A 144179-nucleotide genomic window follows, 5' to 3' on the forward strand; every position below is an offset into this window, starting at 1 on the left:
AGAATATGCACATATCCTACACTAGTGGGAGCTGCCGCTAATTGGTGCCTGCACATGTTTTGTCTATTGTGATTGGCTGACTAGATGTGTTCACCTTGCTGCCAGTAGTGCAATGTTGTTCCATCAGCAAAGGATAACAAGGGAATAAAGCAAATTTGATAATGGAAGTAAATTTGAAAGTTGTTTAAAATATGTTTTATCCAAATCACGAAAGAACATTTTGGTGTTTCCTATTCCTTTAAGATGCCAAATCCATTTAAAGAGAAAACCAAATTCAAGATAAGTTGCAAACACAGAACTTTAAGAAACAGGGGTAACACAAGGAGACCCTCGTGGAAGCAACAGCTAGGCAGCCTACATGAAGGTAAAATGGCAGATAATTAGTTCATTAACAATGATGACACCTAAAGTGTCTGAGGCAGTTTTGTTTTTTTACTTAAAAAATAACATTATAATAAATCAGTATCAGTTCCTGCTGATGCTACTAGCTCTAGGTACTTCATACTAATGCTCACTGGCTGATAAGTACATTGTACTCATGCTCACTAGCTGATAGGTACATCCTACTAATGCTCACTAGCTGATAGGTACATCATACTGATGTTCACTAGCTGATAAGTACATCATACTCATGCTCACTAGCTGATAGGTACTTCCTACTGATGTTCACTAGCTGATAAGTACATCATACTCATGCTCACTAGCTGATAGGTACTTCCTACTGAAGCTCACTAACTGATAGGTACTTCTTACTAATGCTCACTAGCTGATAGATACTTCCTACTGAAGCTCACTAGCTGATAGGTACTTCCTATTAATGCTCACTGGCTGATAAGTACATTGTACTAATGCTCACTAGCTGATAGGTACTTCCTACTAATGCTCGTTGGCTGATAGGTACTTCTTACTAATGCTCGCTGGCTGATAGGTATACTTCCTACTAATGCTCGCTGGCTGATAGGTACTTCTTACTAATGCTCACTGGCTAATAGGTACTTCCTACTGAAGCTCACTGACTGATAGGTACTTCCTACTGAAGCTCACTGGCTGATAGGTACTTCATATTGAAGCTTGCTGGCTGATAGGTACTTCCTATTGAAGCTCACTGGCTAATAAGTACTTCATACTGAAGCTCACTGGCTGATAGGTACTTCATACTGTAGCTCACTGGCTGATAGGTACTTCATACTGAAGCTCACTGGCTGATAGGTACTTCATACTGTAGCTCACTGGCTGATAGGTACTTCATACTGAAGCTCACTGGCTGATAGGTACTTCATACTGTAGCTCACTGGCTGATAGGTACTTCATACTGAAGCTCACTGGCTGATAGGTACTTCATACTGAAGCTCAATGGCTGATAGGTACTTCCTACTAATGCTCACTGGCTGATAGGTAATTCCTACTGAAGCTCACTGGCTGATAGGTACTTCATACTAAAGTTTGTTGGCTGATAGGTACTTCCTATTGAAGCTCACTGGCGGATAGGTACTTCATACTGAAGCTCACTGGCTGATAGGTACTTCATACTGAAGCTTGCTGGCTATAAAAGGGGTACCTTGCGTTTACTATTCAGTGTGCAGCTGGAGACTGCATGAAGAGGACCTCCGCGTTTAAAATCTGAAGAGGACCACCAACGTTGCCGCTGTCATTGCCGCCGCCACTGGGATGAAGTTACAAGATGGACCGCGACCGGGATGAAGATGGAAAAAGATGGACCCGTGATGAAGATGGATGAAGATGGAGCGCCATCGGGATGAAGATGGAGCGCCGCCCATCATCATCAGTGAGTACCAGCATTGGGGTTAGAGTTAGGATTTTTTGTTATTTTTTGGGGTGTTTTTTTTTTAGATAAGATTTTTTTTTTTAAATTTGGGCAGCAAAAGAGCTGAATGCCCTTCTAAGGGCAATGCCCATCCAAATGCCCTTTTCGGGCAATGGGTAGTTTAGGATTTTTTTAGTTAGGTTTATTTTATTTTGGGGGGTTGTAATGTTAGGGGGTTAATGTGGGTTTTTAAGTAAAAGAGCTGATCGCTTTAGGGCAATGCCCTACAAAAAGGCCCTTTTAATGGCTATTGGTAGTTTATTTTTAGAATAGAGTTTTTTTTATTTTGGGGTGTTTTTTTTTAAGGGGTATTAGAATAGGATTAATATTTATTTTATTTTTGGTGATTTTTTGTAATGGTAGAATTTGTTATTTTTCAGTAATGGTATTTTTTTTTTTTAAAGGTAATATTAAGTTTTTATTTAATTTTACAGGCAAGTTTTTTTTTATTTTAAGGTAGTTTAGGGGTATTTTAATTTGGGTTAAGTTAGGGGGTTTAGATGTTTATAACTTTGTGTTGTAGGGGGATGGCAGTTTAGGGGTTAACAGTTTTATTTAGTGTTTGCAATGTGGCGGGATGGCGGTTTAGGGCTTGATAGTTTAGATAGTTTGTGAGGTGGGAGGATGGCGGTTTAGGGGTTAATAGTTTCTTTAGATAGTTTGCGATGTGGGGGGATGGCGGTTTAGGGCTTGACAGTTTATTTAGTGTTTGCGATGTGGGGGGTGGCGGTTTAGGGGTTAATAGTGTAGTATATGGGTGTAAGTGTATTTTGTTATGTATTTTTGCTGTTTTGTGCAACTTTTTATTTTCGGATCCCAGTTTACCACAGCTCTTAAATCGCAATAAGGATTGAAGGGGAAAAGGTGATTGAGCTAGAGCAGTGTTTTTCAACCAGTGTGCCGTGGCACACTAGTGTGCCGTGAGAGATCCTCAGGTGTGCCGCGGCAGACTGACAACAGTGCGGGGGTGTCCCTCTTTCAAATTTTGAAATATTGGGAGGTGTGTGACAGGCTCATCAGGCATCATTTACAACCATGACATTGACATTCATTCACAGACAATCATTATGAGGAGGCATGGCAAGACAGAACAGTACAGTGTGTATGTGTGTATATATATATATATATATATATATATATATATACAGATGGCCCTCGTTTTACAACGGTTCAATTTACACCGTTTCAGAATAACAACCTTTTTTCCCAGTCATGTGACTGCTATTGAAAAGCATTGAGAAGCAGTGAATTTATTAAAATAGCCAGAAGGTGGATCAAAGCCAAGCAAGCTGAAATTAATCATTTAACCAGACCTGAGGTATCGAGCAGATTTCAAAGGAACAAGATCTTCCTGTCTATAACTCAGTCCAGATTGGAATGCATAGAAAGAACTGTTTGCAGAAAAATGCAAGTGAAGTCTGTGTTGTGTGATTATTTTATTAGGTTTATAATGCTGTTTAGCAAATGTTTTTGTTCATTTAACTTAGTTTAATTATATATTCTGTGTTGTGTGATTATTTTATTAGGTTTATAATGCTGTTTAGCATTTAAAGTCTTCATTTCAAAGCTTTTAAAATAATGTATTAAGTTTTACTTATGACAATTTTGGGAGGGGCCTGGAACCTATCTCCCTCACTTCCCATTGACTTACATTATAAACTGGGTTTCAATTTACATCGGTTTTGATTTACAACCATTCCTTCTGGAACCTAACCCCGGCGTAAACTGAGGGCTACCTGTATACTGTATTAGGCTACAATGTGTGATTTTGTAAAATTTTGGGATGGTGGTGTGCCGCGGGATTTTTTAATGTAAAAAAGTGTGCCACGGCAAAAAAAAGGTTGAAAATCACTGAGCTAGAGCAATCACAATTTCACTGAACTTGTAATATCAGCGGAAGGAAAATGGATTGCGAAATTGCGATTGTGCTAGTGCAAAACTGTTTGCGCCGCACTTGTGATCTAGTCCTGTGTTAGCAAATGGTTTAGAAAAAATCTGAATTAGAAAAGTCTACGATAACTGATTCACTAGTGATCGGACTGGGATTAGGGTGGACTGGAGCTCGCCTGTGACCCTATATGAGTCGCTCACCCGCAGCTCAGGCACAGGGTTAGAGGGGTTTATAATCAGTTTTTTACCTCTAAAAGTATAAATGAGGTGATTTGTAACAATATAAACTATTTTGATTGATTTAGGTTTGCAATTAATATAGAGCAATTTAAAATCTGATTATAACGTGATTTTTAGACTGACTGAAACCACAGGACAAAATAAACACATCTGCCTATACATCCAGCTACACAAGAAAATGTTGGTCACTGAATAAGCATGATAAATATATTCCTAGGAAGGCCCTTTATTTTATATCTCAACTACAAACAATGTGACAATTTAGCAAATTACCGAAGGAAAAAGAGAAATAGTGAGATACAAGGGCTGGAATTAGCACTCACAGAAACATGTTGGGTGTGCCATGTACCCAGGAATTGGCCGTAGGACAACAATATCAGAAATTAATAGGTATGCAAATCACACTGATCATACCAGTTGTGGCATCACACTGGCAGCAGGGAGGTGGGGGCCGGTGCGTCTGTCAGTGCTTATCAGGAAGTTATGCACAAATATTCAGATTGAGCAACACTCTTACAAGGATTTGTTTTGAAAATACAATGAATATGTTTTCATCTAATGGTTACTCACATGTCCCCCAGCTGCAGGAATATGTATTTGTGAGATTGGCACATATTATATGAATTGGTTCGATATTACAGTATTCACTTCCCCCCCCCCATATCTGCACATAGGGGTCTGCACTAATCCCCCAATAATAAGGTACACAGGGCAGCTTTATACATTCTCTGGTTATGCGTGTCATGGTTAAGGGTCTACAGTAGACCTGAAACCTTATCATTTACAAGCTGATGACCCTGATGTGACAATATAGGTCCATTTTAAAGGAATAGGAGGCTGGAACTGAAGTTTGCTTCTGTGTAATAAATTCCTGGATGTGGCAGATCCAGGGTTCTGTGCCCCTAAAAGAAACTTTGTGCTCTTTTCCTACATTAATTGAAACAATGTATTATTTACTCATTTATTACAAGTCTTACAAATTCCAGGGGCTTGTAACATTATTTCTGTCTGTAAAGGAAACTGTCATGATTTGGATAGAGTATATGAGTTACATAAAAGTTCCAGTTAACTTCTATTTGAAATGTTTTTACCTACCAAGAAAATTAAAGATTAAAGGAAATTAAAATTAAACTTTCTAGCAAATTTCCTTCTATCTTTTCTTCTCTTTTCTTAAACTTAGCTTTTCCAATTTGAGAATACTGGGGTATTCTGAGTGTGCATGTGTTAATGAGAACTATATAGAAGTAGTGTTTGCATTAATGTAATACATATTGTGCCGTGCCAAGTCTGTTTCTGACAAAGATACCCACCTCTATTCCTAACAAGTATCAGGACCTGCCACTGTGTCCAGACATGCTAAGTCTCAGTATGTCACACCGATACCCACCTGCATTCCTAACAAGTATCAGGACCTGCCACTGTGTTCCAGACATGCTAAGTCTCAGTATGTCATACCGATATCCACCTGTATTCCTTTCTGCCAAGTCACATAACATGTCACTGTGTTACAGCCCTGATAAGTCACAGCATCTGCCACCTAACCTCTTCTGTGCTCCAGCTTGCCAGGTTCAGTCTGCTACTATTTCTTCTGGAGTTTCTGAGTACCACGTTGTATTGCCACCTGTGTTCCAGTCTCCCTAAGCACAGCTTCTGTAGTTCAGTTTGTCTCCTACTCTGTAGTTTGTGATTTCTTCAGCTTTATTCAGAAGTTCTTCCCAGTTTCATTTCAATAAGGTATTAGCAGAACGTATTCAATATGCTGCAAATTAGACTATGTCTATTGGGAAAGCCCCTTAAAGGGACATTGAACACCTCAAGATATTATTATAAATTGTTTAATTACATGCAGTAAAACAACTTTGCAATATACTTTATTATTTATTTTGTTCTCCTTTCCTTGAATTTAATTCTTAATATTGTGCACCTTCCAATTCATGTTTAACATGGAAGTACAGACAAGCTGTAATCCAACCTTTGGCAAAAAAAAGTTAGTACACCTCTAAGTAGAAATGTCCAAATTGGACCCAATTAGCCATTTTCCCTCCCCAGTGTCATGAGACTCGTTAGTGTTACAAGGTCTCAGGTGTGTTAAATTTGGTGTTATCGCTCTCACACTCTCTCATACTGGTCACTGGAAGTTCAACATGGCACCTCATGGCAAAGAACTCTCTGAAAAAAAGAATTGTTGCTCTACATAAAGATGGCCTAGACTATAAGAAGATTGTTAAGACCCTGAAACTGAGCTGCAGCACAGTGGGCAAGACCATACAGCGGTTTTACAGGACAGGTTCCACTCAGAACAGGCCTTGCCATGGTCAACCAAAGAAGTTGAGTGCACGTGCTCAGCGTCATATCCAGAGGTTGTTTTTGGGAAATAGACATACGAGTGCTTCTAGCATTGCTGTGGAGGTTGAAGGGGTGGGGGGGTCAGCCTGTCAGTGATCAGACCATATGCCGCACAATGCATCAAATTGGTCTGCATGGTTGTCGTCCCAGAAGGAAGCCTCTTCTAAAGATGATGCACAAGAAAGCCCGCAGTTTGCTGAAGACAAGCAGACTAAGGACATGGATTACTGGGACCATGTCCTGTGGTCCGATCAGACCAAGATAAACTTATTTGGTTCAGATGGTGTCAAGCGTGTGTGGCGGCAACCTGGTGAGGAGTCCAAAACAAGTGTGTCTTGCCTACTGTCAGGGTTTTTTTTCCCTGCTTTGTTTGTCATGTGCTGCTGGCAGCCATTTTACTCACCTCTTACTGAATCTGGTACAGAGTGTGTGATGCTACTCATTTCCTGCACGCCCTCTTATGGCCAGACTGGTGTACATCATCTGTGTGAGACAGGTTGCAGTCTCAGAATTGTGATATCATCACTTATTATTTAAAGGGTGTCACAAATATCTCAGGATTCAGTAACTAAGGAGTTAACTTTGTGTAGCTTGCACTCAAAACAGTTATTTGTTTTCAAGAAGAATTGTGTTTGTATTTTCTTTGAAGTGCCAGAACCCCCTAAATAGCCACCAAATGTTAGTGTGTATGCATTGGGTCATAAAGTCACTGAAACTCTTAGTCACAGAGATACACAGGATAAGGTTTATGGCTTAAGCTGTCAATAGAATGCATGATGCAAAACAGGCCCTTCATTACAAAAACTGACCAGGTCACTGACAGGACATTGGTATATTATGTACATATGTGGGTTAAAAGTGTTATACCCTTACAGGCAGGTAAATATGACAACCTATGGCATATTTGATATCAAACTGAGTTTCCCAATAAACCTAAAAGGTTCTAGACATGTAAATATAGAAATTTCTTACCTAGCAGAAAATATACTGGATTGTATAATTTCAGGCAAGAAATTAGTCTATTGAAGGTCCTAAAGACAGGGGGGTTTCTTAGCCCGCCCAGGAGGGTGTGGTTAAGCAACATGATCTCTGAAAAGTAGGTTTAAGAATCTTATTTCTCAACAATAAGATTGTCATTCTTACAAGGGGAGCTGCTGTACAGAAGTAAGGAGCCATCATTTTCATGCCAGCCCCTGGCGCATATCTTGAAGACTAGGAAAGTATTCAATTCTGTTTTTCTCCTTTTTATTTTAAAATACTGTTTGCGTGTGTAATTTTATTTGTAACAACTTTTTATTAATAATGCATTGTGCATAATATTTTTGGCATAATAAATAATTCCTTTATTAAGTTTGGCCTTTGTCTAATAATTGAACCACGTTACTGAAAGAGACTGGAATATTAGAACTGTATAATTTTAGGTTATTTTCTGCTAAATTGTATTTCTAGAGTTAATGTGTAAAGTTTGGGGTTTTCCTTAAGATTTTCCCTTTAATAAATTTTAAGTGGTGGCAGCATTTGAGCTATAGGATTTATAGTTTATTGTGGGTGACATTGGAAAGGGAGTGTTGGGCATTTCTCTTACGTCTAGTACAGATTAAGGGAGTGCGAATTAACTCTTGCACCCACTAAACTGAATCACAAGCTTGCCTGGTGTGGCTAGATTGTGACCTATAGGTGACAGAAAAGGGGGCTGAAAACCCTTTCTGTGCCAAATAAGTGACTGGCGCAGGGTTGGATAACCTTGGTTCGTCACAAATTGGTGGGCAGCGGTGTAGATCATTTTTTTTATTATTAGATTTTAGTGCTTGTGGATTTGCTAGTGTGAAAATCCCGGTACTAAAAGAAATTGTTTCTTACAATTTCCAAAGGCTAAAACTCAGTGCATTATATAGTCACACATTGCAAACAGTCCCCTTCCCTATTCTCTGTTTTTATTTTCTATTTTATTTTTGCTATGGAGGCATACGAGCAGCGCTCTAGAGAGGCACTTATACTCCTATGCCAGGAGCGGGATATTCCAATACGTTCAAAGAACAAAGATTCACTAATACAAGCTCTTGTTGAATATGATAACAGCCAAATCACACCAGTTGAAGTCTCAGGAGAGATGTCTGCAGCTGTGGGCGGTGATTCATCAGGATCTGGGGATCCATTGGATTGTTATTTGCAAACTGTTCTTAAACATATGGGCTCAGTGGATGCAAGTTTGCGCATGAAACTGATTACAAAGTTTTATGAAAGACAGGCTGCTGAACGACAGGCTGCCGTGGCTGAGAGGCAGGCGTCTCTGGCAGCTGAGAGACAGGTTGCTGAAAGACAGGCGGCTGAACGACAGGCGGAGAGAGAGTATCAGCTACAGCTTGCACGGTTGGAGAGAGGGATGGTCTCACCTGTTGTTAGTGAACCTAGAGACCCCCCTGCTCCCAGAGTGCGTGCAGAGAATTTTTCCACCCTGGAGAAAGATGGAGATGTGGATGTATTCCTGCGTAGCTTTGAGAAAGTTTGCAGACAGTTCCAGTTGCCAAGGGAGCAATGGGCCAAGTACCTTACCCCTGGCCTGAAAGGTCCTGCACTGGAGGCTTTTGCTGAACTACCCCCAGAGTTTGATCAGGACTATGATTCCATTAAAGCTGCACTACAGAGGAGATACAATCTTACTCCTGAGGTGTACAGGAAAAAATTCCGTTCTCTGCAGAAAGGTTTGTCAGAGAGCTATATTACAGTTGTTGGGAACTTGAGGACAGCCTTTAAACAGTGGGTCAGAGGATTAAAAGTTGCCACTATGGAGGAGCTGGAAGATTTGATTGTGAAGGAACAGTTTATGCAGCTGTGCCCAGCCGGAGTTCAAGAATGGGTTTTAGATCGGAAGCCCATAACAGCATTGGAAGCTGGCGAGCTGGCTGATTTTTACACAGCTAACAGGTCTCCAGAGAATGGGAGGAAATCCTTTTCTAAGGGGGGATCCACCTGTAAAGGAGCTGCTGCACGACCCCCCTTCACAAAACTTGCTGTGCCTTTATCCAGTGTGTCTGCTCTCTCTGGGAAAGGAGGGGCGAGTGCTGCATCTGGGCAGGGGGATACCCGCAGATGTTTTGTTTGCAACAAAGTGGGCCACATCAGCTCCACTTGCCCAGAGAGGATTAACTTGGGGCAATCAGCTGGAGGAAGTAATCCCTCAGAAGTACCAGCATCTATTTTGTTTGTTACCTGTCCAGAGGAAAACAACCATGAGAACTTGCAACCTGTGACTGTTGGAGATAAGGTAACCCTAGGGCTAAGGGACACAGGTGCAGAAGTGACTATGGTGCATCCAAAGCTAGTGAACTCTGAGAACATTATCCCTGGAAAGACTCTAGCAGTTAAAGGGATTGGGGGAATGAAACTTGCAGTGCCTATGGCACGTGTATATCTTGATTGGGGAGTGGGGAGAGGTTTAAGAAATGTGGGGGTATCTAAAAATATTCCTAATGATGTTTTACTGGGTACTGATTTGGGTAGATTGTTATCTCTTTATGTGCCTGACAATGCTACATGTGACCTAGTGACATTAGTTGCAGACCCTTATGTGGAAAGGGCTGTGTGTAAAAATGCTCAGAGACATTATGACCAGGAGGGAGGACAGCGTGCATGTGTGCGAAGGGCTGTGTCTGAACTGGGGGTGTCTGTGCTGAGAGGTGACCCTGTAAGAGGAGAAACTGATGGTGGAGAAAGGCAGATAGACTGTGTGGGTCTGTCTGTGCCTGAACTGAGTTTACCTGTACAGGGAGAAGCTGTTTGTGAGAGAAGGCAGATGAGGGGTGTGTGTCTGCCTTTGATTGAATCAGTGGATTCTATAGAAGGAGGTGAGATTGACGGGGGAGAGAATGACTGGGTGACTGGGCCGCTGGATGATGTGTGCCAGTCTCTGCCAGGGACAATTCCGTACCCTGTGAAAAGACACAATAGTTGGGATAAATGGCAGAAGGAAGATGTGTGCTTGTCTGCACCAGTGTCAAAAGGACCCCAGGTTCTGTGTGATTATGCAAAGTGGCAGACTGACTGTGAGAGAGAGCAGGGGGGCAAACTAGCCCACTCTATGACAGAAGCAGCAAAGCAACAGATTTCAGACTGTGTGGGGGAGGAGGGTACAGGATACTCTTTGAGGGACCCCCAGAGTGAGTGTGAAAGATTGTGGGTGACAGAGACCCCAGTAACCTCAGCTGTGACCTATAAACAGACTGCACAGGCTAGGGGACAGAGACTGACACAGACTGCAGGCACAGGGGGGAGGAGTACAGAGAAGTGTATTTACACAGCCCCACAGTACCATTCAGCAAAGACACTGATAGATGTGCAGCATCAGTGTCCCCAGCAGTTAGAACCCACAGTCAGGAGGAGGGGGGCAGTTAGTCAACCCCCTACCAAGCATAACAGAGTGCAGGAGTACAGGAATTCTATTCCAGTGGGAGGGCAAGAGCCTATGGTAGTTAAGCAGCAACTGACAGCACACAATATGTTTAGAGAGCACACCATAGGTAGCCAGACACTAGGTTTCACAGGCACCTCTGTAACAGGGGATGATGTGTTATTCATGGATAAGATGCAAACCTTATTGGGGGAGCTACCTGCAAAACCCAGAGATGCCATATTCACACAAAAACAGTTGCAGGAGTTTACTGCCAGAGAGGGAGTGTGTGAGATGGTCCATAATGTTCTTGTACTCACGCCCATGAGACAGAACAAACTAGAGGCTGCATGGGAGGGGCCCTGCAATATATTCAATCAGTTGGGTAGAGCAACTAGTGTGTTACTTTTAAAAGTAGGGCATCCTGCTGCCAAAACTGCTAGGTGCAATCTGTCTGGCAATGGTGTTCTCACCGCAAGGGGAAGCTCCTTTTGATACACATCGGGAGTGGCTCGTAGCCACCCCCTTTTGCGTCTCTTATTGGGGGAGGTGTCACAAATATCTCAGGATTCAGCTGCTAAGGAGTTAACTTTGTGTAGCTTGCACTCAAAACAGTTATTTGTTTTCAAGAAGAATTGTGTTTGTATTTTCTTTGAAGTGCCAGAACCCCCTAAATAGCCACCAAATGTTAGTGTGTATGCATTGGGTCATAAAGTCACTGAAACTCTTAGTCACAGAGATACACAGGATAAGGTTTATGGCTTAAGCTGTCAATAGAATGCATGATGCAAAACAGGCCCTTCATTACAAAAACTGACCAGGTCACTGACAGGACATTGGTATATTATGTACATATGTGGGTTAAAAGTGTTATACCCTTACAGGCAGGTAAATATGACAACCTATGGCATATTTGATATCAAACCGAGTTTCCCAATAAACCTAAAAGGTTCTAGACATGTAAATATAGAAATTTCTTACCTAGCAGAAAATATACTGGATTGTATAATTTCAGGCAAGAAATTAGTCTATTGAAGGTCCTAAAGACAGGGGGGTTTCTTAGCCCGCCCAGGAGGGTGTGGTTAAGCAACATGATCTCTGAAAAGTAGGTTTAAGAATCTTATTTCTCAACAATAAGATTGTCATTCTTACAAGGGGAGCTGCTGTACAGAAGTAAGGAGCCATCATTTTCATGCCAGCCCCTGGCGCATATCTTGAAGACTAGGAAAGTATTCAATTCTGTTTTTCTCCTTTTTATTTTAAAATACTGTTTGCGTGTGTAATTTTATTTGTAACAACTTTTTATTAATAATGCATTGTGCATAATATTTTTGGCATAATAAATAATTCCTTTATTAAGTTTGGCCTTTGTCTAATAATTGAACCACGTTACTGAAAGAGACTGGAATATTAGAACTGTATAATTTTAGGTTATTTTCTGCTAAATTGTATTTCTAGAGTTAATGTGTAAAGTATGGGGTTTTCCTTAAGATTTTCCCTTTAATAAATTTTAAGTGGTGGCAGCATTTGAGCTATAGGATTTATAGTATATTTTGGGTGACATTGGAAAGGGAGTGTTGGGCATTTCTCTTACGTCTAGTACAGATTAAGGGAGTGCGAATTAACTCTTGCACCCACTAAACTGAATCACAAGCTTGCCTGGTGTGACTAGATTGTGACCTATAGGTGACAGAAAAGGGGGCTGAAAACCCTTTCTGTGCCAAATAAGTGACTGGCGCAGGGTTGGATAACCTTGGTTCGTCACAAAGGGCCTCTGTTCAGTATGCTTTACCCTTGCATTGTCTCAGACCTGTTTGTGAGTTACTGTGTATTACCTGGCTGTCTGAAGTCCCTCCTGGTTCCTGATCTCTGGCTTGTTCCTGACTCTGCTGTTCTCCTTGTTCCTGATTCCAGCTCATCTGACTACTCGCATTGGCTCCTGACTCGGCTCGTCTGACTACTTGCTTTGGCTCCTGACTCAGCTCGTCTGACTACCAGCTCTGGCTTTGACTCCTGGCTTGTTATTTGACTTGTGGACTTTTTATTATTTTTTGTTATTACTAAAGGTGTGATTATTTTTGCACTTTTTGTCTCAGTCTGATTCCTGGCACCCTGACATTAAGCAAGGGCCATGAATCCTGATGGTGCTAATAATCCACCTTGGATCAATTTGCATTAGCCCTGCAAACTCTGCTGACTCGCACTGCACATTTGGACCAGAGTGTCCCACAAGTTATGGCTGCTCCTGTTTCCGCTGCTGCACCTAGTCCAACCAGAAGCATGTCCGGTTCTGCACCTATACCTCAGCGATTTGGAGGCGATCTTATTCAGTGCAGAGGGTTTTTGAACCAGGTGGGCATTTACTTTGAGATGTTACCTCAGGCGTTTCCCTCTGACAGAGCTAAGGTGGGATTTCTCATCTCGTTACTCTCTGACATAGCTCTTGCCTGGGCTAATCCCTTGTGGGAGACTAAACCTGTGATTTCAAATTACCCTGAATTTGTGGCCTCCTTTTGAAGGGTATTTGATGTTCTGGCTCGCTCCTCCTCTGCTGCTAAACGACTCATGTCCATTCAGCAAGGTACGAGATCTGTTGCTCAGTATGCCATTGAGTTCCGTACGCTTGCTGCAGAGGTAGTTTGTAACAATGAAGCCCTTGTTGCCGCCTTCTTTCATGGGCTCTCTGATGTGACTAAAGACGAAGTTGCCAGAGATTTACCAGAGGATCTTGAGGCATTGGTGTCTTTTTTAAACCTAATTGACATCAGACATCAGAAAGAGGCCCTCTTTCAAGGAGCGCTTGCGGAAGCCTCCTGTTCCATTGTCTCCTACGTGTTCGTTCCCAACCATGCTTCCCTCTCCTCCCATGCCTCCTGGTCCTGCGTCACCAGGTACTGCTGAGCAGATGCAGTTGGGATTCACATGTCTCTCCACGGCAGAGAGGGCCTTTAGGAGGAGGGAGGGGCTCTGCCTCTATTGTGGGTTACAGGGCCACCTTTTAAAGTCTTGTCCTATATGGCCAGGCTTGCTATTGAGGCCATTGATGGCAGGCCCCTTCAGCATGCACTCATTACTCACGAAACCGCTCTGTTATCCATGGCTGTTGAGGCTCTCCATTTTGAAACCCTTCAGTACCAGGTGATAAACTCTCCGCATTTTCTGGATGTTCTGGGTTATCCCTGGCTCCAAAAGTACAATCCCAGTCTCGACTGGCGCAGGTCCGAAATTTTGTCATGGTCTCCGCAATGTATTTCCACATGTCTTCGGAAACCAGTCAAAGTCTTGTGCACTTCTTTGGTATCTCAATTGCCAGAGGAGTACCGAGAGTTCCTAGACGTTTTTTAACAAGATTAGTGCCGGTACGTTGCCTCCTCACCGGTCTTACGATTGTGCCATAGACCTGCAACCCGGAGCCATTCCTCCTCGGGGCCGGGTTTACCCTCTGTCTGTTGCTGAGAATTGTGCTATGGAGGAGTATGTTGCCGATGCTCTATCGCGAGGGATCATCCGCAAATTCTGCTCTCCTGCAGGGGCTGGCTTTTTCTTTGCGAAAAAAAATGGTGGCGAGGTAAGACCATGCATCGATTATAGGGGTCTTAATCGTCTTACCATTAAGAATGCTTACCCTATTCCGCTCATTCGGAACTCTTTGACTGCCTCAAGGTTGCTATGGTCTTTTCTAAACTTGATTGAGAGGAGCGTACAATCTAGTTAGGATCAAAGAGGGCCACGAATGGAAAACAGCATTTAACACCAGGAGCGGGCATTATGAATATCTTGTAATGCCCTTTGGCCTATGTAATGTTCCTGCTGTTTTTCAGAAATTTAATAATGATGTCCTATGAGATATGTTGCAACAGTGTGTTGTGGTGTACTCAGACGACATCCTCATACACTCACCCACACTTGAGGCTCATCGTTCTGATGTCACACAGGTACTTCAGAGACTACATGAGAACGTCCTGTTTTGTAAACTCGAGAAATGTGAGTTCCATCAGACTCAAATAACCTTCCTAGGTTATGTAATCTCCGTTGCAGGGTTCTCCATGGAGCCTGACAAATTGTCTGCAGTGGCCTCGCCCAGTTGGTCTTCTGTCTATTCAACGTTTTTTGGACTTCGTCAATTACTATAGAAAGTTTATTAAAAACTTTTCTTCCTTGGTCAAACCTATCACAGACATGACCCGTAAAGAGAATGATCCACTCCATTGGTCACCTACTGCCATTAAGGCCTTTGATAGTCTTAAGACTGCCTTTGCTGACGCTCCAGTTCTGGCTCATCCTAACCCTGTCCTGCCTTTCGTTCTTGAGGTCGATGCGTCTGAGACTGGAGTAGGTGCCCTCTTGTCTCAACGTCCTACGCCTGACGGTTCCTTGCATCCGTGCAGTTTCTTCTCTAAGAATTTGTCTCCAGTGGAGTGCAATTATGAAATTGGCGACAGGGAATTACTGGCCATTATTTTGGCACTCAAGGAATGGAGGCATCTTCTCGAGGGTACTAGCATACCAGTGCTCATTCTTACTGAGCACAAGAATTTAAGTTATCTATCCGAAGCAAAACGTTTGTCGCCCCGACAGGCCAGATGGGCGCTATTTTTGTCACGCTTTAATTATGTGGTCTCCTACCTGCCTGGTAGTAAGAATGTTAGGGCTGATGCCCTCTCTCGACAATTTTCCCATCTGACCTAGGAGGATTCTGTACCTACTTTAGTTATACCTCCTTACCTGTCAGGGTTATTTTCCTGCTTTGTTTGCCATGTGCTGCTGGCAGCCATTTTACTCACCTCCTAGTGAATCTGGTACAGAGTGTGTGATGCTGCTCATTTCCTGCACGCACTTTTATCGCCAGACTGGTGTACATCATCCGTGTGAGACAGGTTGCAGTCTCAGAATTGTGATGTTATCACTTATTATTTAAAGGGCCTCTGTTCAATATGCTTTGCCCTTGCATTGTCTCAGACCTGTTTGTGAGTTCCTGTGTTCCAGTTCCTGTGTATTACCTGGCTGTCTGACGTCCCTCCTGGTTCCTGACCTCAGGCTTGTTCCTGACTCTGCTGTTCTCCTTGTTCCTGAGTCCAGCTTGTCTGACTACTCGTTTTTGGCTTCTGACTCGGCTTCTCTGACTACTCGCTTTGGCTCCTGACTCGACTCATCTGACTACCAGCTCTGGCTTTGACTCCTGGCTTGTTATTTGACTTATGGACTTTTTATAATGTTTTGTTATTAATACAGGTGTGATTATTTTTGCACTTCTCGTCTCAGTCTGATTCCTGGCACCCTGACACCTACAGTCAAGCATGGTGGTTGGAGTGTCATGGTCTGGGCCTGCATGAGTGCTGCCTGCACTGGGGAGCTACAGTTCATTGAGGGAACCATGAATGCCAACATGTACTGTGACATACTAAAGCAGAACATGATCCCCTCCCTTCAGAGACTGGGCTGCAGGGCAGTATTCCAACATGATAACCCCAAACACACCTCCAAGACAACCACTGCCTTGCTAAAGAAGCTGAGGGTAAATGTGATGGACTGGCCAAGCATGTCTCCAGACCTAAACCTTAATGAGCATCTGTGGGGCATCCTCAAATGGAAGATGGGGAGCGCAAGGATTCTAACATCCACCAGCTCCGTGATGTCATGGAGGAGTGGAAGAGGACTCCAGTGGCAACCTGTGAAGCTCTGGTGAACTCCATGCCCAACAGGGTTAAGGCAGTTCTGGAAAATAATGGTGGCCACACAAAACATTGTCACTTTGGGCCCAATTTGGACATTTCCACTTAGGGGTGTACTCATTTTTGTTGCCAACGGTTTAGACATTAATGGCTGTGTGTTGAGTTATTTTGAGGGGACAGCAAATTTACACTGTTATACAGGCTATACACTCACTACTTTACAGTGCTGTCACATGAAAAGATATAATAAAATATTTATAAAAATTACTTTTGTGAGATACTGTATATATCAGTCCACCAGTTTACAAAAGTATATAAAAAAGGTATGAAAGTGAGAACCAATTGTCCACTTTTTTATCAATAACTGTTCCTTCGGTATTAACTGTGTTGAAGGAGGGTTAAGTTCCCCTAAATGTAGAGTATTTTAGAATAATTCATAATACACCGTGCTACTGGAAAGTCCATTTAGTAAAAAGGAATATCCTCTCAAGGACTTCTTGAGCACAGTTGACACGTCTCAGACCTTCTCCCGAACCGCCTCCATCGAAGTTGGTTGTACAGCCTGGGATCCTATGTGCCAACTGCTGTTTCTCGTGGGTAACCAATCTCCTACATTGTGGGGGGGGGGGTGCACCTCCTAGATGACTCAGGATTAGCTCCATGTCACAGCTAGGGGTGTGTACTGGTATTGTAGTAGTGCTTATATACTCCAATGGTGAAAACAACCAATACTGAATAGTGGAAGCGCTGTGGGCTGCAAAAGGGGCTGCTCATGGGGGGCAGCAACGCGGCACTCCTGTCATCAATCAAAATATAATATAATCCACACAGTCATTGGTTGCAGACTGTAGTAAGTTATTTATAACCATTCCTAATTGGCCTCAGCAGAAAAGGTAACTTAAGTTACAATATGGCTGTGCCCACTGCTTTAAATACATTAACTTTACCCTTATTTTTTTCAATATTTAAACAACTAATATAATTTTTAAAATGAAATGTATAAATTATTCTCAGGCTAATCGTTCCTCTGTATACATCATTCAAGCAATTATTTATTTAGGTCCAGATTACGAGTGGCGTGATAACAGTTATGTAATCTGCGGAATCTATTGACGCACTACAAATAACCGATAATAATAATAATTATAATAAAGTTACTCACTAGCAAAAAGTAGTTTATTGCGGGTGTTTGCACACATCTGGTTTAGTGCTTGTATTACAAGTTGAAAGTAACAGCGAAGGTATGAGCGCAATCATAATTTTAGTTAGAATGATTACTGCGTCCTCAGAGATCTAGTTAACTGTTTTGCAATACAAAAAAAGTGTCACAAAACACATCAACAATACATTTACAAGTAGAGTTACACTCATAATTACACTATCTAATAAAAAATATTGTAAAAAAATATTGCACAAAAAAAGAAGGGCTCAAAGATATGAGATCTCAGGTGTTAGAAAGGGCTTTAACAGAGATTCATACATATACATGTCTAAATATGTATATCTAAATATGTATACACTCACCGACCACTTTATAAGGTACACCTTGCTAGTACCGGGTTGGACCCCCCTTTGCCTTCAGAACTGCCTTAATTCTTTGTGGCATAGATTCAACAAGATGTTGGAAACATTCCTCAGAGATTTTGGTCCATATTGACATGATAGCATCACGCAGTTGCTGCAGATTTGTCGGCTGCACATCCATGATGCGAATCTCCTGTTCCACCACATCCCAAAGGTGGTCTATTGGATTGAGATCTGGTGTTTCCCAACTGCAGTCCTCAGGACTAGTGATGTCGCGAACCTAAAAATTTCGGTTCGCGAACGGCGGACTCGAACTTCCGCTACTATTCGCGAACCGGCGAACCGAGCGAACCGCCATTGACTTAAATAGGCAGGCGAACTTTAAAACCCACAAGGACTCTTTCTGGCCACAATAGTGATGGAAAAGTTGTTTCAATGGGACTAACACCTGGACTGTGGCATGCTGGAGGGGGATTCATGGCAAAACTCCCATGTAAAATTACATAATTGATGCAGAGTCTGCTTTTAACCCATAAAGGGCCTAAATCACCTAACATTCCTAAATTGTTTGGAATAACGTGCTTTAAAACATCAGTTATGATGTTGTATCGATCAGGTAGTGTAAGGGTTACGCCCGCTTCACAGTGACAGACCAAACTCTCCGTGTAACGCACCGCAAACAGTCCATTTGCACAACCACGAGATAGATAGATACATAGATTACATAGCTCAATAGATGCAATATACATATGATAGATACAAATTACATAGATCAATAGATGCAATATACATTTGATAGATACGAATTACATAGATCAATAGATGCAATATACATTTGATAGATACGAATTATATAGATCAAAAGATGCAATATACATTTGATAGATACGAATTACATAGATCAAAAGATGCAATATACATTTTATAGATACGAATTACATCGATCAATAGATGCAATATACATTTGATAGATACGATTGATAGTTAGATAGATTTGATAGATAAATAGATAGATTTGAAAGATATATCATTTCCCTGACAGAGTATAACAATAAGACATGCGGTCTTACTACTACCTGTTACTCCCCCTATGGGGGGAGGTCTATATGGCCTGCATTTTTGGAACAGGGAGATGGAAGAAGATGATTGGTCTGTCCTCCGACTTCAAATTTGTCCTAAACACAAGTGGCTGTCTCAAAACAGTCCGGCCACGAGATAGATAGATATACATAGATTGATAGTTAGATAGAATCGATAGAAGATAAATAGATAGATTTGATAGATATATAATTACCCTGAAAAAGTATAATAATAAAACATGCGGTCTGGGACCCATGGTAACTAGGTTGTGTTAAGTAGTACTATTGTTAGCACTTTAATCCCTGTTACTCCCCCTATCGGGGGAGGTCTATATGGCGTGCATGATTACCCTGACAAAGTATAACAACAAGACACGCGGTCTGGGACCCATGGTAACTAGGTTGTGTTAAGTAGTACTGTTCTTAGCAGTTTAATCCCTCTTACTCCCCCTATTGGGGGAGGTGTATATGGCCTGCATGATTATCCTGACAAAATATAATAATAAGACATGCGGTCTGGGACCCATGGTAACTAGGTTGTGTTAAGTAGTACTATTCTTAGCACTTTAATCCCTGTTACTCCCCCGGGGGAGGTCTATATGGCGTGCATGATTACCCTGACAAAGTATAACAACAAAACATGCGGTCTGGGACCCATGGTAACTAAGTTGTGTTAAGTAGTACTATTCTTAGCACTTTAATCCCAGTTACTCAAAAAGTTTTGTTTTTTAAATTTAAAATAATGTTAAGCAGATATGAGTGGTGGCTGCTGGCACAGCAATTAAACAAAGTTGTATGCTGTGTATGCCTGACACACAGGCCTGATAGAAAATGAAATTAGATTACACTAGCAAAATGATTTAAAAGTTTTGTTTTTTAAATTTAAAATTATGTTAAGCAGATATGAGTGGTGGCTGCTGGCACAGCAATTAAACAACGTTGTATGCTGTGTAAGCCTGACACACAGGCCTGATAGAAAATGAAATTAGATTACACTAGCAAAATGATTTAAAAGTTTTTTTTAAAATTTAAAATAATGTTAAGCAGATATGAGTGGTGGCTGCTGGCACAGCAATTAACCACAGTATGCTGTGTAAGCCTGACACACAGGCCTGATAGAAAATGAAATTAGATTACACTAGCAAAATGATTTAAAAGTTTTTTTTTTAAATTTAAAATAATGTTAAGCAAATATGGGTGGTGGCTGCTGGCACAGCAATTAAACAACGTTGTATGCTGTGTAAGCCTGACACACAGGCCTGATAGAAAATGAAATTAGATTACACTAGCAAAATGATTTAAAAGTTTTGTTTTTTAAATGTAAAATAATGTTAAGCAGATATGAGTGGTGGCAAATGGCACAGCAATTTAACAACGTTGTATGCTGTGTAAGCCTGACACACAGGCCTGATAGAAAATGAAATTAGATTACACTATAAAAATGATTTAAACATTTTTTTTTTAAATTTAAAATAATGTTAAGCAGATATGAGTGGTGGCTGCTGGCACAGCAATTAACCACAGTATGCTGTGTAAGCCTGACACACAGGCCTGATAGAAAATGAAATTATATTACACTAGCAAAATGATTTTAAAGTTTTGTTTTTTAAATTTAAAATAATGTTAAGCAGATATGAGTGGTGGCAAATAAACAACGTTGTATGCTGTGTAAGCCTGACAAACAGGCCTGATAGAAAATGAAATTAGATTACACTAGCAAAATGATTTAAAAGTTTGGGTTTTTAAATGTAAAATAATGTTAAGCAGATATGAGTGGTGGCTGCTGGCACAGCAATTAACCACAGTATGCTGTGTAAGCCTGACACACAGGCCTGATAGAAAATGAAATTAGATTACACTAGCAAAATGATTTAAAAGTTTTGTAGTTTAAATTTACACTAATGTTAAGCAGATATCAGTGGTGGCACTAATCACAGTATATGCTGTGAGCCTCACACACAGGCTGAAAGCCAGGCAAATGCAAATAAAATTACAAATAATAAAAAAGAAAGGACTGAAGTTATAGCCCTAAAAAGGGCTTTTTGGGGTGCTGTCCTTACAGCAGAGATTAGATGTGTCCTTCAGGACTGTAGTGGACACTAAATACACTAGCCTAGCTATCTATTTCCCTATAATGTCAGCAGCAGCAACACTAAAGCTCCTCTCACTAAGAAAGCAAGATCGTAATGAATCTAAAATGGCTGCTGCCAAGGAGCTGGGAGGGTTTGTGAGGGAGTGTCTGCTGCTGATTGGCTCAAATGTGTCAGAAGGCTGTGAGATACAGGGTCAAAGTTTCCTCAATGATGACACATAGGGGGCGGATCGAACATCGCATATGTTCGTCCGCAGTGGCGAACACGAACAAGCTATGTTCGCCGGGAACTGTTCTCCGGCGAACAGTTCGCAACATCACTACTCAGGACCCTTAACAGCCCAGATATTCATTATATCTTAACTAGAGCAGAGGTGAAATCAGCTGGCTGATGGCTGTGCTTATTATTACACCTGCGCTCTAGTTAAGATATAATGAATATCTAGACTGTGGACTGGGTTTGGGAAATACTGCAATACACAGTCCTCCAACTGGTAACGTCCCAATCCATACACATCATTAGTCAGAAGACTGGGGGTTCAGTTGGGACAGTAACCTGCTTATTATAATTGGTTATATAGGAGGTAACACTGGTTCACACTTAGACCATGTAGAAGAAAAAAAACAAACAATAAAGTGGCACCTGTTGTTGATGGTCATGAAGAGGCAGAAAGAAGATTATTCAGCTGGACTTTGACATAAGATAATTTAGGAGGTAATTAAGGGAGTCAATTTACTGTAGTGACCTGTTTATCTATGAATATTTTTATAGGGTATTATAAGTAACTGGTAGCGCCTAAAACAAATCAGGCTGAGGTATGATAGAATGGTGATATATTAAAATTTAAAAGCAATATATTATTTATTTTTACATAATGAAATGTAATATAATATATCAACATAAAAAAACACAATAGTTTTATGGACCGGTACCATAGAAATCCTTAAACATATATGCGCATATAGGGCTCGATTTATCAAGCCCCTACGGCTGCAAGTTCTCACAAGAACTTGCTCGCCGTGATTTATCAAGCAGCAGTCACCAGACCGCTGCTTCCCTAAGCTCTTCGCCACCTCTAAGGTGGCGAAATTCAATCTCCTCTGTCGAGTCCGACCAAGGAGATTGACAGCTCCTGCCCGCGCGTGATTGGCTGTGCGCGGGCAGGATTGCACGCAAGCGCAAAATTGCGCTCGTGTGCAATGGCGAATACCTGCAGATAATTTCGCCCCGCCACAGGCGAATTGAGGCGTACAGGGGCGTGTATACGCTCCCCTGTACGCCTCAGCGTTAATAAATCTAGTCCATAATAATAGGAATTTATCTATAGAAAAACTCCAAGAACGTATAAAACATATGATGCCCATTTTTAGTATGGCGTATCAAAAGTATTATTTGCCCATATAAGACATATGAAGCCCATTTCAAATATGGTGCTTCCTCTATCAAAGGATCAAAGCATTATTTACCCATATAAGACATATGTTGCCAATTTACAATATGGCGTATCCTCTATCAAACGATCAAAGCATTATTTACCCATATAAAACATATGTTGCCAAATTACAATATGTTGTATCCTTACTCAAAGGATCAAACGATTATTTGCCCATATACAAAAAATACATAAAAAGCTCAAGTAAAATCCAAGATAGTAATTATATTAAAACCACATTTTAGTGTAAAATAAGAAGGAAAATATGCATAGAATGTAGAAAATATTTGAATTAAAATATATGGGTTATAAATATGCTTAATTTACTGAGCTTCCACCAATCTTAAAAAAGGCCCTTTTGAGGACTGAAACGCGTTAATGAGGTGTTATTAGCTCTAGTTTAATCCAAGATCGCATCTGGCAAGCCTTTATAATACTGGAGGCTTTTCATATATACTTTCACTGTTTTTTTTGCACTATGTAAACATTTATTATTTTTTAGGTGCTACGTTCTTGGAGTTTTTCTATCGATTAATTCTTATTACTAAATGCGCATATACAGTATGTTTAAGGATTTCTATGGTACCGGTCCATACAACTATTAAGTGTTTTTTTGTTTATGTTGATGTATTATATTACATTTAATTTTATAAAAATAAATAAAATATTGATTTTTAATTTTAACATATCACTATTCTCACAGGACCACCAGATATGCAGCATATCAGCTTCCCCACCACATCCCCTCCAACATCTCCCACCTCCCCTCCCATAAATCCGGCTAATTCTAGCGGGAGTTAAATACCATCTGGCCATTAATTTGTAGTTCATTTCTGTAATGCTTGAAGAGATAGAGGCCTCTTTCAGATGCTTAAAGGCTCCGTCCCATTCCTGAAGGTCAATTTGTCTATCAAAGTCAGCTGTCCATCTGTGTATAAATGACGGGTACATTGTACCTGCGTTAGTAGTGAGAATGGAATAGATCTTTGAGATAGTATGTCTAGGTTGTGTCTGTTGTACACATAGGCATTCAAAAGCCGTGAGCGGTCGAGCAAAATCGCTTCTATTTTTGTGTGATTGTATGAAATGGGCCAGGCGTGTATAGTCTAGCCAGGTTGTAAAGCGCCCCCTGCACCTCTCTTCTATTTCTTCTTTTGATAGAAGTTTTGTCCCAACTAACATGTCGCCCACCGTCAGTGATTTAATATGTGGAGAAGGGTTGTATATCTGAGAGAAAGTACCAGAAAGCAACCCCAGGTTGGATCCATAAGGGGTCATGGGTGCGAATTGTGAAGATACATGAGAAGAGGTCTTCAAAATCCCATCCCACACTGCAAAGAACTCTGTCCAGAGAGGATATAAGGAGATCTTTATAGGTCTGTCCTTTGGTGACATCCATGCCAGTGTGCCCATATTGTCTATGTGTAGTATTGCTCTGTCTAATTGGACCCATTTCTTATCTAGTGAGTTATGGCACCAATCGATCAAATGTTGTAGGAATGTCGCCCGTCTATAAAGTTCAACATTAGGTACTCCTAGGCCTCCTCTGGGTCTAGGGAGATGCATAGTGGATCTCGGGATGCTGGGTTTTGTTTTTTGCCATATGTATTGTCCTATGATGCTTTGAAGGCTAGGTATGTAGTGTCTGGGGAGGGGTATGGGAAGGGTCTGGAATAAGTAAAGGATCCTCGGAAGGACATTCATCTTAACAACCTGCGTTCTACCAATCCAAGAAATCTGTTTGTTACTCCAACTGGACAAGTCGTTGGAAATGCTAACTTTAAGGGGCTTGTAGTTAGTTTAATATAAGTCTTGAGGATCTGCAGTGAGATATATGCCGAGATATTTCATCCTGAAGGGCTGGACCATAAGGGAGGTGGAAGCCCCTAAGGAGGCCATAGTCTCTCGTGGCATATTGATGTTTAAAATTTCTGATTTAGAGACATTAAGGTGAAAGTTGGAGAGGGCCCCGTAGTCTCTAAATTCGTCCAGGAGGGCTGTCAGTGATTGGGAAGGGTCAGTCAGGGAGAAAATAACGTCATCGGCGTATAAAGCTAATTTGTATTCGGTATTCTTAATTTTTATGCCTGAAATTTGGGGGTTAAGTCTAATCTTTTGGGCCAAGGCTTCAATTGATAGGGCAAAAAGGATAGGGGACAGGGGGCACCCCTGTCTCGTTCCATTCGTGATGACGAAAGAGTCAGACAGGATGTCATTAACCCTAATTCTAGCAGTGGGGTTGGAATATAGGGCAAACACTCTAGAAATAAAGCCCTCGCTGATGTTCATTTGTCTCAGAACCGAGCCAAGAAACCCCCAGCTCACCCTATCGAAAGCCTTTTCGGCATCTGTAGAGACTAAGATCATAGGGATGTTGTTATTACGTGCATAGGAGGTAAGTTGTAGGATTCTAAGGGTGTTATATTTTGCCTCCCTTCCCGGGACAAAGCCTACTTGGTCAGGGGCAATCAATTTAGTAAGGACTTTGTTAAGTCTGTCCGCCAAAATCTTGGCATACAGCTTAACATCTTCATTTAGCAAGGAAATAGGCCTAAAATTCTCAGGTTTTATAGGAGGTTTCCCCGGCTTGGGCAGAACCGTGATATAGTAAAAAAGAAGACAGCGCCTCATTGTGCAAGTAGGTCTTGAATGTAAAATTCACAGTAGAAGTGGAGACAAAAGGAAATATACTCACAAGAGTATTGGCACCCTTGTTGAAAGTGGTGCAAATAGGCGGGCTGACGTTTTAACAGCAGTCAGTACGCTGTGCCGAACGGCATCAGAGATCTTTAGTGGACGGCTGTGGGCTCTCCTCAGTAATTCGAATCCAAATCCTGTGTAGCTGTGCTGTCAGCAAAAGTTAGCGTGCAGCCGCTCCCTGCATATAATCAAAGCTGCAAACTGGAAACGAGCAGGTGATCCTAACAGAGCTGATTTCGGTAAAAAACTCTGCTAGTAATAAAAATTGGCTTGGCAGGCAACCATAAGAAAGCCACAGAATACAAGGCTTAATATAAAAGAATAAGAAACACTTTATTGTGATGAGCTTTAACGCGTTTCTCGGCCACAAGCTCCTGGCCGTTTCATCAGAAAAGGTTATCTTTTCTGATGAAACGGCCAGGAGCTTGTGGCCGAGAAACGCGTTAAAGCTCATCACAATAAAGTGTTTCTTATTCTTTTATATTAAGCCTTGTATTCTGTGGCTTTCTTATGGTTGCCTGCCAAGCCAATTTTTATTACTAGCAGAGTTTTTTACCGAAATCAGCTCTGTTAGGATCACCTGCTCGTTTCCAGTTTGCAGCTTTGATTATATGCAGGGAGCGGCTGCACGCTAACTTTTGCTGACAGCACAGCTACACAGGATTTGGATTCGAATTACTGAGGAGAGCCCACAGCCGTCCACTAAAGATCTCTGATGCCGTTCGGCACAGCGTACTGACTGCTGTTAAAACGTCAGCCCGCCTATTTGCACCACTTTCAACAAGGGTGCCAATACTCTTGTGAGTATATTTCCTTTTGTCTCCACTTCTACTGTGAATTTTACATTCAAGACCTACTTGCACAATGAGGCGCCTGTCTTCTTTTTTACTACTTCTAGATTTTGGGTCCTGATCAGATACCGCCAAGACCAGCTGCCGTTTGCTCTTCAAATATTCCTTTCCTCTGAATACTTCTACTGAGACGAAAAAGACCTGCAGTATTTGATTTTAGGAACACCTTTGTTTCCAGTCTCCAGTGTGCAACCTATATCATCACTTCTGGGACTAATTTACGATAAGCCTTTTTCTTTCTTTATCCACATGTTTTAGGTTTTACTCACAGTTGTTCATTCACTATTGTTATTCACTATTGTTGTTTTTTATTGTTTTTTAATTGTTTTATCTGTCCACTTTGCACTAAGGTATATACATATACCAAAAATCGTCATAGAAACAGGGTTGTTTTACATATAAACAATCCACACTGTTATATTTCAGTTATTTCACCGAGTGACACTGTTTAATCATTTTAGAAATAGCACTGCACTACATTATTTGAAGATCAATTTATTTGAGCAAGAGCTAGCAATTTTAGTTTGCCTTTTACCTTCACGTCATTTTTTGGGGTCTTACGTTTATTCACACCATCCTTAGGCGCACGCTATTACCATTTTCTACATTTGGTATTTTTTTCTGAGAACCGTGATATAGGCTTCCAACATTTGTCTCAAAAATCCTACGGTTTCTTCAATATTATTAAATAGTTGTATAAGAGTGGGGGTCAAAAGTGCTGTAAATATCTTGTAGTATCTTTTCCCTGAGTTTTTTTTAATAGCTTGAAGGAGTTCCTCAGTTGTAATGGGGTTGTCTAGTGCTGTGGAGTCAAAGACATCCAATTGTGGTAAGTTTAATTTAGATAGATAACTGTGTGGGTCTGGAGAGTCAACACCTATTCTGTCCAGACTGACAGGGCTAGTCGGGGGATGAAGATTGTATAAGGATTCATAGTAAGTTCGGAAGATCTCCGCAATAGCTACACTGTCCGACTTAATGTTACCTATTTTGTCTTGCATAGAGTGAATGTAGGACTTTAAGTGTTTGCGACACAGAGCCCTTGCGAGAAGCCGGACGGATTTGTTCCTGTGTGTGAAATAATATTGTTTTAACGCAAGAGCCTGCTTTTGGTAATCTATCTGTAAAAAGTCTCTCAGGTTGGTACGTGCTAAGGTCAATGAGTCCATGAGGGCAGAGTCAGTCGGTTTTTGCTTGTGTAAGTGTTCTGCCTTGGAAAGAGTCGTCAGGAGGAGATCTCTCCCTATGTAGTTTATTACGTCTGGCCTGATGTTTGATTAGTAGTCCTCTGATAATGCATTTATGCGCTTCCCATACCGTTGAAACTGAGGTATCTTTGGGGTCATTGATACTAAAATATTCAGTAATGGATGCCTCTATTTCTAATTTTACCAGAGGATCATCCAAGAGATGATCATCCAGTCGCCACTGAAATGGGACCGGTGAGGTCTCTGACCATTCCACCGTGCATACCACCGGGGCATGGTCGGACCAAGTAATAGGCAAAATCGCAGCCAACTTGATAGTGGACAGGAGTGTGGATCAGCAAAAAAATAATCTATTCATGAATGATGGGAGAAGAACGTATAGTCCCTCCTGTTCAGGTGCGTCAGACGCCACACATCATGTGTAGCCATCTCTCTCAAGGTAGAATTGATAATCCTGAGGTCTCTTTTCGGCATATTAGAAGTCCCCACTGAGGTATCTATGGTTGGATCTAAGGGTGTGTTGAAATCCCCTCCTATAATAAGTGAGCCCCTCTTGTTGTCTATTATGTGATTTGAGAACTTTCTCATGAAGTTTCCTTGTAGTTTATTTGGAAAATAGGCGTTGGCTACAGTAATGTGTCTACCAAATAGTAAGCCCTGTAAAATGATGAATCTGCCCTCTGGGTCTCTGTCTACCTGTATCAATTGAAAGGAGATGGTGTGCTTGAAAAGCACCCCCACTCCATTTTTCTTACTTGGACCAGAGGCAAAATATGCTAAGGGGTAGTCCCTATAACTCCATGCTGGTTCTCGGCCTTTCTTAAAATGAGATTCTTGAATCAATATACTATTGCCCCCTATTCTTTTAAGGTCTTTCAAAATTATATTACGTTTTACAGGGCTGTTCAATCCTTTGGTATTAATGGTTACAAATTTGATTAGTTTAGGAGGCATGGTAAGGGGAGAAGGGGTAAGTAAAATGGGGAGAAAAAAAAGGAGGGAGGGGAAGGGGAGAGGAGAAAAGAGAAGTTAAGAAGTTAAGAGAGAAGACAAAGATCAAGAGTATGTTTGAGATAATGTATCAAACACTATCTATATGTTGCACAAAAAGCACAGAAAAAGAGAAAAGAGGGCAGGAAAACAGGTGGAGAAATGCTAAGTAGCTGAAGAAAGAAAACTGAGAAATAAGGATACAAGGAGAGGAAAGAGCTCCTCCTCCCTGTGGGGTTATAGAATATATGTTCAAGGGAGTGATAAAAATCAGTCCCAGTCTATCTCCCGTTATAGAAACCTGGATTATTATCAGAACAACATTGCACAGTAATATACATTAACAAAAGCACAGATATGTATTAAGCATATATTAATAATGTAGATGGAACTTTGATGATCATAAAAAATACTTACAACATGTTAATAGTCACAGTTGAATATACTGGTAATAATACAAAATAAAAGTAAACAACAACCAAGAATGAGGGTAGAACTCTCTACAGCACCGTACAGCACTCATGATATATTTTGTGACATGATGAGAATAAGGGACCCAAAGAACCTAATGTTGAGTAGGAGTTTATTATCTAGTGGTGCGGCCAAAAATATACAGATGGATTATCTTGTCACTGTGAACATTGCAAAGAACCCATGTCACAGCAAGCCGACTAAGGGTCCTATAAGGACAATTGATAACACTAAGAGGGATAAAGGAATCCCATTCAGGCAATTATCTCTAGCTGTGGAATATAGATCTTTTATATCAGAGCATTATGTGTAGAGGATACCCATCAAGTAAGTTATATTCTCGTTGTTATAATTTTATGAGATCAGACAAATAACAACATAATATTAAGAATAAACCAACAGTAACATAGCATACAAATTTAGCTATAGTACAAACAGTAAAGTCTATAAGAGAGGGCCGTGTCCGAGCGCAGCCCCAATGTGACAGAGCCACCGATTCTCAGTCCTTAAATATATATACAATACCTCATTCAGGTGGATGGGAACAGTGTTAAACGACCTCTCCATGAACTTGTTGAGGGGGACCTGTGGAGTCAGTGTCCAAATCCGGAGGAGTGATTTTAATTCCCATTTTTCATTAATTTTATAAAGATCTTCAGGTGTGCGGTACACCACAGATTCTCCGTTTTCTGAGGTGATAATACTTACTGGGAAACCCCAGCAATATTGAATCCCAGCTGAGCGGAGAGAGTCTGTAATGAAATGTAGGTCTCGTCTCTAATGTCCGAAAAACTTTGTATAGGGACCCCTGCGTGAGTTAAAGGAGATTTGGCTCTTGCGTTCCTCAACACCTCCTCCTTATCCAAAAAGTTCAGGAATCAAACTATCACGTCCCTCGGAGGGGCCTTTGCAGATGGTTTAGGCCTTAAAGCCCGATAAGCCCTTTCAAGTATCATTTCTGGCCTTCTGGCGCTGTTGGAGTACCTTTAATAGATCTGAACAGGTCCTGCAGGCATCCCTGCAAGGCCGATGGACTGATAGACTCCGGAATACCTCTAATTTGAAGGTTATTCCTCCTGTTTCGATTTTCGAGGTCCTCGACTTTGTCTAATAAGAGCCCTATTGTCTCTTCTTGGTTGTGAAGCTGTTTGGAGTTTTGCTGCATTTCATCGCACATAGTTAATTGTGTTCCTTCTAATTTAGCCACTCTGTGCTTAACCTGTGTGATGTCCTTGCGCAGTTTGCCAAATAGACCCCTGACCTCTTTTAGAACTTCTTTAATATCCTCTTTGAATGATAGAGACTTAAGGTCATTCTTGGTGAGAGGGGAATCTTCATCCATGTTGGATTTATGTGATTGCATAGATGATTGACCCTTGTTTGATGTTGGTAAGGATTCTGGTTGTGAATCCACTGCTTTCAAGTATTGATTTAAAGTGGCTGTCTTCTGGGGCTTATCCATCTTAATACTTTTTTTGCAGGGCATTACAGAATGTAGGGCTGGAAGTATAGCAAAGGGCAAACAGGGATTATGAGGCCACGCCTGAGGCAAATTGAAAAAGGAGCAAGGATCACCCTGGTAAAACTCTTTTAGAAAATGTATTTGTCTATTAGGTCACAGCAAGCTGGCAATGGTTAGGATCAACTCAGTTCTAATTCCAAGTAAGTAGACACGGATTGTGATAGGAACAGTGTGGCTCAGTGCGTGAATAACAATCCTCAGGCACCTATCTCTGCACAGTAGTCCCTGCTGGTCTGTTATTGTGATGTTACAGATAAAGCAAATCAGTCACCGGCAAATATTAGGGGTTAAGTCCTCTTTTGTTGAAATTTTTGCCCTCGTTTTGCCTCCAACCTCCTCCCGCCTCACGCACACACTGCTGTTAATGTATAGGGTTGCGAACCAGGCCGACAACCCACGTGTAATAGCCCGGGGACTTTGATATAATGAAAGCCCGCACACACTTACTTAGTGCTGAATATGTAGACGGCTGTAGGGTAAGTTGAGCGGTTATCTGTGTGATACTGCCTCTTGTTAGTACGGCTGCCGCTCCGACACTAGCAGGTCTCGCTGTGGCCTGTGCTGCTCCGGAACTGGACTCCTTAGTTAGATAGAGTAAACAGAGCCATCGGATATCATATGAAGTCCTCCTGCTTTAACAACTGCTGCAAGGTTCTTTTAGAGTAAGTTTGGTCGGTAAAGTTACATTAATACCCCAAAGGGAGGATTGAAACTTCGGAGCTGTGCTATTTTGCGGCCATTTCCCTGCTCGGCCAAGCTTCGCCCCCCATTCTCTTGGTATCTTTATTTGAAAAGCAAGAATGTAAGTTTAGATGTCGGGCCATTTTTGCTGAAGAACCTGGGTTCTTCTTGCTGATTGGTGGATAAATTCACCCACCAATAAACAAGTGCTGTCCATGGTCTGAACCAAAAATTGTCTGGATAGTGGAAATGCCCAGGCGCCTACTAAACGGAGGCAGGTACTAACACACACTGATATAAGTATAAAAATGTATTACATATAATATAATATATAAAACCAATATTTCATGGATCCATGAAATATTGGTTTTATATATTATATTATATGTAATACATTTTTATACTTATATCAGTGTGTGTTAGTACCTGCCTCCGTTTGGTAGGCGCTTGGGCATTTCCACTATCCAGTTTGTCCCTTAGGTGCCTGCTAGGTGCACCTCTCCCTGGGCTAAAGGTACTTAGTAGGCGCTTAGTCCACTTCTCACTCACCAAAAATTGTCTGGCTCCTTAGCTTAGATCCCTTCTTTTTCAAATAAAGATAGCAAGAGAACGAAGAAGCGGACAAATAAATACCTAAATTTTAGATAACAACATTATACTGCAATAGATTATTAATATCCCACATTCATGAAATCATAATTTGGATAAATATAATTAATAATATCCAGTAACCCTATTGTGTTTTTATTGTTATCCTTTAAAGCGTTATCATGCTGAAGAATGGTTTAGGAGTATAAGAATGTTTATTACACTGTGAGCGCAATCAGTGCTTTACTGATAAGGTATTTAATATTAATACATTGCACCTTTCACTTTCTGATTAGGAATATTTCAGAAACATAATAGATAAGAATTAAGAGAGAGGTGCCTTGGTTTAGTGCCATTTGGTTTAGTGTCACTGGTATAGTGCCATTTGGTTTAGTGTCACTGGTTTAGTTCCACTTGGTTTAGTGTCACTGGTTTAGTGCCATTGGTTAAGTGCCACTGTTTTAGTGTAATTTGGTTTAGTGCCATTTGTTAAGTGCCACTGGTTTACTGCCATTTGGTTTAGTGCCATTGGTTAAGTGCCACTGGTTTAGTGTAATTTGGTTTAGTGCCATTTGGTATAGTGTCACTGGTTTAGTGCCACTTGGTTTGGTGCCATTGGTTAAGTGCCATTTGGTTTAGTGTCACTGGTTTAGTGCCATTTGCGTTAGTGTCACTGGTTTAGTGCCATTTGCGTTAGTGTCACTGGTTTAGTTTCACTTGGTTTAGTGCCATTGGTTAAGTGCCACTGGTTTAGTGTAATTTGGTTTAGTGCCATTTGGTTTAGTGCCACTTGGTTTAGTGCCATTGGTTAAGTGCCACTGGTTTAGTGTAATTTGGTTTAGTGCCACTTGGTTTAGTGCCATTTGGTTTAGTGCCATTTGGTTTAGTGCCATTGGTTAAGTGCCACTGGTTTAGTGTAATTTGGTTTAGTGCCATTTGGTTTAGTGCCACTTGGTTTAGTGCCATTGGTTAAGTGCCACTGGTTTAGTGCCATTTGGTTTAGTGCCATTGGTTAAGTGCCAATGGTTTAGTGTAATTTGGTTTAGTGTCACTGGTTTAGTGCCACTTGGTTTGGTGCCATTGGTTAAGTGCCACTGGTCTAGTGTCATTTGGTTTAGTAAGTTGCCAGCTGTCCTTCACAAAAATAGTAGTCAACTGAGCATGATGGTAGGTGGGGGTAGTACAATCACCCCCGAAAGGTTCTACCTCATCCCCCACTAGCACCATGTATATTCCTAACTGCTGAGCAGTCCTTCTACCCCTTGGTTTCTAGTAACATATAGATGAATAATTTTACCTCTTTAGTTGCCAGTAACACACATAAACAGAAGTTTGACCCTTTTACTGCTAGTAACATACAGATGAATAATGTTACCTCTTAATTGCCAGTAACACACATAAAGAGAAGTAATTTGACCTTTTTACTGCCAGTAACACACAGATGAATAATTTTACGTACTTGGTTCCCAGTAACACACAAAAACAGAAGTAATTTGACCCTTTCACTGCCAGTAACATACAGATGAATAAATCTACTTCTTTGGTTCCCAGTAACACACATAAACAGAAGTAATTTGACCTTTTTAACTGCCCGTAACATACAGATGAATAATTTTAGTTCTTTGGTTCCAAGTAACACACATAAACAGAAGTGATTTGACCCTTTCACTGCCAGTAACATACAGATGGATACATGTACTTCTTTGGTTCCCAGTAACACACATAAACAGAACTAATTTGACCCTTGGCTGCCAGTAACATACAGATGCATAAATTTACTTTGTTGGTTCCCACTAACACACATAGACATTTTTTTAAATGGACACTTAACTGAACCCATTTTTTTCCTTTTGTGATTCAGATAGCATATGCAATTTTAAGCAACTTTCTAATTTACTCCTATTATCAAGTTTTCTTTGTTCTCTTGCTATCTTTATTTGAAAAAGAAGGCATCTAAGTGGTTCAAACACTGGACAACACTTAATTGGTGGGTGAATGTATCCACTAATCAACAAGAACAACCCAGGTTGTTCACCAAAAATGGGCAGGCATCTAAACTTACATTCTTGCATTTCAAATAAAGATACAAAGAGAATAAAGAGAATTTAATAATAGGAGTAAATTAGAAAGTTGTTAAACATTACGTGCTCTATCTGAATCACAAAAGAAAAAAATTGAGTTTAGTGTCCCTTTAACCCCTTGGCTGCCAGTAACATACAAATGATAATTTTAGCGCGTTGGTTGCCAGTAACACACATAAACTAAAGGATTTGACTCCTTGGTTGCTCCTCAATTCAGCTTTGTATAGGAGGTAAATTTACATGTAGGGAACACTGCACAGGGTTGTGTGAGGATTTTACAGCTCGGCTGAAATAGATACTGCACTACATACAGAGCCGGATACCGCACAGTAGCCTGGAGAGACAAGCGGAGTAGCGGACAGTGAGGTCTCACCGGGTGGCAGGCCAGCAGCACTGTACACTACAGACAGTCACCTCACGTGACGCACCCGCGGTAAAGTAGAACTACATCTCCCTGCATGCTTAGCGCACTCAGCGCACACATGACGTCACGCTAGGGGCGGAGTCTGCAGTGTCACTTCCGGCATGCCGCTGTGATCCAAACACCGAGAGCAACTAAAGCTGCAGAGACCGGTAACCAGCAGCGTAGTGTTATATACATGCTCTGTCACCTCAATTATATCCCATAGAGCACCCTATATACCCAATGTGCCCTATCATGCCAATTATACCCCATAGAGCACAGTATATACCCCAAGTGTCCTATCACCCCAATTACTCCTATAGAACACCATATAAAGCCCAAGTGCCCTATCACCCCAATTATACCCCATAGAGCACAGTATATACCCCAAGTGCCATATCAACCAAACTGCTCCTATAGAACAACCTATATACCCCAAGTGCCCTATCACCCCAATTATACCCCATAGAGCACAGTATATACCCCAAGTGCCATATCAACCAAACTGCTCCTATAGAACAACCTATATACCCCAAGTGCCCTATCACCCCAATTATACCCCATAGAGCACAGTATATATCCCAAGTGCCATATCTCCCAAACTGTTCCTATAAAAAACCTGTATACTTCAAGTGCCCTATCACCCCAATTATACCCCATAGAGCACCCTTATACCCCAAATGCCCTATCACCCCAAATATACACCATAGAGCACCCTATATACCCGAAGTGCCCTATAACCCCAATTATACCTCATAAAGCACCCTATCACTGCAAATATACCCCAAGTGTCCTATCACCCCAATTATACTCCATAGGGCACAGTATATATCCCAAGTGCATTTTACCCCATTATACCTCACCAGCCTATTTCACCCAATACACAGACCCCTTTGTGACATTACTATACTCTAACCCTACATGCCTTTTCTACCACCCCACCTATTCTACATGAGTCCTACTGATATCTTCCTAATCTCTGTTTTTCCATCTGTCCCACAGGTCACTATGTCTATGTCACACCTGTACGGCAAGGATGAAGACAGCGATGGGGTTGAGATGGAGAGCTTTGAGATCACAGACTGGGATATTCAGAATGAATTTAACCCCAACCGGCGGCGGCATTGGCAGACCAAAGAGGAGGCAACATATGGCATGTGGGCAGAACAGGACTCTGACGATGAGCGGCCAAGCTTCGGAGGGAAACGGTAAGCGCTAATACAGCCTGGGAGAGAGAACTGGCTGAGATCGTCACATAGATTCCTTATTATTGTAGGAGCACTGCGGTTATGACCACTCGTACGAACCTCACACTGTGAACTTGGTATAAGATACTGGTTCACATGATGTAAATTTCACACTGAGCTTCACTTGTATTTGCTGCTACTTCTTTTTTTGGGCCGGATGATCAAAACCTCTCTGTCATGGAGAGAAATCACAAAACAATCTTTGTGTTTTTTTTTAAAACCTTATATTGTAATGTATGTGTCGCATTCACATACAGAACTTGCATAGTAAGATAACATTTGTGTTTGTAAAATAATTTGAGGGGTTTCGCATTACTGATGGGACTTCTTATCTCACCTGAGCGGAAAGTTTTAGGTCATTGTATCCTTGGAGACAAACTACAAATTAGACTAGGGAAATTTACTTTTATACCAACCAGACTACCTATGGGTGATGTGTGGGCCATGCTGCCTTTAATTCAGACTAAAAGTCACTACAGACTACAAATCCAATGTAAAATGGTTCTGAATCTTCTGAGATATTTAGATCTGCAACATTTTTTTTCTTTTCTATACAGAAGGATGAGAATGTCTACTTAGGGCTACTGTGAAATACAGAACCAATCTGCATATTTTTCATGAAGGGGGCGAACTCTTGCAGTAGATTTATACTCTTTTGTAGCCATGTAGTTAAGGATGTTTTTAGTTCTTAAAAAAAAAAGAGGAAATTAAATGGCAATAAATCTATGTTCATGCCATAGTTTAATTATTCTGTCAAATGTCTGTTTCTTAAATAGGCATTAAAGTCATGTTTATATATACAAAGTATATATCAGTAATTAAATGCCACATTAAAAAAGTCTGCACACACAAATGTTTATATATGTACAGTATATATCAGTAATTAAGCTTCACATTGCAAAAGGTCTGTACACACTCAGTAAATATTTTGTAATCTATGTAGAATATTTTTCAGCCCCCCCCCCCCCCCACACAAAGGGCAGATAATTTGAATTGCAGGTGAATGTCTCCTCTACTTGCAATAAGAAGTGTAACATTGGGGTTAGTTCTGTGTTGGGGCATGAGGAGTGATTTCAGTCCCGTCCTCCTGTGCCCCAGGAGCTCAGGGTATCCCAGATATGGGCTCACATACCCAGGTTAGGTAGCTGCACATTGTGGAGTCTTATCGAGTCTGGGAGTCGGTTTCCCAGAAATACATAGTCTACAAGTTCTTGATAGGGTTGGCACTGGGAGTATTATTTACAGTGATAGGAAGTAGCCAAGTTATATAAAAGAATTTGTCATATAGTTTGGGGAATGGGCTTTTAGGTCTCACTATAACTTTTTATTGCAGACTAAATAGTGAAAATCCAGATAGCTGCTTATCTCCAGCCTGCATATGATATGGTATTGGAGTTCTGACCATGATCTGTTAAGGCCGTTTTCATCTCATCACTCAGGGTGTATAACATATATCCCTTACTTAGCGTACACTAGATTTTTCTTTGCATAAATGTTCTGTAGATGATTCATTTATATAGGGCTGCAACTAACGATTATTTTCATAATTGATTAATCCGACGATTATTTTTTCGATTAATCGACTAATTGGATTAAAAAAAATCCTATATTTAAAATAAAATCCACATACTGAGTGTTATAAATATAAACTTCAGACTAAAACTTTTCATTAAAACAACTGTTTTTCTAATTTTTTTTAACCGTTAGCAGAACACATTTTTATAATCAAGTAAAAAAACAAACCCACAAACTGTTTGAAAAGAGGTAGAACTACAAAGAGGTAGACTATCACAATATCATTCTGTTATTCACTCTCTCAGAAACTTTGCATTCAAATGCAAAAATGACAACATGACCACATGCTCCTGGCTGAGGCTGGCTCTCTTTTTGCAAGCTATTTTGCCTGCAGCAGAGAAGAGGCACTCAGATGGTGCCTGAGATGCATGAGTAGGGTTTTCCCAATATCACCAAGGTGGGATATTTATCTTTGTTAGCTCCACCAATGCAAGGGCCTTCTTAACAAAGTAAGCCTGGACTTAATTCTCGCATAAAAAATATCTTGAATATCTATATGCAGTGGTAAATAACCAGCTATAAAGGTTAGGGAAAAATATCTAGTCCACTCTTAAAATAACAGATATATACTTATAGAGGTTGAATTTGGTACATATTACAATTAATTAAAATATTTTTTTTTTTTAAAAAGTCAAAAGCGTTAATGACTTATTTATCAATATCAGGACAATGCCTTACACATTTATCTATACAGTACATATAATCAGCAATAGCAAGTGATCTGCTAATAATTGTGCAAACAGATAATAGTGACATCAATTCAAATAACCAATCTCTTCAATCTAGGGCTAGGCGTAAATAGCAAGCTCTGCACTATATCATGCAAAGCATAGTCCTAAATCACCTGATTTAATATAAACAATCCAAATGATGACTCCTATTTTATTTCTGGGTTGCACATAAGTCAGGAGTAGTTGTAAACTTATATGGTTCTGAAAAAGTGAAAAGTAAATGTCTGTAGACGTCCTTTAGGTTAAGGGCAAAACCATAAAACACAATTCCATGTGCAGGAGCTCATTGGAGTAAAGCAGTTGGTGCTGTGCACAGACCAACTAATTGCAAACCAACTAATCGATTATGAGATTGGTTGACAACTATTTTCATAATTGATTATTATTGATTATATCGATTAGTTGCTGCAGCTCTACATTCATATAGCCCACCTGAAAGTGTTTTTGTAACAATGTATAGTTTTGCTTATCTTTTAAAAACATTGTCTTGATTTTCAGACTTCTAAACAAGCCCCAAAGTATCAGATGTAGACCCAAGTCAACCGATTTCTGCTGCTCCTGTTTGTCTATAGGATCTTTTCATATGAGGGAGTGGGGGGGGGGGGTGTCTGCTCTTCCTAATTTCCCAGCCCCTTTCATTGGGTGTCCCAGCCTAACCTCATCAAAAGTTCTAAACTGAGAGATTCTAAGTATGTTTTTAAAAAGTTTCTGTGCATATTATTCTTTATAGCAGTGTCTATTACATGCAGTTATATGAAAATTTGGTGTAGGGCTGCAACTAACGATTATTTTCATAATCGATTAATCGGCCGATTATTTTTTCGATTAATCGACTAATCGGATAAAAAAAAAATCGAATCAATAATTGTTTCCTACATTTTAAATAAACTCCACATACTGAGTGTTACAAATATAAACTTCGGACTAAAACTTTACATGAACACAACTGTTTGTCCAATTTTTAAGCAGGAGTAGAGCACAGTTTTATAATTAAGTAAAACAAAACCGCAAACTGTTTGAAAAGAGTTAGAACTAGAAACAGGTAGACTATCACTGTTTTTAACATTCTGTTATTCACTCTTTCAGAAACTTTGCATTGAAATGCAAAACTCTAGACATGTTCCTGGCTAAGGCTGGTTCTCTGTTTGCAGCTATATTTCCAGCAGCAGAGAAGAGGCACTCAGATGGTGTTGAGGTGCTTGAGATGCATAAGTAGGGTTTTGCCAATTTCGCCAAAGTGGGATATTTATCTGTGTTAGCTCTTCACCAATGCAAAGTGTTTTCCTCCTTGGCAAGGGGCCTCTCAATACAGTAAGCCTGGACTTCATTCTAACATAAAAAATATCTTGAATATCTATATGCAATGGTAAATATCCGGCTATAAAAGTTAGGGAAAAATATCTAGTCCGCTCTAAAGTTAGTAGATATATTCTTATAAAGGTTGAAGCTGGTACATATCACAATTTATAAAAAAAAAAAAAAAAAAAAAAACTAAAAAAAAAAATCAAAAGCGTTAAGGAATATATATTAATAACAGGACAAAGCCTTACACATTTATTTATACAGTACATATAATCAGCAATAGCAAGCAATCAGCTAATAATTGTGCAAACAGATAATAGTGCACAACAATTAAAATAACTCCCATCGATCTAGGACTAAGTGTAAATAACAAGCTTGGCACTATATTATGCAAAGCATAGTCCTAAATCGCCTGATTTAATATAAACAATATAAATAATGGACTATTATATCTGGGTTGCACATAAGCCAGGAGTAGTTGTAAACTTATACTGTCCTGAAAAAGTGAAAAGTAAACGTCTGTAGATGTTCTTTAGGCTAAGGGCATAACCATAAAACACAATACCATGTGCAGGAGCTCATCAGAGTGAAACAGCTGGTGTTGTGCACAGACCAACTAATTGCAAACCAACTAATCGATTATGAGAATCGTTGACAACTATTTTCATAATCGATTATGACGATTAGTTGTTGCAGCTCTAATTTGGTGTTTACTGTCCCTTTAATATATTCTGTTACATTTCCTTTCTCTGATGGGGTTGTCACTATTTGTTGTCTTTATAGGTCAAAAGACTACACTGCGCCTGTAAATTTTATAAGTGCTGGAATCCGTAAGCCGGCAGGAGAAGAAAAATCTGATGATGACTCAGAGGATGAAGCCCCAATAAAAAGCAAACTTCCCAAGGAAACCGAGACAAGGAAGCTTAAAACGGTAAAAATAATTATGATCATTACATTGTATTACTAATTTTTGTCTTCGCCACTTCCTACATTAGAGGTTTACTGGATCTTTCAGTGCTTCTATGTTGAGTTGTGTGCCTTGTAGTGTGCGTGCCTCGCCTGACGCACTCGGGTGTAGGGCGCGTGCCTCGCCTGACGCACTCGGGTGTAGGGCGTGTGGCTCACCTGACGCACTCGGGGGTGGGCCGCATGGCTCTCCTGACGCACTCGGGCGCGGGGCTCATGTGACACACTCGGGCGTAGGGCACAACTCACTCTGTTGTAGGGCACGTGCCTCATCTAAAATGTTGACCTTATTGTTGCAGGGTGGAAATTTTAAACCTTCCCAGAGAAAATTTGCTGGTGGAATAAATCCAAATGCTGATATTGGCAACTGGGAGCGACACACCAAAGGAATTGGTCAGAAACTCCTTCAGAAAATGGGTTATGTGCCTGGGAAAGGTCTGGGGAAGAATGCTCAAGGTACAGTATGAGGGGCAGCATATGACATTTTCCTATGTAAAATATTTTCTTGTGCCTCAGTACTGCTGTGTCCTGCAGGGTGTGACATGACAAGTCTTTAGTTTTGCAGTCCTGTATCCGGATTGTGAACGTTCTTGTGCCTTTGATCAGGTCATGTGAATTATGTATCTTTTATAAAGTAGCTGAGGTAATGTTTTCTCATATGATATAGTACAATTAATATTCTAATAACTATCTGTATTAACCTGGGGGTTTTATTGGTTATACCTTTATAGTCATGGCCAGGGGGCTATATCCCTTTATCTTCTCCAGTGGTTAGAGATTAAGCAGGGGGGTTCTAGTCCTTTATCTGCTTCAGTGGTTAGAGATTTAGCAGGGGTGTCTAGTCCTTTATCTGCTTCAATGGTTAGAGATTTAGCAGGGGGGTCTAGTCCTTTATCTGCTTCAATGGTTAGAGATTTAGCAGGGGGGTCTAGTCCTTTATCTGCTTCAGTGGTTAGAGATGTAGCAGGGGGGTCTAGTCCTTTATCTGTTCAGTGGTTAGAGATTTAGCAGGGGGCTTTATCCCTTTATCTGCTTCAGTGGTTAGAGATTTAGCAGGGGGGTCTAGTCCTTTATCTGTTCAGTGGTTAGAGATTTAGCAGGGGTCTAGCCCTTTATCTGCTTCAGTGGTTAAATATTTAGCATTGGGTCTAGTTTTTTACCTGTTCAGTGGTTAGAGATTTAGCGGGGATCTAGCCCTTTATCTGCTTTAGTGGTTAGAGATTTAGCGGGGGGGTCTAGCCCTTTATCTGCTTCAGTGGTTAGTGATTTAGCAGGGGGTTTAGCCCTTTATTTGATTCAGTGGTTAGATATTTAGCAGGGGTCTAGCCCTTTATCTGCCTTTGATCAGGTCATGTGAATTATGTATCTTTTATAACGTAGCTGAGGTTATGTTTTCTCATATGATATAGTACAATTAATATTCTAATAACGATCTGTATTAACCTGGGGTTTCTATTGGTTATACCTTTATAGTCATGGCCAGGGGGCTATATCCCTTTATCTTCTCCAGTGGTTAGATATTTAGCAAGGGGGGGGGCGCTAGTCCTTTATCTGCTTTAGTGGTTAGAGATTTAGCAGGGGTCTAGCCCATTATCTGCTTCAGTGGTTAGAGATTTAGCAGGGGGGTCTAGTCCTTTATCTGCTTCAGTGGTTAGAGATTTAGCAAGGGGGTCTAGTCCTTTATCTGCTCAGTGGTTAGAAATTTTGCAGGGGAGTCTAGTCTTTCATTTGCTCGAGTGATTAGAGATTTAGCAGGGGATCTATCCCTTTATCTGTTCAGTGGTTAGAGATTTAGCAGGGGCATCAGTACTGCTGTGTCCTGCAGGGTGTGACATGACAAGTCTTTAGTTTTGCAGACCTGTATCCATATTGTGAACCTTCTTGTGCCTTTGATCAGGTCATGTGAATTATGTATCTTTTATAAAGTAGCTGAGGTAATGTTTTCTCATATGATATAGTACAATTAATATTCTAATAACTATCTGTATTAACCTGGGGGTTCTATTGGTTATACCTTTTATAATCATGGCCAGGGGGCTATATCCCTTTATCTTCTCCAGTGGTTAGAGATTTAGTAGGGGGGGTCTAGTCCTTTATCTGTTCAGTGGTTAGAAATTTTGCAGGGGAGTATAGCCCTTTATCTGTTCACTGGTTAGAGATTTAGCAGGGGTCTAGCCCTTTATCTGCTTCAGTGGTTAAAGATTTAGCATTGGGTCTAGTTCTTTACCTGTTCAGTGGTTAGAGATTTAGCGGGGATCTAGCCCTTTATCTGCTTTAGTGGTTAGAGATTTAGCAGGGGGTCTAGTCCTTTATTTGATTCAGTGGTTAGATATTTAGCAGGGGGTCTAGTCCTTTACCTGTTCAGTGGTTAGAGATTTAGCAGAGGTCTAGCCCTTTATCTGCTTCAGTGGTTAGATTTAGCAGGGTGTCTAGCCCTTTATCTGCTCCAGTGGTTAGAGATTTAGCAGGGGGTCTAGCCCTTTATTTGATTCAGTGGTTAGAGATTTAGCAGGGGATCTAGCCCTTTATCTGCTTCAGTGGTTAGAGATTTAGCAGGGGATCTAGCCCTTTATCTGCTCCAGTGGTTAGAGATTTAGCAGGGGGTCTAGCCCTTTATTTTATTCAGTGGTTAGAGATTTAGCAGGGGGTTTAGCCCTTTATCTGCTTCAGTGGTTAGAAATTTTGTAATGGGGTCTAGCCCTTTATCTGCTTCAGTGGTTAGAGATTTAGCAGGGGATCTAGCCCTTTATCTGCTCCAGTGGTTAGAGATTTAGCAGGGGGTCTAGCCCTTTATTTGATTCAGTGGTTAGAGATTTAGCAGGGGGTTTAGCCCTTTATCTGCTTCAGTGGTTAGAGGTTTAGCAGGGGATCTAGCCCTTTATCTGCTCCAGTGGTTAGAGATTTAGCAGGGGGTCTAGCCCTTTATTTGATTCAGTGGTTAGAGATTTAGCAGGGGATCTAGCCCTTTATCTGCTTCAGTGGTTAGAGATTTAGCAGGGGGGTCTAACCCTTTATCTGCTTCAGGGGTAAGAGATTTATCAGGGGGTCTAGCCCTTTATATGTTCCAGTGGTTAGAGATTTAGCCGGTGGGTCTAGGCCTTTATCTGTTCAGTGGTTAGATTTTTATCTGTCCGACCAGATAGCTGCCTAGCAGTGGGCTTTAGTTCTTTAGCTGCCCCACCAGTTAGCTGTATAGCAAGGCTTTAGTACTTTAGCTGTCCCACCAGTTAGTAGCATAGTATTGGGCTTTAGTCCTTTAGCTGTCCCACCAATTAGCTGTATAGCAGGGGGCTTTAGTACTTTAGCTGTCCCACCAGTTAGCAGCATAGTATTGGGTTTTAGTACTTTAGCTGTCCCACCAGTTAGCAGCATAGTATTGGGTTTTAGTACTTTAGCTGTCCCACCAGTTAGCAGCATAGTATTGGGCTTTAGTCATTTAGCTGTATAGTAGGGGGCTTTAGTACTTTAGCTGTCCCACCAGTTAGCAGCATAGTATTGGGTTTTAATACTTTAGCTGTCCCACCAGTTAGCAGCATAGTATTGGGCTTTAGTCATTTAGCTGTCCCACCAATTAGCTGTATAGCAGGGGGCTTTAGTACTTTTGCTGTCCCACCAGTTAGCAGCATAGTATTGGGTTTTAGTACTTTAGCTGTCCCACCAGTTAGCTGTATAGCAGGGCTTTAGTACTTTAGCTGTCCCACCAGTTAGTAGCATAGTATTGGGCTTTAGTCCTTTAGCTGTCCCACAAATTAGCTGTATAGCAGGGGGCTTTAGTACTTTAGCTGTCCCACCAGTTAGCAGCATAGTATTGGGCTTTAGTCGTTTAGCTGTCCCACCAATTAGCTGTATAGCAGGCTTTAGTACTTTAGCTGTCCCACCAGTTAGCAGCATAGTATTGGGTTTTAGTACTTTAGCTGTCCCACCAGTTAGCAGCATAGTATTGGGCTTTAGTCATTTAGCTGTATAGTAGGGGGCTTTAGTACTTTAGCTGTCCCACCAGTTAGCAGCATAGTATTGGGTTTTAATACTTTAGCTGTCCCACCAGTTAGCAGCATAGTATTGGGCTTTAGTCATTTAGCTGTCCCACCAATTAGCTGTATAGCAGGGGGCTTTAGTACTTTTGCTGTCCCACCAGTTAGCAGCATAGTATTGGGTTTTAGTACTTTAGCTGTCCCACCAGTTAGCTGTATAGCAGGGCTTTAGTACTTTAGCTGTCCCACCAGTTAGTAGCATAGTATTGGGCTTTAGTCCTTTAGCTGTCCCACAAATTAGCTGTATAGCAGGGGGCTTTAGTACTTTAGCTGTCCCACCAGTTAGCAGCATAGTATTGGGCTTTAGTCGTTTAGCTGTCCCACCAATTAGCTGTATAGCAGGCTTTAGTACTTTAGCTGTCCCACCAGTTAGCAGCATAGTATTGGGCTTTAGTACTGTAGCTGTCCCACCAATTAGCTGTATAGCAGGGGGTTTTAGTACTTTAGCTGTCCCACCAGTTAGCAGCATAGCTGGGGGCTTTAGCTCTCCCACCAGTTAGCTATATAGCAGAGGGCTTTAGCTCTCCCACCAGTTCGCAGAATAGCAGTTGGTTTTAGCCCTTTAGCTCTCCCACCAATTAGCTGTATGGAAGGGGTTTTTAGCACGTTGGCTGCATCACCAGTTAGATGTATAGCAGGGGGCTTTAGCCCTCCTCCTAGTTAGCAGCACAGCAGGGAGCTTTAGTACTTTTAGCTGTCCCACTAGTGTTTTAAGTATTACCTGTAATTTGTTAGCTCTAATTTTACAATGTGTTACAGATGAGTGAGTAATTATTTACCAAACAGGTATTATCACCCCGATTGAGGCCAAACAAAGGAAAGGCAAAGGAGCAGTGGGGGCTTATGGTTCAGAGAGGACCAAACAGTCACTGGTAGATTTCCCTGTTGTGGATTCTGAAGAGCAAGAGGGTGAAAAGGTGAGAGATGCAACCTACTGAATCGGTTGTAAATGTTACTCATTAGTACCCTGGTTACTACATTACTCTCAAACAGGATCATTAGAAATATATTTATGTACCCACTAAACAAACCCCCTGTAACCTATCAATGGCTGCTGTTTCTTGGTGTGTAGGATTCCCAAAAGGAGCAAAGCCAATGGCGGAAAGACTCCAGCGGCACAAAGAAAAAGCCCAAATATTCTTACAAGACTGTAGAGGAACTAAAAGCTAAAGGGAAAGGGGGAAAACCCATAAGTGCACCACAGAAGGAAATTTCCCAAGTCAAGGTCAGTGATTGCAAAGTGCATGCAGTTCCTTGCACATCTTGCGAAAAATGTATTTTCTAAGGAAAATTAGATTAAGATGTTGAAATTGTTAAGTGATCCACAATTTAGGGCTAATAGATTTCATGCATCCAATATAAGATGTCTCCGTGCTGAGTATTTTCTTTTGTTGCAGGTGATTGATATGACTGGCCGCGAGCAGAAGGTTTATTACAGCTATAGTCAGATGTCTCACAAGCACAACATTCCAGGTGACCCAGCACCAGGGGAAAAGGAGGAGAAGCCTCAGGGGTTTGTGCTGCCGGAGCTTGAGCACAACCTGCAGCTGCTTATTGACATGACCGAGCAAGAAATCATTCAGAATGACCGTCAGCTGCAGTATGAGAAAGATATGGTAGTGACCCTGACTCATGAACTGGAGAAACTGTCTGAGGTGCTAGAGCAGGAGGAGAAGGCCATACGCAACCTGAGCCGAATGCTGGAGACTGTGGAGGAGTGTGAGAGGAGGATTCAGCCGGGGTGCGACAACCCTCTGACGCTAGACGAATGCGCACAAATATTTGAGACCCTACAAGACAAATACTACGAGGAATACAAGATGTCTGCCAAGGCTGATATGTCTGTTGCCATTGTATACCCTCTAATGAAAGAGTACTTCAAAGACTGGAACCCTCTGAGGGTGAGGCTGATTTTATAGCTATATAGAGAAGAGCTTCTATATGTAATGACTGATCTACACAGTAGGGCAGGGATGTCCAAACTTTGCTCTCCAGAGGTTTTGGAACTACATTTCCCATGATGCTCAGCTAGATAAAATGCTGGCTGAGCATCATCGGAAATGTAGTTCCTAAACCTCTGGAGAGCAAAGTTTGGACACCCCTGCAGTAGGGTGATGTATGGTTTAGTCAGTTATGCAGTGCAGCCATTACCTTTCTCATGGGTAATGCATATTTCTGTGTTTATTGATATTATGTCATTTTTTTCCCTGCTCATGTTTAGGACCCTTTGTATGGCATTGATGTCATGACAAAGTGGAAGATTCTGCTTGAGGAGGGACACCTGTCCCACAGTGCACAGGACGCAGCCTTGGATCCATATCACAGGTACCTTCCACTATTTGACTTCCTGCGCTAGATGTATTTAGTCTTTGGGTTAAGTTGCAGGGACACTTGAGGGAGATAAGTGTGACACACAAAGTAATTCTGATTTTGGGAGCACTCGTTCCTTTTGCACCTGTAGGTGTCTTATTTTATCCTCAGTTGTCTTTGCTTCATGCAGTGGCACAAAGGGGAAGGGAGAGATGCTTCTGAGCAGGTCACATGATCTGCAGTGAGCAAGGGGCTTCCATCTATCACCTAGCAACATAACACTGGTGGCCTTTGCTGTTCTTTAAATAATGCATAAAAAGCTTTATCCCATTCTATACGCTCACAATCCCAGCCTAGAAAGGGGATGTGGGAGCTATTGTACATATCCTGATGAGTCTGTGTTCTGTGCTGTAGTTAGAACAAAGTGTACCACAAACTATACAATGTGTACTAGAGGCACAACCTGGTTATGGACAATACTATTAATTATGATCCATTTGTATATTATTGGCAGATATAATCTATACAATGCTTGCTTACTAAAATCAAACAGATTCTTTACTATGCTGTGATATTGGTTTTTTAAATTCAATGTTTTTTATTGAAATGAACAAATAATCTGAGATACAAACAATCTTACATATACATATGTCCATTTTTATACATCAAAAAGAAAAACAGTATACAAATACATTGTCTTCTTGTAACAGTATGTATCATCAGCAACTTATACTTAGACCTATTACTAAGAGGTGTTAAACAGATTTAACATAATGGGGTAAGAGTAAGTGAGAGGGAAAGGAGAAAAGGAAAGGGGAGGGGTTAAGCTCTTCTTAAGTAATGTTTAGTCTGCTACTTGCTCACACACCTGTGATATTGGTTTTACAAAGTTGCATATACAGCTCCGGAAAAAATTATGAAACCACTGCATAATGTATCAGTTTCTCTGATTTTACTATTTATAGGTGTGTGTGTTTGAGTTAAATGAACATTTTTGTTTTATTCTATTAACTGACATTTCTCCCAAATTCCAAATAAAAATATTGTCAGAGAATTAATTTGCAGAAAATGACAACTGGCCAAAATAACAAAAAAGATGCAGTGTTTTTAGACCTTGAAAAATGCAAAGAAAACAAGTTCATGTTCATTTTTAAACAACACAATACTAATGGTTTAACTTGGCAAAAGTTCAGAAATCAATATTTGGTAGAATAACCCTGATTTTCAATCACAGCTTTCATGTGTCGTGGCAGGTTCTCCACCAGTCTTTCACATTGCTGTTGGGTGACTTTATGCCACTTCTGGCATAAAAATTCAAGCAGCTGACCTGTGTTTTATGGCTTGTGGTCATTCAGCTTTCCCTTGATCACATTCCAGATGTTTTCAATGGGGTTCAGGTGTGGACATTGGGCTGGCCATGACAGGGTCTTGACCTGGTGGTCCTCCATACACACTTTGATTGACCTGGCTGTATGGCATGAAGCATTTTCCTGTTGGAAAAACATTGTAAGAGTAGAAGGAATTACACTTTCTTACAGGATTAACTTTTATGTTGCTTGATTAATGCGTCCTTCACAAAGGATAATCTGCCCGATTCCAGCCTTGCTGAAGCTCCCCCATATCATCACTGATCCTCCACCAAATTTTACAGTGGATACTTGACACTGTGGCTTGTAGGCATCTACAGGTCTCCGTCTAACCATTAGATGACCAAGTGTTGGAAAAAGCTGAAAATTAAACTCATCCTAGAAGATGACTTTACTCCAGTCCTCTATGGTCCTATAATTATGGTCTTTTGCTAATCTCAGCCTGGCTGTTATTTGCTTTTCATAAATTAAGGACTTTTTTATTTCCACAATTTCAGCCCTGCCCCTAGGAGCCTGTTTTAAACCTTCCTCGCCGTGCACTTCACCCCAGTTGCCATTTGCCATTCTCTATATTAGTCTGTAGCTTTGTTGTCCTTAATGTCTGCTGCTTGACATTGTTCTTATGAACCGCCGCCTTTGAAATGTTAAGGATGGTAGCAACCTGACACTCGCTGTATCCCTCTGGCAGTAAAGCCACAATTGAACCCCACTTTTCTTAACACAAAACTTTTATTTTCAGCTCTTTTGGCATGGTCAATAGTTATTTGTTTTTTATTCCATTCCATTATTACTTTAAAGGTACTGCTAGCACTCTATTTTTTCAGATGGTCCTATTGCAAGAGGATAGTGATGACTGCTGGATTTTGTGATTTGTAAAAAAAATAGCAAAAACCCAGACCACTCGCAACGACGTGCCCTCACTTGTGTACCGTCCGGGTTGCACTCCCGCTGACATGAACTTCTTGAGTTTTCGTTAATTCTCTATGTTTCTTGTAATTTTAATAACAATTTTCACATGTTCTTTATTTTAAAGGAGAATCTAATTACCAATTTTCATGTCTGTAACATCTTTGGTTTTTGAGATATAGGTATCCTCATGAATCACCCCCCCTCCCCCTTTTAACTCCCCTTAAGTGGATTTTTGGAAAATGTTAAAACACCTATTTCTTTATTTTTAAAGAAGAATCTAAATACCAATTTTCACTTCGGTAACATCTTTGTTTTTTGAGGTATTTGTTTCCTCATAAATCAGCCCCCCTCCATTTTGACCCCCCTTAAGCAAATTTTCAGGAAATATTAAAACACGTATTTCTTTATTTTTAAAGGAGAATTTAAATACCAATTTTCACGTCTGTAACATCTTTGGTTTTTGAGATAAAGGCTTCCACATAAATCAGACACCCCCCCTTTTGACCCCCCCTTAAGTGGATTTTGGGGAAATGGTAAAACATGTGTTTCTTTATTTTTCAAGGAGAATCTAAATACTAATTTTCACGTCTGTAACATCGTCTGTTTTTGAGATATAGGTATCCTCATGAATCAGACCCCCTTTTTTTACCCCCTTAAGTGGATTTTGGGGAAATGGTAAAACACGTGTTTCTTTATTTTTCAAGGAGATTCTCAATACCAATTTTCACGTCTGTAACATTGTCGGCTTTCTTTGGTTTTTAAGATATAGGTATCCTCATAAATCACCCCCCTTAAGTGGATTTTCGGGAAATGTTAAAACACGCGTTACTTTATTTTTAAAGGAGAATCTAAATACCAATTTTCACGTCTGTAACATCTTTGGTTTTTGAGATATTGGTTTCATCCTAAATCAGCCCCCCTCCCTCCCTTTTGACCAACCTTAAGGGAATTTCCAGGAAATAGTAAAACACATAGCTCTTTATTTTTAAAGCAGAATCTAAATACCAATTTTCATGTCTGTAACATTGTCAGTTTGTGAGATATAGGTATCCTCATAAATCAGCCCCCCCTCTTTTGAACCCCCTTAAGTGGATTTTGGGGAAATGGTAAAACGTGTGTTTCTTTATTTTTAAAGGAAAATCTAAATACCAATTTTCATTGTTTTTTGAGATATAGGTATCCTCATAAATAAGCTCCCCCCTTTTGACCCCCCCAAGTGAATTTTGTAGAAATGGTAAAACACGTGTTTTTTTTATTTTTCAAGGAGAATCTAAATACCAATGTTCACGTCTGTAACATTGTCTGTTTTTGAGATATAGGTATCCTCATAAATCAGCCCCCCTCTTTTGACCCCCTTAAGTGGATTTTGGGGAAATGGTAAAACATGTGTTTCTTTATTTGTCAAGGAGAATCTAAATACCAATTTTCACGTCTGTAACATCGTCTGTTTTTGAGATATAGGTATCCTCATAAATCAGCCCGCCTCTTTTGACCCCCTTAAGTGGATTTTGGGGAAATGGTAAAACACGTGTTTCTTTATTTTTCAAGGAGAATCTAAATACCAATTTTCACGTCTGTAACATCGTCTGTTTTTGAGATATAGGTATCCTCATAAATCAGCCCGCCTCTTTTGACCCCCTTAAGTGGATTTTGGGGAAATGGTAAAACACGTGTTTCTTTATTTTTCAAGGAGAATCTAAATACCAATTTTCACGTCTTTAACATCGTCGGTTTTCTTTGGTTTTTAACCCCTTAACGACACGCGTCGTACAGGGTACGTCTTGCACAAACTGGTCTTTAAAGACCAGCGACGTACCCTGTACGACGTTGGGGTTGAAAGCGGCTGGAAGCGATCCTGATCGCTTCCAGCCGCTTTCCGGTTATTGCAGTGATGCCTCGATGTCGAGGCATCACTGCAATAACATTTTACCCCATCCGATGCAGAGAGAGCCACTCTGTGGCCCTCTCTGCACTGGACATCGATGGCCGCAATCGTTGGTGGGTGGGAGGCGGGTGGGCGGCCATCGGTGGATTACGTAGTGCAGAGGTGGGCGGGATCGCTGGGGGCACGTACAGACGGACGCGGCGCGTGCACGGGAAGGGAGCGGGTGGGAACCATTACGCTATGGAACAGATTTTGTTTAAATTTAGAGGGAGAGAGGGGGGTATACAAAATTTAATATAGATAATTGAAGTGATCTGGGAGGGGGTGGAGGGAAGCTACATTACAGAAAAGTGAGGGGGAAAAATAAAAAATATATTTTTTTTTTGTAAATTGGGTACTGGCAGACAGCTGCCAGTACCCAAGATGGCTCCCAATAATGTAGAGGGGGAGGGTTAGAGAGCTGTTTGGGGGGGGTCAGGGAGGTTTGGGGCTAAGGGGGATCCTACACAGCAGCATATGTAAATACTGTATGCTAATAAAAAAAAATTAGATACCTTTTTATTTTAGTACTGGCAGACTTTCTGCCAGTACTTAAGATGGCGGGGACAATTGTGGGGTGGGGGAGGGAAGAGAGCTGTTTGGGAGGGATCAGGGGTTCTGATGTGTTAGGTGGGAGTCTGATCTCTACACTAAAGCTAAAATTAACTTTGCAAGTTCCCTACAAGATCCCTAATTAACCCCTTCACTGCTAGACATAATACACATGTGATGTGCAGCGGCATTTAGCAGCCTTCTAATTACCAAAAAGCATCGCCAAAACCATATATGTCTGCTATTTCTGAACAAAGGGGATCCCAGAGAAGCATTTACAACCATTTGTGCCATAATTGCACAAGCTGTTTGTAAATAATTTCAGTGAGAAACCTAAAATTGCAAAATAAATTATGTTTTTTTAAAATTTGATCGCATTTGACGGTGAAATGGTGGCATTAAATATACCCAAATGGGCCTAGATCAATACTTTGGGTTGTCTACTACACTACACTACACTAAAGCTAAAATTAACTCTACAAGCTCCCTACATGCTCCCTAATTAACTTCTTCACTGCTGGGCATAAAACACGTGTGGTGCGCAGTGGCATTTAGCAGCCTTCTAATTACCATAATTGCACAAGTTGTTTGTAAATAATTTCTGTGAGAAACCTAAAGTTTGTGAAAAATTGAACAATTTTTTAAAATTTGATCGCATTTGGCGGTGAAATGGTGGCATGAAATATACCAAAATGGGCCTAGATCAATGCTTTGGGATGTCTTCTAAAAAAAATATATATACATGTCAAGGGATATTCAGGTATTCCTGACAGATATCAGGGTTCCAATGTAACTAGCGCTCATTTCGAAAAAAAGTGGTTTTGAAATAGCAAAGTGCTACTTGTGTTTATTGCCCTATAACTTGCAAAAAAAAAAACAAAGAACATGTAAACATTGGGTATTTCTAAACTCAGGACAAAATTTAGAAACTATTTAGCATGGTTGTTTTTTGGTGGTTGTAGATGTGCAACAGATTTTGGGGGTCAAAGTTAGAAAAAGTGTGTTTTTTTTTTCCATTTTTTCCTCATTTTATAATTTTTTAAATAAATTATAAGATATGATGAAAATAATGGTATCTTTAGAAAGTCCATTTAGTGACGAGAAAAACGGTATATAATATGTGTGGGTACAGTAAATGCGTAAGAGGAAAATTACAGATAAACACCGCAGAAATGTAAAAATAGCCCTGGTCTTTAAGGGAAAGAAATAGAAAAATGGGCTTGGTCCTTAAGGGGTTAAGATATAGGTATCTTCATAAATCACCCCCCTTTTGACCCACCTTAAGTGGTTTTTCGGGAAATGTTAAAACACGTGTTTCTTTATTTTTAAAGGAGAATATAAATACCAATTTTCACGTTTGTATCATCGTCGTTTTTTGAGATATTGGTTTCCTCCCCCAAGGCAAAACACTGGGATCTGCGTTCTTATCGCAGAAACTGAAGGATCCCTGCAGAAAGAACGGCAGTGTCAGTTAAAAAAAAAAAATTTTGCCTGCACTTTTAATTTCTGCCTGCGGGTGTGTGTGTATATGGCTTGTGTGTGTGTATATATGGTGTGTGTGTATATGTTTGTGTGTGTGTATATGGTGTGTGTATATGGCGTGTGTGTGTATATTTGGTGTGTGTATGTATATATATATATATGTGTGTGTATGTGGTGTGTGTGTATGTGGGGTATATGGGGGGTGTGTGTATGTTGCGTATATGGTGTGTATATGGTGTATATGGGGTGTGTGTATATATGGTGTGTGTATATGGTCTTTGTGTGTGTGTGTCTATATGGTGTGTGTATGTGTGTATGTATGTATGTATGTGTATGTGTGTGTATATATATATATATATATATATATATATATATATATATATATATGTAGCCCTCAGTTTACGCCGGGGTTAGGTTCCAGAAGGAATGGTTGTAAATCGAAACCATTGTAAATTGAAACCCAGTTTATAATGTAAGTCAATGGGAAGTGAGGGAGATAGGTTCCAGGCCCCTCTCAAAATTGTCATAAGTAACACCTAAAACATTATTTTTAAACCTTTGAAATGAAGACTTTAAATGCTAAACAGCATTATAAACCTAATAAAATAATTACACAACACAGAATATATCATTAAACTAAGTTAAATGAACAAAAACATATGCTAAACAGCATTATAAACCTAATAAAATAATAACACAACACAGACTTCACTTGCATTTTTCTGCAAACAGTTCTTTCTATGCATTCCAATCTAGACTGATTTATAGACAGGAAGATCTTGTGCCTTTGAAATCTGCTCGATAGCTCAGGTCTGGTTAAACTGATTAATTTCAGCTTGCTTGACTTTTGTGCAACACAAGCGGACAGCTCCACCTACTGGCTATTTTAATCAATGCACTGCTTCTCAATGCTTTTCAATAGCAGTCACATGACTGGACAAAAAGGTTGTTATTCTGAAACGGTGTAAATTGAACCGTTGTAAAACGAGGGCCACCTGTATATGTGTATATGGTGTGTGTGTGTGTGTATGTATGTATGTGTATATATATATATATATATATATATATATATATGGTGTGTGTGTCTTTATTTTTCAAGAAGAATCTAAATACCAATTTTCACATCTGTAACATCATCGGTTTTTGAGATATAGGTATCTTCATAAAAAATGTACCCCCCTTTTTCCACCCCCATATGGACATAATTTCCAAAAATCCTTCCTTAGTGGGTGCCTACGTCATAAAAACAACGTACCTTCCAAATTTCACGTTCCTAGTTTAAACGGTTTGAGCTGGGCGTTGATGAGTCAGTCAGTCAGAACTTATTTGCTCTAACTAATAATATTTTTATTTGGACTTTGGGAGAAATGTCAGTAGTTTATAGACTAAAATAAAAATGTTAAAGGGACACTGAACCTACATTTTCGTGATTCAGATAGAGAATGCAATTTTAAGCAACTTTCTAATTTACTCCTATTGTCAATTTTTCTTCATTCTCTTCCTATCTTTATTTTAAAAGCAAGAAAATAAGTTTAGAAGCCGGACCATTTTTGGTTCACAACCTGGGTTGTCCTTGCTGATTGGAGGATAAATGCTGTTCAGGGTACTGAATCAAAAATTGGCTGACACCTTCGCTTAGGTGCCTTCTTTTTCAAATAAAGATAGCAAGAGAATGAATGAAAAATTGATAATAGGAGTAAATTAGAAAGTTGCTTAAAGTTACATGCTCTATCAGGATCATGAAATACAATTTTTGGGTTTAGTATCCCTTTAATTTTACTCAAACACATACCTATAAATAGTAAAACCAGTGAAACTGATAATTTTGCAGTGGTCTCTTAATTTTTTCCAGACCCTCCTGGTCCCAAGCTCATGCACTAAAATGCAACAAAAAAACAGCGCATCCACAACTCCAAAATAAAAAAAGTAAATCTGACAATAGAAGTAAAAAAAAAAAAAAAAAGTTAATCTGACAATAGAAATTTAATAAATAAATCTGACGATATAAGTAAATAAATAAATTTGACAATAGAAATAAATAAATCTGACAATAGAAATAAATAGATGAATCTGACAATAGAAATACATAAATAATTCCTGCAATAAAAATAAATAGATAAATCTGACAATAGAAATAGATAAATCTGACAATAGAAATAGATAAATCTGACAATAGAAATAAATAAATCTGACAATAGAAATAAATAGATGAATCTGACAATAGAAATAAATAAATAATTCCTGCAATAAAAATAAATAGATAAATCTGACAATAGAAATAGATAAATCTGACAATAGAAATAGATAAATCTGACAATAGAAATAAATAAATCTGACAATAGAAATAAATAGATGAATCTGACAATAGAAATAAATAAATAATTCCTGCAATAAAAATAAATAGATAAATCTGACAATAGAAATAGATAAATCTGACAATAGAAATGGATAAATCTGACAATAGAAATGGATAAATCTGACAATAGAAATGGATAAATCTGACAATAGAAATGGATAAATCTGACAGTAGAAATGGATAAATCTGACAGTAGAAATAGATAAATCTGACAATAGAAATAGATAAATCTGACAATAGAAATAAATAGATGAATCTGACAATAGAAATAAATAAATAATTCCTGCAATAAAAATAAATAGATAAATCTGACAATAGAAATAGATAAATCTGACAATAGAAATAAATAGATGAATCTGACAATAGAAATAAATAAATAATTCCTGCAATAAAAATAAATAGATAAATCTGACAATAGAAATAGATAAATCTGACAATAGAAATAGATAAATCTGACAATAGAAATAGATAAATCTGACAATAGAAATAAATAAATCTGACAATAGAAATAAATAAATCTGACAATAGAAATAAATAGATGAATCTGACAATAGAAATAAATAATTCCTGCAATAAAAATAAATAGATAAATATGACAATATAAATAAATAAATAAATCTGAAAATAGAAATAAATAAATCTGACAATAGAAGTAAATAGATAAATCTGACAATAGAAATAAATCTGTCAACAGAAATACACTGTAGTTACAACTGTACACTCTGTCTAAATCATGTGAATTAACTTGTCATGTGCTTTTATACACCCCTGTCCTCTAGAGATGTTGTGGCTACTCATGTTTTATTACATTGTGAGCTTAGAACTAATGCAGGAGAAGTATTTCAGTATTTTGCACTTAGCGCTATGCTGCTGTATAACTTATTCCGAGCATAAAACTGTGTTTAGAACAATATGACCCTGATCAGACATGCTGAGGGTCTAGCAGACCATATGTTACATCCTCATTTCATTACGTATGTCTGTTCTTTGCAGACTGCTGTGGGAAATGTTGCTCCCAGCCCTAAAAAATACTATCTCCCAGTGGCAGCCCAGGAATTGCACTCCCATGGTCGATTTTCTGGACTGCTGGGTGCACCTGCTTCCCATCTGGATACTGGACAACATACTGGATCAGCTCATATTCCCCAAATTACAGACTGAGGTAAGGTATATAAGCAGCGACCCTCACTGCACTAGTGTAGATGAGAATCAAATTACCCAAAATCTGTGTCAGTTACTTCCTGTGATGAATCAAACCTTTTTCAACATCACAATAAAGAGGTGTGGGCATGAAGGTGTTAATAGCACACAACTCTGGAGCCCTTAACCTTGTAACTCTACAAAAGGACCTTAAAAAGGGACACCACATTAACCCCCAAATCCTGTCCACATTGCTCTAATTAACAATTTCTGCCACCACCAAAACCCTGAAATTAAAGGGGCGTTTGGAATCCCCAAAAACTCACACAATTTAACAATTAGGTAACGTGCCTTTAACCTTGTCTCAACAGAGTGTGAATTCAGATATTAGAGCCCAAAGACAGAATGAGATTTTCTATGTGTTCAATAACAATAGTATCAATACAAGTTACACAGTGCCAAATTATAAAAACTTTCCAAAATAACATACAGGTACAAAGTTACAACTCTTTAAAAAAATAATTGGGACATAAAAAGAATACACACACAATATCCAACTTATTACCAAGTTCCTTTAGATATGTGGAGAACTGCCGATCATAATGTTAGTTGCTTGGGTCCCAGGGCAATTCTAACCAAAAGTCTTCCTGTTACATACACTTAAACTAAGCTTTCATTGTCTTGTCAAGGACACCGCCCTTGTTATCATTTACGATGAGTTCAGCCAATGCAACAAGGCTTAGCTCCCAGTATCAGTCTCCAAGAGGAGTGGGGTTTTTGCATTCCTACACACACGTTACACAAAGAACATTTCACATTAAACCTGTGACAGGCTGAGACCACAATACCACTTCTGCTGGGTAGCCAATCCAGGTATCAACTACTCCACATGATTGTATCATGACACTTCCTATCCAGTAAATATGGTGCAGGGCTACAGCTATTGCCATATAAGGTTATAGTCAATGTGACAGTCAGACCAAGGACTGTTGTAAATGTGTTTGTCTGCAGTGAAGATGGGTTTAGTCGAGTGGAGGTACAATAAAATGTAAGAGCCAGTCAATAGTAGTTTACTGCTAAGGAGGTGATCTCTGAGCTGATTGGTAAGTATGCTCTATGCCATGCAGTACTGTGCTGCACATCTCCAGCATTCTATCAGCTGTCATGTTCCTTCATGCATAACCTTCCTCAGAGAGTACTTGGTGTAACCATCTTTTTTCACTGCTAGCACAGCTGGGAGTTAGTTGGCTGAGCCTTCCCCAGTTTTGCACATCAGATTCCTACAATTTGTGTAAATTTTGTGAATATTGATCAATATGTTTCTTGTGTTAGTTGAGCACTATTGTGTAGAAGCAGCTGTCAGATGTGCCGCATCTCACCTATTTTGTAGAAGCAGCTGTCAGATGTGCCGCAGCTCACCTATTGTGCAGCAGCAGCTATTTCCGCATGGGGCCTAAAAAAGGGCGCACAGAAATGTACTCGCAAAGCTCCTATTCAGACTAACTCTTCCCAGAGTAGAGCCAACCTTATACACTCTTGAAACAATATAGAATAAGGAGCGCTAAAAATAAGCAATTGAGTACTGGAGAAATAATATAAACTATTTTATTGATACCCAAAAGGCAACAGTAAAATCACATAAATAAGCATATTGCTCATTTATTACAGGGACATCTCCCTTTAGAAAATATCTTAATGGTATAAAGAGCAGTTAATACATATCATTAAACCAGTTATGCATAAAACAGAAAGTTTGATTATGCTAAAACACAGGCAGCAAAGATCTCATAAAATAAAATGTTAATGCTAAGAACTAATCTAAAACTGTATAAAACAACCGTGGATAAAAAGCAAGTAGTTGCCTTATTAGAACACCTGATGCTTCCACCTTATCTCATCTTACTAAGACTGACAGGAATCTTACGCCTAGATTTAGAGTTCTGCGTTAGGGTTAAAAAGCAGCGTTAAGGGGTCCTAACGCTGCTTTTTAACGCCCGCTGGTATTTAGAGTCAGCCAAAAAAGGGTCTACCGCTCACTTTCTTTCCGCGAGTCGAGGCTACCGCAGATCCCCTTACGTCAATTGCGTATCCTATCTTTTCTATGGGATTTGCCTAACGCTAGTATTACGAGCCTTGGAAGAAGTGAGCGGTAGAGCCTCTACCGACAAGACTCCAACCGCAAAAAAAAAAAATGTAGTTAAGAGCTTTATGGGCTAACGCGGGAACATAAAGCTCTTAACTACTGTGCTATAAAGTACACTAACACCCATAAACTACCTATGAACCCCTAAACCGAGCCCCCCCCACATCGCAAACCCTATAATATTTTTTTTAACCCCTAATCTCCCGCTCCGGACACCGCCGCAACCTACATTATACCTATGAACCCCTAATCTGCTGCCCCTAACATTGCCGACACTTATATTATTTTTATTACCCGCTAATCTGCTCCCCCCAACGTCGCCGCCACCTACCTACACTTATTAACCCCTAATCTGCCGACCGGACCTCGCCGCCACTATAATAAATGTATTAACCCCTAAACCGCCGCACTCCCGCCTCACAAACACTATAATAAATTTTATTAACCCCTAATCTGCCGCCCCCAACGCTGCCGCTACTATAATAAAGTTATTAACCCCTAAACCTAAGTCTAACCCTAACACCCCCCTAATTTAAATATAATTTAAATTAAACAAACTACATTTACTATCATTAAATAAATTAAACCCATTTAAAACTAAATACTTACCTATAAAATAAACCCTAAGATAGCTACAATATAACTAATAGTTTTATTGTAGCTATTTTAGGATTTATATTTATTTTACAGGCAACTTTGTATTTATTTTAACTAGGTACAATAGCTATTAAATAGTTAATAACTATTTAATAGCTACCTAGTTAAAATAATTACAAATTTACCTGTAAAATAAATCCTAACTTAAGTTACAAATACACCTAACACTACACTATCAATAAATTAATTAAATAAATTACCTAAAATTATCTAAACTAAAATACAATTAAATAAACTAAACTATAGTACAAAAAATAAAAAAGAATTACAAGAAGTTTAAACTAATTACACCTAATCTAAGCCCCCTAATAAAATAAAAAAGCCCCCCAAAATAATAAAATGCCCTACCCTATTCTAAATTACAAAGTAATCAGCTCTTTTACCAGCCCTTAAAAGGTCTTTTTGCGGGGCATTGCCCCAAAGTAATCAGCTCTTTTACCTTGAAAAAAAATACACCCCCCAACATTAAAACCCACCACCCACATACCCCTACTCTAACCCACCCAAACCCCCCTTAAATAAACCTAACACTAACCCCCTGAAGATCTCCCTACCTCGAGTCGTCTTCATCCAAGCGGGGCAGAAGAGGTCTTCCCTCCGATTGAAGTGTTCATCCAAGCGGCATCTTCTATCTTCATCCATCCGGAGCGGAGCGGCAGCATCCTGAAGACCTCCGACGTGGAACATCCATCCTGGCCGACTACTGAACGACGAATGACGGTTCCTTTAAATGACGTCATCCAATATGGCGTCCCTCGAATTCCGATTGGCTGATAGGATTGAGCCAATCGGAATTAAGGTAGGAAAATTCTGATTGGCTGATTCAATCAGCCAATCAGATTGAAGTTCAATCCGATTGGCTGATCCAATCAGCCAATTGGATTGACCTTGCATTCTATTGGCTGTTCCGATCGGCCAATAGAATGCGAGGTCAATCCGATTGGCTGATTGAATCAGCCAATCAGAATTTTCCTACCTTAATTCCGATTGGCTGATAGAATCCTATCAGCCAATCGGAATTCGAGGGATGCCATCTTGGATGACGTCATTTAAAGGAACCGTCATTCGTCGTTTAGTCGTCGGCCAGGATGGATGTTGCGCGTCTGAGGTCTTTAGGATGCTGCCGCTCTGGATGGATGAAGATAGAAGATGCCACTTGGATGAACACTTCAATCGGATGGAAAACCTCTTCTGCCCCGCTTGGATGAAGACTTCTACCGGATGGAGGACCTCTTCTTGCTCCGCTTGGATGAAGAATTCGGCTCGGCTGGGTGAAGACGACTCAAGGTAGGGAGATCTTCAGGGGGTTAGTGTTAGGTTTATTTAAGGGGGGTTTGGGTGGGTTAGAATAGGGGTATGTGGGTGGTGGGTTTTAATGTTGGGGGGGTTGTATTTTTTTTACAGGTAAAAGAGCTGATTACTTTGGGGCAATGCCCCGCAAAAAGCCCTTTTAAGGGCAAGTAAAAGAGCTGATTACTTTGTATTTTAGAATAGGGTAGGGCATTTTATTATTTTGGGGGGCTTTTTTATTTTATTAGGGGGCTTAGATTAGGTGTAATTAGTTTAAACTTCTGGTAATTTTTTTTTATTTTCTGTAATTTAGTGTTTTGTTTTTTTTGTATTATAGTTTAGTTTATTTAATTGTATTTTAGTTTAGCTAATTTTAGGTAATTTTATTTAATTAATTTATTGATAGTGTAATGTTAGGTGTAATTGTAACTTAGGTTAGGATTTATTTTACAGGTAATTTTGTACTTATTTTAACTAGGTAGCTATTAAATAGTTATTAACTATTTAATAGCTATTGTACCTAGTTAAAATAAATACAAAGTTGCCTGTAAAATAAATATAAATCCTAAAATAGCTACAATGTAACTATTAGTTATATTATAGCTGTATTGGTTTATTTTATAGGTAAGTATTTAGTTTTAAATAGGAATAATTTATTTAATTATAGTAAATTTATTTAGATTAATTTAAATTATATTTAAGTTAGGGGGGTGTTAGGGTTAGACTTAGGTTTAGGGGTTAATAACTTTATTATAGTAGCGGCGACGTTGGGGGCGGGAGATTAGGGGTTAATAATTGTAGGTAGGTGGCGGCGATGTTAGGGAGGGCAGATTAGGGGTTAATACAATTTATTATAGTGTTTGTGAGGCGGGAGTGCGGCGGTTTAGGGGTTAATACATTTACTATAGTGGTGGCGAGGTCCGGTTGGCAGATTAGGGGTTAATAAGTGTAGGTAGGTGGCTGCGACGTTGGGGGGGACAGATTAAGGGTTAATAAATATAATATAGGTGTTTCGGCGATGTTAGGAGCAGTAGATTCGGGGTTCATAGCGATAAAGTAGGTTGCGGCGGTGTCTAGAGCGGCAGATTAGGGGTTAATAATAAAATGCAGGTGTCAGCAATAGCGGGGGCGGCAGATTAGGGGTTTATAAATGTAAGATTAGGGGTGTTTAGACTCGGGGTTCATGTTAGGGTGTTAGGTGTAGACTTAGAGAGTGTTTCCCCCATAGGAAACAATGGGGTTGCGTTAGGAGCTGAACGCTGCTTTTTTGCAGGTGTTAGGTTTTTTTTTCAGCCAGCTCAGCCCCATTGTTTCCTATGGGGAAATCGTGCACGAGCACGTTTTTCCAGCTTACCGCTACCGTAAGCAGCGCTGGTATTGAGGGTTGAAGTGGAGCTAAATTATGCTCAACGCTCCCTTTTCTGAGGCTAACGCAGCCATTCAGACAACTCTAAATACCAGCGTTGTCTTAAGGGTACGCTGGGAAAAAAAGGAGCGTTAGCACCCCGGGTCTTTACTGACAAAACTCTGAATCTAGGCATTAGATTTTGCAAAAGAAAAGAATCATTTTAAACAGGGAATATAATTTCCTACATCCCAAGTACCCTAAAATTGCGGTATTTTATTACTTGCTGAAGATCCATAAAGACCTGGTAAACCCAAGACCAATTATATCAGGTATTGGATCCATTACATCCAACCTCTCCCAATACATTGATAGTTTTTTTGCAGAACTACAGAAAAAAAACCTGCCCTCATACCTTAAAGACACAACAGACATGACAAAGGACCCACATTTTTTCTTTTGTGATTCAGTTTGAGCATGCAATTTAAATCAACTTTCTAATTTACTCCTATTATAAAAAAAATTTCATTCTCTTGCTATCTTTATTTGAAAAAGGCATCTAAGCTATTTTTTTGGTTTAGTTCCCTGGACAGCACTTGTTTATTGGCTTTTGAATTTATCCACCAATCAGAACAACCCAGGTTGTTCACCAAAAATGGGCCGACATCTAAACTTACATTCTTGCTTTTCAAATAAAGATACCAAGAGAATGAAGAAAATGTGATAATAGGAATACATTGGAAAGTTGCTTAAAATTGCATGCTCTATCTGAATCATAAAAGAAAAAATTTGGGTTCAGTGTCCCTTTAAGTGAAATACAATGAGAAGAAAACTATATAATAGGAACCTGTGATGTATACTCCCTGTACACAAACATACAGCACCAGTTAGGGATAGAAGCTGCAGATCTATTTATGACCAGAGATCCCACATTAAACAAAGAACAGAGAGACAAACTAGTACACCAATGGCAAAAACAGTCACACAGGTACTTGTAAGAGGCGCCAAGGCACAAACTAGATATAGATATGAGTGCAATAGTGGGTGTATATACAGACTAAGAGGATATTGAAATGGGTCATACAATATGTGAACAGGGACCGTCAATTAAGGATTAGACAATCAATCTAATGTAAACAGATGATAATGAATAGGCAACTCATAGGCTGGTGCCCATATATGTATTACTTACAGGTAAAAGTGACCTAATAGATTTAAATTAGTAGATTGAAATGTGGTATGTAATTGTAATAACACCAAAATATATATATACGATGACAATGAAAATAAGGGACCAGTCACACCACATTAGCTAGTGGACATGTATAAATATACACCTATCAGAATAAATAAATGGACCCCAAAAAAAACAAAAAATATATAACTAAATAAACCAAGCAAATAGTCCAATTAATAATGGTCAGTGATGTGACAGTCCTACTCGTATAGTTCCAGATGGTCTCAATGGTACAAATCCAAGACAGTAGGCTGCTCCTCTAGAGTGTCGCGCCACAACACAGGATAAGATAATCTACAATAAAGGAGATAGAGGGCGCCACATGGTGCAGATCAAAACGACTACACAGATGATAACAGTAGGAATAAAGAATCTTACTCACAAGGTGTAAAGCACTGATGTGCAATACAGGCGGTCCGGAACCAACCAGTCGTCCGGTAAACACAATGGAAGTAAAACCAATGGAATCCTCGTCTCACCAGGGAGAGTCCAGAGATGCCAAGATAGGGTACAGACCAGTATGAGAGTGGTCAGCCAATGGGGTCCACTTCCCACCCAGGAGGATCCAGAAGTCCAGAAAGTGGATGGGGGAATGCCAGGTTCCCAAAAGGAGGACAGGCAGCAAAATGAGAGTATACAAATTTAATACAAAGGTTAAAAACAAAAGCAACGCGTTTCTCAGTGTCACAGCACTGTTTCCTCAGGCTACACTGAGAAACGCGTTGCTTTAGTTTTTAACCTTTGTATTAAATTTTTATACTCTCATTTTGCTGCCTGTCCTCCTTTTGGGATCCTGTCATTCCCCCATCCAGAAGTAAATGTAAGGAAATAAAATCAAGGCAGAAGGACTATACACACAAAATCAATGGTGTAGTAAGATGTCAGGATAAGGGTGTAGTCTTATGTAATAAGCTGTTTTTCAGCGAGACCACCAGGACCCTGAGAGAACGGATACGTGAACATCTGTGCTTTATTGAAAAGGGTAACCTAAACACACATCTATATAACCATTTTTGTGTGATACATAAGAATAACCTACGGGACTTTAAATTTTGCGATATTTTAAAGGTAAAGCCAGATTGGAGAGGTGGGAACTTCGAACAGAAACTTTTAAGAAAGGAAGCTGAGGTTGATCTATAATATGCAGACCCTACACCCCCTAGGCTTAAATTCGGAATTGTATGTATCCCCCTTTCTTGTGACTTAAAGGGACAATCTACACCTGAATTTTTATTGTTTTAAAAGATAGATAATCCCTTTATTACCCATTTCCCAGTTTTGCATAACCAACACAGTTATAATAATATATTTTTAACCTCTGTGATTATCTTGTATCTAAGCCTCTGCAAACTGCCCCTTTTTTCAGTTATTTTGACAGACTTGCAGTCTAGCCAATCAGTGCCTGCTCCCAGATAACTTCACGTGCACGAGCACAGTGTTATCTATATGAAATATGTGAACTAACACCCTCTAGTGGTGAAAAACTTTTAAAATGCAATCTGAAAGAGGTGGGCTTCAAGGTCTAAGAAATTAGCATATGAACCTCCTAGGTTAAGCTTTCAACTAAGAATACCAAGAGAACAAAGCAAAATTGGTGATAAAAGTAAATTGGAAAATTGTTTAAAATTACATGCTCTATCTGAATCATGAAAGTTTATTTTGGCCTAGACTGACCCTTTAAGATAATAAGTGAGAAAGTTTGTCCAGCTCTGTGTCTATGCTTCAAATCCCAATGTACAATTAAAAATTTTCTAATCAAAAAAATAATTTGTATATAAAAGTAACTTCTCTGTGAACACAATCACAAAAACAAAGGCGCCTCCTAGTGTGATACTGTGGGTATGAAAGAATGGAAGTGTAAGAGCTAAATGGATACTCACAAGTGGAGCAGCACCCAAATGTGCTAAGTCTTCTCTGTAAAATTAACTTTTTGCCAAACTAAAAAATATTTTGTATTTTTCTTTTGCAATTTTTATAAAAAAAATGATTCTGGCGTTATAGGGATATGATTTTATTATCAACTATGATTATATTGAAAATACTCTCTGTTGGTATTTCTAGTAATGTATACTTGAAGTTATCTCTCTAATTTTGTGAAGATAAAGATACAGAATGGTCCTTTACGTCACATAGTGACATATTTAGTATTTATATATGTAGATATGAGCTACTCTATAAGATTTTTATGTGAATCTAGATGTAAATAAGAGCAACTATGTAATATTTGAAGGTGCATAGAATTCTTAGTAATATAGAAACTCACAATTCATTTACTGTATATAATCATTCCACCTTATGGACAATTAAGCTAATCCACCTTTAAGTAAAACCCCAAACAGACCAATGAGACACCAAGGAAGGGTATTTTAATTGGCAGACACCAAGGCTGCATATCATGCTTTGATAAAGCCCTGTATGGGGGCGAAACACGTCGGCAACCAAGACACATTGTCTTATTCTCTGAGCACTTTACATGACCTGAGAAGTCTGACATGTAGACGTAGGTCTCGGGAGCTAAAAAACTTTGAACGTCCGTTCACTATCGATCATCTAGATTGCTTGTACCCACGAAGCTAGCGTGAAATGGAACACGTCATCTAAAGATCCCCTGATTTCCAGTGACATCGCCAATCCAGCGTCCTGCTACCGCCGGAGCAGGACGCTTAGGTGAGCCGCGATTGTGGCTAAGCGTCCAGAATCAAAGAAGAACATACGCAAGTAAGGTAATATTCTACCACACACAGCTGGATAACTACATCTTTCTATGATGTTTGCCTAATATAAATATAAGAGCTGGTGCCCCCAAGGATATCACTTACTAGAAAGAGTTAATGATATAAGAGTTACGAGATAAGGTGGAAGCATCAGGTGTTCTAATAACGCAACTACAGGTGGCCCTCGTTTTACAATGGTTCAATTTACACCGTTTCAGAATAACAACCTTTTTTTCCAGTCATGTGACTGCTATTGAAAAGCATTGAGAAGCAGTGCATTTATTAAAATAGCCAGTAGGTGGAGCTGTTCGCTTGTGTTGCAGCAAAGCCAAGCAAGCTGAAATTAATCAGTTTAACCAGACCTGAGCTATCAAGCAGATTTCAAAGGAACAAGATCTTCCTGTCTATAAATCAGTCCAGATTGGAATGCATAGAAAGAACTGTTTGCAGAAAAATGCATGTGAAGTCTGTGTTGTGTGATTATTTTATTAGGTTTATAATGGTGTTTAGCAAATGTTTTTGTTCATTTAACTTAGTTTAATTATATATTCTGTGTTGTGTGATTATTTTATTAGGTTTATAATGCTGTTTAGCATTTAAAGTCTTCATTTCAAAGCTTTAAAAATAATGTATTAGGTGTTACTTATGCCAATTTTGAGAGGGGCCTGGAACCTAACTCCCTCACTTCCCATTGACTTACATTATAAACTGGGTTTCAATTTACAACGGTTTCAATTTACAACAATTCCTTCTGGAACCTAACCCCGGCGTAAACTGAGGGCTACCTGTACTTGCTTTTTATCCACGGTTGTTTTATAAAGTTTTAGATTAGTTCTTAGCAATAACATTTTATTTTATGAGAACTTTGCTGCCTGTGTTTTAGCATTATCACACTTTCTGTTTTATGTACAACTGGTTTAATGATATGTATTTTTAACTGCTCTTTATACCATTAAGATATTTTCTAAAGGGAAACGTCCCTATAATAATTGAGCAATATTCTTATTTATGTGATTTTACTGTTGCCTTTTGGGTATCAATAAAATAGTTTATATTATTTCTCCAGTACTCGATTGCTTATTTTTAGCACTCCTTATTCTATATTGTTTCAAGATGTGCCACAGCTCACCTATTGTGCAGCAGCAGCTGTCAGATGTGCCGCAACTCACCTATTGTGTAGCTGCCAGATGTGCCACAGCTCACCTATTGTGTAGCTGTCAGATGTGCCACAGCTCACCTATTGTGTAGCTGTCAGATGTGCCGCAGCTCACCTATTGTGTAGCTGTCAGATGTGCCGCAGCTCACCTATTATGTAGCAGCACCTGCCAGATGTGCCGTAGCTCACCTATTGTGTAGCAGGACCTGTCAGATGTGCTGCAGCTCACCTATTATGTAGCAGCACCTGTTCAGATGTGCCGCAGCTCACCTATTATGTAGCAGCACCGTTCAGATGTGCCGCAGCTCACCTATTATGTAGCAGCACCTGTCAGATGTGCCGCAGCTCACCTATTATGTAGCAGCACCTGTTCAGATGTGCCGCAGCTCACCTATTATGTAGAAGCACCTGTTCAGATGTGCCGCAGCTCACCTATTATGTAGAAGCACCTGTTCAGATGTGCCGCAGCTCACCTATTATGTAGAAGCACCTGTCAGATGTGCCGTAGCTCACCTATTGTGTAGAAGCACATGTCAGATGTGCCGTAGCTCACCTATTGTGTAGCAGCAGCTGTCAGATGTGCCACAGCTCACTTATTGTGTAGAAGAACCTGTCGGATGTGCCGCAGCTCACCTATTGTGTAGAAGCACCTGTCAGATGTGCCGTAGCTCACCTATTGTGTAGAAGCACCTGTCAGATGTGCCGTAGCTCACCTATTGTGTAGCAGCAGCTGTCAGATGTCTCACAGTTTTGCCATGCCATTCAGTACTGTGCTGCACAGCTCCAGCATACTATCAGCTGTCACGTTCTTTCACGCATAACCTGCCCTAAAGAGTACTTGGTGTACCATCTTTATACCCAGGTGTGGAACCAATTTTAAGCAACTTTCTAATTTACTCCTATTATAAAATGTTCTTCGTTCTCTTGGTATCTTAACCCTTTGAGTGCTAAGCACTTTTCCACATGGGTGTTAAGCTTTTTTAACTTTTTTTTTTCTTTCTTTCAGATCCCCAGGACTTACACTGTTGGAAAGGGTAGGCGATTACCTTTCCAACGATGGGTCTTGGGGGTCTGTAGCTGCTTAGATGCCTTAGATACAGGCTTCTAAGCAGCATGCCCCCTGCTCCTATACTTAACATTAAGTATAAATAAAGTTGCGCGGTGACGTCATCACGTCATTGCGCATGACGTCACCGCACATAACGTGAAGCCCCGGTGATGCCTGTCACTATGCAGGCCCGATCGCCGAGGCAGGAGCGGATGGGAGCCCCCAGATCTCCCTCAAGGTGGGAGAGTGCTAGCGACGGCTCTGAGCCGTCGTTAGCACCAGAGTGGGAAACTCTACGACAGCTCAGAGCCGTCATTAGCACTCAAGGGGTTAATTTAAAAATGAAAGTAACTTTAGGAGTTGGCCCATTTATGGCTCAGCACCCTGGGTGGTGCTTGCTGATTGGTGGCTACATTTAGTCACCAATCAGCAAGTGCTACCCAGGTGTGGAACCAAAAATGAGCCGGCTCCTAAGCTTATATTCCTGCTTTTCAAATAAAGATACTAAGAGAACGAAGAGAAATTGATAATGGGAGTAAATTAGAAAGTTGCTTAAAATTGCATGATCTATCTGAATCATGAAAGAAACAAATTGGGTTTCATATCCCCTTTTAAATAAATTTGCATAGCAGCAACATACTTTATCTAAATTCTACCACTTTGTCCCGCCCAATGATAATAAATTAATTTCTTTCATGGTGGTGAGAGTTGATGAGACCTGTCCATTTTCATTTTTTACTCTGGCACTTCTAGTTTACACCTCTTTTGCCCTGCTTTGTCATTTCCTACCTTTCTACTTCTCCATTCTTGTAGCATTAGTGATGGTACTATGTTCTCCTCCTCTCCTGTGTGTAGTGTTAGTAGCATAAGTGCTGGTACTCTGTGCTCCTCCTCTCCTGTGTGTAGTGTTAGTAGCATAAGTGCTGGTACTCTGTGCTCCTCCTCTCCTGTGTGTAGTGTTAGTTGCATTAGTGATGGTGCTATGTGCTCCTCCTCTCCTGTGTGTAGTATTAGTAGCGTAAGTGCTGGTACTCTGTGCTCCTCCTCTCCTGTGTGTAGTGTTAGTTGCATTAGTGATGGTGCTATGTGCTCCTCCTCTCCTGTGTGTAGTATTGGTAGCATTAGCGATGGTGCTATGTGAGCCTCCTCTCTTGCATGTAGTGTTAGTAGCATTAGTGATGGTACTATGTTCTCCTCCTCTCCTGTGTGTAGTATTAGTAGCGTAAGTGCTGGTACTCTGTGCTCCTCCTCTCCTGTGTGTAGTGTTAGTTGCATTAGTGATGGTGCTATGTGCTCCTCCTCTCCTGTGTGTAGTATTGGTAGCATTAGCGATGGTGCTATGTGAGCCTCCTCTCTTGCATGTAGTGTTAGTAGCATTAGTGATGGTACTATGTTCTCCTCCTCCTCCTCTCCTATGTGTAATGTTAGTAGCATTAGTGATGTTACTATGTGCTCCTCCTCTCCTGTATGTAGTGTTAGTAGCATTAGTGATGGTACTATGTGCTCCTCCTCTCCTGTGTGTAGTTAGTAGCATTAGTGATGGTACTATGTGCTCCTCCTCTCCTGTATGTAGTGTTCCTAGCATTAGTGATGGTACTATGTGCTCCTCCTCTCCTGTGTGTAGTGTTAGTAGCATTAGTGATGGTACTATGTGCTCCTCCTCTCCTGTGTGTAGTGTTAGTAGCATTAGTGATGGTACTATGTACTCCTCCTCCTCTCCTGTGTGTAGTGTTAGTAGCATTAGTGATGGTACTATGTTCTCCTCCTCCTCTCATATGTGTAGCATTAGTGCTGGTACTATGTGCTCCTCCTCTCCTGTGTGTAGTGTTAGTAGCATTAGTGATGGTACTATGTGCTCCTCTTCTCCTGTGTGTAGTGTTAGTAGCATTAGTGATGGTACTATGTACTCCTCCTCCTCCTCTCCTGTGTGTAGTGTTAGTAGCATTAGTGATGGTACTATGTTCTCCTCCTCCTCCTCTCATATGTGTAGTGTTAGTAGCATTAGTGCTGGTACTCTGTGCTCCTCCTCTCCTGTTTCCGGTCCACTTTGTCCCGCCCAATGATGATAAAATATTTTCTTTCATGGTGGTGAGAGTTGAGACCTGTCCATTTTCATTTTTTACTCTGGCGGCACTTCTAGTTTACACCTCTTTTTCCCTGTTTTGTCATTTCCTACCTTTCTACTTCTCCATTCTTGGCTATACATCAGACTGGAATACCAGAAAGGTGGGAGGGATTAAGTGCACTTAGAGCTTTGGGAATCTTTTGCTCCTCCTAGTGGCCAGGAGTTGAATCCCAGGAGTAATGGCTCGTAGACTTTCACCACCATGAAATAAATGAATTAATCAGGTAAGCATATCTATTATTTTTTTTAGTGTATTGTATGCTGTTAATTACCCAGTGCTTAGCATGTATTATAATAAAACAACTATAGACTCCATGGCCTACAGGCCAAGCCAAGATCAGAGACAGTATACCTCAATCACCAGTGTATTTATATCTTTATAACAAAATCACTGCTAGTCACACATGGCGACCTCAAGTGTGAGAAGTTATTATTGTATCTATTTATAGGCATGTTATGGTATTTGAAAGTAACTTGTGGTTTTCACTCAGGTTGAGAACTGGAATCCTTTGACGGACACAGTTCCCATCCATTCATGGATACACCCCTGGCTCCCCCTCATGCACACCCGTTTGGACCCGCTTTACTCTCCTATCAGGAACAAGCTGGCCAGTGCCTTGCAGAAATGGCACCCAAGTGATTCCTCAGCCAAACTGATCCTGCAGCCCTGGAAGGAGGTGTTCACCCCTGGCTCCTGGGAGGCATTTATGGTGAAGAACATTGTACCCAAGCTAGGTGAGAGGGACTTCCACCAGAATACTTTTTGTAAAAATAAATATATACTACAGGTATATAGTGTGTGTAGTGTTAGTAGCATTAGTGATGGTGCTATATGATCCTCCTCTCCTGCGTGTATTGTTAGTAGTATTAGTGATGGTACTATGTGCTCCTCCTCTCCTGTATGTAGTGTTAGTAACATTAGTGATGGTACTATGTGCTCCTCTTCTCCTGTGTGTAGTGTTAGTAGCATTAGTGATGGTACCATTTTGGGGCCCCTGACTCAACCATTGATCAGGCCCCCCCCCCCCCCTCCTTTGACATGTGCAATTTTTGACCAAGTGACTAAAACGTATATGCACTTTATTCTTAATTGTCTATTTAAACTTGGAAATGTTGTAAAGGTAGTAACATATACACACACACACAGACACACTCATACACTGAAACACACTCACACATAAGGATTCACATATAGACACTCTAGCAGACACGCAAAGAAACACACTCGGACACAGAAACCCAAACAGACACTTAGCACTTGTTTACATTGACCTGACAAGTAATGAGGTAAACTACAGTTTTGTAAAAAAAGGAGATTTAGAAAACAAAATATGGAGTTCTGATTATCTTTTTGTAAAGGAAGATGACAACTAAATTATGACAACAGCATGCAGTGGCTGAAAGGAAGGGCCCTGAACTGCCTAAACAATAATTTAAAGGTGAAATGGTGGAGTGGTTACTTCTGGAAAGGTCTTGTTAGTCTCAAAGTCTGTAGAAAGATGTGAATAATTAGTAGTAAGGTCAAAATGTCCTAAAAAGGAACAAACAATGGACACACACAAACTCAAACTTGCACATACACCCAAGGAAACACCGACAGAGACAGCCTCAGAAAACAGACAAAGACATACACACACACACATACACACAGAAAACACACAAAGACATACACACACACACAGAGAGACAACCACATGAAAAACACAGAAAGACATACATACACTCACCCTCACTGAGACATCCACAGAAAACACACAAAGACATACACACACCCTCACAGAGACACTCACAGAAAACACAGACATACACACACACACACACACACACACCATCACAGAGACACCCATAGAAAAGCTCAGACATATGCACACACCCTCACAGACATCCACAGAAAATGCACAAAGACATACACACCCACCCTCACAGAGAGACCCACAGATAAAAAATACATACACATAGAGACACAAACCAAAGCACAAAGACATAAACACATACACCCACAGAAACACTCACAGGAGGAAACATTTATGCACCTTGCATCCCCTAAATCAACAGTGTGTGACATGCATGATAAAAAAAATTGCAGAAATTAAGAGATCACTTTTTAAAGAATAATATTTTTAAATGTGCAAACAAAAATAATTCTGTGAATTTAAAATTGTACATTAATGAGCTGGGTAGATGGCTAGATGAAGAAAAGTACCTTTAAAAGGTTGACATGTGTATTTTCCCATCTGTCAGCTGTACTTATGGATTTTGAAAATGCTGTACTCTATATGGTCTTGGTGGGACCATAAGCTGTGGTACTCATACCATTAGATCTGGTTAAATGCAGGATTTAGGCTTGTTGGTATGTATTTCAAAAGTCAGCTGTGGTGTAAACTGAACAGTTTTAAGTTAACCTGTCTCATTTCAAACACTGAGCAATCTTAGTCTGAGAGTATAAAATTTTATGCAGATGTAAAAATCTTAGATAAAATGCCTCCTTGCATCTGGAAAGTCCTTGCATGAAGGGGCAGTAAACTGGAATGTAATATATATATATATATATATATATATATATATATATATATAATATCTGCCAAAAGGGCATCTACCATTTGTGTATTGAGGAGGAAACATTTCTGCATGGTTTTAAATATAGAATTTCTACAGCATTGTCAAATAATCATAAATACACTGCTGCTAAAAAAAATGTGTTTTTATGGACCCCCTAGCCCCACCATACAACTACTACCACACTGAAGTTACAATCCAAAATTGCACAAAGAAATAAAAAAACATTTGCTAAGTAAGTCCTACCTCCTCTTCAAATGAGTGATCTGCCGTCTGACTCAGGCACACACTGTACAAAGTCTCACACTGAGCATAGTGGTTTAGTGCACACTAAGAAATCCTCTCAAATGCTAATTCTTCACTCCTTGTAATAACATTTTCCATGCTCAATTAGCACTCTGCTGTAGTACCCACTGGTGGCTGCCAACATGGCCTCATGGGGCCCCCCTGGCTCATTGGGCCCCTGACAGGAGTCACCCCCTGATGGCGGCCCTGGCTCCTCCTCTCCTGTGTGTAGTTGTTAGTAGCATTAGTGATGGTACTATGTGCTCCTCCTCTCCTGTGTGTAGTGTTAGTAGCATAGTGATGTTACTATGTGCTCCTCCGCTCCTGTGTGTAGTGTTAGTAACATTAGTGATAGTACTATGTGCTCCTCCTCTCCTTTATTTAGTGTTAGTAGCATCAGTGATGGTACTCTGTGTCCTCCTCTCCTGTGTGTAGTGTTAGTAGCATTAGTGATGGTACTATGTGCTCCTCCTCTCCTTTATTTAGTGTTAGTAGCATTAGTGATGGTACAATGTGCTCCTCCTCTCCTGTGTGTAGTGTTAGTAGCATTAGTGATGGTACTATGTGCTCCTCCTCTCCTGTGTGTAGTGTTAGTAGCATTAGTGATGGTACTCTGTGCTCCTCCTCTCCTGTATGTAGTGTTAGTAGCGTTAGTGATGGTACTATGTGCTCCTCCTCTCCTGTGTGTAGTGTTAGAAGCATTAGTGATGGTGCTATGTGCTCCTCCTCTCCTGTCTGTAGTGTTAGTAGCATTAGTGATGGTACTCTGTGCTCCTCCTCTCCTGTATGTAGTGTTAGTAGCATTAGTGAGGGTGCTATGTGCTCCTCCTCTCCTGTATGTAGTGTTAGTAGCATTAGTGGTGGTAACTATACTCCACCTCCTCTCCTGTATGTAGTGTTAGTAGCATTAGTGATGGTAACTATACTCCCCCTCCTCTCCTGTGTGTAGTGTTAGTAGCATTAGTCATGGTGCTATGTGCTCCTCCTCTCCTGTATGTAGTGTTAGTAGCATTAGTTATGGTACTCTGTGCTCCTCCTTTCCTGTGTGTAGTGTTAGTAGCATTAGTGATGGTGCTATGTGCTCCTCCTCTCCTGTGTGTAGTGTTAGTAGCATTAGTGATGGTGCTATGTGCTCCTCCTCTCCTGTGTGTAGTGTTAGTACCATTAGTGATGGTACTATTAGCTCCTTCTCTTCTGTGTGTAGCATTAGTGATGGTACTCTGTGCTCCTCTTCTCCTGTGTGTAGTGTTAGTAGCATTAGTGATGGTGCTATGTGCTCCTCCTCTCCTGTATGTAGTGTTAGTAGCATTAGTTATGGTACTCTGTGCTCATCCTCTCCTGTGTGTAGTGTTAGTAGCATTAGTGATGGTACTATGTGCTCCTCCTCTCCTGTATGTAGTGTTAGTAGCATTAGTTATGGTACTATGTGCTCTTCCTCTCCTGTGTGTAGTGTGAGTAGCATTAGTGATGGTACTATGTGCTCCTCCTCTCCTGTGTGTAGTGTTTGTAGCATTTGTGATGGTAACTATACTCTCCCTCCTCTCCTGTGTGTAGTGTGTGTAGTGTTAGTAGCATTAGTGCTGGTACTATGTGCTCCTCCTCTCCTGTGTGTAGTGTTAGAAGCATTAGTGATGGTGCTATGTGCTCCTCCTCTCCTGTGTGTAATGGTAGTAGCATTAGTGATGGTACTCTGTGCTTCTCCTCTCCTGCATGTAGTGTTAGTAGCATTAGTAATGGTGCTATGCGCTCCTCCTCTCCTGTGTGTAGTGTTAGTAGCATTAGTGATGGTACTCTGTGCTCCTCATGTGTGTAGTGTTAGTAGCATTAGTGATGGTACTTTGTGCTCCTCCTCTCCTGTATGTAGTGTTAGTAGCATTAGTGATAGTAATATATGCTCCTCCTCTCCTGTATGTAGTGTTGGTAGCATTAGTGATGGTACTATGTGCTCCTCCTCTCCTGTATGTAGTGTTAATAGCATTAGTGATGGTACTATGTGCTCCTCCTGTATGTATGAATTGTTAGTAGCATTAGTGATGGTACTTTGTGCTCCTCCTCTCCTGTATGTAGTGTTAGTAGCATTAGTGATGGTACTATGTGCTCCTCTTATGTGTAGTGTTATTAGCATTAGTGATAGTACTCTGTGCTCCTCCTCTCCTGTGTGTAGTGTTCCTAGCATTAGCGATAGTACTCTGTGCTCCTCCTCTCCTGTGTGTAGTGTTAGTAGCATTAGTGATGGTACTCTGTGCTCCTCCTCTCCTGTGTGTAGTGTTCGTAGCATTAGCGATGGTACTATGTGCTCCTCCTCTCCTGTGTGTAGTGTTAGTAGCATTAGTGATGGTACTCTGTGGTGTTGGTAGCATTAGTGATGATACTATGTGCTCCTCCTGTATGTAGTGTTAGTAGCATTAGTGATGGTACTATGTGCTCCTCCTCTCCTGTGTGTAGTGTTAGTAGCATTAGTGCTGGTACTTTGTGCTCCTCCTCTCCTGTATGTAGTGTTAGTAGCATTAGTGATGGTACTCTGTGCTCCTCCTCTCCTGTGTGTAGTGTTAGTAGCATTTGTGATGGTACTCTGTGCTTCTCCTCTCTGTTAGTGATGGTACTCTGTGCTCCTCCTCTCTGTTAGTCATGTTAGTCTGTGCTCCTTCTCTCTGTTAGTCATGGTACTCTGTGCTCCTCCTCTCTGTTAGTCATGTTAGTCTGTGCTCCTCCTCTCTGTTAGTCATGGTACTCTGTGCTCCTCCTCTCTGTTAGTCATGGTACTCTGTGCTCCTCCTCTCTGTTAGTCATGGTACTCTGTGCTCCTCCTCTCTGTTAGTCATGGTACTCTGTGCTTCTCCTCTCTATTAGTGATGGTACTCTGTGCTCCTCCTCTCTGTTAGTCATGTTAGTCTGTGCTCCTTCTCTCTGTTTGTCATGTTAGTCTGTGCTCCTCCTCTCTTTTAGTCATGGTACTCTGTGTTCCTCCTGTCTGTTAGTCATGGTACTCTGTGCTCCTCCTCTCTGTTAGTCATGGTACTCTATGCTCCTCCTCTCTGTTAGTCATGGTACTCTGTGTTCCTCCTGTCTGTTAGTGATGGTACTCTGTGCTCCTCCTCTCTGTTAGTCATGTTAGTCTGTGCTCCTTCTCTCTGTTAGTCATGTTAGTCTGTGCTCCTCCTCTCTGTTAGTCATGGTACTCTGTGCTCCTCCTCTGTGTTAGTTATGGTACTCTGTGCTCCTCCTCTCTGTTAGTGATGGTACTCTGTGCTCCTCCTCTCTGTTAGTGATGGTACTCTGTGCTCCTCCTCTCTGTTAGTGATGGTACTCTGTGCTCCTCCTCTCTGTTAGTGATGGTACTCTGTGCTCCTCCTCTCTGTTAGTGATGGTACTCTGTGCTCCTCCTCTCTGTTAGTGATGGTACTGTATGTAGTGTTAGTAGCATTAGTGATGGTACTATGTGCTCCTCCTCTCCTGTGTGTAGTGTTAGTAGCATTAGTGCTGGTACTTTGTGCTCCTCCTCTCCTGTATGTAGTGTTAGTAGCATTAGTGATGGTACTCTGTGCTCCTCCTCTCCTGTGTGTAGTGTTAGTAGCATTTGTGATGGTACTCTGTGCTTCTCCTCTCTGTTAGTGATGGTACTCTGTGCTCCTCCTCTCTGTTAGTCATGTTAGTCTGTGCTCCTTCTCTCTGTTAGTCATGGTACTCTGTGCTCCTCCTCTCTGTTAGTCATGTTAGTCTGTGCTCCTCCTCTCTGTTAGTCATGGTACTCTGTGCTCCTCCTCTCTGTTAGTCATGGTACTCTGTGCTCCTCCTCTCTGTTAGTCATGGTACTCTGTGCTCCTCCTCTCTGTTAGTCATGGTACTCTGTGCTCCTCCTCTCTGTTAGTCATGGTACTCTGTGCTTCTCCTCTCTATTAGTGATGGTACTCTGTGCTCCTCCTCTCTGTTAGTCATGTTAGTCTGTGCTCCTTCTCTCTGTTTGTCATGTTAGTCTGTGCTCCTCCTCTCTTTTAGTCATGGTACTCTGTGTTCCTCCTGTCTGTTAGTCATGGTACTCTGTGCTCCTCCTCTCTGTTAGTCATGGTACTCTATGCTCCTCCTCTCTGTTAGTCATGGTACTCTGTGTTCCTCCTGTCTGTTAGTGATGGTACTCTGTGCTCCTCCTCTCTGTTAGTCATGTTAGTCTGTGCTCCTTCTCTCTGTTAGTCATGTTAGTCTGTGCTCCTCCTCTCTGTTAGTCATGGTACTCTGTGCTCCTCCTCTGTGTTAGTTATGGTACTCTGTGCTCCTCCTTTCTCTTAGTGATGGTACTCTGTGCTCCTCCTTTCTCTTAGTGATGGTACTCTGTGCTCCTCCTCTCTGTTAGTGATGGTACTCTGTGCTCCTCCTCTCTGTTAGTGATGGTACTCTGTGCTCCTCCTCTCTGTTAGTGATGGTACTCTGTGCTCCTCCTCTCTGTTAGTGATGGTACTCTGTGCTCCTCCTCTCTGTTAGTGATGGTACTCTGTGCTTTTTCTTAGTGATATACTCCAAGTGATACAGCACCTGTAGGTATGTGCTCTTTAAGACGTGAGGTTGCTGCCAAGTTCCCCAAACAGCTATTCAATAAATCAATGGTCGGTCCACAGCTCTATAGTAAAAATTCACTTTATTGGAAACAGGATAAAACGAAAAAGTGACGTTTCGGGGTTGCCCCCTGAATCATACAATTTGTGCAATCTTTTACAAACAGCTTTTAAAGCAGGGGTGTCCAAACTTTGCTCTCCAGAGGTTTTGGAACTACATTTCCCATGATGCTCAGCTACATAAAATGCTGGCTGAGCATCATCGGAAATGTAGTTCCAAAACCTCTGGAGAGCAAAGTTTGGACACCCCTGTTTTAAAGGCATTTTGGCGTCAGATACTCAATTTCTTAGCATCTACTGCCATCTACTGGATTCTATAGGTAACTGCGGCTATACAAACAATGTATCTTAATGCCTTGCAATATAAATTCCTTTCCATATTAACTTCTTTTGTTGCCAATCAACAATTTGAGTACCATCAGAGTACCATCACTAACCGAGAGGAGGAGCACAGAGTACCATCACTAAGAGAAAGCAGGAGCACAGAGTACCATCACTAAGAGAAAGGAGGAGCACAGAGTACCATCACTAAGAGAAAGGAGAAGCACAGAGTACCATCACTAACAGAGAGGAGGAGCATAGAGTACCATCACTAACCGAGAGGAGGAGCATAGAGTACCATCACTAAGAGAAATTCAATAAATCAATGGTCGGTCCACAGCACTATAGTAAAAATTCACTTTATTGGAAACAGGATAAAACAAAAAAGGGACTTTTCGGGGTTGCCCCCTTAATCATACAATTTGTGCAATCTTTTACAAACAACTTTTAAAGGCATTTTGGCGCCAGATACTCCATTTCTTAGCATCTACTGCCATTTACTGGATTCTATAGGTAACTGCGGCTATACAAACAATGTATCTTAATGCCTTGCAATATAAATTCCTTTCCATATTAACTTCTTTTGTTGCCAATCAACAATTTATGCCACAGATACTTATATACATTTAAAAACAATAATACACAATCTAATCAAAAGCATAGACTGATGGATATTTGCTCTATTGTATGATGCATACTGGATACTAAGGTCTATAATAAAAAAATCACACCACGTTGGAAAAATATAGTTAGATCTTAATCTTTATTCAGGCCCTTAGGTCTAAGTGTTTCCAGTCTATGTATCCATTGCATCTCCCTCTGTTTGAGGAGTTTTTCTCTATCTAATCCACTTTGTGGCCCTACCTGGTCAATTACTTGCCACCTTAGCTGGCTAATATTGTGTCCCTGCTGATAGGGGTCCTTCTAAATTGCTGCATCTGATGTTTGACCTGTGCAGGCTCAATCTACTAAGTAAATTAGAGAACAAGGGCATTTGATCAAATAAATCACAAATTTTGATTCACATGTAAATAAATTGTTGCTGGTATACTTTTTCCCATTATGGGGATGGTAGAAGGAATCACCTTTAATGATAGAGCTACATACAGCTAAGGCAGGGGTAGCTGCCTGTAACTTTCTTACCAATATGTGTTTGTTCAGCTTTACGATTAGATCCTATATCAGTACTCGCTAGGTGGTTCCTCAGATTTTTAACCCTTCTGTGTGCGAAGAGTGGAGGTGTTTTAAATTCAGGGATGTCTTCATGACAATCCAGTAATATATTCCAATGCTTGTACACTATCCCTTGGATTTTCTGACTAAGGGGATTAAATTGTGTTACAAACACCATACGTTTGGTTTCCTTCTTTTTTCTTACCTCCCCTGTGTTGATCTCTCTCATTTTTTCTTTCAGCAAATTCCTAGGGTAACCCCTTTTAAATGAATTTTTGTTGCATCTCTTTAAGTCTGAGATCAATTTTACTTTCTTTCTAATGACACAATGAGTCCACGGATCATCAGTAATTACTGTTGGGAATATCACTCCTGGTCAGCAGGAGGAGGCAAAGAGCAACACAGCAAAGCTGTTAAGTATCACTTCCCTTCCCACAACCCCCAGTCTTTCTCTTTGCCTGCGTTGCAAGGAGGTGGTAACGTTTTCAGTGTCTGATAGCAATTTCTTCAATCAAGTTTTTATTATTTTAAAAGCACAGTAATTTTGCTCTGATCTTTCTGGGGTCCAGCCTGGTCCATGTCAATCTCTTCAGTAGGGCAGTGGTGGCTTTTAAGCAATTGGGAACTTGTGAGGTACAATCCTCGCTGCGTTTTCTCAATCATCTTTGCTGCCCTAACCTGAAAGCCTGAGTTAGTTTACTCTCTTCTTTTTTTCAGAGGTCCATGTGAGGAAAATCAACCTCTCAAACTGGGTGAGCTGTCCTGCTGCCGGACAGACTGAATTTCAGGTAAGTGCCATACTTTATTTTTCTTTCAGGGTAAGAGAAATTCTGGCACTTGAGCAGTTATCTCCTTTTTGAATATAAAGGGGACATTTTATTAGTCCTAGTTAGGGTTAACAGGGCAACTTGCAGGCACTGCTGTGTTAAATTTTTTGGTGGCTCAGATTGGTTCCTAGCTCCAGTTATAATACCGACTGGACTTGTGTGTGTTGTGTGGTCTGGTTTAACATACAGATCCTGTTAATTATGGATCTTTCATTTAAGGCTTTCTTACATCAGAACTTTCCTTCCAATCGCCAGGACGGCCCCAGATTAGAAAAGGGGTGAGATTTTTAGAGGGGGCAGTTGTTTGGTGCGCTTTCACACTGAAGATAAAGTTTTCAGCGCAGTCAGTTCCGGTTGTGGCGTAGTTGCCGGCTGCTCCAATATTGCCGGGCTCGGACGACAGATAGCAGGTCAGGAGTTCAGTTAGTCACTCAGTAAATACTGTTGAATCATTTCCAGGCGGCAGGACAGGTAGGCACCTCAGTAAAGTTGCTGAGGTGTAGTGGGTTGCCTGGGGTATATTACAAAGAATCTGTTATCCTATTAATTTTGTTATTTAAAGCCACAGTGACATTTTGGGTGCAGTTTATCTTTAGAATAAAATAAAAGCAGATTTTTTATTTTTTTTATTATAAGATGGACCAAGAGGCCTTATAGATTGTTGTTTGCAAGTTATATTTTGATTACAAGGGGGAACCGCCAGTAAATTTTTGTTCCTCCTGTATTGAGAGAACTTTGTGTTATGGAGAAAAATTTTTTGAACATGAGTCACCCTTAGATAAGGCGGATGCTGTTCAGGGGTCTCCTGTACCAGATATGCCGCAGTTGTCCCCCCAAGCGTCCCTAGCTTGTACAACACATGCAGTGCCCTCCGTTTCCTCTCATAATCCAATAGGATTTTAGTTGCAAGACATTGCTACTCATGTATATTCTGCGGTATCTGAGGCGCTGTCTGCTTTTCCCATGCTTCAGGGAAAGGGCCCAGACCGTGCTACAGGGATTATTGCACAGGAATGGGAGAGACCTTGAATTCCCTTTTCTCCTTCTCCAATTTTCAAGAAAATGTTTCCAATAGCTGACTCTATTAAGGAGTCTTGGCAGTCTTGGTTCCTAAGGGGAAAAGGGGCGATTTCCACTTTGACTAAGAGAACCACTATTCCCTTCAGTCCTCTCCTCGGCCATCAGTGGCCCAATGTATGGAGGTAATTGGTCTGATGGTAGCTGCCATGGACATCATTCCGTTTGCTCGGTTCCCTCTCAGGCTTCTGCAGTTATGCATGCTCAGGCAATGGAACAGAGATTATGCGGATCTGTCTCCACGATTAGAACTGGATAAGGCGACGAGAGATTCTCTTCCATGGTGGTTGTCTCAGGAACATCTCTCCCAGGGCACCTGCTTGCGCAGACCTTCCTGGGTGATTGTGACCACGGATGCCAGCCTGCTGGGATGGGGAGCAGTCTGGGGCTCGTTAAAGGCTCAGGGTCTAGGGACTCGGGGGGGAGTCAGTTCTCCCCATAAACATTCTAGAGCTGAGGGCAATCTTCAATGCTCTTCTAGCCTGGCCTCAGTTAGCTTCAACCCAGTTTATCAGGTTCCAGTCGGACAACATAACTTCAGTGGCTTACATCAACCATCAAGGAGGAACTCAGAGTTCCTTGGCCATGGCAGAGATAGCCAAAATTATTCAGTGGGCGAGACCCACAATTGCTGTCTATCTGCGATCCACATTACAGGAGTGGACAATTGGGAGGCAGATTTTCTGAGCAGACAGACCTTTCATCCGGGGGAGTGGGAACTCCATCCAGAGGTGTTTTCCAGCTTGATCCTCAAATGGGGACAGCCGGAGCTGGATCTCATGGCATCTCGACAGAATGCCAAGCTCCCGAAGTACGGGTCGAGGTCGAGGGATCCTCAGGCTGTACTGATAGATGCTCTGGCGGTTCCTTGGAATTTCAGTCTATCATACCTTTTTCCTCCGTTTGCTCTTCTTCCACGGGTCATTGCTCGAATCAAACAGGAGAGGGCATTGGTGATCCTCATTGCACCGGCGTGGCCTTGCAGGATCTGGTATTGCAGACCTAGTGAAGATGTCATCTCTTCCATCTTGGAGACTTCCACTGAGGAAGGACCTTCTACTTCAAGGGCCCTTCCTTCATCCAAATCTCATTTCTCTGAAGCTGACTGCTTGAAGATTGAACGCTTAATTTTATCTAAGCAAGGTTTTTCGGAGTCAGTCATTGAGACCTTGATCCAGGCTTGTAAGCCTGTGACTAGAAAGATTTACCATAATATATGGCAAAAATATCTGTACTGGTGTGAATCCAAAGGGTTCTCGTGGACTTAAGTCAGGATTCCTAGGATTTTTTCCTTTCTCCAGGAAGGTCTGCGAGTAGTTTGAAGGGTCAAATATCTGCCTTGTCTATATTATTGCATAAATGTTTGGCAGATGTACCAGATGTGCAATCCTTCTGTCAGGCCTTGGTCAGAATCAGGCCTGTGTTCAAACCTGTTACTTCAGCAGGCTCCGTTTGAGCCTCTGCATGCCTTAGATATTAAAATGTTATCTTGAACAGTTTTGTTTCTGGTTGCAATTTCTTCTGCTCGAAGAGTCTCTGAACTCTCGGCGTTGCAGTGTGAATCCCCTTACCTTATCTTTCAAAGGCGGTTCTGCGTAGTAAGTTAGGTTTCCTACCTAAGGTGGTTTCGGATAGGAATATTAACCAAGAAATCGTTGTTCCGTCTTTGTGTCCTAACCCTTCTTCTCATAAGGAGCGTTTACTGCACAACCTAGATGTGGTGCATGCGTTGAAATACTATTTGCAGGCGACTATGGATTTTCGCCAGTCTTCTACTTTGTCGTTTTCTCTGGGAAACGCAAGGGTCAGAAAGCTACGGCTACTTCTCTTTCTCTATGGTTGAGGAGTATAATTTGTTTGGCTTATGAGACTGCTGGACTGCAGCCTCCTGAAAAGATCATGGCTCACTCAACAAGGGCTGTTTCTTCTTCCTGGGTCTTCAAGAATGAAGCTTCTGTGGAACAGATTTGCAATGCTGTAACTTGGTCCTCTCTACACACTTTTTCTAAATTTTCTAAATGTTATACTTTTGCCTCGGCTGAGGTTTCCTTTGGGAGAAAGGTTCTTCAAGCAGTGGTGCCTTCTGTTTAGGTTAACTGTCTTGTCCCTCCCTTATCTGTGTCCTCTAGCTTGGGTATAGATTCCCAACACTGTGTCATTAGAAAGAAAACATAATTTATGCTTACCTGATACACGTTCCTCAAACTCATTAATTGATAAATTGGCATTTGATGGAGCGACATTGGACCCCATGGCTGTACCTTTTCTTTGAACATACCAGATGTCTTGAAATAAAAAATAATTTCAATATAATACCAGTCTTAACAGGTTTTCAACGAAATCACATTAAGAATCAGTATATCCCTTGTTCATGTTAAGGATCTTTACTATGATGCCTATTCCTGTTTCATGTTTTATTGCTGTGTACAGACTTTTTACGTCCATCGTATACAGAATAAATTTGTAAGAATTTATTTCAAGATTTCTAGCTTTGCTAAGAAAGTCCCCTGTATCTTTCAAATAGCATGACATCTTAATACCCCTTGGCTGTAGCACCTTGTCCTAAAATTTTGAGATATTAGTGTATACTGAATCTATACTATACTGGCCTGCCCGGTGGTTTTTTAACATCTTTATGAATTTTGTGTACTGTATAAAATATTGGTGTCCTAGGGTTTTTACTAATCCATTAGTTGTTTATCAATATGCCCTTGTGCTAGGCCCCTGTCTAAGACTGTTTTTTATTTCTTTTTCTATTTCAACTACTGGATTATGTGACAAAACCTCATAGGTCTCAGAATCATTAAGTTGTGAAATGATTTCTGAAATATAGTAACCTTTATCGAGTACCACTGTGGCACCCCCCTTATCGGCCCCCTTCAGTATAATCTTAGGGGGTTTTTTTTAGACTCATTAATGACTGCCTGTCAATTTTGTTGAAATTGTTATTACCCCTGAAAACATGTTTACCAAAAATGTTGTCATGTTTAGCTTTTAATTGACACAATTCCTTATTTATCAATTTAGTAAATGTATTTATACTGGGGTCATTAACAACACGGTTAAATTAACTCTTTTTATATAAACCCAGTTCTTTCAAGGACCATTCTTGCTCTTCAATGCCTTTAGGCAAAGGGATGAAACTACCTTTAACCTTTAGGGAATGCCATATTTTCAATTATAATGTTGCGATACAGTCTATGTAAATCTTTGTCAAGCTCGAAAAAGTCAGTGTCTATCATTGGGCAAAACGACAAGCCTTTGTTTAGCATATTAATTTCCTGTGCAGGCAGTTCATGTCTAGATGTATTCACCACAGTTTTATTTATTCCGGTTCTGGTGCTTGCACCCTCCTCGACGCTGTCTTCCTCTTGCCTTTCTTCCAATGGGGACGCCGCTGACGAATCTGTGGAGCTCTCCTGAGTTCCGACGACACTGGCTCCTCCTCCCTGTCGCCATCCGTAAAAAGTCCCTGGAGCCTTTTTAGGGAATTTTACAAATGGACCCAGTGGAAAACCTCAGCAAGGAATATGAGTTATTGAGATGCAAATATATCAAATGGGATCTCCACGCCACCACTTTGTCTGAATATTACAGAGTTAAGAGGATCCCTTGGGGCCTTAGAATGAGTACTTGCCCTACACTTTTGAGTAAAAATGAGTACTGTTACAAATTTGAGGCCATCCTAAATAAATGTTCTTACGACCTGATGGTACACACAGTGGAGTCACTCTTAAATGAAATGGATATTCAAGACCAAAAAATTCAAACGAGTAAGGAGGAACTCACCAAGATTATGACATCGGAAGAACTAGCCAAGTTAGAACAGCAGATTGGCGAAAATACATCAAAGTTGCAACAAGAGCTCAAAGACATCAAAAGAACGAAGTTCCTACTTGACGAAAATGACTACAAACAAGTGGCGTTAAGGTTCCCAAGGCATCCGGAATAACAAATACGGAAGTAAGCGTAGAACCAACCAGAGAGGTGGACGTAGACGCCAGGGGGGAGGAGCCAGTGACGTCAGAACTCAGGAGAGCTCCACAGATTCGTCAGCGGCGTCCCCTTTGGAGGAAAGCCAAGAGGAAGACAGCGTCGAGGAGGGCGCAAGCACCAGAACCGGACAAAAGGAAAAGAGTGAAGCTTTACCCAGACGCACCAACAGGAGGAACAAGCACCAACCACGCAAGTAGAGAACAATGTAATAAATAATACTGTGGACTGCCTGCACACGCAATTAATATGCTAAACAAAGGCTTGTCGTTTTGCCCAATGATAGACACTGACTTTTTCGAGCTTGAAAAACCAAAGATTTACATAGACTGTATCACAACATTATAATTGAAAATATGGCATTCCCTAAAGGTTAAAGGTAGTTTCGCCCCAATGCCTAAACACATTGAAGAGCAAGAATGGTCCTTGAAAGAACTGGGTTTATATAAAAAGAGTTCATTTAACCGTGTTGTTAATGACGACAGTATAAATACATTTACTAAATTGGTAAATAAGAAATTGTGTGAATTAAAAGCTAAAGTTAAACATGACAACATTTTGGTAAACATGTTTTCATTAATGAGTCTCAAAAAAAACCTAAGATTATACTGAAGGGGGCCGATAAGGGGGGTGCCACAGTGGTACTCGATAAAGAGTACTATATTTCAGAAATCATTTCAGAACTTAATGATTCTGAGACCTATGAGGTTTTGTCACGTAATCCAGTAGTTGAAATAGAAAAAGAAATAAAAACGGTCTTAGACAGGGGCCTAGCACAAGGGCATATTGATAAACAACTAATGGATTACCTGATTAGTAATAACCCTAGGACACCAATATTTTATACAGTACCCAAGATTCATAAAGGTGTTAAAAAACCACCGGGCAGGCCAATAGTCTCTAGTATAGATTCAGTATACACTAATATCTCAACATTTTTGGACAAGGTGCTACAGCCAGAGGGTATTAAGATGTCATCCTATTTGAAAGATACAGGGGACTTTCTTAGCAAAGCTAGAAATCTTGAATCAAATTCTGACAAATAACATAAGTAATATACTGATTCTAAATGTGATTTTATTAAGAACCTGTTAAGACCGGTATTATATTGGAATTATTTTTTATTTCAAGACACCTGGTATGTTCAAAGAAAAGGTACAGCCATGGGGTCCAATGTCGCTCCATCAAATGCGAATTTATCAATTAATGAGTTTAAGGAACGTGTTGTCTATAAAAATAATATCTTTAAAGAAATGGGCGCTGTTTGGTGGCGCTTCATAGATGACGTCTTTGGTATATGGTGGGGCGACATTGGATCCCTATACAGGTTTGTTAGAGAACTCAATTCTGCAGTGAGGGGGTTGGAATTCTCTAACTTATAGTGAGGAGTCAGTGTCCTTTTTAGACACAGTAATATATAAAAAGGGTAACACACTTACATTTGATCGCCACACTAAAGAAACTGACAGAAATACTCTGTTACACTATGACAGTTTCCATCCTAAAAAACTCAAAAGATTTACTTCCCAAAAGTCAGCTGTTGAGGGTGAAAAAGGATAGTGAGTGAGGAAAGTAAAATTGATCTCAGACTTAAAGAGATGCAATAAAAATTAATAAAATGGGGATACCCTAGTAATTTGCTGAAAGAAAAAATGATAGATATCAGCACAGGGGAGGTAACACAAGTTAATCCCCTTATTACGGGATTGTCATGAAGACATCCCTGAATTTAAAACACCTCCACTCTTCGCACACAGAAGGGGTAAAATCTGAGGGACCACCTAGTGAGTACTGATATAGGATCTAATCGTAAAGCTGAACAAACACATATTGGTAAGAAAGTTACAGGCAGCTACCCCTGCCTTAGCTGTATGTAGCTCTATCATTAAAGGCGATTCCTTCTACCAGCCCCATAATGGGAAAAAGTATACCAGCAACAATTTATTTACATGTGAATCAAAATTTGTGATTTATTTGATCAAATGCCCTTGTTTTCTAATTTACTTAGGTAAGGGATAGATTAAGCCAGCACAGGTCAAACATCAGATGCAGCAATTTAGAAGCACCCCCATCAGCACATTTTATTTATAAGAGACATAATATTAGCCAGCTAAGGTGGCAAGTAATTGACCAGGTAGGGCCACAAAGAAGTGGATTAGATAGAGAAAAACTCCTCAAACAGAGGGAGATGCAATGGATACATAGACTGGAAACACTTAGACCTAAGGGCCTGAATAAAGATTAAGATCTAACTATATTTATCTAACGTGGTGCGATTTTTTTATTATAGACCTTAGTATCCAGTATGCATCATACAATAGAGCAAATATCCATCAGTCTATGCTTTTGATTAGATTGTGTATTATTGTTTTTAAATGTATATAAGTATCTGTGGCATAAATTGTTGATTGGCAACAAAAGAAGTTAATATGGAAAGGAATTTATATTGCAAGGCATTAAGATACATTGTTTGTATAGCCGCAGTTACCTATAGAATCCAGTAGATGGCAGTAGATGCTAAGAAATTGAGTATCTGACGCCAAAATGCCTTTAAAAGTTGTTTGTAAAAGATTGCACAAATTGTATGATTAAGGGGGCAACCCCGAAAAGCCCCTTTTTCGTTTTATCCTGTTTCCAATAAAGTGAATTTTTACTATAGTGCTGTGGACCGACCATTGATTTATTGAATTTCTCTTAGTGATGGTACTCTATGCTCCTCCTCTCGGTTAGTGATGGTACTCTGTGCTCCTCCTTTCTCTTAGTGATGGTACTCTGTGCTCCTCCTTTCTCTTAGTGATGGTACTCTGTGCTCCTCCTTTCTCTTAGTGATGGTACTCTGTGCTCCTCCTTTCTCTTAGTGATGGTACTCTGTGCTCCTCCTTTCTCTTAGTGATGGTACTCTGTGCTCCTCCTTTCTCTTAGTGATGGTACTCTGTGCTCCTCCTTTCTCTTAGTGATGGTACTCTGTGCTCCTCCTCTCGGTTAGTGATGGTACTCTGTGCTCCTCCTCTCGGTTAGTGATGGTACCCTGTGCTCCTCTTTCCTGTTAGTGATGGTACTCTGTGCTCCTCCTTTCTGTTAGTGATGGTACTGAGTGCTCCTCCTTTCTCTTAGTGATGGTACTCTGTGCTCCTCCTCCTCTCGGTTAGTGATAGTACTCTGCTCCTCCTTTTTGTAAGCGATGGTACTCTGTGTTCCTCCTCTCTGTTAGTCATGGTACTCTGTGTTCCTCCTCTCTGTTAGTCATGGTACTCTGTGCTCCTCCTCTCTGTTAGTCATGGTACTCTGTACTCCTCCTCTCTGTTAGTCATGGTACTCTGTGCTCCTCCTCCTCTCGGTTAGTGATAGTACTCTGCTCCTCCTTTTTGTAAGCGATGGTACTCTGTGTTCCTCCTCTCTGTTAGTCATGGTACTCTGTGTTCCTCCTCTCTGTTAGTCATGGTACTCTGTGCTCCTCCTCTCTGTTAGTCATGGTACTCTGTACTCCTCCTCTCTGTTAGTCATGGTACTCTGTGCTCCTCCTCTCTGTTAGTCATGGTACTCTGTGCTCCTCCTCTCTGTTAGTGATGCTACTCTGTGCTGCTCCTCTCTGTTAGTGATGGTACTCTGTGCTCCTCCTCTCTGTTAGTCATGGTACTCTGTGCTCCTCCTCTCTGTTAGTCATGCTACTCTGTGCTCCTCCTCTCTGTTAGTGATGGTACTCTGTGTTCCTCCTCTCTGTTAGTCATGGTACTCTGTGCTCCTCCTCCTCTGTTAGTCATGTTAGTCTGCGTCTCATGCTGTGTTATGATATGTATAGTTTTCTTGTATATTGTGGCAATGATAACATGGTTTCTCTGTATTTGTGCTCTACAGCACTGTGCCTCGGAGAGTTTGTGATTAACCCCCACCAGCAGCACATGGACGTCTTTCACTGGTTGATGGATTGGGAGGGGATGATCTCTGTGTCCAGCCTAGTGAGTCTTCTGGACAAACAGTTCTTCCCAAAGTGGCTGCAGGTACGTAGCTCCACTTCTGTCCTTGCACAAATAGGAACTGGTGTGATGTGGACACCAGGGCTCTTGTGTAACTGCATATAATATAGAATAGGATCATTTATTCACCAGGTATAGAAAAAGAAAATTATACAAGGAATTTTTCATGGTGCATAAGGAATCAGATGACAATAAACAAACAAATGCAATCAGCTGTGTAAAAATATAATCAATTAAATATATTCACAAAGAGTGACTAAAGTGCAATTTGTTGTACCAAAAGTGAAATAAGAGAAGTATTCCTGTTTGCTATTTTAATAGCCTGGGGAAAAAACTATTCAGAAAACGGTTTGTCTGAGTTAGTAAAACTCTCAACCTTGGCCTTCGATAAAACATATACAATTAAAAAAAACAATGGCCAGGGTGAATCAGATAAAAAAATTCAAACTCTCTTATTTAACCTTGAAAAGTAAATGTCATTTAAAGGGACAGTCTAGTCCAAAATAAACTTTCATGAGTCAGATAGGACATGTAATTTAAAAAAAAAATTCAATTTACTTTTATCACCAATTTTGCTTTGTTCAATTAGTATTTTTAGTTGAAAGCTAAACCTAGGAGTTTCATATGCTAATTTTGAAGCCCTTGAAGGCCGCCTCTTCTCTCAGGGCATTTTGACAGTTTTTCACCACTAGAGGGTGTTGGTTCATGTGTTCCATATAGATAACACTGTGCTCACGCACTGATTGGCTAAAATGCAAGTCTGTCAGAAGAACTGAAATAAGGGGGCAGTTTGCAGAGGCTTAGATACAAGGTAATCACAGAGGTAAAAAGTGTATTTATATAACTGTGTTGGTTATGCAAAACTAGGGAATGGGTAATAAAGGGATTATCTGTCTTTTAAAAAAATAAAAATTCTTATGTAGATTTTTCTTTCATGTAATTAGCAAGAGTCCATGAGCTAGTGACGTATGGGATATACATTCCTACCAGGAGGGGCAAAGTTTCCCAAACCTTAAAATGCCTATAAATACACCCCTCACCACACCCACAATTCAGTTTTACAAACTTTGCCTCCTATGGAGGTGGTGAAGTAAGTTTGTGCTAGATTCTACGTTGATATGCGCTCCGCAGCAGGTTGGAGCCCGGTTTTCCTCTCAGCGTGCAGTGAATGTCAGAGGGATGTGAGGAGAGTATTGCCTATTTGAATGCAATGATCTCCTTCTACGGGGTCTATTTCATAGGTTCTCTGTTATCGGTCGTAGAGATTCATCTCTTACCTCCCTTTTCAGATCGACGATATACTCTTATATATATACCATTACCTCTGCTGATTTTCGTTTCAGTACTGGTTTGGCTTTCTACAACATGTAGATGAGTGTCCTGGGGTAAGTAAGTAAGCTTATTTTCTGTGACACTCTAAGCTATGGTTAGGCACTTATAAAGTTCTAAATATATGTATTCAAACATTTATTTGCCTTGACTCAGGATGTTCAACATTCCTTATTTTCAGACAGTCAGTTTCATACTTGGGATAAATGCATTTGTTTCAATCATTTTTTCTTACCTTAAAAAATTTGATTTTTTTCCCTGTGGGCTGTTAGGCTCGCGGGGGCTGAAAATGCTTCATTTTATTGCGTCATTCTTGGCGCTGACTTTTTTGGCGCAAAATTTTTTTTCTGTTTCCGGCGTCATACGTGTCGCCGGAAGTTGCGTCATTTTTTGACTTTTTTTGCGTCAAAAGTGTCGGCGTTCCGGATGTGGCGTCATTTTTGGCGCCAAAAGCATTTAGGCGCCAAATAATGTGGGCGTCTTTTTTGGCGCTAAAAAATATGGGCGTCATTTTTGTCTCCACATTATTTAAGTCTCATTATTTATTGCTTCTGGTTGCTAGAAGCTTGTTCACTGGCATTTTTTTCCCATTCCTGAAACTGTCATTTAAGGAATTTGATCAATTTTGCTTTATATGTTGTTTTTCTTTTACATATTGCAAGATGTTCCACGTTGCAACTGAGTCAGAAGATACTTCAGGAAAATCGCTGCCCAGTGCTGGAGCTACCAAGCTAAGTGTATCTGCTATAAACTTTTGGTATCTGTTTCTCCAGCTGTTGTTTGTATTGCATGTCATGACAAACTTATTAATGCAGATAAAATTTCCTTTAGTACTGTTACATTACCTGTTGCTGTTCCGTCAACATCTAATTTTCAGAGTGTTCCTGATAATATAAGAGATTTTATTTTTTAAATCCATTAAGAAGGCTATGTCTGTTATTTCTCCTTCTAGTATACATAAAAGTCTTTTAAAACTTCTCTTTTTTGCAGATGAATTTTTAAATGAACATCATCATTCTGATACTGATAATGGTTCTTCTGGTTCAGAGGTTTCTGTCTCAGAGGTTGATGCTGATAAATCTTTGTATTTGTTCAAGATGGAATTTATTCGTTCTTTACTTAAAGAAGTATTAATTGCATTAGAAATAGAGGATTCTGGTCCTCTTGATACTAAATCTAAACGTTTAAATAAGGTTTTTAAATCTCCTGTAGTTATTCCAGAAGTGTTTTCTCTCCCTGATGCTATTTCTGAAGTAATTTCCAGGGAATGGAATAATTTGGGTAATTCATTTACTCCTTCTAAACGTTTAAGCAATTATATCCTGTGCCATCTGACAGATTAGAGTTTTGGGACAAAATCTCTAAGGTTAATGGGGCTGTCTCTACTCCTGCTAAACGTACTACTATTCCTATGGCAGATAGTACTTCATTTAAGGATCCTTTAGATAGGAAAATTGAATCCTTTCTAAGAAAAGCTTACTTATGTTCAGGTAATCTTCTTAGACCTGCTATATTTTTAGCGGATGTTGCTGCAGCTTCAACTTTTTGGTTAGAAGCTTTAGCGCAACAAGTAACAGATCATAATTTTATAGCATTATTATTATTCTATAACATGCTAATAATTTTATTTGTGATACCATCTTTTGATATCATTAGAGTTGATGTCAGGTATATGTCTCTAGCTATTTTAGCTAGAAAAGCTTTATGGCTTAAAACGTGGAATGCTGATATGTCTTCTAAGTCAACTTTGCTTTCCCTTTCTTTCCAGGGTAATAAATTATTCGATTTTCAGTTGGATTCTATTATCTCAACTGTTACTGGAGGGAAGGGAACTTTTTTACCAAAGGATAAAAAATCTAAGGTAAATTTAGGTCTAATAATCATTTTCGTTCCTTTCCTCACAACAAGGAACAAAAGCCTGGTCCTTCATCCTCAGGAGCGGTATCAGTTTGGAAACCTTTTCCAGTTTGGAATATATCCAAGCCTTATAGAAACCTATAGCCAGCTCCTAAATACCCATGAAGGTGCGGCCCTCATTCCAGCTCAGCCGGTATGGGGCAGTTTATGTTTTCTTCAAGGAAATTTGGATCAATTCCGTTCACAATCTCTGGTTTCAGAACATTGTTTCAGAAAGGTACAGAATTGGCTTCAAGTTAAGGCCTCCTGCAAAGAGATTTTTTTTTTTTTTTTTTTTTTTTTTTTTTTTTTTTTTCTTTCCCGTGTCCCAGTAAACACAGCAAAGGCTCAGCATTTCTGAAATGTGTTTCAGATCTAGAGTTGGCTGGAGTAATTATGCCAGTTCCAGTTCTGGAACAGGGGCTGGGGTTTTATTCTATCTCTTCATTGTACCAAAGAAGGTCAATTCCTTCAGACCAGTTCCGGATCTATCTATATTGAATCGTTATGTAAGGATACCAACATTCAAGATGGTAACTGTAGGACTATCCTGCCTTTTGTTTAGCAAGGGCATTATATGTCTACAATAGATTTACAGGATGTATATCTGCATATTCCGATTCATCCAGATCACTTTTAGTTTCTGAGATTCTCTTTTTAGACAAGCATTAGCAGTTTTTGTGGCTCTACTGTTTGGCCTAGCGTCAGCTCCAAGAATTTTTTTCAAAGGTTCTCGGTGCCCTTCTGTCTAATCAGAGAACAGGGTTTTGGTATTTCCTTATTTGGACGATATCTTGGTACTTGCTCAGTCTTCACATTTTCGCAGAATCTCATACGAATCGACTTGTGTTGTTTCTTCAAGATCATGGTTGGAGCATCAATTTACCATTCAGTTCATTGTTTCCTCAGACAAGGGTAACCTTTTTAGGTTTCCAGATAGATTCAGTGTCTATGACTCTGTCCTTGTCAGATAAGAGAAATTTAACATTGATATCAGCTTGTCAAAACCTTCAGTCACAATCATTCCCTTTGGTAGCCTTATGCATGGAAATTTTAGGTCTTAGGACTGCCGCATCGGATGCGATCTCCTTTGCTCGTTTTCACATGCGACCTCTTCAGCTCTGTATGCTGAACCAGTGGTGCAGGGATTACACAAAGATATCTCAATTAATATCTTTAAACCGATTATACGACACTCTCTGACATGGTGGACAGTTCACCATCGTTTAGTTCAGGGGGCTTCTTTGTTCTTCCGACCTGGACTATAATCTCAACAGATGCAAGTCTTACAGGTTGGGGAGCTGTGTGGGGGCCTCTGACGGCACAAGGGGTTTGGGAATCTCAGGAGGTGAGATTACCGATCAATATTTTGAACTCCGTGCAATTTTCAGAGCTCTTCAGTCTTGGCCTCTTCTGAAGAGAGAGTTGTTCATTTGTTTTCAGATAGACAATGTCACAGCTGTGGCATACATCAATCATCAAGGAGGGACTCACAGTCCTCTGGCTATGAAAGAAGTATCTCGAATTTTGGTTTGGGCGGAATCCAGCTCCTGTCTAATCTCTGCGGTTCATATCCCAGGTATAGACAATTGGGAAGCGGATTATCTCAGTCGCCAAACGTTGCATCCGGGCGAATGGTCTCTTCACCCAGAGGTATTTCTTCAGATTGTTCAAATGTGGGAACTCCCAGAAATAGATCTGATGGCTTCTCATCTAAACAAGAAACTTCCCTGGTATCTGTCCAGATCCCGGGATCCTCGGGCGGAAGCAGTGGATACATTATCACTTCCTTGGAAGTATCGTCCTGCCTATATCTTTCCGCCTCTAGTTCTTCTTCCAAGAGTATTCTCCAAGATTCTAAAGGAATGCTCGTTTGTCCTGCTGGTAGCTCCAGCATGGCCTCACAGGTTTTGGTATGCGGATCTTGTCCGGATGGCCTCTTGCCAGCTGTGGACTCTTCCGTTAAGACCAGACTTTCTGTCGCAAGGTCCTTTTTTCCATCAGGATCTCAAATCCTTAAATTTTAAGGTATGGAGTTTGAACGCTTGATTCTTGGTCAAAGAAGGTTTCTCTGACTCTGTGATTAATACTATGTGACAGGCTCGTAAATCTGTATCTAGAGAGATATATTATAGAGTCTGGAAGACTTATATTTCTTAGTGTTTTTCTCATCATTTTTTCTTGGCATTCTTTTTGAATACCGAGAATTTTTCAGTTTCTTCAGGATGGTTTAGATAAAGGTTTGTCCACAAGTTCCTTGAAAGGACAAATCTCTGCTCTTTCTGTTCTGTTTTCACAGAAGGATTGCTAATCTTCCTGATATTTCATTGTTTTGTACAAGCTTTGGTTCGTATAAAACCTGTCATTAAGTCAATTTCTCCTCCTTGGAGTTTGAATTTGGTTCTGGGGGCTTTTCAAGCTCCTCCTTTTGAACCCATGCATTCATTGGACATTAAATTACTTTCTTGGAAAGTTTTGTTTCTTTTGGCCATCTCTTCTGCCAGAAGAGTCTCTGAATTATCTGCTCTTTCTTGTGAGTCTCCTTTTCTGATTTTTCATCAGGATAAGGCGGTGCTGCGAACTTCTTTTGAATTTTTTACCTAAGGTTGTGAATTCTAACAACCTTAGTAGAGAAATTGTGGTTCCTTCATTATGTCCTAATCCTATGAATTCTAAGGAGAAATCATTGCATTCTTTGGATGCTGTTAGAGCTTTGTATTATTATGTTTAAGCTACTAAGTCTTTCCGAAAGACTTCTATTCTATTTGTCATCTTTTCCGGTTCTAGAAAAGGCCAGAAAGCTTCTGCCATTTCTTTGGCATCTTGGTTGAAATCTTTATTTTATCATGCCTATGTCGAGTCGGGTAAAATTCCGCCTCGAAGGATTACAGTTCATTCTACTAGGTCAGTTTCTACTTCCTGGGCGTTTAGGAATGAAGCTTCGATTGATCAGATTTGCAAAGCAGCAACTTGGTCCTCTTTGCAGACTTTTTCTAAATTCTACCATTTTGATGTGTTTTCTTCTTCTGAAGCAGTTTTTGGTAGAAAAGTACTTCAGGCAGTGGTTTAAGTTTGAATCTTCTGCTTATGTTTTTCATTAAACTTTATTTTGGGTGTGGATTATTTTCAGCAGGAATTGTCTGTCTTTATTTTATCCCTCCCTCTCTAGTGACTCTTGTGTGGAAAGATCCACATCTTGGGTAGTCATTATCCCATACGTCACTAGCTCATGGACTCTTGCTAATTACATGAAAGAAAACATAATTTATGTAAGAACTTACCTGATAAATTCATTTCTTTCATATTAGCAAGAGTCCATGAGGCCCGCCCTTTTTTGTGGTGGTTATGATTTTTTTGTATAAAGCACAATTATTCCAATTCCTTATTTTATATGCTTTCGCACTTTTTTCTTATCACCCCACTTCTTGGCTATTCGTTAAACTGAATTGTGGGTGTGGTGAGGGGTGTAATTATAGGCATTTTAAGGTTTGGGAAACTTTGCCCCTCCTGGTAGGAATGTATATCCCATACGTCACTAGCTCATGGACTCTTGCTAATATGAAAGAAATGAATTTATCAGGTAAGTTCTTACATAAATTATGTTTTTCCACAGATCTCACAATTCTGTGTAGTTTCTTCCTTAATGAGATGTAGCAAAGCTATATTGGGTTATAATAGAGGATAATAACTTGTTTTTATTCAGCCATCATCAAATCAGTTTTAACAGTTTTTGAGACGGCTACATTTTATAAGTTGAATAGTCTAGTCAAAATTAAACTTTCATGATTCAGATAGAGCAGGTAATTTTAAGCAACTTTCTAATTTACTCCTATTATCAATTATTCTTCTTTCTCTTGGTATCTTTATTTGAAAAGGCAAGAATGTAAGCATAGGAGCCGGCCCATTTTTGGTTCAACACCTGGATAGCTCTTGCTGATTGGATGGCTACATTTAGACACCAATCAGCAAGTGCTACCCAGGTTCTGAACCAAAAATGGGTTACCTCCTATGCTTACATTCAAATAAAAATACCAAGAGAACAAAGAAAAATTGATAAGAGTAAATTAGAATTTTGACTAGACTATTCCTTTAAGAAGTACAAACGTTGTTGAGACTTTTAAATTATAGTAAAAATATTAAAGTCCCATTTCAATTCATGTTAAATAGTTGTTCCAATGAATTTGTACGATGTAATATTTCGTTTTCAGAGAAGACGGTGATGGGGACTTTTTTCTTCTAAAATAAATGACCATCTCTTTGGTTTTATGAACATTTCATTCTAAATTGTTTGTTTCACTCCATGTTACCAGGCTGTCTACTTCCATGTTGTAGCTCAATTCATCTGTGATAAGTCCATTCAGAGTAGTTTCTGCAAATTTCAGTAACTTCACAGATTCATTTACAGAAGTGCAATAGTTGGTATATAAGGAATAGAACAAGGGAGACCGAACACAACCCTGTAGGACACCAGTATTGAGGAAGATGGGGTCGGAAATCAGCCCATTCACTTTAACAAACTGTTTCCTATTGGTTAAAAAGCTATAAAGCCTTTGGCATATGAAAAAGGTCAATAAGCTAGAAATGTTTTATTGTGTATGAAAGAGCCGCCCTTCCTAGTGTTAGATATTTGTTAAATGAAAGATAAAGGGACTTTATCGTGTTTATGAAAGAGCAACAGTTCAGCGCTATAAAAATATATTGCATGAAAAAAGGGTTAAATAAATGTTGTTTACCTGGTTACCTTAGATTTAGTGAGCTCTGGTTATTTACTGATTAGGTTGTCACTAATTTGTAATTAGTTTTTCCGTTTGTAGTGTCGGTCAGTCACAGCCTACTTAGTTTACTTGCTAATGCTAAAGACCATAGGATGCCAGCAGGGTCTCACTGTATTGTCCTTTAGGTCCTGTGCTCCTGGCTCAGTAACAGCCCTAATTATGAAGAGATCACCAAGTGGTATCTGGGATGGAAGACCATGTTCTCAGACCATATACTAGCCCATCCAGCCATCAAAGAGAAGTTCAACGAAGCTCTGGACATCATGAATAGAGCAGTGTCATCTGGAGTGGGTATGTAATGTGTGCACTGTTTTGTTGTGTTACTGTGCAAGTCGCTATCTGGCGTGGGTATATAATAATGTGTGCGCTGGTACCTTTGTTACTGCGCCAGTCACTATCTGGTATGGGTACAGAATAATAAGGGGAAAATGAGCCATAAAAGTATTGTTTTGGGTATGAGATGTGAAGACATGAAGTACTGTTGAGTCATGGTTTAGGCACTTGTACCAAGCATCAACTCTTGTCTGTCTTCCGTTTCAGGTGTATACATGCAGCCTGGTGCGCGGGAGAGCATTGCCTATCTGACCCAGACTGAACGGAGAAAAGATTTTCAATACGAGGCCATGCAGGAGCGACGTGATGCTGAGAGTATTGCACAGAGAGGCATTGGGGTGACCACGGCTGCTGTGCCCATGAACTTCAAGGACTTGATCCAGTCTAAGGCTGAGGAGCACAATATTGTATTTATGCCATTGATTGGCAAGCGCCATGAAGGGAAGCAGCTGTACAATTTCAACCGCATTGTGATTTTCATTGACCGAGGAGTGGTGTTTGTACAAGGAGAGAAGACATGGGTGCCCACCTCATTGCAGAGTCTTATAGACATGGCCAAATAGGATATGCACTGTGTATATCAATAATTTGGTGTCACATTACAGAAGGTCTCCACGAACAATAAATGTTTTTATATGCACTGTATATATCCGCAATTAAATGCCACATTACAAAAGGTCTCCACGAACAATAAATATTTTTATATGCACTGTATATATCGGCAAATAAATGCCCCATTACAAAAGTTCTCCACAAACAATAAATGTTTTTTTTTATATGCGCTGTATATATCTGCAATTAAATGCCACTCTACAAAAGGTCTCCACAAACAATAATTGTTTCTCCAACATAGGTGTGTCCGGTCCACGGCGTCATCCTTACTTGTGGGATATTCTCTTCCCCAACAGGAAATGGCAAAGAGCCCAGCAAAGCTGGTCACATGATCCCTCCTAGGCTCCGCCTACCCCAGTCATTCTCTTTGCCGTTGTACAGGCAACATCTCCACGGAGATGGCTTAGAGTTTTTTAGTGTTTAACTGTAGTTTTTATTATTCAATTTAGTTCTTTCAGTTCTTCAGGGGGTTCCGTTTGAACCCTTGCATTCCGTTGATATTAAGTTATTATCTTGGAAAGTTTTGTTTTTAGTTGCAATTTCTTCTGCTAGAAGAGTTTCAGAATTATCTGCTCTGCAGTGTTCTCCTCCTTATCTGGTGTTCCATGCAGATAAGGTGGTTTTACGTACTAAACCTGGTTTTCTTCCAAAAGTTGTTTCTAACAAAAACATTAACCAGGAGATTATCGTACCTTCTCTGTGTCCGAAACCAGTTTCAAAGAAGGAACGTTTGTTGCACAATTTGGATGTTGTTCGCGCTCTAAAATTCTATTTAGATGCTACAAAGGATTTTAGACAAACATCTTCCTTGTTTGTTGTTTATTCCGGTAAAAGGAGAGGTCAAAAAGCAACTTCTACCTCTCTCTCTTTTTGGATTAAAAGCATCATCAGATTGGCTTACGAGACTGCCGGACGGCAGCCTCCCGAAAGAATCACAGCTCATTCCACTAGGGCTGTGGCTTCCACATGGGCCTTCAAGAACGAGGCTTCTGTTGATCAGATATGTAGGGCAGCGACTTGGTCTTCACTGCACACTTTTACCAAATTTTACAAGTTTGATACTTTTGCTTCTTCTGAGGCTATTTTTGGGAGAAAGGTTTTGCAAGCCGTGGTGCCTTCCATTTAGGTGACCTGATTTGCTCCCTCCCTTCATCCGTGTCCTAAAGCTTTGGTATTGGTTCCCACAAGTAAGGATGACGCCGTGGACCGGACACACCTATGTTGGAGAAAACAGAATTTATGTTTACCTGATAAATTACTTTCTCCAACGGTGTGTCCGGTCCACGGCCCGCCCTGGTTTTTTTAATCAGGTCTGATAATTTATTTTCTTTAACTACAGTCACCACGGTACCATATGGTTTCTCCTATGCAAATATTCCTCCTTAACGTCGGTCGAATGACTGGGGTAGGCGGAGCCTAGGAGGGATCATGTGACCAGCTTTGCTGGGCTCTTTGCCATTTCCTGTTGGGGAAGAGAATATCCCACAAGTAAGGATGACGCCGTGGACCGGACACACCGTTGGAGAAAGTAATTTATCAGGTAAACATAAATTCTGTTTTTTTATATGCACTGTATATATCTGCAATTAAATGCCACACTACAAATGGTCTCCACAAACAATAATTGTTTTTTATATGCACTGTATACCGTATATCTGCAATTAAATGCCACACTACAAATGGTCTCCACAAACTATATATGTACAGTATTAGTAATTAAGCTCCGCATTACAAAAGGTCTGCACACGCGATAAATAATGTCTTTCATACAAGTGGTAAGAGTCCACAATCTATTACTTTTGGGAATTACTCTTTCCTGCCACTAGCAGGCGTCAAACATTCCCATACCCCTCTATAAAACCCCTCCCACCTCACTGATAAACTAGTCTTTTCTTTGCCTCCACTGGAGGAAGATTGAAGAATGAAGATGTACTTGTTATTCTTCTGTGAGAGGGGTTCTCAGACTAAGGTCAGGCCCATTTTCCCTCATAGTGCAGTGTTGTATATGAAGTATGGGTAAGGGACTCTTTTCACCTCATGGAAAATGTGTTTCAAGCATTGCACAGGTGTCGCAGAGACCTTTTTTCTTTTGCCTCTTCCTGCTGGGTCTTCAGAATACTCCTTTCCTTCTTAATATAAGGAGAGTCCACGGCTTCATTCCTTACTGTTGGGAAATACTGAACTTGGCCACCAGGATGAGGCAAAGACACCCAGCCAAAGGCTTAAATACCTCTCCCACTTCCCCCAGTCATTCTTTGCCTTTCGTCACAGGAGGATGGTAGAGAAGTGTCAGAAGATTTCAGAGTTGTTCCTCAGGAGGGGTATATGCCCTTCGATATAGGACTGGAGTTTTAAGTAGTCTTGTCAGCCTCTCAGTGAAAGCATTGACAAAAGTCTGGAGATGCAGGGTGAGTCTTCCTGCGAACCCATCCAGACTGCCTGCTAACAGCTCCTTAACCAGTGTTGACGAGTTTCACTGTCTGCTTTTTCTTCACTCAAGTCCATGTCAGGAGCGATGCTACAAGACTGTCACACGTAAGAGGCTGTGTTTCTGTTCCACAGCATGGATTCTAGTAAGATCTTTTCAATTTTTACATATGTTGAAAACGCTAGAAGACAGGGTCACCGTGTGCTCCTTTTATCTTAATATAATCTTGGGTTAATACCTCCTGAGGGAGGTTATTGAACAGTGGGGATTACTTAAATGTGATACTTTGATTTTATGCTGCTTTATGTGGAGATTATTGGGCTCATAGACTGTTTCAGGATGACTATTTTCTCCAGCTCCAGGGTACTGCCATGGGTTCCAACGTCGCCCCTAATTATGAGAACATATTTATGAATTTATTTGAAGAAAGATATATATTTTCTAATAGTATGTTTATTTGATATGGCCCCACCAGGTGGCGATATATCGATGACATATTCGGAATATGGATGGGCGACGTTGGAACCCTGGTAGGCTTTGTAAATGAGTCAAATCTGTCTACTAATCACATAAGGTTAAAATTGGTCTGGAGTGAGGAGTTTCTAGACTTTCTAGATGTGAGGGTGATTAAAGTGGGTAACTCATTTAAACTGATCTCTAGAAAAAGCATTGATTGTAATGGTCTTTTAAGATTTTATAGCGCTCACCCCTCTTCTCTCATTAAGTCTCTCCCCCACAGCCAACTCTTAAGAGTACTGTACATAAGATTGTCTCAGATGAGAATATAATAGAAGAGATGAGGAATATATTTAAAGAGAGAGGATATCCTGATAGTTTAATTAATGTAGAAATTAATTTAAAGGACCAGTCAACACATTAGATTTGCATAATCAACAAATGCAAGATAACAAGACAATGCAATAGCACTTAGTCTGAACTTCAAATGAGTAGTAGATTTTTTTATAACAAATTTCAAAGTTATGTATATTTCCACTCCCCTTGTACCATGTGAAAGCAATTAGCCAATCACAAATGCATATACGTATAGTCTGTTAATTCTTGCACATGCTCAGTAGTATCTGGTGACTCAAAAAGTGTAAATATAAAAGACTATGCACATTTTTTTTAATGGAAGTAAATTGGAAAGTTGTTTATAATTACATGCTGTATCTGAATCATGTAAATTTAATTTTACCTGAGTGTCCTTTTAAATCTATACCTAGATCGGATTTAATGTCATCTAAAAATAATAGTCAATTTAAAAAAATGGATACTAAAGATCAAAGATTATTGTTTGTGTCTGAGTATAATTCGCAGAGCTCTGAAATTCAAAGAATTATTAGGAAGCACTGGGATGTGTTAGCTAGATGCAATCCTAACATAAGATAATTTCAAAGATGCCCAATGCCAGTTTATAAAAAAGGTATGAATATTCAAATGAAATTGATAAAGGCAGATGTAGGCCCTAAGGTAAAAACTAGTTCCAGATATATTACTTCAAAAAACAAAGGTTGTTGTTACCCCTGTTTAGGGTGTTCATGCTGCAGTAACATGACCAAAGGTTTCATATTTTATCACCCACATACTGGTAAGACATACTATATCAAGGGGTATTTCACGTGTTTAACCACGTTTATAATTTACATGATTAAGTGTCCGTGTGGGGGTGTTTATATAGGTGAGTCGACTAGATCTGCCAAATAGAGCATAAAAGTAATATTCATACTGGTAATTTAAAAGCACCACTCGCAAATCATTTTTTGAAAGCTGGTCATTCTATTAGCCAGCACAAATTTCAGGTCATTGACCATATTGAGATAGCACGTAGAGGTGGGGACAGAGAGCTGCGTTTGAAGCAGAGAGAATCCTTTTAGATCTATGAATTAGGGTCCCTTGAGCCTAAAGGTTTAAATAAAGATTGGGACCTATCTGTATTCTTATAGTCCCATCTTAGTAAGTAGGGTAGTTACTCTGTAGTATGAGCAAATAGGGCATTTAATGTGGTGCTTACCTCTGATTATCTATTCTGTAAAGTTTATTAAGAATGACTTTTGTACTAAATATTTTGATAAGTTGTATAATATTGGTGAATACATTATGTTGGTCATGAAGGAGTAAATATATAAAATGATCAACCGTGCCTCCTAGTGGTATGTCAGTATATAAGTCAGTAATGTTTGTTTGTTTGGCATGGCATGATTAAGGGATAATCTCCTGACATATAGCCGTATTTTCTGTCTATGTAATTATTGAATAAATGTAACTTGCTGTCACCCCCTCTGCCTGTTTATTACATTGTTTGGGGTCCTGGGCAGTGACCCTGGGGTGACGTGCGTTACCTCTTTTGAGTGCTGGGATTTCTATCTTTTGTTGCAGTAACGGAACACACAGGTTTTTACTTTCACTTTGAACGCTGCTCAGCACGCTTTTTCTCATAGGGGCGGTCCTGTCTTGCGCACCACGTGACCGGGTGTGGTCACACTTTCGTTTTCCCTTTCCTGGCTGAGCTAGCTGTTGGAGAAGACGTTTGTTTCTCTGTTTGCCTGGGTCTAGGAGGTGGTGAGTGCCCCAGCCATTGGGAGTATAAAGGTGTCGTTTTGTGAGAAATAAAAAGATAGTTTATTCTGTGTCCTACTGTTATTAGCGCAAGCTATGGAGGATTCTGATATGCTTGAGGGTACTCCCTCTATCCCTAATAGTAATACCTGTCTATATTGTGAGGAGGCCTTGGTATGCCCGCCCTCTCAACTATGTTCCATATGTATTAAAAAGGTTATGACTACTGTTGGAACTAGGTCACTGGAAATGATCCTTTAACAGCACCACTGATACAAGTACACCTCGGAATCATTTGAGGTACACCAACTTTAAAAAACTAAGGTCATCCGAGAGGTAACAATCCCATCTTTTCTAGCAGGACGGGCTATATTTGATGTGAGTATCAAATCGGTATAAACGTTGTGGAGCTAGATACACGTTTATTGCACAGCCATCGTGGACTAACAGGTACAATATAACCTTTGTTTAATATATTAAAAAAACAGTATCTACAGGATTACTACAACATCAGTTTGATATTTTATGATCCTATAGTATCATTTTAATTGTTACTTGTGGAACTTTGCTCATTACCTATATGGAAACATATTAATGCCCAAGATAAATAGCCTTTTATCACGTATCATCATTTGCCGACCACAGACTTTTATAGCGCAAATTATTTATTTTTAATGATGCATATATTGTGTTTCAAACACATTGTTTTCTTCTTAAACGGGAAGAGTCCACAGCTGCATTCATTACTTTTGGGAATTCAGAACCTGGCCAGGAGGCAAAGACACCCCATCCAAAGGCTTAAATACCTCCCCCACTTCTGTCATCCCCCAGTCATTCTTTGCCTTTCGTCACAGGAGGTTGGCAGAGAAGTGTCAGAAGATTGAAGATAGTCTCTCATGGCGGGTAGTACTCTTCAAAATGGGACTGGAGTTTTAAGTAATCCTGTCAGCCTCTCATTGAGAGCATGGATGAAAGTTAGAGTCCGGAGATGCAGGGAGAGTCTTTCTGCAAAACCATCCCGACTCATGTTAACAGCTCCTGGGCAATCAGCGTTGACGAGTTTCGCTGCCTGCCTTTTTTCACTCAAGTCCATGTCAGAAGCGAGGCTACTATCTGTCACACTTGAAAGGCTGTTTTTTTTTCCCTGTTCCACAGCGTAGATTCCGGTAAGATTGTTTCTTTTTATTCGATATGTGAATGTAATGTTAACGAAAGAAGTCAGGGTCCCAGTGGGACTCCTTTATCTTATGGAATCAAGGGTTAATATCTCCTGAGGCGGGTTATTGAACAGGGGGGACTTTAATCATGTTTGTTATGTGATTCTGTCTGCAAATGTGTAGTGATGTTCGGGCTCATGGCTATTCGGAACATAATGGCCTATCATCAGATTGCGCGGTCCTATTGGGCTGGCGCGCCTTTTTTTTTGTTTACACAGTGCACCTCGTCACCATGTGTGGTCACGTTGTATTCCATTTCTGTACCCTGACCGAGTGGAGACGGAGAGAGTCTGTTCGTTGGTTGTCTGGTTCACAGGAGGTGATGAGTGCCCCAGCTAAGAGTATGAAATAGCCCGGGTTATCCATGCCCATAAGTTATGTTCCGATTGCCGTTCTAGAGTGCTCTCTTCCCCCGATTCAGGGAACTTAGAGTGCGTTGAGCCATCTGCCCCCGAGGATCCCATGTCTTGTGAGGCGCGTGCCCCAGAATCTTCTTTTGCTACGCAAGCAGGTGTCCATGTGGCGATTACTTTTCTTCTACTAGATACGACAAGTCCACGGATTCATCCTTACTTGTGGGATATTATCCTCCTGCTAACAGGAAGTGACAAAGAGCACCACAGCAGAGCTGTATATATAGCTCCTCCCTTCTCTCCACCCCCAGTCATTCTCTTTGCCTATACTAGTAATAGGAAGAGGTAAAGTGAAAGAGGTGTTAAAATGATAGTTTTCTCCAACATAGGTGTGTCCGGTCCACGGCGTCATCCTTACTTGTGGGATATTCTCTTCCCCAACAGGAAATGGCAAAGAGCCCAGCAAAGCTGGTCACATGATCCCTCCTAGGCTCCGCCTACCCCAGTCATTCTCTTTGCCGTTGTACAGGCAACATCTCCATGGAGATGGCTTAGAGTTTTTTAGTGTTTAACTGTAGTTTTTATTATTCAATCAAGAGTTTGTTATTTTGAAATAGTGCTGGTATGTACTATTTACTCAGAAACAGAAAAGAGATGAAGATTTCTGTTTGTATGAGGAAAATGATTTTAGCAACCGTAACTAAAATCCATGGCTGTTCCACACAGGACTGTTGAGAGCAATTAACTTCAGTTGGGGGAACAGTGTGCAGCCTCTTGCTGCTTGAGGTATGACACATTCTAACAAGACGATGTAATGCTGGAAGCTGTCATTTTCCCTATGGGATCCGGTAAGCCATGTTTATTACGATTGTAAATAAGGGCTTCACAAGGGCTTATTAAGACTGTAGACTTTTTCTGGGCTAAATCGATTCATTATTAACACATATTTAGCCTTGAGGAATCATTTTATCTGGGTATTTTGATATAATAATATCGGCAGGCACTGTATTGGACACCTTATTCCTTAGGGGCTTTCCCAAAGCTGTGGGGCATTCCAGACATGGATCTGATGGCCTCTCGTCAGAACTTCAAAGTTCCTTGCTACGGGTCCAGATCCAGGGATCCCAAGGCGGCTCTAGTGGATGCACTAGTAGCACCTTGGACCTTCAAACTAGCCTATGTGTTCCCGCCGTTTCCTCTCATCCCCAGGCTGGTAGCCAGGATCAATCAGGAGAGGGCGTCGGTGATCTTGATAGCTCCTGCGTGGCCACGCAGGACTTGGTATGCAGATCTGGTGAATATGTCATCGGCTCCACCTTGGAAGCTACCTTTGAGACGAGACCTTCTTGTTCAGGGTCCGTTCGAACATCCGAATCTGGTTTCACTCCAGCTGACTGCTTGGAGATTGAACGCTTGATTTTATCGAAGCGAGGGTTCTCAGATTCTGTTATCGATACTCTTGTTCAGGCCAGAAAGCCTGTAACTAGAAAGATTTACCACAAAATTTGGAAAAAATATATCTGTTGGTGTGAATCTAAAGGATTCCCTTGGGACAAGGTTAAGATTCCTAGGATTCTATCCTTCCTTCAAGAAGGATTGGAAAAAGGATTATCTGCAAGTTCCCTGAAGGGACAGATTTCTGCCTTGTCGGTGTTACTTCACAAAAAACTGGCTGCTGTGCCAGATGTTCAAGCCTTTGTTCAGGCTCTGGTTAGAATTAAGCCTGTTTACAAACCTTTGACTCCTCCTTGGAGTCTCAATTTAGTTCTTTCAGTTCTTCAGGGGGTTCCGTTTGAACCCTTGCATTCCGTTGATATTAAGTTATTATCTTGGAAAGTTTTGTTTTTAGTTGCAATTTCTTCTGCGAGAAGAGTTTCAGAATTATCTGCTCTGCAGTGTTCTCCTCCTTATCTGGTGTTCCATGCAGATAAGGTGGTTTTACGTACTAAACCTGGTTTTCTTCCAAAAGTTGTTTCTAACAAAAACATTAACCAGGAGATTATCGTACCTTCTCTGTGTCCGAAACCAGTTTCAAAGAAGGAACGTTTGTTGCACAATTTGGATGTTGTTCGCGCTCTAAAATTCTATTTAGATGCTACAAAGGATTTTAGACAAACATCTTCCTTGTTTGTTGTTTATTCCGGTAAAAGGAGAGGTCAAAAAGCAACTTCTACCTCTCTCTCTTTTTGGATTAAAAGCATCATCAGATTGGCTTACGAGACTGCCGGACGGCAGCCTCCCGAAAGAATCACAGCTCATTCCACTAGGGCTGTGGCTTCCACATGGGCCTTCAAGAACGAGGCTTCTGTTGATCAGATATGTAGGGCAGCGACTTGGTCTTCACTGCACACTTTTACCAAATTTTACAAGTTTGATACTTTTGCTTCTTCTGAGGCTATTTTTGGGAGAAAGGTTTTGCAAGCCGTGGTGCCTTCCATTTAGGTGACCTGATTTGCTCCCTCCCTTCATCCGTGTCCTAAAGCTTTGGTATTGGTTCCCACAAGTAAGGATGACGCCGTGGACCGGACACACCTATGTTGGAGAAAACAGAATTTATGTTTACCTGATAAATTACTTTCTCCAACGGTGTGTCCGGTCCACGGCCCGCCCTGGTTTTTTAATCAGGTCTGATAATTTATTTTTTTAACTACAGTCACCACGGTACCATATGGTTTCTCCTATGCAAATATTCCTCCTTAACGTCGGTCGAATGACTGGGGTAGGCGGAGCCTAGGAGGGATCATGTGACCAGCTTTGCTGGGCTCTTTGCCATTTCCTGTTGGGGAAGAGAATATCCCACAAGTAAGGATGACGCCGTGGACCGGACACACCGTTGGAGAAAGTAATTTATCAGGTAAACATAAATTCTGTTTTTATTTTCTTCAAGCAAGACTTTTTTTTTTTAAATGGTACTGGTGAGTACTATTTTTCCTCAGGCAGCAGATGGAAGAAGATTTCTCCCTGGAGGTTGATGATTTTAGCAGTTGTCACTAAGATCCAGATGAGTTCCCACGGAATGGCTGAGGAGTACTAGAGAAGCTTCAGTGTAGGGAACGTTTTTCATGCTACAAGCATTAAGGTATGTTCAGTTATTTATTTCTGGAGAGACTGTGATATTTCAGAACAGCCTGACATAGTTCCCATGAGGGAAGGGGTAAGCAGTAATCCTATAAATAAGAAGGGGTATTACTGGAGACCTGTGTATGAATGATTATGGGCTAAATGCAGCAAATGATGGCATCATGGTTAGACACTGGGGCAGCATAACGTTTTATTGCACAAACGGTTTTATTTGTTATTTGGGTTGCTAAAACCCACATGGCTAGTTCCTATACCGCTTCCTTGCGGTTTTTTAGGCTGAGAGACATCGCATATGATGGGCGGGGCCTAATTTTCACGCCTCAGATGCGCAGTTGATATTCACAAGAAGGCAGCAAACTTCAGCTTCGGTTGGGCCCAAACTGAGACATAGGCTAACGGAGTCATAGTGAGACTTGTCAGACCCCTGAGGGCAGGTAGGCACCACAGCAGAGCTGTGGCGAGGTGCAGGGGGTTGTTAATTTGTTTTTTATAACGTTTTGGGAATAACGTTTTTCTTATAGAGGGTTAATTTCTCCCTTACTTGTGTGTGAAATCTTAGGCTACAATATAAGAAGGATATATACTAATATTGTGAGCGTTTAAGCATTTTAAAGCAGATTTGGAAAAATTGTGTGCTTTTTTTACTTCTTAAAGGCGCAGTACCATTTTTCAAAATTGGTGTTTTTTCAATAAATAAAGTGTTTTCAAGACTTTTTGTGGTTATTACTAGCCTGTTCAACATGTCTGACATTGAGGAAAGTCAATGCTCTATGTGTTTAGAAGCCATTGTGGAACCCCCACTTACATTGTGTCCCTCATGTACTGAAAGGGCCTTACATTGCAAAGAACATATTTTAGGTGATAAAAGTATGTCTAAGGATGATTCTCAGTCTGAAGAAAATCAGGTTATGCCATCCAATTCTCCCCAAGTGTCACAACCTTTAACGCCCACTCAAGCGACGCCAAGTACTTCTAGTGTGTCTAATTCTTATACTCTGCAAGATATATTTGCATTTATGTCTACTACTCTTACAGAGGTATTATCTAAACTGCCAGGTTTACAAGGTAAGCGCAGTAGGTCCGGTATTAAGGTAAATGCTGAGCCCTCTGATGCTTTATTGGCCATTTTCGATGTACCCTCACAGTGTTCTGAGTTGGGGGTCGGGGAATTGCTGTCTGAGGGAGAGCTTTCAGATTCAGGAAATGTGTTACCTCAGACAGATTCGGACATGATGTCCTTTAAATTTAAGCTTGAACACCTCCGCCTGTTACTCCGGGAGGTTTTAGCGACACTGGATGATTGGAATACCACCAGAGAAATTGTGTAAGATGGATAAATATCTAGAGGTACCTACTTACACTAATGTTTTTCCAGTCCCTAAAAGAATTTTGGACATTGTTACTAAGGAATGGGATAGACCAGGCATTCCGTTCTCTCCCCCTCCTACTTTTAAGAAAATGTTTCCCATATCTGACACCATTCGGGATTCTTGGCAAACGGTCCCTAAGGTGGAGGGAGCTATTTCTACCCTAGCTAAGCGTACAACTATACCTATTGAGGACAGTTGTGCTTTCAAAGATCCTATGGATAAAAAATTAGAGGGTCTTCTAAAGAAATTGTTTATTCATCAGGGTTTTCTTCTACAACCTATAGCGTGCATTGTTCCAGTTACTACTGCAGCAGCTTTTTGGTTTGAGGCTCTAGAAGAGTCTCTTAAGGTTGAGACCCCATTAGATGATATTTTGGATATAATTAAGGCTCTCAAGCTAGCTAATTCTTTTATTACTGATGCCGCTTTTCAAATTAGCGGCGAAAAATGCAGGCTTTGCCATTTTAGCGCGTAGAGCGTTATGGCTTAAATCTTGGTTTGCTGATGTGTCGTCAAAATCTAAGCTTTTAGCTATTCCTTTTAAAGGTAAGACCCTATTCGGGCCTGAACTGAAGGAAATCATTTCTGACATTACTGGAGGTAAAGGTCATGCCCTGCCTCAGGATAAGACTGTTAAGATGAGGGCTAAACAAAATAATTTTCGTTCCTTTCGAAACTTTAAAGGTGGACCCTCTACTTCCTCTTCCGCCACAAAGCAGGAGGGGAATTTTGCGCAATCCAAGTCAGTCTGGAGACCTAACCAGGCCTGGAATAAAGGTAAACAAGTCAAGAAGCCCGCTGCTGCCGGGACCGGATTTAGTAGGGGGCAGACTTTCTCTCTTCGCTCAGGCTTGGGCAAAGGATGTTCAGGATCCCTATGCATTAGAAATTGTGACCCAGGGATATCAGCTGGAATTCAAGGATTTTCTCCCAAGAGGGAGATTTCATCTTTCACGTTTGTCTGTAGACCAGACAAAAAGAGAAGCGTTCTTACGCTGTGTAAAAGACCTCTATACCATGGGTGTAATTTGTCCAGTTCCAAAACTGGTCAATATATGGCCACCGTGGACCTGAAGGATGCGTATCTTCACATTCCTATCCACAAGGATCATCATCAGTTTCTAAGGTTCGCCTTTCTGGACGAACACTATCAGTTTGTGGCCCTTCCCTTCGGGTTGGCCACAGCTCCCAGAATCTTCACAAAAGTGCTAGGGTCCCTTCTGGCGGTTCTCAGGCCGCGGGGCATAGCAGTGGTGCCCTATCTGGACGATATTTTGATCCAGGCGTCAACTTATCATCTGACCAAATCTCACACGGACATCGTGTTGGCATTTCTAAGAACTCACGGTTGGAAAGTGAATATAGAAAAGAGTTCAATAGTTCCACTAACAAGAGTTCCATTCTTGGGAACTCTGATAGACTCGGTAGACATGAAAATATTTCTGACGGAGGTCAGAAAGTCAAAGATTCTAAATACTCAGTCCATTCCTCGGCCATCAGTGGCTCAGTGTATGGAGGTCATTGGATTAATGGTAGCGGCAATGGACATCGTTCCGTTTGCTCGCTTTCATCTCAGACCACTGCAGCTGTGCAGTGGAATGGGGATTATGCGAATGTATCTCCTCAGATAAATCTGGATCAAGAGACCAGAGACTCTCTTCTTTGGTGGTTGTCACTGGATCATCTATCCCAGGGAATGTGCTTCCGCAGGCCAGCATGGGTAATAGTGATGACGGACGCCAGCCTCTTGGGCTGGGGTGCAGTCTGGAATTCCCTGAAGGCTCAGGGTGTTTGGACTCAGGAGGAGTCTCTACTACCAATCAATATTCTGGAACTGAGAGCAATATTCAACGCGGTTCAGGCGTGGCCTCAGTTGGCTTTGGCCAAATTCATAAGATTTCAGTCGGACAATATCACGACTGTAGCATATATCAATCATCAAGGGGGAACAAAGAGTTCTCTAGCGATGATAGAGGTTTCAAAGATAATCCGATGGGCGGAGGCTCACTCTTGCCATCTATCAGCAATCTATATCCCAGGAGTAGAGAACTGGGAAGCGGATTTTCTAAGTCGTCAGACTTTTCATCCGGGGGACTGGGAACTCCATCCAGAGGTGTTTGCATCATTGATTCGTCAATGGGGCACACCGGAATTGGATCTGATGGCATCTCGTCAGAATGCCAAACTTCCTCGTTACGGGTCCAGGTCAAGGGATCCCCAAGCTGTACTGATAGATGCTCTAGCAGTACCTTGGTCGTTCAACCTGGCTTATGTGTTTCCACCATTTCCTCTCCTGCCTTGTGTGATTGCAAGAATCAAACAGGAGAGAGCTTCGGTAATCCTAATAGCGCCTGCATGGCCACGCAGGGCTTGGTATGCGGATCTAGTGGACATGTCCTCTCTGCCACCGTGGAAACTTCCGTTGAGACAGGACCTTCTCATTCAAGGTTCGTTCCAACATCCAAACCTAAATTCTCTGCAGTTGACTGCCTGGAGATTGAACGCTTGATCTTATCTAAGCGGGGTTTCTCCGAGTCGGTCATTGATGCTTGGATTCAGGCTCGCAAGCCTGTCACTAGAAAGATTTACCATAAGATATGTGCGATAAGTGCGAATCCAAGGGCTACTCATGGAGTAGGGTTAGGATTCCTAGGATTTTGTTCTTTCTCCAAGAAGGATTGGAGAAGGGATTATCAGCTAGTTCCTTGAAGGGACAAATTTCTGCTTTGTCAATTCTACTACACAAGCGTCTGGCGGATGTCCCAGACGTTCAGTCTTTTTGTCAGGATTTAATCAGAATCAAGCCTGTATTTAAACCTATTGCTCCGCCATGGAGTTTGAATTTAGTTCTCAATGTTCTTCAAGGGGTTCCGTTTGTATGCATGCCATAGATATTAAGCTTTTATCTTGGAAAGTTTTGGTTTTAGTTGCTATCTCTTCTGCTCGAAGAGTTTCTGAGCTTTCTGCGTTACAATGTGATTTGCCTTATCTTATATTCCATTCTGATAAGGTGGTTTTGCGTACTAAACCTGGATTCCTTCCTAAGGTTGTTTCAAATAAGAATATTAATCAGGAAATTGTTGTTCCTTCTTTGTGTCCTAATCCTTCTTCTAAGAAGGAGCGTCTGTTACATAACTTGGACGTGGTTAGGGCCTTGAAGTTTTACTTACAAGCGACCAAGGATTTCGGTCAAACATCTTCTTTATTTGTTCTTTATTCTGGAAGACGTAGGGGTCAAAAAGCTACGGCTACCTCTCTTTCTTTTTGGCTGAAAAGCATTATCCACCTGGCATACGAGACTGCTGTACAGCAGCCTCCTGAAAAGGTTACAGCTCATTCTACTAGAGCTGTGGCTTCCACATGGGCTTTTAAAAACAATGCTTCTGTTGAACAGATTTGTAAGGCTGCGACTTGGTCCTCCCTTCATACTTTTTACAAATTTTATAAATTTGATACTTTTGCTTCTTCTGAGGCTATTTTTGGGAGAAAAGTTCTTCAAGCAGTGGTGCCTTCCATTTAGGTATCTGTCTTGTCCCTCCCGTTCATCTGTGTCCTGTTGCTTTGGTATTGTATCCCACAAGTAAGGATGAATCCGTGGACTTGTCTATCTAGTAGAAGAAAAGGAAATTTATGCTTACCTGATAAATTGATTTCTTCTACGATACAACGAGTCCACGGCCCTCCCTGTCATTTTAGACAGATTATATTTTTGTTTTCAAAACTTCAGTCACCTCTGCACCTTTTAGCTTTTCTTTTCTCTTCCTATACCTTTGGTCGAATTACTGGGGGTGGAGAGAAGGGAGGAGCTATATATACAGCTCTGCTGTGGTGCTCTTTGTCACTTCCTGTTAGCAGGAGGATAATATCCCACAAGTAAGGATGAATCCGTGGACTCGTCGTATCGTAGAAGAAATCAATTTATCAGGTAAGCATAAATTTCCTTTTTCTCTGGAAGGCGGCTTGTTTCCTAAAGAGGTTACAGCACTGTTCTGCATGGCCATATCTATGGCGCTGGCACATTTAAATCTTCCAAGAGAGGTATTTTTAAGATACTGTCCGTGCTCTGTTAACCAAAGATCGTCAGGCGTGGGATCGCCTGAGTCAGTCCAGCCTTCTGGGGAAGCAATGGCCTCTGAGGCTTCAGGGGCCCCACCCTCGGGGCAGGGGTCGTCCATCAATCCGGTGGGGGTCATTTTGCCTTCCGTTATAGACTGGCAAGTCTTTGTATCCTATTGAGGCATGTTTTGGCGGTGCTGGAGGATCCCAGTACAAATGGGCCGAAGGATCCTCGTTCTTCTGTGCCGGAAGGCAAAGTGGGTTAGATGTATGGGGATGAAGCCAATCTCCTTGACGTCTCCGTTTTTTCTTTTCTTTTAAGTATCTGTTCCAGTTCTGAGCTTGGGAGTATGGGGCCTCTGATCGTCTGGTCCTGTTAGCGTGCCCATTCTCCTTGGGCGTTCATCCTCGGGTGCTGCCTTAATTTTATTTGATCCGGTTAGGATGTGTTTGATTTGTTTTAAGAAGCTCATGTCTGTTAAGATTTTCCATTTGGGAACATTTCTTCTCTGGAACTGATACTTGCGATTTTGTGGTCGCGTGGGCACTTCCTCTGAAGTTGCGCATTACTAAATGAAGACATAGTTATGTTTATAGTTTATTTTATCGTTCCCTTCAGGGACTTCGATTTTCTTGGACCTTGGACAGTCCGGAGCATTCTTGTACCAGGTGGGTACTGGTTGGGCGCTAGCTGCTGTTCCTGATAGTTCATGTCACCCACGTGGTGCCGGTGTGCTGGTTATCCTGTCGGGTGCTGAGTTGTTCAATTTGGTAAAGTGTTCGCTTTCTTGTTGTCTTCCATTACTAGACGTTACACGTCAATCCGTTCCTCGGTGGACGGAGTGTAGGAGGGACAGTCCTCTTTTCAGTTCCTAATGTCGAGGGGGTCCCGGTTTGGACCGTGCTAAGGCTCATTGTGGGTTCAGGAGGTCTTTTGGCCTCGGAACCAAGTTCTCCATTCCCAAATGGTTTGGAGGTTTGGATGACCTTTAGACTTCTGGGGTACCAGATTGGATGGCGATTTTCATTTTCACTCTTGGTATCCTCTGGATGTCTGTTTCTTGTGGTCCCTTCTTGGGCGGTCAGTTCATCTGTGTCTGGAAGTTCGGGTATGTCCTTCTTCCCTTTTCCTTTCAAGTATCCCACACGCTCTCATACTGGGAGCGCAGGGGTTTGGGGTTATTCCCTTTTTTCCCCGGTTTTCGCCCCTGATCAGCTTGTCTGCTAGGAGTTGTGGGGCTCCCATCATTATCCTTGTGTGAGTACAGGGTTTTCCGGGATACTGATCCTGTAAGGATCTTTGGATGGAGCCTGTCCCTTGTAAACCCTGTGGTCTTTAGACCTTGGGGTGTTGCCCTTCGATCCTCGAGGAAATCTAGCTCCTTGGGCTTGCAAGTAGAGGATCCTGGGTTCAGGTCCATCTTCGGGTGCTGGTTGCCATCTTCCTAGGCCTGTCTCTGGTGAGCGTCCAATGTCTAAGGACATTGGGATGTGGGATGCACTACCTAGGGTGCAATTCTCCGTATGAGGCAGTTTGATGGTTCCTCAGGGGGTTAGAACATCGGCCAGTCCCAGATTCTGGGGGTCTGGCCTATGGCCATGTCTCTTGTCTGAGATTTCGGGATTCCTGGGCGGTTCAGTTTCAACCCTTGGGTTTTGGAACATCCGCTTGTCCCTTCAGGGGGATTGGTTTTTGTTCGTGATGCTATGTTTTGGCTGAGTAGCTAGCTCACTGGGCTTGCAAGCAGAAGGTCCAGGGTTCAATCCACCTTCGGGTGCTGGTTGAAATCTTCTCAGGTCTTTCAAGATGTATTTAAGGAGATTTGATTACTGCCTGGAGGTTAGTTTTGCGGTCTCTCAGGCGAGACCTTACAGTGGTCGTCAGGGGCAGCTATTGCATCTTTTGATGTGGGCTTGTGGTTGTTGTCTCAACTGAGCTGGAGGTAATGGCCGAATGGTCTTTTCTCAATTGTTTTTTTACCATTTCTCTACATCCTCTTCTCCTTGCTGATGGCTGGGGAAATGGTTTCTTTTGCGTTTTCTCTCCTTTGAGAAGATTTTGGAAGCATTACAGTATCCAATGAGGCCCCGAAGGTCCTTATCTTCTCGTTTCGAGGGGTTTCTTACCTTCCTTGTGCGCAAGGATGTCAAGGGGGCTGGATTCTGGTACAAGGACGCTGTAGTTCAGTACTCTATCTCCCTTTTTGGGGAGTGTTCCTTTTTTAGGAAGGGAACTGTGTGGGGGTTCTGGAACCCGAGCACGTAGTATTTCTGTCATGGTAGCATGCCAGATTTAGGTACTGGGTCAGAGTTGTTCTCTCAGGGGTTTCTTTCCTCTCAGGCACTCCTTCTCCTCCTGAGGTCGGGTTCGGAGAATTTTTGTGTTCTCTGTCTTCGGACGTTGCTAGCCTTTTTTGGGCTGGGTCCATTATCTAGGAGTGGGGGTCGGGGATCTGTCTGCTCTGTTGAGTCCTGACTGTGTACTTTTAGTTGATCTTGTTCTCCTACCTTCGGGGGGGGGGGGCTTCACAGGGTTTCTTCCCTCCACTGATTTCATTTGCGGCGGGTGTAAGATGTTCTTCCAGGGTCCGGATTTCTTCCTGGACGAGAGTTGTTGCCGATATTGTTCGGCATTTCTCTGTGGGATGGTGTCCCACGATGGCTTAGGTCAGCTTTGCTGCCTTGAGGCTAAGGGTTGCGAGTTCTTGTTCAGCTGTGGCTCTGTGTTCCTCAAGAGAAACTCTTTCTTGCTAGGACAGTTAGTCTCTCCCAATTCTTGTCTGCAGGCTCTGAGTTTTCCTTCGGTCCTGATATGGGTTTCCTACCTATGGTTGGCTAGTTTTAGAGGTTGTGTCTGCTAAGACTATGGGACTGTGGGGAGCTCGGGGCTTCCTTGAAGCACCATAAAGTTGCATGGTGTTATGTCAGAGGATCTGAGGATAGGCTGTGTTCTTCCTCGTGATCTCTCTCTCATAGGTGCGGAGTTCTCTCTGGGGAAGGGATAGGATCCTTGTCCTCTAGGGAGTTCATTTCCCTGGGTGGTTGTTTCTCTTAACTTAGTTTGGTGGTCCTTCTGACATTTCATGGGCCCTCCGTTCTCCCCCTCAGGGGTAGGTAGAGATTCTCTCCCTTCCGGGCGGGCAGGGGGAATTTTCGTGTTATCCGGGAACCTGCAGGGCTTGGCTCCTCGGAGGCCTTTATGCTCAGTGGAATCTAAGGATTTGGTGTGAGCTCTAGCACGGCCGTGCCGGTTGTTTAACTGATGGCCTTTTCAGGTTTTTACCAGTTTGTTTTTATTTTTTATCGGGTGTTGGGTAATTTCAGGCTGTGGTGCCTTTTCAAAGGGGCCGCCTTTTGTACCCGCCTTTTGTTTGCATTCATTATCCTCTATATTTTGGGTATTGTTTTCCCAAAAGTAATGAATACAGCTCCCCGCCCGCGATTTATCTATGGGGCGGCCATATTTTAGTTTTTTATTTTTCTGGCACCTTTTTAACCCTCATATTTCTCCTACTGTTCCTTGTTCCCTTGGCAGAATGACTGGGGGATCAGGGAAGTGGGGGAGGTATTTAAGCCTTTGGCTGGGGTGTCTTTGCTTCCTCCTGGTGGTCAGGTTGTGAATTCCCAAAATTAATGAATGCTGCTGTGGACTCTTCCTGTCAAAAGAAAAGAAAATTATCAGGTAAGCATAATTTCAGTTTTTTTATTCATTGTATTCTTTTTAAATTATATTAACACCGGTGTCCTATATTTTTGTTTTGTGTAATAAATTAGCATTGCCTTTTAACAAATTATTTTTATCACATCTTGTTTTTTGCGCTACCTAAGTTTATTTTATTCATTTTGTATTTACACACTATTTTGAGGAGTATAATGTTTTATTTGGGAGCTGCAACCCTTTGGGCTTTCTTTAACAGATCAGAGAATGTTGAAGCTGGTTTCTTTACTTTCCCTCAGTTCTTTGTAAGAAGATTTTCACATGAGGCCTCTTTAGCTTTGCATGCTTTGAAAATGATGCAGAGATCATACTCGGCTGTCTCGAGATCTTTCTGGATCACAGAACAGGTCAGTCTTTGTCTTGGTGGCTCAATCATCACTCTATTATGCAGGGGGTTTCTTTTGCTCATCCTACTTGGACTGTGATTACTACAGATGCAAGTCTTAAAGTTTACAGAGCTTTCTGGAGGGTCTCTGAGAGCACAGGGTTTTGGCTTCTTGGGAGGAAAGTTTGCCAATAAATAAATAAATTTAGAACTCTGTGCTATTCTCATAGCTCTTCAGAGTTGGCCTCTGTTGAAAAGGGAGTCTTTTCTCCATTTTCAATCAGAGAATGTCACAGCAGTGGCCTTTATCAATCATCAAGGGGGAACTTGCAGTTCTCTAGCCATGAGAGAAGTGTCTGCCTTCTGCCCATGATAGAATTCAAATAATTTCCTAATTTATGCTGTTTATATTCCAGGAGTTAACAACTGGGAAGTAGATTGGATACTTTGCGATGTCCAGGGATACTCAGGCGCAGTTTGTGGAGCTCTAGTAGCTCCTTGGTCCTTTCAGCTTGCCTATGTGTTTCCTCCTCTGGTTCTTCTTCCCAGGGTAATTTCCAAGATCAGGCAAGACGAATCATCAGTAATTAATTCTGATTGCCCCAGCTTGGCCTTGCAGGTTTTGGCATGCCGATCTGGTTTAGATGTCTAGTTGCCCGCCTTGGTCTCCTCCTCTGTGGCCTCACCTTCTGTCTCAAGGTCTGTTTTTCCATCCAGATCTCAAGTCACTAAGCTTGATGGCTTGGAGATTGAATGGTTAGACAGAACATTTGTCAGATTCTGTTATTTAGACTTTCATCCAGGTTTATAAGCCTATTGCTAGGAAAATTATCATAATGTCTAGAAGGCCTTTATTTCTTGATGTTTGGATCATGGTTTTTCCTGGCATTCTTTCAGAATTCCTAGGATTCTGCAGTTTTTACAGAATGGTCTGGATAAGTTTCTATCTGCCAGTTCTTTGAAGGGGCATATTTCTGCTCTTTCACCTTTGTTTCATATGAAGAATCTAGATTGCCAAACTTCCTGACATTCATGGTTTTGTTCAGACTTTGGCATTTATTAATCCTGTTATTAAGTCAATTTTTACACCTTGGAATTTAAATTTGCTGTTAAAGGTTTTGCAGGCACCTCCGTCTGAACCTATGTATAAGGATATTAAGCTTCTTTCTTGGAAAGTGTTGTTTATTTTGGCTATCTATTCTGCTAGAAGAGTTTCAGAATTGTCTGCTCTATCTTGTGATTCTCCTTATACAATTTTTCATCAGGATAAAGCAGTTTTGAGGACCAAGTTTTTTTACTTTTTGTCTAAAGTTGTGTCTTCAGACAATGTATGCAGGCAAATTGTCCCTTCTTTGTGTCCTAATCCTAAGAATTCTTCAGAAAGGTTTCTTGAAAATTTGGATGTTGTTAAGAGTCTTGAAATATTATGTTGATGCTGCTAAGAATTTCAGGCAATCTTATAGATACCCTTTGAAAAAGCCGTGGTAGACGGCGAAACATGTTAGGGACCTAGTCAGGAGTTGATGGGAACTCCCGCATTTTTAATAAGCCGCAATATTTGACTAAGATACTTTATACTTTAACTATTTTCACTAATGTGAAATTGATCGTTCTATGAGGTGGTAATTGAGCCAAACAGTGTAATATTAGCCACAATATTTATCTAAGATACTCTATACCATAACTATTTTTCGCTAAATGTGCAACTGATTATTCTATGAGGCAGAAACTGAACCAAACAGTGTAATATTAGTACAATGGAGATTTAGATTCTATCATTATTCAAGACTATCGCACAGTTTACATAGACACTACATATACTCCACTTCTTTTGTTTTAGATAGTGGAAGCTGCAAACAAAATGATAGATTAAATGTAATAATATAATTATAATGGTGGACAATACACTGGTTAAATCGAAATGTATTACACAGAGTATATAGTCGCTACAAACTATTCCAGCTGATCAATACAATTGCAATCGCAAATATAACGATACCAATCTGTTAAAGTTACGCTAGGTACAACTATATACAACAATATGAACATCTGATATACAACAACATAACCAAGCTTAACTCTGTAGATAATAACAGCCTGTTGATCACGTACAGATAGTGTAACACTATTGGGCTTTATTTAAACAACAGTCGGATGATAAATCTTTCAGCAATACAGCATATAAAGGGAACAGAGTTTTACAGGCACAGACAGTGCAATAGTGTTTGGTCTCATCTATTATAATACGATTGTTGTTGGCGAAATCTCTGAAGCAACTCAATATACAAATCAATTAATATATTATAATCACGTAGCAAATCGACCGCTTCATATGTAACAAACAACCTCTATCACCCAATATGATATTTATGTTACATACAAGCCAAAATGCTAATATATAAGCCCTAAAGTACAAACAGATGTATTACATTCAAGTATATGTCTATTCAAGGTATGCTCTTGAAGACCTGATACAAACATATTGTGGATGAATAGTTACACTGCTGCAACATTGTTGCTATTACTTAACAAAAACAATTGAAATACTGTTGCTACTACTCAGTACAAGCGGTAATACTAGTTAGTATATGTGCCACAAGACCACATCCAGTATACTATTATTTTAGGCACTATTACAATTTACTTTCTACAACATAAGAGTTATTTATATATTATGACTGCATTATAACGATTAGATTGCAGCTTTGACACATGTTCTTTTAAGACTTGATACAAACATGAACAGCCTTACTGCTGTAACACAGTTGACAGTACCCAGTTTAAATAACAGAATTACAGTTGCTACTACTTAGTCATAAAAATCCATTTTCAAACGACTATTGATACACGTGCTCCAACATTAATACCAATAAGGCATAATATTGCTCATATATTAATGTGATTTGTAGATTATCAACAGTTAAGTCACTGTTTATTATCACTGTTTGGAATCCCATTGTAATTTAAACTTCACCCATAGTAGATCAGTTCATTTATACAGATATACACATGTATCTCAACCAATGAGTCAACACATATTGTGAGTGTTTTTAATTTGTTTGTTACCCACACTTTTAGTAATACTTTCTGCATAAAAGTTATATTGTAACCATTACCCTTCACTTTCCCCATTCCTTCCACCTTATGCCACCAATCTAACTGTTATAAATAACTAATATCCATCCTTTAACAGTTTATTGTTATATATTTACATACAGGGCCGGATTTCCCATTAGGCACAGTAGGCATGTGCCTACAGGCGCCTTGCAGTGAGGGGCGCCTGCCTGTCAATAATAAAAAAAAAAAAAAAAAAAAAAAAATTTTTTTTTTTTTTTTTTTTTTTTTTTATGAGGGCATTTATTTTAGTAAGAATTGTGCTGCCAGGTGCCTACAAAGTCGAGTGTTTCATTGGGAATATGTTACAGCAGTTGAGGGAGCCATGAAGGAGAGAGGGGCAAAGATTAAAACTAAACCCCTCCCATTGAATTTCTAAATTCTAATTTTAAACACATTTGTTGACCCCTGGATTACATATAATCTACAACATTCCATGTTTTCCTTTGAGAGCAACATCATATGATATTTATATTTCAGAACAAAATAAATGTAACATCTGTGTGTGTTTGTACCAAAAATATCAGAGTTTACAAGATTTTTTTCCCTACATTTTATATTTTCTTCCACTGGCTGCACAGGTTGTTGATGGTGATGAGCTTGCATGCTGCTAGTTTTAATATTGCTATTGTTTACACAAAACTGTGTTTGACTCCAACAAAATGTTAAGCACATAGTCAAAGTCATCTCCAGAAAAGCAATACACTAATGGCTTGTCAATAAACATGTCCTATGAGCCCATCTGGGTCTGCACAGATGTGTATTGCTGTCTCAGAACTGACATTGACTATGTGTTTAACTCTTTTGCAAGAGGCTAACACACTTCTCTGCAAGCACTAGTGCAATAATAAAATGCCCAGCAAACTGTCACATTTGATGTCCCTTTAAATAGGGTTTTCTTTAGAATATTTTGCATTAAAAGTTTAACATGATTTGTTTTTGTTATACATAATAGAAATTGTATGGCCATTTGAGTCAAGTGAATATTGATTTTTGGTGTAGCTTCCATTACAACAAATATTGCAATTGGTGTGTGTATTTGTGTATCTCCATAAAAGGGAAAATGTAATTTTACATCTAATATTTATTTTTAGTTGTCCTAAATAATAATAAAAAAAAGTCCTCATTTTTTCCACTTTTTTCTAGGGGGGGTGGGGGGGTGGGGGGGGGCGCTTCAGGTTTTTGTGCCTACAGGCACCTGAGATGTAAATCCGGCCCTGTTTACATACAGCTTTAGAGTGCTATATGTGTATTCTCTTTTGGGGTTTCTGTAACCCACCATAATCCTTTTTCAAACTTATAGTTTGTCCATTTTTCTGGTTCCAAAACTTCTTGGTTAAAACTTTTGATCTGTAAAGCTTACTTTAAGGTGGGACAACTTTCACCTAAACAGATTACTGCTCATTCTACCAGATCAGTTGCCTCTTCTTGTGCTTTCAAGAATGACACTTCTGTTGACCAAATTTTCAGACAGCTTCTTGGTGGTCTTTGGGTAGTAGCCTAAGCATATTTTTTTGTTTTGTGCCTTTAGGTCTCTATGAAAAAAAGATGTTATTTTTATCCCACCCTCATTTATCGTTACTCGTGGACTCCACAGCTTGGGTATTCCCATGAGTAACGGATTGTGGACTCTCACTGCCTCTATGAAAGAAAACATAATTTATGCTAAACTGATACATTTCTTTCTTTCATGGTGGTGAGAGTCCACAAGACCTCACCCTGTTTTTTTCCCTGCTTCTATTATACTTTTTCCTACCTTTCTTGCTTGGTTATACGTCACACTAGTAGAGATATGCATTCAACAGTTTTGTTCACTACTGAATGTGGAAGTAGGAGTCTGTTTTCGATATTCTGCTTTTTTGGAGCAGAATATCCTCTTGTGCAAGTGAAACACACTAAGATCTGTGCAAAACTAAATCATAGTGTTTTACACTTGCACAAGAGGATATTCAGCTCCAAATAGAGCCAAATACCAAAAATGTCTCCTCCTCCCGCATTTGGCAGTGAACGAAACTGCAGAATGCACATCTCTAGAGACTAGTTCTCCAGAAAGGTGGAGGGTTTTTATAGAGCTCCTGGAGTTGGGGAATCTTTGTCACATCCTAGTGGCAGCGAAGAGCAATTCCCAGTTGTATTGGATCGTAGACTCTCACCACCATGAAAGAAATGAATTCATCAGGTAAGCATAAATTGTGTACAGTATATATCAGTAATTAAAGGGACAGTCTACTCCAGATCTTTTGTATAAAAAGATAGATAATCCCTTTATTACCCATTTCCTAGTTTTGCATAACCAACAAGGTTATATTAATACATTTTTTTACCTCTGTGATTCCCTGTATCTAAGACTGCCCCCTTATTGCAGGGTTCTGATTCCTAGAGAGGGGGGGTGCAGGGTTCTGATGCCCAGAGGGAGGGAGCTGTATGCAGGGCTCTGATGCCCAGAGAAGGGGAGCTGTGTGCAGGGCTCTGATACCCAGAGAGGGGGGAGCTGTGTGCAGGGCTCTGATGCCCAGAGAGGGGGGAGCTGTGTGCAGGGCTCTGATGCCCAGAGAAGGGGAGCTGTGTGCAGGGCTCTGATACCCAGAGAGGGGGAGCTGTGTGCAGGGCTCTGATACCCAGAGAGGGGGAGCTGTGTGCAGGGTTCTGATACCCAGAGAGGGGGAGCTGTGTGCAGGGCTCTGATACCCAGAGAGGGGGAGCTGTGTGCAGGGCTCTGATACCCAGAGAGGGGGAGCTGTGTGCAGGGTTCTGATGCCCAGAGAGGGGGGAGCTGTGTGCAGGGTTCTGATACCCAGAGAGGGGGAGCTGTGTGCAGGGTTCTGATGCCCAGAGAGGGGGGAGCTGTGTGCAGGGTTCTGATGCCCAGAGAGGGGGAGCTGTGTGCAGGGTTCTGATGCCCAGAGAGGGGGGAGCTGTGTGCAGGGTTCTGATGCCCAGAGAGGGGGGAGCTGTGTGCAGTGCTCTTATACCCAGAGAGGGGGGAGCTGTGTGCAGGGCTCTGATGCCCAGAGAGGGGGGAGCTGTGTGCAGGGTTCTGATACCCAGAGAGGGGGGAGCTGTGTGCAGGGCTCTGATGCCCAGAGAGGGGGGAGCTGTGTGCAGGGCTCTGATGTCCAGAGAGGGGGAGCTGTGTGCAGGGTTCTGATGCCCAGAGAGGGAGGGAGCTGTATGCAGGGCTCTGATGCCCAGAGAAGGGGAGCTGTGTGCAGGGTTCTGATACCCAGAGAGGGGGGAGCTGTGTGCAGGGTTCTGATACCCAGAGAGGGGGGAGCTGTGTGCAGGGCTCTGATGCCCAGAGAGAAGGGGAACTGTGTGCAGGGTTCTGATGCCCAGAGGGGGGAGCTGTGTGCAGGGCTCTGATGCCCAGAGGGGGGAGCTGTGTGCAGGGCTCTGATGCCCAGAGAAGGGGAGCTGTGTGCAGGGCTCTGATGCCCAGAGAGAGGGGGAGCTGTGTGCAGGGGTCTGATGCCCAGAGAGAGGGGGAGCTGTGTGCAGGGGTCTGATGCCCAGAGAGAGGGGGAGCTGTGTGCAGGGGTCTGATACCCAGAGGGGGAAGCTGTGTGCAGGGTTCTAATGCCCAGATAGAGATGAGCTGTGTGCAGGGCTCTGATACCCAGAGGGGGGGGGGGGGGAGCTGTGTGCAGGGCTCTGATACCCAGAGGGGGGGGGAAGCTGTGTGCAGGGCTCTGATGCCCAGAGGGGGGGGGGGGTTTGCAGGGCTCTGATACCCAGAGAGGGGAGCTGTGTGCAAGACTCTGATACCCAGAGGGGGGGGGAGAGCTGTGTGCAGGGCTCTGATGCCCAGAGAGGGGGAGCTGTGTGCAGGGCTCTGATGCCCAGAGGGGGGGGGGTTGCAGGGCTCTGATACCCAGAGGGGGGAGCTGTGTGCAGGGCTCTGATACCCAGAGAGGGGGAAGCTGTGTGCAGGGTTCTGATACCCAGAGAGGGGGAAGCTGTGTGCAGGGTTCTGATGCTCAGAGGGGAGGGGGGGGGTGCTGTGTGCAGGGCTCTGATGCCCTGAGAGGGGGAGCTATGTGCAGGGTACTGATGCCCAGAGGGGGGGGGGGCTGTGTGTAGGATTCTGATACCCAGAGAGGGGGAGGTGTATGCAGGGTGTCAGTATATTTATGAAAATCTTAGTAGTGCTATCCAAATAATATATATAAGTTTATGGCAGGGTTATAAACACAATACAAAGAAATAGAAACCCTTATCAACCATGCACCTACTAGACCATACAATTAATATAAATATCTGAATTCTTTTATTTAGTTAATATCCATAAACATATTGAAGTATATTTGCAATAAAAGGAAACTAAATAAAAGTTTATATGCGTTAAAACCAACTCTTAAGATATGCTATCCTTCTTACAAAACCCAGAAAGATATACCTTCACAATTCAGCCTTTTATTTATTTAACACAATGGGACTAAAAACCTTTAACATCCAAGCAATACAATTCTAAACAGTGTTTATAAAACAATAGGATAATATATATATTCTGCTATTTAACTGCAATTTATCCTAATACAAAATTAACTGACAATATCAGAACTTGCATAGATGAGTTACTTGGTCAATCAGATACAGATTTAAACAATATATATATATATATATATATATATAGGCTGTGAAATGCTAACTAAAACACACTGTTTCTTTAAATCTATTAAATACAAATTGACTATGCATATAACTTATCTTATAATAAAACTTTTATATACATCACCAAATAACAGCAATCCAGTTCCCAGTTTTTGCAACGGATCCAATTTCACACCTCATATAAAATAAGTGTAATTGCAATGGAATAGGAGAAATATGGCCCACTTTGTTTTTGTAGTTTGACTGTGTCCCACGCAAAACAGTTTCAGTCAGTTCAAAAACTCTCTAGACCACCCTCTCCTTCCTTCTGTATACACTATATATTGTAATCATTGGTGTGAAATATGGGTGGCCCTTCGAAACCTTGTCCCTCTATTGGATAACTGGATATCCTATTTCCAACAGCCAAAAATCTTTCTGGCTGTAGTTCTCTCGTGGCAACACCGGGTGGCAGCATTACAATTAGACAGTACAAATAAATGCAGCATGACAAAGAAATACAGTTATACATTAAAACATCTTTCTTTAAAATGTATAATAACTGCCATAATGTCTTGCACCAGTCTTTCCCAATATCAATTATAGGTGAAGCGGCATCAGATTAATTTCCTGATCGTTTTGATATGAAACATCAATATCATCTAGCATTATATTAAAATAATTTAACACTGTTAATTATTAGCTTAAAATGTATTATAATTTGATCAGTATTCTGGCATTTCTTTGCAAATAACAGCTTATTTTTATATCTCCAGATTGGTAGTATTTAAAAACTCCTGATATACTGCATTCACCCAGATGTAGTATGTAACATTTCTGTGTATTTCTTCCTGAGTACATAAATCCTGTTTATGTAGATCTGAAATAAAAATAAATGTTAATGATCACTTCTCTTCAGGTCCATAAACATCTATTCATGTTCTTAAACACACAGAGGCTAAGCTATTCATGCTTTCAAAATTTGTATGTCTTGTATTTATTTCCCTAGTATATTTTATTTGAAATCTAACTACAGTTGCTTTGAAATTCGGATTATCCTAAGTTATGAAGGTATAATCTAGATTTTATTAAAGACACAGAGACGAGTATTTTGCTTATCTTTCCTTTACTGATAAAATGCAGTCATTAAAAGTACATATACAATATAAGAAAACTGTCATATTTGAAAAGAGACAGTTAAAACAAAGAAATATCAGTGACCAATAACATAAGAGAACTGATTAGACCAGAACAAAGTAACCAATCAGATTCAAAATGTGTACTATAAACTGTCCAACATATACTAGCACATCCTCTTTCTTGTCAACTGATGAAGAAAACATAAAATCCATCAAATAACCATAAATCCAACTGAAAAGGCAAACAAGAAGACTGACGAGCAGGATCTTGAAAAGGAGAGACATCCGTGCCGAATTTGCCAACTTGATAGAAGAATTAGAAGATGTACTGGAACTCTGTAACCATTGAAGAAAACTTGCTTGAAGATTCGATTTTTCACATAGATGAGAGGGAACAAAACCATTCAGCAGAATATCCATATTATTGATTGATAACTAAAAAACAAATGTAAAAAGATTAATAATATCATCATAAAATAATGGGGGGGATAAATGAAAAATACAATAAAGAGGAGGGAAAATACTCGTCTCTGTGTCTTTAATAAAATCTAGATTATACCTTCATAACTTAGGATAATCCGAATTTTATTACAAGACCAGAGACTCATATTTTGCTAGTTTAAAGCAACTAACAAAATAAACTAAGCGAGGCGTGTTCAATGGGTTTAAAATAAAATTGTTTAAAAATAGAATCTGAAGACCAGTCGGCTGAATCCAGAATTTGTTGAAGGGTAGCAGCTTTCAAAAATGCCTTAGAGGCAGCTGATCCTCTGACAGAGTGAGCAGAAAAAGAACAATCAATACCTGCTTCACTCATAACCCATTTAACCCACCTAGCTATAGAGGTAGAACAGATAGGATTATGAGGAGGAACAAAAGACAACAAAAGTTGGTTAGAAGAAGGAGAACGAAAAGAAACAGTTCTACGTTCATACTCTTTAAGACATAAAACCACACATAAGAGAGGTTCAGAAGGTAAGTAAGGATAGAAAATAGAGGTTGAAAAAGATTTAGTTCTTTTAGAAATAAAGAAAGTAACGCCTTCAGGAGTAAAACGTTTAGAGTTAAAGTCTAAAGCTCTGACATCAGAGACTCTACGAAAAGAAATTAAACATAAAAGAGTGGCTAATTTAGAAGAAAGTTGTTTCAAAGATAAAAATTCGTTAGAAGGCCAAGACTTAAAAAGAGCAAATATAAGATCAACATCCCAAAAGGAAGAATATTTTGGAGCTGGAGGTCTCTTTAATTTAATAGCTTTCATTAATTTACAAATTAAAGGGTGTTGACCTACTGGAAAATTATTAACAAAAGAATGTTTGGCAGAAATAGCAGATCTGGAAACATTAATAGATCTATAAGCTAAACCTGAGTCGAAAAGAGAAGTAAGAAAGTTAATTATAAAAGCTATATCAACTGAAAGGGGATCCAAATGTCTTTCCAAGCACCAGCTAGACCATCTGGTCCATGCGGAAAAATAGCATTTTTTGGTCCCGGGGGCCAAGGAGTCTTGAAGGAGTTCTTTAGCTTGTTGTGATAAGCCTTGGAGAGATGAAGATTGCCCGATATTGACCAAGCGATAAGACGAAGAGATCCTTGAATGATGAGATCGTGAGGATGACCTTCTGGATCTGACAATAGAAGAGGAAAAAGAGGAAGAAGAACAGGATGGTTCACAGATAGTTCTAAAAGAGATGGGTACCAAGCTTGAGACGGCCAAAGGGGAGTGATTAAGAGAATTGAAAGGAGATCTCGACGAACTACCGAAATGGTTCTCTGAATCATCGAGAACGGTGGAAATGCGTATGCTACTTGAAGAGGCCAAGGGTGGAGAAATGCATCGATCGCTAGAGCATCTGGATCTGGACGCCAACTGAAGTAAGGATGAATCTGAAAATTCAGTCTCGAGGCAAACAGATCCATCGAAAAAGGACCTCTGACAGACTGGAGCGAATGAAAAACTTGATGGTGAAGCTTCCAATCGCTGGAGTCTGTCAGATAACGAGAGCCCCAATCCGCTGCTGTGTTGGATAAACCTGGGATATATTCTGCTTTGACTGAAATATTTCTGTCCAAGCAAAGATGAATGAAATCTTTCGTAATAATCGATAAATCCCTTGATTTTGTACCACCGAGACGATTTAAATAACGAACTGCAGAAATATTGTCCATTTTGAGTAAAATGGACACAGGAGAAGAATTTTTTACAAAACTTTTGACTGCAAAAGAGCCTGCCAAAAGTTCTAAGCAGTTGATATGAAAACGTTTTTCTTCTAGAGACCATTTTCCTCCCGTGATAGAGGGACCACATCGAGCACCCCAACCCGAACGACTGGCATCGGATTCTATCACAAGATCTGGAGTTTTCCCAAAAATGGCTCTCCCGTTCCAAGCTTCTATATGGGTGAGCCACCAAGATAATTCTTCTTTGGCTTCTGAAGAAAGAGGGATTAGGTGTGAATAAGAAAGACCTTTCTGAAGATGAGAAATTTTTAAACGTTGAAGTTCCCTGTAATGAAGAGGAGCAGGGAAGATAGCCTGAATAGAGGATGAGAGTAACCCCACTATTCTGGCTATCGTCCTGATGGGAACCAAAGATAAAGAAAGAGTTTTTGAAATCTCTTTCTTGATATTCACAATTTTTTCCCTGGGAAGACTGAGAGTAGATTTTAAAGTATCTATTTGAAAACCTAAAAAGGTTAGAGATTTGGTAGGAGACAAAACCGATTTGTCTTTGTTGACTATGAAACCCAAATTTTCTAAAATATATAAAGTAAGATTGAGTTGAGATTTCAGAATGACAGAATCCTGATTCATAATCAAGATATCGTCTAGATAAATTATGAGACGAATTCCACGAAAACGAAGCCAAGTAACAATGGGTTTCATCAATTTGGTGAAAATCCAAGGAGCTGAAGATAAACCGAAGGGCATGCAAGTGAAACTCCAAGTTTTCCCTTCCCAAACAAAAGTCAGGAATTTTCTGTGAAGTTGAGCTACTGGAACTGTTAAATAAGCATCTGTCAAATCTAATCTGATTAGAAAATCGTTGTCTAGAAGGCAATCTCTTAGCAGATGAATACCCTCCATCTTGAAATGTTGATAAACAACGAAAGAATTTAAGGTTCTTAAATTTATTACTGGACGAAATTGGCCATTTTTCTTTTTTACAAGAAACAGATTGCTTAGAAAACAATTTTGAGGGTTTGAAACCAGTTCTATAGCTTGTTTTGATAGAAGGCTTGAAACTTCGTTTTGAACTAAAATCCTGTCTGAATTTGAAAACTTTATTGGGATAGGAAGAGAATTCTGAACAGGAGGAGAAATAAAATCTATAAAAAGACCTGAAACGGTGTGAATGACCCATTGATCTGTAGTAATAAGATTCCAATTGTGAGCAAACAGGGATAATCTGCCTCCTATTATGTTTTGGGAAGAAGCCTGAAAAGGAAGAAAAGAAAAATTTACCTTGTGAAGCACGGGATCTTTGCCTTGAACGTTGGATCCTGGGATTCCAAAATCTTCCTCTTGATGGGAAAAAACCTGTTGACATTGGGTTTTGGTACTGTCTTTGTTGTTGATATTGTTGGTTTGTGAATTGAGACCTATTAGGGTATGAGGCCCGGCCGGGAAAGCGGCCTCTGCCTTTCCCAGCCTGATCGGAGAAACGCTCTTGATGGAAAATCTTTTTCATGGAAGTTCTCACTTTATTTAGGTTAGAGAAAGTGTTCACGTAACTGTTAAGTTCTTTAATGAATGTGTCACCAAATAACAGACCTTTAGTGTCCGGGTGAATCTCATTAACTGCGAAATCACACACTCTGGGATCAATTCTTCTCAACAAATTACGTCTGCGCTCTGTATACATAGCAGAGTTAGCATTACCTAAAAAGGTAAGCATTCTCTGCAACCATTCTCTTACGATGATAGGATCTAATAGTGTATTATCATAAACTGCCTGTTCAGATAGATCGAATAATTTAGGTAAGGGACCAATTGTGTCAAGCATTTTGTCTTGGCATATCTTCCAAGCCCTATCCATGCCTTTTTTAATCTTAAAGCCAGGAGAACCTATGAATTTAAGAATTTTAGGGTCCACTTCAGGAGTGCAACAAGCATTATTTGGTAAAATGGGTCTGGGACACTCAGCCTTCATCTTATTACGAGACTCTCTTTTAAGTGGTTGACGAAGCTGGAAGTCTATGAAATCAGCAATGTCAGAAGAAGGGCACCACTCCGCAGATCTCGGATGGTGCAAATCATCTGCATTGAATCTAGGATTTCCCAGACAATCATAAAATTTAATTTTATTAGATTCAATATGTTTAGACTTTTTTAGGTGTTTTTTGAATTTTTTGATTTTCGGAGAAGCCGAAGAATCATCTGAGGAAGAGTGAGAAACATATTCCTCAGAAATAACTGAATCTAAAGAAGAATCAGAGTTAACTTCAGTCTCAGTAACCATATCATCATTATCTTTATTGGCCAAAGCCTCTCCCATCAGTAACCTCTTGGGAGTAGAGGAGGAAGCAGGTGTTTTTCTTCCTTTCCTGCAAGGAACAGAAACATTTGAAGCCATTTGGCGAGACTTTTTAACTAGTTTCTTACTAGTTTTAACTGCACTAGAAACAGTTCTTTTCCTTTTTAAAGCTTTCTTTGAATTAGATTTATGAATCATAAAAGAAATTTTTTCAAGCATGGAGTTCATGGAGGCATCAATCATCTTTTGTATACCTTCAGGATTGAGAGAAGGATTCAATTCTGAAGTCTGAGACATCATAAAAAATTTTTTATATTTCCTTAATATAACTAAATAAAATATATATATAAATAAATTTAATTTGAACAAATTAAACTAAACTATTAATTACAGTAATTATTAAAAAAGAATTGTCCCAAAGAGTGTGATTGAAAGTTAATAAAACTTATTACAAAAAATTTATAATAATAAATATTGTTATGATTAAAATATATTTAAAATATTGTTAAAAGAAGTAATTGATATGACCAGTAGATGGCGATCAGACACTGTGTAATGGGAGAGACACTAAATAAATAATTTTCCTCCGAGATCGCAACAAAGTTGCAACCATCCCCGGCAAGGAATAACTGAAGTGCAGAGAAAGGGCGGGAAATAACGCGTAAGTACGCAACACAAGTGTCGACGTAGCGCGCATGCGCAGAAGGAGTAAAGGACCTAAGATGGCGAACGGGGAAATAACCAAATGAGAAATAAAACGGAGGAAATGAGCAACACTAAAACGAGCAAGTTTGCAAGCGGTAAGAGAAAGCAAACCAACGAAAATAAATAACCAACGATAAGGCTTGTTAATAACAAGCAAAGAGGGGAAATAGAAAAATAAAACCAAAGGAATAAATAATAATACTGAAAAATGACAATAAGGGATAATGAAAGTAATAAAAGGCTAACATCAATACAATACAAACTTAAATCAATTTATTTTAAGAAACAATGCACACTATACTTATCTCATACTGCAGCAGTAAAAGAAAGAGGATGTGCTAGTATATTTTGGACAGTTTATAGTACACATTTTGAATCTGATTGGTTACTTTGTTCTGGTCTAATCAGTTCTCTTATGTTATTGGTCACTGATATTTCTTTGTTTTAACTGTCTCTTTTCAAATATGACAGTTTTCTTATATTGTATATGTACTTTTAATGACTGCATTTTATCAGTAAAGGAAAGATAAGCAAAATATGAGTCTCTGGTCTTGTAATAAAATCATAATGTAAGCCATGTGTCTTCACTGTGTGCTGTATGTTCACACCTTAGCATTTGTCTTTGTTTCCCAAGGCCTTTATTGCTCCACATGGGGTCAATCCACGAGTAGTTGTAAAAGTCTTAATACAGCACATTTCCTGTAAGTACTATGCTTAAAATCTCACATGACTTGTCACCTGAGCTAGATTCCTAGGTATATTGGGAGGGGTAAATAGATTTTATCTCACATTCCCAAGCAATCATACATATGGTCTTCTGAAACTGTGGCTACATTTTAATTAAACCAAATGTTGTATTGTCAAGCTTTTGGAGACATCCTGGAGATGTGTATTCAGAATTTTACCTGTGTTAATTGAAGAAGTGGGGGAAGAGCTGAACATGATTGAAGTCAGTTGGTCTGAGAGGAATGAATCAATTTTTTTTTTCTGATCAGTGAAATATCTGATCAAAAATACAGATTTATTAATCTTGAGATATATGATTAAAATATATATATTTATTAACCTCACATATACCATGACATAAATCCCCCTTCCAATTTTAAATAGATGTAGGACACATGTATTTAAATTGGCCTAAAGTCAATGGTATTTGATGAGGATCAACCGTATATCTCAGTTCATTTTATGACACTTCATTCTCCCTCTATAACTTGTAGTTGGGATCTGGGATGACATGCTCGCAGTTGATTTATATGGACCCATTTATCTATGAAACTTTCATTTTTGGGGATCCGTATTTTATAGGCCACTGGAGATATTTTGTCAGTAATGACGAAAGGACCTTTCCATGAGGGAAGAAATTTCTTCTCCCTAACCTGATCTCTTCCAAAGTTATAAAGATAAACTTTATCATTTATTTCATATTCCTTTTTGGATGTTTTGAGATCATAATAGGTTTTAGTGGCAGTTGCGGCTCTTTCTAAATTCCTTTGAGCAAATGCAAAGGCATATTGCAGGTGTTTTCTTAAGTTCTCCACATATTGATGTGTATTAGCAGCGTTTATCAAGTTTTGGTCTGATGTACGGTATAGCAGATGCTGAGGTAGAACCATTCTTCTACCAGTCATCAGTTCAAAAGGTGACATCTTGGTAGCACTACTTGGAGTTGCTCTTAATGCCATTAAGACAAGAGGTAGTTTTACATCCCAGTCTTTACCTGTTTCACTCACAAACTTTTTGAGGATTTTAACAATGGACTGGTTGTAACGCTCTACACCACCACTTGAGGCAGCTCTATAAGCAATATGGAGTTTTCTTTTAACCCCTAGTATTTTCCACATTTTTGTCATCACTTCGCTAGTGAAGTGGGTCCCCCGATCTGACTCGATTCTTTGGGGCAGACCAAATCTGGAAAATACATGGTTGATGAGCAATGCTGCACATGTTTCCGCACTATTGTTAGGTGCACTAATGCACTCTACCCATTTAGTGAACAGGCATGTCACTGTTAACATGTACTTGTTACCTCTTGATGACCTTGTTACCGGACCAATAAAATCAATTTGTATATCTGACCATGGCATTACCATCCCCCTTTTCTGCAATGGCGCTCTATGCGTTGGTGCAGTGGGTTGGAACTGTGGGCAGATTAAACACCCTTGACAGTAGGTTTGAACATCTTTCAACATGTGTGGCCAAAAAGCATAATCACGCAATATTTCATACGTGAGTTTGGCACCGCGATGACCAGATGTGGGAGCATCATGGGCATGTTGAAGCATTAGACCTCTGAACTTGGTGGGTACTACCCACTGCTGGATGCCAGTTTTGGAGGTTCTAATTAACAAACCATCCTGTAATTTGAATTGTGATTTAGATTTTATTAAGATTCTCAGATCTTCTTTGCCAATACAATCATCTTTTGAGATGGGGTTGCTTTCAGGATCTTCTATGTGTTTATAGAAGATGCCTACAATGGGGTCTTCTTTTTGACTAGTGATCAGGTCCTCACTAGGAGAATCCTGACTCCATTGTACCAAGTTAGGGCTCACTCTGTTGTTTTGCCTGGTTTCTGGTAATGGCTTCTACCTGAATTGCACCCATTAAGTGGTCAATATTAAGGAGTTCTCCAGTTATGGCTCCTTGTTTGGCTAGTGAATCCGCAAGGTCATTGCCTTCCTTATCAGGACCTAGAACTCTGGAATGACCCTTGGTCTTTTTCCAGTGTATGGTTAAGTCATTGGATACTTCCAGATTATCAATCTCGCAGAACAACTTGCCATGCTTGACTGGTTTGTTATTGCTTTTCTGCATGCCATTTCTTTTCCAAGTTGGCAGGTATTCAACAAAACTGTCACGCACATAATTTGAGTCAGTTATGATCACAAATTCATGAATACCATGTTCAATAGCCATTTCAATGGTTTTGAAAACAGCAGTGAGTTCTGCAACTTGACTGGATCTTGGTCCAATGTTGAAACCTATAGATATATTTGGGAATCCATTTGCCCCTGTTATACCAATGCCAGCGACTAATCTGCGCTCATTATCAATAGTGGCATGGTAAGAACAACCATCAACATATACCCAAGGTAATGTTTGACAATGGTCCTCATTGTACATTTTATATGGGGAAAGCAATTGTTCCTCCAGAAAATCATCTTCTGATAATTCTTCCCCAGGATCTCTAGCAGTACAGTCGTGGAGCTCAGCAAGCCCTTGTGCGACTGGATTCTTTTTATTCTGCTTGTAGCGAATTTCTAGTGGCCAGCCTTGCAAGGAAAGAGTCCACGCTGTTATGCGGCTATTAGACAAATTCCCATCTCTTATTCTCTCACTTTGCAAATATAGCAAAGGCTGGTGGGCCGTTTCTACAATAATTTTCTCGCCCTGTATATAGCTGCGGAAATTTTGTAGAGCCCATACAGTAGATAAGAGGGCTTTTTCGCAATCGCTAAATTTTATTTCTACTGGGGATAGATTTTTGCTCGCATAAGCAATGGATTTGTTCAAATTATCATGCTTTTGGTATAACACAGCACTCATGCTTATATCTGTGTAACCTGTCTCTAAGAAGAAAGGTTTGCCACCTTCAGGGTACGCTAAGCAAGGTGCTTGAGTGAGTTTTCTCTTCAGCTCTCTGATGGCTGTCTCTTGAGACTCACTCCAGTGCCATTTCACATCCTTCTTTAGAAGAAGTAGTAGTGGTTTAGCTAATTCCGCATAATTATCAATGAATTTGCGAGAATAATTCGTCATACCCAGGAATGATCTCAATTCCTTTAAGTTAGTTGGGTTTTTAGAATTCACTATAGCTTCCACCTTTTTCTTCTGGGGATTTAATCCGTCAGAGGTAACTTCATGTCCCAAGAAGTTTACACGAGTGCGGCACCATTGAGCTTTTTGCAGGGATAATTTGACACCTGCCCTTTTAAGTTGGCTGAGGACGTGTTTAAGTTCTGTGATGTGTTTTTCAAAGTCTGTGCTTTTGATTAAAACATCATCAACATAAGATAAGGTCCCCCTTTCCAGTGCGTCAGGCATAGCCTTATGCATGAATACAGCAAATTCATGTCCAGAATTTATGTATCCAAATGGAAGTCTCTGGAATGCATATTGGACCTTTTGGAAAGAGAATGCCAGCTTATACTGGTCCTCCTCATGTACCTTTATGGTCCAATATCCCTGTGCACAATCAATGGCAGTGAATATTTTGGATCCCTGCATTTGTGCTAGGCACTGGTCAATGTATGGTACAGGCCAGCCAGACATGTATACTCGTTTGTTTAGCTGTCTTAAGTCAGCACACAAACGCCATTGTCCATTGGGCTTAAGGACACCTAGAATAGGATTATTATAAGAGCTGTGCACCTGTCTGATAATACCTCTTTCTTCCAAATTCCTTATGATCTCTGCAAGAGAATCATATGAGGCTAAGGGAAGTCTGTATTGTTTGACAAATACAGGTGGCGCATTAGGATCTGTTTGTATCCTTGCAATGTGCAAGTCTGTAGTACCACAGTCATAAGAATCCTTAGCGAAAATATCCTTGTATTCCATTAGGAGTTCTCGTAGCTGTTGGCGTTCATCATCGCTGGAACAGCCATTAGCTAAGGATATTTGCTCTTCGACTATTTGCTGAAATCCTGGAAAGATTTCAGGCTGTCCTATTTCATAGGCTTCTTCCAACCTAGAGGTGAGATCCCCTTGATTATAGTTTACATTGCTCCCATGACTCTGGGTATTGGGGTAATCTTGCTGTTTGATTGGCTGATCAAACACTAGAGAGGCTTCTTCAATTTTACAGATGCCTTCCTCTGAGCTGAAGGGATAAATAGACTGAATATTAAATAGACCCTCTGGCATGGATGCAAAGGATTGTTCTATTAATTGTTCTTCAGTTAGGTATCCTTCAGGTATTAGCCCAATTACATTATTCTGGAATCCAAAAGTGTAATAACTTGATTCCAGTGCATATCCTATGGTAGTTCCCTTGAATAAGGTTATATCCTGTGGGGTCATGTTATGTACAATAATATGTATTGGAATAGTTCCAATATTCACCATAGGAGTGTAGGTTACTGTAACACCCAGATTTTGTATTCTATGGGAGAGGCAAATCAGTGTTTCAGAAGTTTTTAATTTCTGACCTCTCTTTACCTGTAAGGGTAAAAGAAATTTATCAGCCCCAGCAGGAATTATAACATCGCTAGATACCTGCATATTCACAGCATATGGCAATTGCTGGTTTGATTTTAGGGCTGCATTTTCATCCTGAAATACTTCAGGGTCCCCCTTTAACCTGCTCCAAAGGCAAGAGTTAATCAAATCTATTTGTATGGCATATCTATGTAAGATATCATTGCCAATGTATATTTGATTATGGGGAGTATTTAAAACTAAAAACAGGTGCTTCACTGACTTATTTCCTATAGAGATAGATAATAAGCACTTAGCTGTGATGTTATAGCTTTCAGACCTGTTATCCAGGTTGTGGACACAGTGGTCTTGGGGAGAAAGATATTTAATCACTTTAGGTTCAGCTATTTGCGCTAATAAACCTTCGCTTATATAGCTAGCTTCCTGTTTTAAGTTTATTTTAGCATACTTGGTTTTACCAAGGTCATGTACTTGTATAGGGATAAATAGATCCTCTTTAACTTTCTCAATCCCTGTGAGGTATTGAGTGTGGCCTCCCCCTTAGGGATTTTATGATCCCCCTTGTGGAGTGATATGGTTAATACATCGCTATCTAGGGAAATATTCGCTATCTTTCCAGGCGATATTTTAAAAGTATTACCATCAGAGCCACTAAAAGGAGTCTGATCATCTATTTGTAGAATAGTGATTTCAGGTGTAGAGTTATTCCTGAAATGAATCTCCACAGCATCTGGTTTCTCTTCCACCACGTGACAGCTGTGTCGGGTGCGAGATATACCAGATTTTTCATAATTGATAGGCCGTTTAACTTGCGACCAAATTACATTATTTATGCAATCAATTATGGTGCTTAATCGTTTCAGGAGATCACTACCAATAATTAAACGATCAGTTGGCAGATCCGCTATAATGACAGGGTGTCTTATGACCCTGTTCCCCAATTTAAATTTTAACCAGGCAGTACCGTAGACTTTTAGGGAGTCACCCCCAACACCTATTAGAGAACCGTCAAATTCTCTTATTTTGGGTTTGTGGGGTGTTAGCTCATTTAGATGTGTGTAGTACCTGTGGGATAAGATAGTTGCCTGTGACCCAGTGTCAATTAATCCCCTGATAGGGTTGGAGACTGAATCTTGCATCTCAACTAGTACATAATATCTTCCTGCAGTTTCTATCATTTCACACATAAAATTTGCATTCTTGTACATCTGTGGGCTTCGCCACGTTTTACCTGGATCCGCTGTGTCATTCGATGCAGAGGAAATTTCATACCTACCTGTTTCCCCTATGACAAGGTCAGCTGGGTTCTTGTGTACTGCATCTGTGGAAATAATGTTAAGAGAACACTGCAGAGGAAAAGTTTGGTTAATTTTTCCCAGCTGATGTCGCTCATTGTCACAGCTAATTTGTCCGTTTCCGGTCTGTGGGGAGATAACATGATTAGTATCATTGATATTTATTACTACATTTTGTATATCTCTCCCCTCCCCTTCAGGTGATACTGCAGTATTTATGACTGTGCCTGTGGTCCACTGCTGACCACTGGCTGTACCCCTAAAAAAGTATTGTTCGGTTGCTGAGCCATAGATTTTTTACTCATATTAGCGATTTGTTCGCTCAACCGATTTAATTGGGTAAACAGCATATCTACCTGATTGTACAAGTTACCTCTACCCCTGGGCCTATCTCTTGGTGCCCCATTGTACTGATTCCTGGACCATTGGGTTCCCTCAGAATCAGGGCCACTATTTCTATTCTGGCGTGGTTGCCCCTGGGGTTCAGCTTGTTCAGCATTAGTACTTTGGGGAGCATTATATACCTGGGGTGTCTGGTTACCCTGAGAATATCTTCGCCGTCTATTGTATCTACCCTTGCGCGGATACCAATTATTTGGTGAGTATTCTCTTTGTGAGTAATTATTCACCTGATTATGTCCCCCACTTTGGTTATAGTCTCCCTGCGCCTCAACCTGTGTAGGGGGAGGGGCAGAATTAAACCTCTGTGGAGATGGCCTGTTTTGACTGGCCACCTCTGCATAAGTCCTCTTGTTAGACTCCAAATTGAGGGGGCTAGGTGACACCCTAGTTTCTGCCACAATTTTGGGTTTTGACTCCTTTTTAACCCCCTGCTCACTGGACTGCTGAATAGAGTATAACTTCGTACTCTCTTTGATCAGCCATTCCAATGAGCAGTCCTCATCAAAATCTCTAGCTAAGTTGATTTTGATGGGTGTAGGCAATGCTTCAAAAAATAAATTTACAAATTCTGAGCCATCAAATCTGGGATTATCTTCAGCCATACTGTACGCATTTTTCAATACAGAAAGGAATTCGACTGGACTCTGATTTGCACGACACTTTAAACCATATACCGCTATTTTCGCGGCAGTTTTAGTGCGATATTGCCCGAATTCTTTTCTGCATTTTTGTTTTACCCCATTCCAGGAATGAATATTCATATCCTTTAGTGAAACAAAGAATTTGTGATGCTTACTGTCAAATACCCAAGTCAGAAATTCAATTTTCAATTTCTCACTTGTAACATTCATTATAGCTAACGCATTTTCAAAAGCCTGTAAATGATCAATTACAGATGTTGTTCCCTTATTGGTGAATATAGGTACTGCGCGTTGTACGAAGGTGATTATTTTATGGGAATCATAGACTTTATCAGACTTATTTTGGGATTCTCTGTTAGAGTTTCCCTCCCCCGCATCAGCTGCGCTACAGCTGTCCTCTGGATTTACATCCTGAGGGGATTGTCTATTTGGGAAATCTACTTCTGACCCGTTAGGGGTCATTTGTCTATGTTGTTCTATATATTTTCGTACCTCGTCCCTAACGCGTTCACTAAAGGAGTTAGCATTATCTGTATTATTCTCATTGCTAATATAGGGGTTTTCATTATGGCGATATGACCTTTTTACATCGCTTAATTCTCTCTGGCTTTGCGCAAGCTGTTTATTTAAATCTTGTATCTGCGCGATTAAGTCTGTATTATGCTTATCTAAGGCGGCTAGGTTTTGGGCAAATTCATCCATTTTATTTTTAGCTATTTTTAAACCCTCTTCGCGTCTGCGCGAGGAACGAATACTATTTTCTAGCTCCTGTATTTGCAATCGTTTGTCTGTGACACAAAACGACATTTCGTCAATTATGCATATAAAAAGGGGCCAAGATTTTAGTATTAGTTCTTCTCGCTTTTTGGGATCTTTGCATTGATTAATCATTAATAATTCCTGGAAGAATTCATTCTCCTCATTCCACATATTATTATTAACGGTAATATTTTTAGCCCTAGTTTCAAGCATATCCACAAAATCATTTAATTCACCAGCAATATTTAACTTCCCTTTAATGTAACTTAAGATATCTTTCTTAAGGACCTGACCTTTAGTAATGGGTATTGTAATGGGACCAATTTCATTGCTATGTATAGAATTAAATGAGTCACTTCTGGCTACAGACATTATTATATTGGTTTAGTACTTAGTTAAACTAAAACGCTAATACAATTTTTGCCAATAAAAAGAGAGAAGGAAAAATTTTATATTTCAAAAAAATATTATTAATTTTGAAATATAAAAAATGAATATTCCGAAATATGAAAAATTAATATTTTTGATTAACTTTGAAAATATGAAAAATCAATATTTTTGATTAATTTTGAAATATGAAAAATTAATATTTTTATTAATTTTTCAAAATTAATCTTTAATAATATTTCAAGATATTAATGTCAATCTCGAAATATGAAAATTAATATTTCAACCTTTCAAAAAAATTATATCTTCAAAACATTAATATCGAAATATGAATTATTATTTTTTTTTTCTCTTTTATAATAATTTCTATTTACTTACAAATATATTATATCAATTATGATGGATATTATTAAATCTCATGCAAAGTGCCTCCAATTATTATGTCAGTATATTTATGAAAATCTTAGCAGTGCTATCCAAATAATATATATAAGTTTATGGCAGGGTTATAAACACAATACAAAGAAATAGAAACCCTTATCAACCATGCACCTACTAGACCATACAATTAATATAAATATCTGAATTCTTTTATTTAGTTAATATCCATAAACATATTGAAGTATATTTGCAATAAAAGGAAATGAAACAAAATTTATATGCGTTAAAACCAACTCTTAAGATATGCTATCCTTCTTACAAAACCCAGAAAGATATACCTTCACAATTCAGCCTTTTATTTATTTAACACAATGGGACTAAAAACCTTTAACATCCAAGCAATACAATTCTAAACAGTGTTTATAAAACAATAGGATAATATATATATTCTGCTATTTAACTGCAATTTATCCTAATACAAAATTAACTGACAATATCAGAACTTGCATAGATGAGTTACTTGGTCAATCAGATACAGATTTAAACAATATATATATATATATATATATATATATATATATATATATATATATATATATATATATATATATATATAGGCTGTGAAATGCTAACTAAAACACACTGTTTCTTTAAATCTATTAAATACAAATTGACTATGCATATAACTTATCTTATAATAAAACTTTTATATACATCACCAAATAACAGCAATCCAGTTCCCAGTTTTTGCAACGGATCCAATTTCACACCTCATATAAAATAAGTGTAATTGCAATGGAATAGGAGAAATATGGCCCACTTTGTTTTTGTAGTTTGACTGTGTCCCACGCAAAACAGTTTCAGTCAATTCAAAAACTCTCTAGACCACCCTCTCCTTCCTTCTGTATACACTATATATTGTAATCATTGGTGTGAAATATGGGTGGCCCTTCAAAACCTTGTCCCTCTATTGGATAACTGGATATCCCATTTCCAACAGCCAAAAATCTTTCTGGCTGTAGTTCTCTCGTGGCAACACCGGGTGGCAGCATTACAATTAGACAGTACAAATAAATGCAGCATGACAAAGAAATACAGTTATACATTAAAACATCTTTCTTTAAAATGTATAATAACTGCCATAATGTCTTGCACCAGTCTTTCCCAATATCAATTATAGGTGAAGCGGCATCAGATTAATTTCCTGATCGTTTTGATATGAAACATCAATATCATCTAGCATTATATTAAAATAATTTAACACTGTTAATTATTAGCTTAAAATGTATTATAATTTGATCAGTATTCTGGCATTTCTTTGCAAATAACAGCTTATTTTTATATCTCCAGATTGGTAGTATTTAAAAACTCCTGATATACTGCATTCACCCAGATGTAGTATGTAACATTTCTGTGTATTTCTTCCTGAGTACATAAATCCTGTTTATGTAGATCTGAAATAAAAATAAATGTTAATGATCACTTCTCTTCAGGTCCATAAACATCTATTCATGTTCTTAAACACACAGAGGCTAAGCTATTCATGCTTTCAAAATTTGTATGTCTTGTATTTATTTCCCTAGTATATTTTATTTGAAATCTAACTACAGTTGCTTTGAAATCATAATGTAAGCCATGTGTCTTCACTGTGTGCTGTATGTTCACACCTTAGCATTTGTCTTTGTTTCCCAAGGCCTTTATTGCTCCACATGGGGTCAATCCACGAGTAGTTGTAAAAGTCTTAATACAGCACATTTCCTGTAAGTACTATGCTTAAAATCTCACATGACTTGTCACCTGAGCTAGATTCCTAGGTATATTGGGAGGGGTAAATAGATTTTATCTCACATTCCCAAGCAATCATACATATGGTCTTCTGAAACTGTGGCTACATTTTAATTAAACCAAATGTTGTATTGTCAAGCTTTTGGAGACATCCTGGAGATGTGTATTCAGAATTTTACCTGTGTTAATTGAAGAAGTGGGGGAAGAGCTGAACATGATTGAAGTCAGTTGGTCTGAGAGGAATGAATCAATTTTTTTTTTTCTGATCAGTGAAATATCTGATCAAAAATACAGATTTATTAATCTTGAGATATATGATTAAAATATATATATTTATTAACCTCACATATACCATGACAAGGGTTTTGATGCCCTGAGAGGGGGAGCTATGTGCAGGGTACTGATGCCCAGAGGGGGGAGGAAGGCTGTGTGCAGGGTTCTGATACCCAGAGAGGGGGAGCTGTGTGCAGGGTTCTGATGCCCAGAGAGGGGGAGAGCTGTGTGCAGGGGAGGGGAGGGGGGGGTGCTGTGTGCAGGGCTCTGATGCCCAGAGGGGGGAGGAAGGCTGTGTGCAGGGTTCTGATACCCAGAGAGGGGGAGCTGTGTGCAGGGTTCTGATGCCCAGAGAGGGGGAGAGCTGTGTGCAGGGTTCTGATGCCCAGAGAGGGGGAGAGCTGTGTGCAGGGCTCTGATGCCCATTGAGGGGAGAGCTGTATGCAGGGCTCTGATGCCCAGAGGGGTGGGGGCTGTGTGCAGGGTTCTGATGCTCAGAGAGGGGGATAGCTGTGTGCAGGGCTCTGATGCCCAGAGACGGGGAGAGCTGTGAGCAGGGTTCTGATGCCCAGAGACGGGGAGAGCTGTGAGCAGGGCTCTGATGCCCAGAGAGGGAACTGTGTGCAGGGTTCTGATGCCCAGAGACGGGGAGAGCTGTGAGCAGGGTTCTGATGCCCAGAAAGGTCAGCTGTGTGCAGGGTTCTGATGCCCAGAGAGGGGGGAGCTGTGTGCAGGGCTCTGATGCCCAGAGAGGGGGGAGCTGTGTGCAGGGCTCTGATGCCCAGAGAGGGGGGAGCTGTGTGCAGGGTTCTGATGCCCAGAGAGGGGGGAGCTGTGTGCAGGGCTCTGATGCCCAGAGAGGGGGAGCTGTGTGCAGGGTTCTGATGCCCAGAGAGAGGGGAGCTGTGTGCAGGGCTCTGATGCCCAGAGAAGGGGAGCTGTGTGCAGGGTTCTGATGCCCAGAGAGGGGGAGCTGTGTGCAGGGGTCTGATGCCCAGAGAGAGGGGAGCTGTGTGCAGGGTTCTAATGCCCAGATAGAGATGAGCTGTGTGCAGGGGTCTGATGCCCAGAGAGGGGGAGCTGTGTGCAGGGCTCTGATACCCAGAGGGGGGGAGCTGTGTGCAGGGTTCTGATACCCAGAGAAGGGGAGCTGTGTGCAGGGGTCTGATGCCCAGAGAGGGGGGAGCTGTGTGCAGGGTTCTGATACCCAGAGAGGGGGGAGCTGTGTGCAGGGCTCTGATGCCCAGAGAGAAGGGGAACTGTGTGCAGGGTTCTGATGCCCAGAGGGGGGAGCTGTGTGCAGGGCTCTGATGCCCAGAGGGGGGAGCTGTGTGCAGGGCTCTGATGCCCAGAGAGAGGGGGAGCTGTGTGCAGGGCTCTGATGCCCAGAGAGGGGGGAGCTGTGTGCAGGGCTCTGATGCCCAGAGAGGGGGGAGCTGTGTGCAGGGTTCTGATGCCCAGAGAGGGGGGAGCTGTGTGCAGGGCTCTGATGCCCAGAGAGGGGGAGCTGTGTGCAGGGTTCTGATGCCCAGAGAGAGGGGAGCTGTGTGCAGGGCTCTGATGCCCAGAGAAGGGGAGCTGTGTGCAGGGTTCTGATGCCCAGAGAGGGGGAGCTGTGTGCAGGGGTCTGATGCCCAGAGAGAGGGGAGCTGTGTGCAGGGTTCTAATGCCCAGATAGAGATGAGCTGTGTGCAGGGGTCTGATGCCCAGAGAGGGGGAGCTGTGTGCAGGGCTCTGATACCCAGAGGGGGGGAGCTGTGTGCAGGGTTCTGATACCCAGAGAGGGGGGAGCTGTGTGCAGGGTTCTGATACCCAGAGAGGGGGGAGCTGTGTGCAGGGCTCTGATGCCCAGAGAGAAGGGGAACTGTGTGCAGGGTTCTGATGCCCAGAGGGGGGAGCTGTGTGCAGGGCTCTGATGCCCAGAGGGGGGAGCTGTGTGCAGGGCTCTGATGCCCAGAGAAGGGGAGCTGTGTGCAGGGCTCTGATGCCCAGAGAGAGGGGGAGCTGTGTGCAGGGGTCGGATGCCCAGAGAGAGGGGGAGCTGTGTGCAGGGGTCTGATGCCCAGAGAGAGGGGGAGCTGTGTGCAGGGGTCTGATACCCAGAGGGGGAAGCTGTGTGCAGGGTTCTAATGCCCAGAAAGAGATGAGCTGTGTGCAGGGTTCTGATGCCCAGAGAGGGGGGGAGCTGTGTGCAGGGGTCTGATGCCCAGAGGAGGTAGCTGTGTGCAGGGTTCTAATGCCCAGATAGAGATGAGCTGTGTGCAGGGGTCTGATGCCCAGATAGAGATGAGCTGTGTGCAGGGGTCTGATGCCCAGAGAGGGGGAGCTGTGTGCAGGGCTCTGATACCCATAGGGGGGGGGGAGCTGTGTGCAGGGCTCTGATGCCCAGAGGGGGGGGGGGTTGCAGGGCTCTGATACCCAGAGAGGGGAGCTGTGTGCAGGGCTCTGATGCCCAGAGAGGTGGAGCTGTGTGCAGGGTTCTGATGCCCAGAGAGGGAGCTGTGTGCAGGGTTCTGATGCCCAGAGAGGGGGGAGCTGTGTGCAGGGTTCTGATGCCCAGAGAGGGGGAGCTGTTTGCAGGGCTCTGATGCCCAGAGAGGGGGAGCTGTGTGTGCT

The 144179-nt window shown here is 40.6% G+C and overlaps 1 protein-coding gene across 1 annotated transcript; it reads left to right on the forward strand.

Annotated features, from left to right (window-relative positions):
• Positions 1-34021: 34021 nt before the first annotated feature.
• On the forward strand, positions 34022-97514 carry TFIP11 (tuftelin interacting protein 11). Its single transcript, XM_053720533.1, has 13 exons — positions 34022-34153; positions 34986-35191; positions 39622-39769; positions 40104-40260; positions 44622-44752; positions 44908-45060; positions 45233-45736; positions 46057-46160; positions 55729-55897; positions 70082-70325; positions 88285-88427; positions 96529-96694; positions 96944-97514. Exons 2-13 carry the CDS (start codon positions 34992-34994, stop codon positions 97297-97299), a joined length of 2475 nt encoding a protein of 824 aa, XP_053576508.1. The 5' UTR covers positions 34022-34153; positions 34986-34991; the 3' UTR covers positions 97300-97514.
• Positions 97515-144179: the final 46665 nt, after the last annotated feature.

Source organism: Bombina bombina, chromosome 7 (genome assembly GCF_027579735.1).
Source record: "Bombina bombina isolate aBomBom1 chromosome 7, aBomBom1.pri, whole genome shotgun sequence".
NCBI lineage: Eukaryota > Metazoa > Chordata > Amphibia > Anura > Bombinatoridae > Bombina > Bombina bombina.

What these genes read in the sequence shown, in the direction of transcription:
- TFIP11 (XM_053720533.1), top strand. Translation starts at nt 34,992, where the DNA reads ATGTCTATGTCACACCTGTACGGCAAGGATGAAGACAGCGATGGGGTT. An exon ending in AAGAGCAAGAGGGTGAAAAG is followed by an intron (nt 44,753 to 44,907) that starts GTGAGAGATGCA and finishes CTTGGTGTGTAG; the next exon opens with GATTCCCAAAAGGAGCAAAG. An exon ending in GCCTTGGATCCATATCACAG is followed by an intron (nt 46,161 to 55,728) that starts GTACCTTCCACT and finishes TGTTCTTTGCAG; the next exon opens with ACTGCTGTGGGAAATGTTGC.